Source organism: Parus major, chromosome 2, assembly GCF_001522545.3.
Source record: "Parus major isolate Abel chromosome 2, Parus_major1.1, whole genome shotgun sequence".
NCBI lineage: Eukaryota > Metazoa > Chordata > Aves > Passeriformes > Paridae > Parus > Parus major.
In genome coordinates this window covers 5,763,755-5,904,965 of record NC_031769.1, presented here as the reverse complement: position 1 = coordinate 5,904,965, position 141,211 = coordinate 5,763,755, and the positions used below count along the sequence as shown (strand labels likewise).

Below are 141,211 nucleotides of genomic sequence, written 5' to 3'. Positions count from 1 at the left end.
AGCTTGCATGTTCATACAAACATTTACATCCCTTTCTTGTTCCTGTCAAATCACAATTCCCTCTCTACCAATTAAAACATATGTACTATGTTTCATAAAAAAATCAAGAACAGTTGCATGGAGCAGACATCTGATGTATTTACCTTCTTAAAGCTCATGTTACTTTTTAAAATTTATAGTGAAATTCTCATCAGATGCCAGTAGTGGTGCACTGTCCTTTCTTCATGTTAAAGAATTCTTTTTTTCTCCCTGGGGATTGACAAGGAGTGGAGGGAGGAACAAATGAAAAGTTCTTGTACACTGGTGACTTCTTTAAAATTGTTTCCATGTTGTAATGACCCTCTAAATCAATATTACTGATTTTTCCATGAGAATTTACCTTATGAGTTCTCACTCATTTACATTGTCTAAGGTCCTATTCACAGGTTCTGCTTAAGCTGGCAGCAGTAAGGAGGAATAGCTGAGGAGGGACAATATCTGACTTAAGTAACTGATGCAGTCTTCTGTAAGAAAAATAAATAAATGTTCTGTCAGGGAATGCTCTAATTTTAATAGGTGAAATTATGCAGAAAATGGAATTCTTAAAGTATTTTATTCATTCTTCCTGAAAGGATCAGAACATATAATATGAAGCACATTGCTACTCATGTGCTGGATAATACCAACCATTGAGTGATGGGGAACATCCAGGTAGTTTCTCCCTAAAGAAGTGCTCTTGCTTGGTAGTGACCAGGTAACTTTATTCTCTTAGCATTAAAAAGCCAGGTGATCAGGGTAAGCTTTTTACTGGTGTGGGTGTGTGAGCAGTCACCCAAGGGATTACCCTGGATGGTTGTTGCAAATTGTTACAAATTACTGAGGTGATGCCTTTGAGTTCAGGAAAGAGCTGGACTGCAAACCTAGACCAGCAAAGGCTTTCTTGTCCCCTGAAATGATAAATCCAGGATTGTACTCTGCATTAGGGACAGGATTGCACCCTTTCTCCTTGTTGCAAGAAATTATGGACTGTTCTTACTCTGTTTGATTTTTGGCAATGAAATAAAAGAAAATTATTCGGATTGTTACAAGTTAATGATGGATTTAAAATTAAATTACTTCAAGTTGAATTTCCATCTACTCATTGTAGGTTCAGATTTATGAATTGGAGGAGCACAAGATAGAAACCTGGAGGGGTAAGATTATTTACTACTTGGTTGATAATTTACTAGGTTCTGATGTTCTTCAGCATAGTGGATTTTGAATTCATCATAGACTTCTCTCCACGTATTCTTTAATGAAAGCAGAAATAGTAAAAGCTTCTCTTTTGGCTTCTATTTCTTATTTTTTTATCTGAAACAGCTGTGGACTGATGATCTGGGCTGTACAACACTTTGCCCCTCATTCATGGCTCTTTAAAAAAGGAAAAAAGCGACTGCAGTGAGGCAATGTGGAGTGGGAACGAATAGAGCTGTGCCCGAGTGATCTGCACAATGCAACCAGAAATTCGTGCAACATTCTGGGTGTGCACAGAGGTGCTGATTGCAGGGAGGCAGCTCTGTGTAAAAAGTAGTCTGTATCCCATGGAATGATAGGTGCAGGTATCTGTGTGCAGCAGACACTCACAGAACCAAAACGAGTAAAGGATTATTTGTTGTAATTGTAGTGACCTCTGCTGGTATCAAGCTTAATCCTGCTTTTAAATTTTATGTCTTTTTAAAGTCAAGATACAGCACTGTGCATAAATGGCAGAATGAATAGCTGTAAATTGCTGTCTGCCACTTAATTTTGTATGAATGAATTCATGAAATGCTTTCATAAAAGAGCTGATGTTTTTGTGTGAAGTGGTAACAGTCTATTAATTTTCTATCCACAGAGCTTTATTTACAAGAGACTTTTAAACCTTTAGTGAACATCTCCCCAGATGCAAGGTAGGATTTCACTGTTCAGTCTTAGCTTGAGTTACACTAGCACTGTTTCAACTCTGATTTTAAGGCCTCTTTAAGGTCTCGTCTCTATCTTAAGAAACAATTTGTATTACAAACCACAGTGCAATAAAGAAGGACTGTTTTTTAATCAAGAAGGGGTGAAAGCTTTTTTTTTTAATTGTGAGTGAAGACATTTTAGATTATCCAAAAAAGGGAATTTTTAATTAAACTTTTGTTGTTTATCAGCATAACTGTTCTGGTAAATGAGCTAGACATGGATCAAAATTAAAATGCAAAACAGGCAATAGGATGACCCTTCAAGCAAGCCTGCAGGTCATCTTTATTTTATGAAAAACAAAAAAAATAGCCCTTCAGCTGTCTTGTTCTCAACAGTCACAGTAATTGGAAACTTAAAGTCCTTTTCAAGGCAAGTAACTTTCCTTAACTAAAGACAATATCTCTGTGGTTTGTTCTGCTCTGCTGTAAGGCTCTGTATCTTAAAATATAAATGACTGTCCTTTTCTTCTTCATGGAAGTTAAAAAAAATAGTTTTTAAACTGTCATTATGCCTTATTTACTAAATAAATTGAGAGAGGGATTTAGTTGATCACTTAAATCTTGAGTGCTACGTAATTGTTGAACTGGAGGGTGAAGTTCTGGTTCTTGGTTTCAGTTTGTGGACTGGGATTATTTGTGCCCTGGCAAAGGAAGCTGGTGAAGGGAGCTCCAGTGATTACACTGAAGTAATGATATGCTGTATCCTCAGTGGAATTGCCATTTAGTCATGAATAAATCATTCAGTTCAGTCGTGAGGAATTAATTTTGAATGGTGGCAGGTTGCAAATAATATTATTAAGACAATAAAATAGCCTTAATTGTTTTCAGTCAGAGGTGCAGCACAAGAAGCCTTGCCATAAAGAAGATGCAGTAAAACTTTTATAAAAGGTTATGGCAGGTCAGCTTCAGACCTGATCCAGAGATGGGCTTGGGTTCTGTGACAGACTGCAGCACTTGGAAATTGTTAAACACTTACTCCAGGAGTGGAGTCTGCAGCAGTGGGGGAATCTTGGCTCTGTGTGCATTAAATTGGGCTATTTCATCCCTGTGATGGACTCAGAACACACACCTTGTGTATGGGAAGAAGCCTGCTTCAGCAAGGAGGTGTTTATCAGAGTTTTACCAACTTTATTACTTGCTAATTTATTGCAGTTGCTAGTCAGCTGCTTTATCATGGCCTTACTACACCAAGGGAAAAAATAAAAGTGTCACTTGCAAGAAGAGCAGACGTGCATAGGTTGGAGTGTTGCTAAATCCTTGTCTGCAGTGCATGGGAATGTTTTAGATCTCCTAAGGATCATTTTTTGCCACTCCCCAGTGATAATTCAGTGAAATCATTAGATAATTGATGTTATTTGCATATATGCATGTAGCTATAAAAATGCCCTTTGTAGACAAGGTTACAGAAGTTTGGGATTGAGATTCATTAAGTTCAAGAACTCCATTTTTTCAGTTTCTCTCTTAACAGAAAGACCCATTATGAGTGCAGGGATACTGCAAGCACAACACTTACTGGAAAAAACAATTCACACTTGTGAAGAAATATTTTTTCTTTACTTTATACCACAAAATAAACTTTCCATAAAATTTTCTTAATAGATTTAGATTTCCATGAGGATATAGTTTCTGATGTGTTGCAAAGCAAAAACCTGCAAAAGTTAATTTTAAATCCCTCAACTTCTGTTTTTTATAGCACTAAAGATAACACAAATAATTACCACATATACTTCATGTGGATTTATAGATGTGTGTATATATATCATTTGGCATTACTTGTTGTTAGCTAAAATTCATTAACAGAATAAAATGTTTTTCTCCTCAGCCTTTTTGACGCTGTATATTCATTGATCAAAAACAAAATCCACAGATTGCCAGTTATAGATCCAGTCAGTGGAAATGCACTTTATATACTTACCCATAAAAGAATCCTCAAGTTCCTCCAGCTTTTTGTAAGTATTTAAAGCTATACTGTGCTTAACTGATTTTTCCCTACAGTAGACCTCTGATAAAATTAAGTAATTAAATTCTTAGTGCAGAAATTTCATAATGGACTTCCATATTCATTGTGTCTTTCTGTATCTTTTATTTGTAACAGGGAAATTCAAGTTTGATATAAGGCCTATGTTTTACCTCTACTTTATTTCACTCCTTTAAATAAACCTTAACACTAAGGACTTGTCTATTGGAGTAATTTGCTGTTGTTTCTGGAACATCTCCTCAGCTTCAGGAGTTTGTTTACATGAAAAGAAAAATGAATTGTCTCCCAGAGATGAGATTGTCATTACTCTCTGTAGTAATGTTAGTCACAGCAATGAACAGGAGGCCAAACAAAGCAACAAGAATAAATGTTCAGATTAATGTTTTCTATCTTCTCTCTCCAGTTTTAGTGGGAATGACATAGCTTAGGATCTGCAGCTTTTAGTGATGTGTTACTACAAAAAAAAGGGAGCAAAAATCCTGGTTAATTGTCTTAATTTAGAGCTGCTTTAAACAGAAACCCCTTAAGTTGTTTGGGTTTCATATTAACCTGGTATCAGGAAACTGCAGTGACCATCACTTGGAATCTGCAGATGGATGAGTGAATGTCAATGTAAATCCATTCCTTTTGACTTCCCTAGATGTCAGAGATGCCAAAGCCTGCCTTTATGAAGAAGAATCTGGATGAACTTGGAATAGGAACTTATCACAACATTGCCTTCATCCATCCAGACACTCCTATCATTAAAGCCTTGAATATATTTGTAGAGCGAAGGATATCGGCATTACCTGTTGTGGATGAGTCAGGTGGGTACAAGAGTGGGGGAAGAGAAATGCTGCTGAGCCCTGGGCTGATGCTGAGGCAGAGGGGAAAACACAAGAAACAGTAAAAAAAAAAATCATTAAAAAAGCATGGGGGAAGAAAGGGAATTTAAAGAAATACTTATGCAAATATAGGTTGATGATCTTGGAACAATTTAATTATTTGATTGGTAGTTTGGAGCTTTTTTTTCAGTCTTTCTTTCTTGACCTGTGATTTCTTTCTGTGTAATTATAACAGATGAAAACAGGAAGCAAGAAAACTGATACTGTATTTTAAGCACTTTGTTAACTTTGGTTTTTCTTTTCTTTTTAGGAAAAGTTGTAGATATTTATTCCAAATTTGATGTAATAGTAAGTATATCTCTTAAATTCTTTTCAATATTTTATATGTAGTAAGCATTTGCAAATTAATTTGTTAATATGATAGTTTTATTTTGTTCCTTCGACTGTAGTTAATAAGTAGAATGAAAGAGATCAAATTCACCCTGCACATAATTTTTTTTATTTTTGTTACTATTTTTATTTAAGTTGTCCTTAGTATTACTATTTGCACACAGGCTTTTACTGCTCTGGATGTTACCCAAAATAAGATCTGGCTGGGCATAATCCAGAGGAGGGGATCAAAGCTGGTGAAAAGGCTGAAGGAATATCCTATGAGGAATACCTAAGGACTCTGGGTTTGTCTGGTGTGGAGAAAAGGAGGCCAAGAGTGATGGGCTCATTGCTCTTGAGGCTTCCTAAGGAGGGAAGTGGAGAATAAGGTGCTGAGCTCTTCTCCCTGGGATCCAGTGACAGGAGTATGGGAATGGTTCAAAGGCACACTGCAGGTGTTCAGATGGGGCTTTAGGAAGCATTTCTTTGCCAAGAGGTGCAGAACACTGAACAGGCTTCCCAGAGAGGTGGTCAATGCCCCCAGCCTGTCAGTGCTCATGAGGCACTTGGGCAGTGCCCTTAATAAAATGCCTCAGATTTTGCTCCTCCCTGGAGCATCAGGCTCTTGGACCAGGTGATCATTGTAGGTCTCTTACAGCTGAACTGTTCTGTTCTTGTTGGTTTCTGTTTTTGAGTGAGGACTCCCTTTTTCCAGCTGCTGCCACTCCAGTGTGTTCTTAAAGAGAATGCAGATGTCTCAGTGCAGTCTGAGAACTTTGTACAGCTTGACCTTCTCAGTGATGTAAAAACTACTTGGCCCATTCTTTTGTGTCTCTGACTCCAAAGCCTTGCATCTCTATTCCTTCTACTTTAGATCTAATCCAGGACACTGTTTCTGGATTTCCCTCGAGATTCCAGTTACGTACTCAGATTCATGCCATGATTTACCAGCCTCAGAGAGCAAGGGCTCTTCTATTCTCATGGCTTTCAGAAACTTGAAAAATACATATTTTTTTTATCCCTGACCCTTCCCAGCAGTGTGCCCCTGCTTCCTAATTGCAGCAGCTGGCAACTACATTATTTCCTAGAGATTTCACTGCCCAGGTTGCCACTGACCAGCTGCACCAGTGAAGAATCCAGATGTCTGAAACACAGCCTAGAAGGCCTTCAGTAAAATGAAGAATAGTCCCAAGTGAAAATACCTTAAGCCTATAAATCTCTGGCTGCAAACATTGTTCTTAATACTGAAAATTCTGTGATGTCACTGCTCTTTCATCAAATGCCTGTCATTTCTAGGCATTTGTCTTCATTATTTGGGATTCTCTACTGTGTAAGATCCTCTTCTGCCATAAAAGCTTGTCAGGGAACAGGCAGTAGCTGTGGAGAGAAATACCTGATGTATCAGTGACAATGAAATTTCACAGTTGGTGGATTCAGTGTTTCAGTTTATTTTGTAGCTGTGTTAGGTTTTGAGGCAGGACATGTTTCCTTCATGTCCCATTCTTCTTCAGAAAAACACTAAAAGGAGGAGGGCTCCTTATGTGTTTCACTTCTTTTCTCATTTTAAGTGATGAGGTAACATATAGAATTATTTATCTGGGAAAAATATGTATTGGGTACTGAATAAAAACCCCAAATCACAAAGGTATAATTTTTGATACATAATTGTTTGCATCCATCTAGTAACATGGGAAAGAGTTAGGGCATTTATTGATTACTTGGGATTATCCTTACATGTCCTAGTTTGCTTATTAAGTTAGGGGGAAAATATGCTGTTCTTAAAAGATAATCACCTCTGAGCTTCCAGATTTCATCAGTCTGCTTCAACCTGATCTTCAGCTTTAAAGGATGGAAAAAAAAAAAGAAAAAAATTTAATCTGTAGTATATGATCTGATCTTCCAATAAATGTAGAATTTCCAAGATGTTGATTTTTAACTTGTAACCATGTGGCTGATATCCTTGCTTGGTGGTTGAAGGCATGTCTGTGTATGCAGCTGTCTAAGTTGATAGATTTCTTTGATTTTTAGAGTTCTGAATTAATTTTCAGGTTCTAGATTGGGGAAAGCTGGGAATGAAGTGATGTATAGGAATAGCTTTATATTGCACCAGTTATTGTGTGTAGGGTGACTTCATTTTGCAGAGGTTTCTTATGTCCTCTCAATGTCCTTCATTAGGACCTGGTTAAATTAATTAACTGAAATTGTTTTTATCTTCATGATCATCTTGAATTGTCACGTTTGGTGTAATTCAATCAAAAAACTTGACCTGTGTATCTTCTAGCCAAAAATTAATTTAATTGTATTGCTTGGTCCAATGCTTTCATTAAAAGCTCTGTCATTGTTCTTCCTTCAGTGCCTCAGCAGCAGAATCAGTAGGCCAGGCTGTGCCAACACTACTAAAATACCACTGTAGTCTCACCTACAGAAAGCTTTTGCAGGTCTGGACAGAGTTCTCTCACTGCAGGCATGATCCTATCCTTAGAATGAAAGTTTAAAATGTCAGCTTTCAAATTCTTTTAATCTCTTCCCTTTAGTTGTAGGGATGGGATTTCATTGTTATTATTCTTACAGTACTTATTAAAATACACCCAGACACACAAAATGACAGCACCAGCTGAGTCCAGGAGAGGGAGTTTGAGCCCACAAATTAGAAAGGTGAAGAATGAATTTGCTCTCCACTTAGCTCTCAGTCACTAGCATCTACTCTGTGGGTGGTGTTCAGAACAGTTGGTGTCTTCCCCTGCCCTGTGAAAAACAAACAGAAAAAAAAATTGTATATTCTGTGTGGTGTGAAATCTGAGGAGTTTCACCTTTGCATTTGCTGCTCCTGGCAAAAGCAGGATGAGTGACACCAAGCCAAAGATGAGATACAAAGTAAGATTTTCACTGGCCTAATGCATATTACCAGTTTTATCAATTAACCCAGGGTGTCAGATGGTGTTTAGCATCATTGTGCTTGACAGCTCCCAGAATCTGAAGCTGAAGAGCATCTGCTTTGTTTAATATGTTACTTGGAATGGACTCAGCTTAAACCAGAAATGCCTATCTGCTTGATGCCAAAATATTTATTTTATTAATTACTTTGTTACTAAGTGTTGAGCTGTCTGATGTGGCCTGGGTTTGGTTTTTTTTGCAGAATCTTGCTGCTGAAAAAACGTATAATAACTTAGATATCACAGTGACACAAGCCCTACAGCACCGCTCTCAGTATTTTGAAGGTGTTGTAAAGTGTAGTATGCTGGAAACACTGGAGACCATTGTGGATAGAATAGTGAAGGCTGAGGTGAGTCCCTACATAATAAGTTACAATTTGTGTTATGAAACTGGTAAACAGTACAAATTTATCTTCTTTAAGTTGTTTTGATTACTTGGTGGAAGTATTTTTTAATAATTGTGTGTGTTAGGTCTCAGTCTGCTCTATAGACTCGTGTTTAAGATGCTTATAGGGATGTGCAAAATATTTTACAGTATACCTGTAATAATATTCCGTTATTTGTTCTGTTTATTTCTGTTTTATGACATTAACTAAACTGAGTGCAGTGCTTTCCCAAGTTTCTTCAAAGCCTGTCATAAGTTTTGCAAGTAAATCATTTGTTTAACTCCAGTTTATAGCTTGGCTCAGGAGATTTATTGGGTGCAACTCATTTTGATGCATGATGGAATCTTGCACTGCTCTCACAGAAATACAGTGAAACAGGGCCATAAAGTAAATTCTTGTCAAGAAGCCTTCACTAAATGCTCTTGTAAATTTTTTATGTGTGCTGTCCATTCTTTTGGTGCAGTTTATCTATTTGTTAGTACTGGGAACTTCTTACAGGCAGAGGTGAATGAGTTTGTAGGTCTTCCTCCCCTGTAAGGCTTCTCTGCAGAAGGAAATCAATATTCCCAGTTTCAGTCCTCTCTGGGGTGTGATCAGCTCCATTTAGATGCTTTAACTTCATCAATTACAAGATTTACTAATTTTTTAGGGTTGTAACCAGGCATATACTTGATATGAGGAAAACTTCCACTTTGTTAATAAGCCCTTACAACCTCATTAGGCAATTTGAACTTGTAACTTTCTGCATTTGCTTGAGCTTCCTCCTGAATTGAATAATTTTAGCATTCCTGATACACAGATTCCAAACTTAGATTATTTTATTACTATCTTAAGAAGCTTTAGACATTTGGGTTTTAAGAACAACTCCTACCCTCTCGTTCAGTCTAAACACAGTGAGATTACATGTAAAAATGAGTCAGTCAAAACTACTACAAAGCTATTTTTAGCTGCCAGACAACTGCTTGATCTTACAAGCAATTCAACAAATGAAACATTGTCCATTTTTCTTGAATTCCTTACTCAGAGAGGAATAAAATTACTAAATATGTGCATATGCTGAAATTAATAAACCTGTTTAAGATACCACCAGCAGAGTTTTATCAAAAGTAAGATATTTTCTCTCAAGTTAATTGTGAAGAAAGATAATTCATTTGGATAAATATAAACATGTAGTAGGCTCTAAACTTTGGACAGACACTTCCTGGTTCTGCAGTGGCCTTTCACAGCTTGCTCTGGCCAATAAGCCTCAGGATACAGGAGTATCCATCTAATTTCCCTACAGTTAGGACAAAAGTTTTGTGGTGTAAAATGTTGCATAGAAGAGGTTTGTAAGGATAAGGCCATTATTTGAAAATATGGTCTTACTGTTGATAAACCTTTCTTCCAAATTGTGTCCTTGTGTTTATTTGCATAGATAAATTGATTCCTTTTTCTGTCTTAAACAGTCTGTTTAAAACTAATTGTTTTAAAACCAGTCTGGCACTCACTTTTTGTTGTGTAGCCCTGTGAGAAAAAATAAGTTAAAACCAACTCAGAGATGTCAAAAGACAATAAGTTTTAGTGTTGTGCCTCTCTTCTGAGGTTAGGAAGTATTTTTCAGAAGAAATCGCTGTTTTATTACTGTGTCTAATTTTTTGGAGACCACAGGCTGAGCTGGGCAGAGGCTGTAACTTGGGGAAAAGTGTTCGATGTGAGTCACATTTTCAGAGCAGAAGTATTTTCAAGACCTAGATCTCGACTTACCTGTCACTTCATATCAGATTCTGTGGCTGTGTCAGATAGCTGTGTGCTTTTTAAACATGCGCTATTTTCATTTATGTAGGGCAAGCATGTTTGTCTTGCTGTGAGAGAATTGCTATTCCTGACATTTTGAACCATTTTGGGTTGTTTTTTCCTACTTGTCTTCATACTGCTTTACTTCAGCAGTTTTGTTTCTTTGTTTTTCTTTGCTTTTGTCTACTTTAAATTGAGTAAATATATCTCAGACTCTTCTCCCTGCTGGCAGGTTCATCGTTTGGTGGTAGTGAATGAAGCTGATAGCATTGTGGGTATCATCTCCCTTTCTGACATCCTACAAGCTCTGGTACTCACACCTGCAGGTATGGATCTGCCCTGGGGCCTTGCCATGAGGCACTGGTGGTGTGCACACCCTGCTGGATTTCAGTTATTTCAGTGATAAATGTCTGATTTTCAGCTTTTGTGACTGATTATACTTATTAAATACACAAGTCATTTCAGGAGAAAGCTGTCAGAATATTAAATGTCAATCTCCTGTTCACTGAGGAGGGCATGCAGAAGCTTCATGAATGTCCCTGCTGTTCATATGTTTTTTCTGGGGAAAAACATGTCTTGATTAATGTTTTAAGTGAGTGAAGCAGAATGTATAGACAACATCTACAATAGGGCACCTTCCCCACCTTCTGAGTTTAAGTTCCTAATTGTAACTTCACTTCAACCTCATAAATTATTTCAGTGTCACAAGAACTAAAGCAAAGCCCTGCGTTAGCTCTGTGAGGAAGGCAAAATGTCTTGAAGATTATTACCATTTTGCCTCAAAAAAAAAAAATCAGACAAATAGAGCCAGATACATAGAGACTTTTTAAGGATGTGAGCTTAACTGAAATCTCATACCTGCCCTGATAGATAGCATAATCATGTAGAAGTGTTTTTACCTCCGTAGACTTTGGAAAAAAAAAAAAAGGTAATGTACCTTGTTTAAGCAGAAATATTTCTGTTCTGAAGAGAAGTCATCAGCAATACTGCTGGAGGTGTTGTCAGTACATCTGGTTCCTTTTAATGACCTGGAAGAGCACGAGCAGAGCAAGGAACCCAGCTCTCTGTGAAAGCATGGATGAGAAATCAGCCCAGATGTCTGGGTCAAATGGAATCTTTGCCTGGAGAAAGAAGAGGGAGGTGTAAGGACAGGCAGCCTGTGCCTCTCCAGGCAGAGGAGGAAGTTTCATCCATGGCTGAAGGGTAGCCTTCTACCCTAGAATTGTCTGGATTTTAGTGCATGACTGGGTGCCCAGGAAAGCAGATTTTAATGGTAATGGTGCAAAGTTCAGACAGGAAGGATGCATTTGGATGCTGACAAACCAAGAGTTTTGTTGTACTGAAGTTACCTGGACACCTAGGTTGGAACTCTGAGCTGAGCTCAAAGTGCTCTGGAATTGTTGCAAAGGGCTGTTCCTGCTCCCACTCTGGGCCAGCAGCATGCTCTGACATCCCTGAGCTGCTGTAACTCACTGAGCTAACGGGAAACTGAGCCAGCAAAAAAGCTGCAGTTTAGTCAGCCTGGCACACTGAACCTGCCCACAGAACAGTCTGGTACTGAGGACAGGGGTTAGAGCAACAGAGAGGGCAGGGTTATACCACTGGAAAAGAGGAGGTGAGGAAAGGTGGTTTGGGGGAGCAGTTAAGCATCAGACTGCATTTCCACAGGCAGCTGACCAGTTTTAGACTAGAATTTTTCTCATGCAGGGAGAATGTCTGCGATGTAAATCTGATTTATAGAGTATGAAATGCGACTTCACTCCGAAGAACAGCAGATAAATCACGTGTCCAGTTCTCTTCATAGACTGACAAGGAAAATTTACTGACTGGCAGGAATTAAGACCAGCCTGTGTTTAGGAAAAAATTAACAGCTGTGATGTGAAAACTGGATGTATTAATGAATATTTCAGTGTTTGATTATACATTACAAGTAGCAACTCCAGGTTTCTGGGAAGAGATTCTGTAGAGTTGGATGCTGAATTCAAGCTCACCATAAGGTTCAGTCATTGCCCAGCATGTTTGAGTACCTGGAGAAGAGGTGAGATGCTACACAGTCCTGCTGGGAAGGTCTGTCAGATCCCTGCTGTAAGCAAAATCTGCCTCTGAGCCAGGAAAAATGGATCCATCAACACAATGTAGTTAAACTAAATTCTCACATAGTTCGTGCTCAAGTGGGATTCATTTTTTGGGGGCTGTTATGATGATGAAGCTTGGTTCTAAGCTGAGGGACAGGTTTGGGCTGTGGGTTTTTAACTAATTTTTTTTTGTGCTGGGAGAATCTTCAAAGGCACTTGGAGTAACTTCCCAGAAGGGTTACTTAGACTTAGCAATGAAACTAAAGCTGTGATGGTCTGGAGCCTCCCTCGCTGTGTCTCACATTGGCATTTAGCAGTCCTGCAGTTTATTCTTTATAAATGTTGTATTCAGTAGTCTGATTCTGGTAATGTGATAGGGAAAGTTGCAGCAATTGGAATGAGCTTCTCCAGTTTTGTGTGCCTAAGGAAATGACAGCTGCTTTCCTCTTCTGTTCCCAGGTGCCAAACAAAAGGAGAACGAGAGCGAATGACTGCTGGGAATGTACACATTTGTAGAAGAACTTGAACAGAGTTTCTGGGTCGTTTGTCTCAAGAGCAGTGACTGCAATGGAACAGAGCAGGATGGTTGAGAATGTGTTTTGGGACTTAGTGATGGATGATGAGTCTCTTCCCCCCAGTGATGTCGCAAAAAAAGCAGCATGACAAAAGCTTATGTTAAAATGTAGGCTCATATTTCAAAATGTCTTCAAAACATTTGCTGGAAGACTTCACATGATGTCCTTCATTAAAATGCACTGTATTCTGAAACTTTTTCATTTTGTATTTGACAGAAGTCACTGGTCAGCAATGGATATATGTGACATAAGGCAAGTGTATGGCATATTCATATCATAGTGCCTTATGTCAAAATACAGCAATATGTCATCACTGTTGCCCATCACTGTCAAAGGAAGTGTTGTGCTAAACGAGACACTGTATTTGAATGTGAAAGTCTTTAAACCTAAAACCAAATCAGTTTCAGTTCTCATTAGATTTGTCATAAAAGCTGTAATTTGGGTATTGGTAGACTTCTTTAAAACTTCAATGACAGTTTTGTGTTCAATGTTGCATTCTGAACTGAAGTGTAAAACAAGACTGATTTAAAAACAGCTTTATTTATTTTTACTTTCATGACAATTTTTTACACATCTTTGGTGGATAGCTAAAATTTCACCATATCCATTAATAAACTGTTGATTGTTATACAAACAAGTGGGAGATTTTTCTCATTATTTAAAACTTTGGAGTTGCAGAAGCTGTGCCCTGTTCACCAGTCTTTGTTACTTGAGCTGAAGATTTCGGAAGCGTGGATGGAAAGTGCTCTGTCATACACAGGCACCACGGAGGAAATGAGGTGCCAGAGGACAATATTTTCACCTGTATTAAAGTGTAAAATGATGTTTGTACAACGAAAACCCAAAACTTTTTATTGTATATGATTTGTACAGAAGCGGAGGAGTGAGGAAAGCTGTGGGATATTTGCTAATGTAAATGTACTGTAAAGTTTGAAGATGAGACTTTTATAATTGTAGATTCTTGTAGATGGAAGAAATTAAACCCTACAACATCAGTTTGGTTTTAGCAGTTCGTGCCAAGTTCTTTCGCATGTATGAATGTACATGCATTGGGATTAGTGCAAACCAGGAGCATTCTTACTTTCTTTCAAATTTAAAGGTGGCTTATGTTGATGGAATACTGCAGTAGGACTTCGGTACTGTGTTCCCAGCCTGAATACTGCACTGGAAAAATGCAGGAGAGGGATACATTATTTTTTCATTTATAAACGTGGAGGTTAAAGGTGAACAGTTTTCAGTTTGCTTATGAAATGTAAATATAATTGTAATAATAGTAATGAAAAACTTTCTTCAAAATTTTTCCCCTTTCTACAAGAATTTAAATTTTGAACTAAATGTGTAAAAACTTCCTTCTTACAGGTATCTTTCATGACTAAAAGTATTCCTGTAATACAAGATGGAAACTGTTCACTTAGACTTTCTTCCACTTTCTTACCTCGTGAAAAACATTGTCAAGTCTTCTCCAGCTCCTTTTCTGACCGGGTAAATATTGACTCTGTTCCCTGCAATTCCTGGTGATATTGAACTGGAGCACTGTCCCAAGTGCAACAGCCTGGTGCTGGTTGCTGCCATCAGCCCAGCTCTGATAATCCTCGTGTGGGAGATGGAGTGATTTAAACTAAAAATAGTGGCTCTCATTCTTCATAGGGTGCATGGAGGGGAGAATTTGGGGTAGGTAACTGGTTAAGGGTAAGTGGGCACTAGTGCTGCCTGCAAATGCCACACAAATCACATAGATGCAGCTCTGTGAAAGGCAGGATTCTGCTCCAGCACAGGCACTGCAGCCTTCTCTGGGAGATGGGGTGGCAGGGAGGTGTCCAAATGCATGGTGAGATCTCTCTATCACCCGGCTGCATGAGCACATTCTTCAGCCCTCTGGTCAAGGTATTTTTAAAGATAAGGGTTGAACCACTGATAATTTATATATATATATAATATATATATAATATAAATAATATAACAAATATATAAATATATTAATTATATTAGTAAAAGATAAAATAATTATTTTAATATATTTATATAAAAATATAAATTTATTATATTATTAACTATAATAAATGTATATAAATAGATAAATAATCTATTATTTTTATATATGTATATTTTATATAGAGGGACAAATTTTTCTGTCCCTGTTCATGCAGATGCTTTGGGCTTGCCTTCTTGCTGCAGTGTGCAGAAAGCCAGAATGAATTTGCAGTTTTCAGATAGCCACGTACAAGCTTCCCATTTTCACATTATTATAACTGCTATTACCATGTGCACAGGACTACCAAAATTTTGGAGAACAGTGTCTTCAGTGGTACAAAACTGTCTTTAGAGAATTTCCACCCTTTCTTTCTGGAATTCAGCTCTGAAGTCTGCATTTGTGAGTGGCAGAACCATGATGTGACCCCACCAGCACGAATAAACAGCAATGCCATAAAAATACACTCTGCTTGTGCTGGCACAAGTGCCAGTGCTGATGAAGTTAACAAAACTAAAGAAATTGTGTTGTTTTTAATACAGATCCGTTTTCTACAGAGCTAGAAAAATGCTCATTCCAGCATAAGGGAGGGACAGGAGTAAGTAAATGAGGGTAGAGAGAGGAGGGGTGACTCAGCAGGGCTGCTGCATGTTCCAGATTAAAGGGACAGTGTAATAAAGCTTCAGTCTAGGGCTCTTCACGTAGCTCATTAGAGGTCTCAGCCATGAAAGAGAATTAATAAAATGTCATTAGACTCCAGTTCTTGTGCACTCTCCCCTCTGGACAGGCAGCAAGCTGTACCTATAGATCTGAGACCACAGCAACAGCTCCAGAAGCTCCTTGTCACAGACTGGACCATGCTGCAGATGGAAGTGTCAGTAAATGTCCCCTGTGACTCCTGAAAGCCTGTTCAGTAGTGCAGGTGAAGAAATGGGTTCTATTTTAACCAGCAGGACTGTAATAATATGTGATTGATGCCTTTGCTTTCCTGTGCATTTCCTTGCCCAGCAAGAGATGTCTGTGAAAGATAATTATTCTGAAGGTCTTGTCTTGGAAGGGCTTTTACCTACTCTAGATATTTTTAACCTGCTTAGGTGTAAGAAAATGGTTTTTAGTAGACTTCGGCCCTCAGTATTTTTCAGTACTTAGAGATGCTCTGAACTGAGGAAAAATCACCCTTTGCTGCCATTGATGAAAAATATTTTCCTGTTTTACTTCTGGAATCCTTTAGGTAAAAGGTCTGATATCAGACAGTATTTGCTCTTTGCTAGGAAGTGAATTCCAATTGTTGTGTATCTGAGACCTATTCATCTTTTATTAAGGGATACTGTTGTGCTGGGAATGTTGGATTAAAACAGAAAGAACAAGCCTTGATTTCCAAGGCCTGAGCTCTTGTCCTCATGGCAGACAGGAGGAATCTGACTGAAGCTGTTCCAAAACTCCACATGGAGAACACTCCTTGCCATTTTTAGAATGAGCATACGGGTAAGTTGGAGTTTTTCAGTTTTGGTCCAACTAGAAGTGAAACCACACGTGCTTAATCCTTTCTCTCAATCAAGCCCTGTAACTGCTCCCACTGAGTTCTGCAGGCAGCTTTAGAAGTAACCAGTTTGCTTCTAAAGTTTCTGTGAACTTTCACCCATATTGAACACTTATTAAGGGTAATTTCCAGAGGAAAATGCCATTCCGGACAATTTAATGCTACCCTTGTACCCACATAATGCATTTATGCAAAAAGAATGTTCTGCAGACACTGCTCTTTACTCTTCACTTCAGGACTTAATTTAAATGTGGTTTTGAAAGTCGCTTTCTTGGTACTCATTTGTTTTCTGGTGGTTGCAGTCAGACCTGTTCCTGCTGAAGTGAATGGGCAGGAGGTGACCTGTACTCACACATCAAACTCATTCCTTTAGAAAAAACCCTATGGAATGTGTGTCCCTGCCAGCTGCACACCATGACCTGTAGGGTATAAACCCATGGTGTCAGCAGCCCCTCTGAACTGAATTAATCCCTTAATTTGCTTCTACTAATATTTTGCCAGTGTTTCTAGCTGAATATTGCAAAACACACTCACTGTGCAAAGGCAGGAGGGAGCAGAAACAAGAGCAAGGCTGAACTGAATGTACTTTGTAACCTCTGCGGGCAGCAGGGGCTGTGCTGTGCCTGTGGAAGCACGCCCAGTGCAAACACTGGACACACTTCAAAAAACATTCTTTGGGAAGGCCCTGCTTTGCTGAAGGACAGAGCAGGTAATTGTGATGGTAATTGCTGCTGCAGGAATTGAAAGTACGAGTCAGAGCTGTTCTGCCTTTGGGAGCTCAGTAGCCAGGTGGCCATGGGTTTGCACGTACTGTAAAAATTACTGTAAAAATACTTGACTGTTGAATTACCTTTACTATGTGAAATCTATTGTGGTTCTTTCTCCATCAGGAAAAAGTACATACAGGCAACAAAAGGAAGTCATGCACCGTTTGTCCAGCCTCCCTCTACACCCTGATCTCCCTACAGACACTCACTCTACCCCTGCTTGCTGTTTTCTCCTTTGGTATCTTGTCTTTCACTTGATGTGTTGCACTCTTTGAGCATCTTATCTCATTTACCGTAACATTAATGTCATTTCTCATCTGAACTGATCCCAAGGCTGTGTTTGACTTGAGGGAGTACCTGGCAGAGGGAGAAGACAGGGAAAAGGCCTGGAGTGCAGCCAGTGCAGAGGCACACAGGGTACGTCACTTGTCCCACAGTTCTCTGAACTCCCTTGGAGCTCACAATTTGCAAACATTGTAGATGTCAGGAGGCTGCAGCAGGAGCAGGGAATGTACAGGCAGAGCCCTAATTCCTAATGCAACTGATGCTATGTGTTAAGAATAATTAGAAGATTGTTAGCCATGTTACAGTTACTGTTTGTAAACCCCTTACCTTGTACCCCTGTCCCAGGTTGCTGTACCTTGTTCAGCTGGGCCCTGAGGAGGAGGATGACATAAGGACTTTTACGTAAACGAGAGAAACCAGAGACTCATGGGACACACACAGACTGATAAAAAACCCAGAGACAACGAGCCACACTAAAAGGAAGGAATAAAAACAGTACCATTGAACGAGGAAGACCCAGAGGAGTCCCCTGACTTCCCTCCAAGAGCCCACATAACCAAGAGGGGACTCAACTAGGATGATACCCTAGACTACGAGGCCAAGGAAATGAGTCTTCCTAGGAGCTCCCATAAGGAAGGAGGCCCAGCTCTGCCCTAGTGACCAAGCTGCACGGATCCTTCTCTTCTGTGGTGTCCAGTGGGAGCAGTGACAGTGTGCACGACCCCTCGGACCCTCACCCCAGAGCTGTCCTGTTCAATAAAGGCCTTTTTAAAAAGGAGCTGGTCTCCTGGCCCATTCACAACATATGGAACACTGCCCTGGGAAAACACAACCTGAGCATCACACCTGGCTTGTTACCATGGGGAGAGGAGTTCAGCAAAGGGGCACTTGGTGTGTGAGGTGTTCAGTCTTAAATATGTAAACAATGAGAGTTCAGATAATGCACAGTGCCTGGGTTAGACATTCACATCAGCCACAGGTGTGCTGGCCTTGTGCTCAAAGCACTCCAGAAGTGTTTAGATTTCACCTGGGCAGGAGAAATGCAGTAACAGCCTTACCACACTCCAGATCCTCTCATCTCTGCTTAAGCTGCTGCCACTTGAATAGCAGCATCCCAGAATGCTGCCAAATGCCATCAGCAGTGTCACCCAGCCCTACAGCATGGAAACACAACAACCTTTCCTGAAAACTCTGTATTTCCCTGTATTCCCAGTGTCGCAGCCAACACAAAATGAAGCGCTTACAGGATCCTGCTGGAGGAATTAGCCAATTCTCTCCAAAGGAACAGTGGAAGAAAAGGAAGTTAAAGGTTTTTCTTCAAAAGAAACCCATGCACGGGAAGGACAAGTTGTGTTGCTGCTGACAATAATCCTAAAGTGAGACAACTCCATTGCAATTTGAGGCAATAAAACCAGTTAAAAGGACAGAAGTTAATAGAAACTAGATAATAGACACAGCTCCATAATGAGAGTGGGATAAGAAAAAAAGAGAATAAGGGAAAAGACCTGATCAAAAGAAGTGGAGGGAACAGAAACTCCCACAAATGAAAAAAAATGCTGATGCTCACCACTCTGAGCATGTGGAGGAGTATGGAAATATATCCTGAAAATACAAATTAGGTTTCACCAGAGTAAAAAGTCCAATGCCAAAGTATGGTAGGCAAGTAATAAGAACTGTAAGGAGATGGAAGCTGAAAGCATAACTACCACAAACTTCAGCTATTTTTCCAAATCCATATATGTCATTAGAAGCTAATTCTTATCTCAGTCCTCTCAGTTTTCAGTAAAAAGCCCAAGTTTTGGACCATGGCATGATTCCAGAGGGAGTGAATGTAAAGATGATGGCACAGCTCCAAGGGCTGGTCCTGCAGGATCATGGTTGCTGCAATCCTCATGTCCTTCATAAACAGTTGTATCTTTTACATGACATAAAACAAAGAGGAATAAGGTGCTGTACATCAGGCAGGGCTGTCCCCCAGCACCTCTTGGGGAGCTTTGAACAGGATCCCTGTTTACAAACGCTGGATTTCCAAAAAAGCCAAAAAAGGCTGCTGCTTTTTTGCAGGCCCCCCAGATCTCACCAGTACCTATGGGGTGATGCTCGAGGGCTGTGATGACCTGGGAGTCTGGACACAGAGAATGAGCATACAGTTATATCACCACAGCCATCACTGAGAAAGTACAAAACCCCTGTGTTCCCTCATAAAATAACTATCCTTCCATCATGTACCTATTCACTGAAAGCTGTTATTCCTGCTGTTTAACAGGCTACCAGCACTTGTCCTGTAAAACCCCATAATCCAGAAGACGAAGGGTACAATTAGATTATCCCAAGAAATGCAGGTATCTCCTAAAAGCCTGTCTGCTCTCCCAGAAGCAAATCACTTTTGTGTACAAATGGTTTTCTTCTGTTTTAGTTCCCCGCCCTCTCACCAGGTTAGAAGAATATGTGGGAATGGATGGGTGAGATCAGGGAGAAGCCAATCCATGCCCCTTAACATCATCAGCTGTTAGGTTGGTTTGTTGTACCCTGGTGTAATTGCATGTTAGGTATCTGTGTTCCCCAAAAAGATAGGATGCACATTAGAAAAACTAGTTCTAACATTCATTTTCCAAGAAAATGTGTAAAGAGTAGATATTAACCCAAAGTGTTCAAAATCAGTAGTAGAGGGGGGAAATACGACTTTCCTGTCTTCATGTCTTTCTCCTTTTCTCTGCATCCACTCAGTGTTGCAGTCACCACCAGTACACGCAGCCCTCTTTTCAAAGCAGAAAACCCTCCACCGCTTGGATCTCAGAGCTAACCATTCCCGAACTCCCAAATGCCTCGCCACCTTCCCTTCCATGCACTTCCCAGCACTTTATCGACGCTGGGGCACGACGTTTCTCCATAAATCATCTGCAGCACGGGGAACGCTCTGAAGAGGCAGCGAGATAAATTCAGATTCAAACAAACCCGGCCGAGCCGGGAGCCTGAGGGCCTCGGGACAGATCCCATGGCCCGCGGAGGAGCCCCTGGGATGGGGACGGGAACAGGGATGGGGATGGGGACTGGGATGGGGACTGAGATGGGGATGGGGACTGGGAGGGGAAGGAGATGAGGAAGGAGACAAGGACAGGCATGGAGGCAGGGACGGGGATAGGGACCAGGACAGGACTAGGCACAGGGATAGGAACAGGGATGGGCATAGGAACAGGGATGTGCACGGAGATGGGGACTGGGATGGGGGTGGAGACAGGATGGGGAAGGGGAAGGGGACGGGGACAGGACTGGGATGGGGATAAGGACGGGATAGGGACGGCAATGGTCTCGGTGACGGAGATCGGGAAAGGGGCCGGGCCCGGGCCCGAGCGGCGCGCGCGGGACGCACCAACCGCCGCACGCTGCGCGCGCACGCGCGCGGGGCCTTGGCGCGCGCCTCTCCCACCCCTTCCCCCCCCCGTGTCCCCGCTCGCCCTTGCCCGCCCGGCTCCGCCCCCTCCCCTTCGAACGCGGCCGTTGCCGCTCCCCGGCCAATCCCCGCCCGCCGCCGCCGCCGCGCCGGCCAATCGGCGGGCGGGAGGGGGGCGCGCGCCGGGCGGGGGTGACGCAGGGAGTTTTTTTCCTGTGACGCGCAGGTGCGTACGCGGGGCCGGCGCGCGGCGGCGGCGGTCACGTGGTGCGGCCCCGCCGCTGCCAGCGCCGCGCGTCCCGAGCGCGCTCCGGCCGCCGCCGCTCCCCCCGCGCCCCCCGCATGTCGCTGGCGCCGCGCCCCGCGCCTCCACAGCCGCCCGCCGCCGCCCTCCGCCGCAGCCGCCGCCGCCGCCCTTGATGTGGTTCGGGGCCGGGCGGGGGAGAAGATGCCGCCGTCCAAGTCCCGCAAGATCGCGATCCTGGGCTACCGGAGCGTGGGTGAGCGCGGCGCGGGTGTCGCGGCGGGGGTGCGGGCGGGCTGCCCCGGGTGCCGCCCGCATCGCCCTCCCCCGCGGCGGCGGCGGCAGGTGCAGCGGAGGCAGCGGCGCTTCCCGCCGCCCCGAGCGCGCAGCCGCGGCCCGAGGGAGGGAGCGAGGGAGGGCCCCGCCATGGCGGCGCCGCAGAGCTGCGGGCCCGCGGCCGCCGTGCCCTTAATAGGAAGTTTCGCCCCCCCGCACGCCCTGAGCGCAGCCTGGAAAAGCGGCATCGGGGGAGCTGGGGAGAGGGGTCCTGCCCCTCGGCTTGGGGGTGCTGGGGTCCAACTCCATCCAGCGCTCCATATGGAGCGAGCCCGGAAAAGGGCAGCGGAGCTGGGGAAGGGTCTGGAGCGCGTGTGAGGAGCGGCTGGGGGAGCTCAGCCCGGAGAAAAGGAGGCTCAGGAGAGGTCTCATCGCTCTCCACAAATGCCGGACAGGAGGGTGCAGCCAGGTGCGGGTCGGGCTCTGCTCCCAGGCAACCAGCGATAGGACAAGAGGACGTGGTCTTAAGCTGCGCCAGGGGGAGGTTTAGTTTGGACATCAGGAAAAAATTATTCTCAGTAACGGTGATTAGACACCGGGACGGGTAGCCCAGGGATTTGGAGGAGTCACTGTCCCTGGAGGTCTTTAAGGAAAGATTGGACGTGGCACTCAGTGCCGTGCTTGACACGGTTATGTTGGGTCCCTGGTCGACCTCAGAGCACTTTTCCAGCCTCGGTGATTCTGTGATTTAGAGCTAGTTTGAAATGCTGGGGAGGCCAGGTGGGTCTGTTGCCCGTATCTAGCCTGGTTTTGCCCCCGTGGAGGTGCTGGTGAGGCAGCAGCAGCGCAGCCGCTGTTCCCGAGGGGCCGCGTCGGCTCCGGGCTGTGCCCAGCACGGCGCTGCTGGGACAATCCAGCCCGGCCTCATCCGCTGGGACCAACTTCCTAGAAGCGTCCAGCACGAGTCTGTAGCAGCTGATAGAGGGTTTTGTTCCATACTAAAGGTGTGATCCTTTCTCCTGCATTCACGGTTTCAGATGTTTCAGCATTTGAGTTCTTGAAGCAGAGGGGAACAAGCCGTAGAACAGCCGGTGCTGATCGATCGAACTTAAAAGCATAGATCAGTGTGGAAGATAATGTGTGGTTAGGGAAAAAAGGTGCTACGGAGAAATACTACTCTGATATAAAGGGGGTTTTTACATTGAAAGTAGTGACTATATCAGCAAATTGTCTTACATGGTACACAGCATAAAGAAACCTTTAAAAAAAAAAAACCCTTTTAAATACAAAAAAAAAAAAAAAAAAAGGCTGAATAAGAGGAGCTTTTTCCTGGATTATGTGCATAGTTGTGGCCAGGCTGGTGTTAAAAGGATGATGAATTTGTCCAGTCCTTAAACAGAACAGTGAGTAGTAGATTGATCAGTTTGCACAGTCTGTATGACATCACTTGTTGCAGTCTGTTCTTTGTCGTGTGTGTTACGTTTTCTTTCTTCTTTGAGCACTGGTGGGAGCAAAGCAATGGACAGTGTAAGTGGGAAGGGGAAATGCTTGAATTGCTGTCCTTTGGAAGTCTGTGGTGTAGACTGAGTGTACTGTTGAGCTTTGGTCCTTCATCTGTTGACACTGACAAGCAGCAGTCAAAAAAATCAGATATTAGTAGTGTGTAGGACCAGTTGAGGACAAATAGAGAAGTAGTAGTATAATGTTAGTTTGGTTGGTGATGTAAGCAATAGTACTCATGGAAAGGATGGCCTAAAAGTTACCTAACTTAAGACCTACTGCTGAACTTCTTCAACTAAACTTTTCTGGGACTAATATGGAATTTGGCTTGATAGGACAAGACCAGTTTTATTAGGAGAGCTACAAGTTGTACAAAAATAGAATTAAGGGGGGGGTAAAATCTGATTTACTGGAATTTTTCTTCCATTTTCATTAAATTTCTAGGCAAATACTTAGGTAAAAGTTCAAGCAGTAGAAATGGGCCATTGAGGTTTTACTACCATCTTGTAAAGCTGTTAGAAAAGCAGGAAGGTTAACCTGTGGGATTTAGGCTGTCCCCTACTTCCCCAAATATGCCTCCTACAGTGTAGGAGATGGGGGCTGAGTTTGGCTTCAGGGAAACTTTTGATGAAGTCTTGCTTTGTATTATGATGGCAAGAATATCACTTGAATCCTGGGTAAGAAAGGATATAACCTCATTTTAGAACAAGTGTTTGGGTGGTAGAAGAGGAAGTACGTTTCTTTTGGAGGAAATGCTGCATTGTATAGAGGTAATGCTCATTAAAGTGGGGAATAATTCCAGAATCTGAAGGACTGGAAGGAAATGCTTTCTACATTTCCTTTTGTAATTAGGGAATGGCATTGTTTTGCCATCAGCATTAATCTTGACCCTGGAATTAGGCAGGCTAACTCTGGTGAGTTGTAAAATGCTTGCAGTTTTATAGCTTGGCATCCTGAATGCTTAGGTGACCTGCTCTGAGAAGCTGGGTGCTCCCCCTGTGACTACAGTGTTTGAGATGAAGCTGTCATAAAATGTGGAGCTCTTTTTCCCATGTCTCTCTCAGTTAGGTGCCAAAATAACCAGGTTTTGATGATATATTTCAAACAATGACCTTTTCCGCTACAGCTGATGGTTCGACAACACCGTGGGTCTCTCAGGTTAGGAGCGTGTACAGTGAAGGGTGGGCACGCCCTCCATGGGGATTTGTGAAACAGGGTCTGAAAATGGAACTGGATTCTCGCTATGACCTTGTTTATTTTACTTACATTAAATTTTAATCTTATCCCATTGCTGTTGTCAGGTAAAGTAGCGGTTGGGAGTGGTATTCTGGTATAATAGTTCTCAGAATAGAAAATTCAGGAGTCTGCTTGTTTGAATACACTCCCTCTATCTTTCAACACCGCCATCAAGCCTTTCATATGTGAAACTCTTACTCTTTGCTGATGGGAGAGATCAGAGTGGAAGTCTCATGAATTCCCAGGCTCGTCCTTTCTGAGAGGCAGACAGAGTATTTGCCAGGAGCTTCAGGAGTTGTTTTTTGGTGAGGAACACTGATTATCTGTGGATATAGCATGCAGGTCGTGGCATGACCTGAGACAAAATTGCGCAAGAATGTCTCTGTTGAGTTTTGCTCAGGCTTAAATTGGTCTAAGAAAGTTAAATTCCATTATGTAAGTGTGCTTGTCTCAGCAAGGTTCTGAGTAGAAATCAGATGGATTTCATTCCAAGATTTGAGTTTCACAGCAGAGAAACTTGACTTCCATTACTGTTAGTTGGGAAGTGACCAGGGTAGACCAGCCACTTGAGATTTTATTCTGGAGGAAGTCTGTCTTATGCATGATGAAGCATAAAATTTTATAAAGTTACTGCCTTCACTAAAAAGAATCTTCATACTTGTATTTCAGCCATAATTTAATATCCCAAATATAATTGGAAATAATGGATTTGCTTGGAAATAAATCAAGCAGGACTAAGATTTTCTGAATCTTTTCAGAGTAAGCAGCATAGACTCGCCAAAAATGCTTTGTGCTCAGTTTCATTCTCTTTCTGTTTATAGAACAGATATGCAAATTCAGACCACAGATGCCTGTCTGAAAGAAAAGGTTTCTTAGATCATCTTGTAAAGTACCTTATTACTGGGATTCTCTGTATTATATTGAGTGGATGGATTTAAGATAAGCAGGAAGGTGTTGTTTGAATCAGCTGTTTCAGTTGTAGGTTTCTATCTCAGCCTGCTTTCTTTTCTGTTGTTTGTATAAGTTGTGCTGCTGGTTTTACAGATGTACTTGCAGAAACAGGAACTCTTTCTGAATTTTTGCCTGTTTGGACTGGTCATCTGAAAATGCTCTCCTGGGCAGTTGATGGCTCTGAGGGGAAAATCCAACTAATAATAGGGGACTTACCTATTTTCTTCTCTGGATAAATAAATCAACTTCTTTTATGTGTGTAGGTGTAGAGCAGACCATGCTGCAGGCAGAAGTAGTCACGGTCTGACTGCAGCATGCAGGTATCAAAAAAACCTGTGATGGAACAAAATGATCTGTCAGGTTTAGATCTGTGTGGAAGGGCTTCCCGGTGATTGTATTAAGCTAAAAAATGCCTCTCCTCCCCCTCCACCTTACTTGAAAAGCAAGAAGGGCAGAAAAAGCAGTACATTCAATATGGACCTGTAAATAGTAAAAATAATTGTTATGGCAAAACGTAGTTTGAAAACGCAAGTTGTTTGAATATGAGGAGGTTTGCACTGTAAAATGGAGCGGAGGCTTTGCTGTTCGCATCTGAAAGATGGCATCTGCTCGCACAGCAGCGTTCCGCCCCGAGCAGGGATCCCTCTGGGATTGGACGGGGGAAGTGGTAATTTTAGCAGGCGATAAATTGCCCGTGTAAATGTCAACAGAGGAGGAATGGAGAAATTACCGCTGTCGTGCGCTGTAATTTGGTTTACACAATCGGCTGTGTCCGCAACATGGGAAAGCCTGAGATTTAACAGGAAAATTGAGCGGTTCGGGAGCCAGCTGATATGTAAGGTTAACATTTTCCCGAGTCCCTTGTAAAGTGCCAAGATGACTTCCACAGCCCTTCCCTTGCCAGGGCCGCAGTTGGCTCTGCCAGGGTGCGGCAGTGCTGTGAGGAGGAAAGGTTGCAGCTCCCAGGGGACTGGGATGAGACGGGAAATGCCAGCTTTAATTGCATTTCGGTGTTAGTGACTGCGATAGTGGCTACAGCAGGGAAAGTTGCTACAGAGCATCTGATAGCAGTAGCTGGGAAGCACTAGAGGCAGCATGTTCAGCTGTAATATCAAGCCACGGTAGGGTTATTTGAGGACACTGCTCCAGGATTAACTCTTAAATTGCCTACTCTGATCCATCAGTGGTAACGCTTGCACGTTTTGCTTGTATGTATGGGGGTGTTCTGGTGTTTGATTGCACAACTTAAAGTTAACATCAACAGGAAAAGCCAAATGAAATGTAGATCGTGTAATTTATAAGCTATATAAAGTTGGAGCTCTTCATTTATATATACTACACTGCCTTAAGTGTAGGTTCTGGCTCAGGCAGCCACCTCTGCGGTACAGGCTGCTGCGGAAACTCAGCGTGACCACGCAGCCGGGATTAGAAGAGCAGGCTAAAAAGTGATAAATGCCGATTATGATTAACTTCCTGTAGCTCTCCTCAAGGTGACATCCAAGGGCGTGCTTTAAAAACTGCTCAACTTAATTGTGTATTCCATCCAAAATCGAAACAGCTTCTCTGTGGGCTGTTCATAATGCACTCAGGCTCTGCAAATCCTGCATGAGTCAATTGGCTGGTGTCATCTCAAATTTTCCTAAATCAGAAGCTGCAGACATGAAGCGTGGTGCGTAAAAACACGAAGCAGCCCTTGTCAGTCATGCATTGGTCTCCTTAAGGATTCGAGAGGTTCCCTTTTGTTTTCCAAGGTCTGTATTTGAATTGAATGGCAGATTTGTTGTGAATGTGAAAAAGGAAAATCTGCTTCCTGAGTTTGGGGGATGGTTGTTCCTTAAGATTTCTCTCTTCCAATTCTGGTTAGGACATTGGCATTCCAGTGTGGTTCCTACCCATTGTGGGCAGCTCTCCTGTAAATGAGAGTATATGGGATAGGGGAAAAGGGAAGTGTGGACAAAATCTATTTTATGTCGTCTAGCAGACCTTTTAACAAGATTTCAGATTATTAAGTTTACTAAAAGCTTATTAATATGGACCATTACAGGTTGCATTTCCTGTTTGAGAAATACAAAATACAGTACAAAATAGTGGATGCTGAACTGGGCTTTTGGTGGGGTAAAGTTGCTTCTATGGAACTTGTCACAAGGAAGTAAACTGAGGCAATTTTTGATCAAAGTGCCAAAACAGGCTTTCAGGTGTAGCTTTTCTCAAGAAACATTCAAGCCATTTTCTTTTTTTAATTGCCATGTAATCAAGGCAGATGCAAATGAACTCTTTAGGGTGGGGCACCTTTTGGCCCAAGTTGACCAAATCCTGCGCTGTGGCTGGAAGTTGGACCTTGTTACCCCCACCCAGGTACTGGCACTGGTGTGATGGAAGGCTGTCCACCAGCTCAGGGAATTGTTTTCTTGGAAAAGTAAAGCAGCCAGAAGGGAAGGTTTTTGTATCCCTCGTCTTGTCAGCTCAGTGAGTGCAGCCCTGACAGAGGGAATGGGGTCAGGAGCACAGGCTTTTGTTGTAGACTCTTTGTACAAGGCTGTGCAGACTTTTCTTCAGTCAGGCTAGTTATGGAACCACATCTGTGTTTTCCTCCACCTGAGACAGGCATGGATACCTTTTGGTCAACTTTCAGCAGTGGACCTTCTGAACTGGACTCGTTCTCTTCATGGAAAAAGATTGCCTTGTGCAGGTGGTGGGTGAGGTGTGTGCTAGGGAACCGTGGAGAAATCAAGTTTGTCAAGGTTCTTGTTTAAATAACCTTCTGTAGTCAAATCTAATCAATTCATGTGGAATTGGGGGAAAAAAAAATTGACCTGGGGTAAACCTAAACCTTGTTCCAAAAGTCTTTAAATTCAGATGATGTGTCAAGTGATACAATCTGGAACTTTCTGGAAACTCGTGCTAATAAAGATGTTGCAATGGATCAAAACCAAAGCTTTGGGAAAAGATCTCTAAGAGCATGGAATCCAACCCTTAACCCAGTGCTGCCAGGTCCACCACTAAACCATACCCTCACATCTTTTAAATACCTCCAGGGCTGGTGACTCAACTGGTTCCCTGGACAGCCGGTTCCAATGCTTGACAACACTTTCTGTGAAGATACTTTTTCTGTCATCTGATCTAAACGTGTCCTGGTGCAACTGTTTTCTCTTGTCCTATTGACTGTTATTTGGGAATTGGGGCCGACTCCCACTTCGCTACAACCTGTCCAACGAAGTGGAAGGCATTCAGAGTCACTGATTTCCTTCCTATGTGGAAAGCCAGTGGAAACAAATCTCAACTGTGTTGCTTTTCAGCGTGGTCTTCTGTCTTTGGTTAGGACACCCTACAGAGTATCTGTTTATTGCAAATACTGGTTGACTCCTCAGCCTGCTTGGCTCAACCTTTGGTTATGTTTATCAGCACTTGGAGCAGAGGGATGAATCACAGCTGCTTAATTGTTGAAACGCTCTGGTTCTTCCTCATTTTACCATACACATGTTGATTGCTGGGCATGTACCTTTTGAGAATAGCTGTGTGAAGGATGCTGGATGAGACAGTGGTGGATGAGGCATTGGTGCAAACAGATGACAAAGGTTCTGGAAATGCAGATTTTGGATCATCAAGCACAATATTCTACGAGATGAAGTTAGGACTAGCAAAAGACCAGCTTGAGCCTTGGGGGCTCCTGCAAAAGAGAAGTCTGCTAGAATTTCTTATGGGACTTTTTATATGAATTAGAGAACTTGAGGCTAGAACAGAACAAGGAAATGTACGGCAGTTTGGTATGGGTGGAGTCATCAGGAGTTTGTGGGAAATGGCCAAAGGTTATGAGGCATAAGATTATGTGCATGATTTCTGAAGGGCTTTTAAGGAATGAAGGACTCTGTGTGACACTTGGAGGATTAGTTCAGAAAAGTTGTGCTCTTTCTATGCTAAATAGGTATCAGCTGTAGGAATCACAATTCCCTGATAGATTATGTTTTAAACTCTTTTTTTTTTTTTTTTCTTTCAACACTCTTTCTTAATATGACACTAAAATCTCAAAGATTGAGGAGTCAGTATTTCTGTGATGGTTGTCAGTGTTAGTGGGTATTTTAGATTACAGGAACCCGATCATCATTTGTGCCAAACCTAGTTGTGTTCTGTGGGGTATGGAGTTAAATTAATTTTAATTTGGACAAAGATGGAATATATAAGTGGTCCTCAGTGTGTGGATGTAAACATGTGCAAGTGTAATACAAAATTAGGATATGAAAGTGTCTCTTGACAACATTGTCTCCAGTTAGTGGGATACATCTGTCTAGCTTCAACAGCTTGTCAAATTATATTGCCAAAACTTCATTCAATATGTATGACCTCCTTTAAAGGTACTCTTGCTGTATGCAGAAGAGCTGAGATGCATAATATGTAGGAAAACTCCATTAAATCTGTCCTACAAACTGTCAAAACAATCAAGCACTTGACATTAATGCAGTAAAGTGTATTTTGCTTCAAGGCTTGTTATTCCATCAATAACAAATTTTTGGTCTTCTGAAATCCGTTTCAAAATTAGCATTTTTTTTAATTAGTACTGGAAGGTTCTGCTTTGAAATGTGCATGTAAACAAGCACCATGTTTCTTAGTGTGCTGAAGTACCTTGTTCTTCATTGATTTCTTGGAAATGGTGTTTGCTTCTTTTGTATGGTTTGTCTCTGGTGGATAAATTCTAAAGGAAGGTGTTGGTTGTGCTGTTTAAACCTTCATTTTGAGAAAAAAAAATCAAAACTCTTCATAAACCTTTTTGAGGTTGCTAAACTTAAGTGTAAAAATGGTTCAGTTGGAAGGTAATGCAAGTTTTTCTGAGCAGTGAAGGTAGGAAGAATAAGTTGTCTGAATGTTTCAAAATCTTCTTCCTTATACAGAGTGTTTAGGAGTCTTAGGGCACTTAACCTTTTTTCTGCTTGCCCTCCTACAACTGCACATTTTTATCACCCTTTTATCCCCAAGTGTGGTGATAGGACAGAGGAGGAGCTAATGTGAAACTCGCAGAACTGAAGAGTTGATGTGCACACAGGACACCTGTCCAGCAGACAAATAGAATATTCTGCTGCGTCTCCTGAAGTCTGACTTGACTTTAGGTTGTCTTGAGCTGTAGTTCAATACTCAGCTGTGTGTCCATGCTGTGTGGTTGTGCTAGTGGAACACTGGGAAGTGAAGAATCCAGCTGGTATTTGCAAGGGTTTCCTCAGCTGCTGGAGCTGGACAGGCTGGAAGATGCTTATTTGTGAAAAAATAGAAAAAGAGTTTATTTTCAAATTGCAGGTGTCATCCTTTTTTATCCCCCAGAATACTTGTAGGTGGTTGAGGGAGGGTGGGAGTGAGATGGCAGTGGTGATGTTTTTTGATTTGTTCTGTGTTTTTCTTCTTCCCTGCAAAGGTCAGAGTTTTGTATTGTGACTTTTTAGCACTACATAATATGAAAACTGAGAATAGGGAAATATGATTCTTATCTAAAACCTCTTAATTTGAGGTACCTTTCAAGCCAACAGATGGATGGGTATGTGCTGGTTAGGAGGGTAGGAAGGCCAGCTGACTGTCCTGGCAGGCAAGAACTTGATAGCAAGATATAGCAAGCAAGGATTACTTATTCTATCTTCTCTGCCCTGTGGCAAAATCAGCTATGTCATGTTGTATCTGACCTATCTTTGGCTTAAATTCCTTTAACATTTCCCAAGGTTGGAGGCTTTAATGATTCTTCTGGTATTCTGCATGGTCTGGAGTCTTATTTTTGCCCTGCTGTTTTATCCATGTGTGTCAGGCAGAGATTGTGGTATATTATTACTTTAAACCTCCATTATTTTTGACAGATTGTCCTCTGTATTCAGCAGCTACTCCTGGGTAGATGGGTAAGTGTGTAAATGCAGGAGGCTTGCAGCCAGCATTGGTGGGGAGGGGTTGATGACTAACTCCAGCTGGGTAAAGTGCAAGGCTGTGAACATGGCATTTTAACAGATTGTGGCTTTCTTCAACCCTGATAAATAGAGGGGAGGAGCTTCCCATGATAAGCAGAAGTAATATGGAAGGTGCCCATGCAGTTAATTCAGAGAAAGCTGAAATGGAGAAGAGACAACAGTAACAACAAAAAGTGATCAGAACCTGGTGGTGGGGAGAGAGTTGTGTAGAAGAAGAAACAGTTCAGGCACATGCTGGTTTTTATGTTGGTGTGGTTATGTGTAGATCCACTGGGTTAGCATAGGAGAAGTGGTCAAAGCTCAACAATATGAACATCAATCAGAACTCTCAGTGTCTGAGTTGTGGACAGAGATGTGATGGAGTTGACTATGTCTTGCTGTGCTGGAGGAAGAAGGAGTCAACACAACTCTGTCAGTATCCCCAAAGACCACCTTCCCTGTTCTGTGCTAAGAGGTTTTGGTGTTGTCAGGGTTGGTACTGCAGTGCCTGATGCTTCATGCAGCCTTGGGGACTTCCCCCAGTGTAGGAATATCAGGTGAATGAATGGTGCTGTGTGCTGATGTTGGGTGCTGGTAGCAGCTGTCCATGAGTGTCAGGGTTTATTGGCCTATGTGCACTGCTGGGTTCGTCAGACCTTGGACCATCAGTGGTGACACCAAGAACCTGAAACATTGACTGCCCACCTCACAGTTACACACTGCTGCAGAGTGGAGCTGTCTGTTGTTGCCAAGATCTTATAGTGGTTATTATGCAGTTTGATTTATGTATTTTTATAATATGTTGTACAGGTAGCCTGCCCTTCTTGGCACAAATCAGTTGTATCTTCCAGCTTTTGCTACAGTTGGTGGAGAGCTCTGTGGACTTCCCTTCAGAGTAAGGCTGGAAGTCCTTAGCAGTAATTAAAGAATGTGCATCATGTGATTTGACTGGATGATATTACCATTACTGTCTTGTCAGAATTTTGTCAGGTACTTGCCTTCTGCCATCCTACAACAAGGAAAAGATAAATATATCTCTTACTATTGTTTTTGCAGTTCCAAGGTTGTGAGGCCCTCTGGTCATACCCATTTCAGTAGTACTGCCAAGATGGTCTATTCCTCACCCATTTCAGCTATTCTTGGTATTACTTGGTGTTACAGTATGCTCAGGGTCACATTCCTAGAGTTGTGTTTTTAAATGATGCCAGGAAAGGTTTAATGACATTTTCAGAGACTTGGCCCTCTGCTTGGTGGTGGCTGTAAGCAGTGATTGAAGTATGGTGGCCACAGTGTTGGCAGCTGTGAGTCAGATGGCTCCAGTCTTCAAAGTCCTTTTTAGGGAAGACCTGCATGTCAGTGGAACTGAGGTCTTTGATCTTGGTAAGGCTTCTTGTTCTCTCTGGTCTGAAAATGCAAGTGAGATTTGTGGAAGGAAGAGTTTATACTGTTTCCTAATGGAACTTGAAAATTCAACGGGCAGTGTCTGTGAAGAGGGTGGAGAGCTGGTGCTCTGAGTGCAGCTGGAATGATCCACTTGAAGAAAGAAAGGCAGCTTAGGTTGTACATCCCAGAAATCTTTAGCCACAAGAAAGAAGCGACCAGAATTTGAGAGTGTGATTCCTTGTGTGGAAACTAAAACCTTGACAATAGAAAAGAGGAATACATGGAATGCATTAAAGCAAGAGAGATGTGTTATTTGTAATGACATAATATCTAAAACTGATGTAGTGATGAAACAATGGCAGTTCCTAAAAGGATCTTTCAAAGGCATTTCATTTCTTGTTGTACATACCCAATGATCCAAGGAAAGGTCAAGTTTATTCAAACACCTAATGAGCTGCTTGAAGTGTGTGTATAGAGAGAAAGGGCTTGGATTATACCCAGCAGTAGAACTTGAGTTTTGCCATTTCGGAGAGGAAGTCAGTACAAATTTCAGGCTCTTTACCTTTAGGTGTGTCATAAACTGGAATGTTAGAGTCTGATCTTTAATAAACTTTCTTTTAGGAAGTTGTTATGGTTTAACCCACTGGGCAGCTGAACACCACACAGAGCCATTCATTCACTCCCCAGAATGGGACTGAGGACACAGCTGGGGAAAATGATAAAATGGGATTGGGATAAAGACAGTTTAATAGGACAGAAAAGGAAAGGTAAATGATAGTAAAGGTAAAAGAATATGCAAGTGTTGCTTGTATACTCAAGTTGCTTGCTGCCCACCTACCAAGGCCATTGAATTCCTGATGCCACCTGAAATATTTTAAACCTTGTTCTGTGGGAAGGTGCTGCAGGGATGCACAGTTTCTGCAGGAAGTATGAAGGGAAAATAGAGAGGATGGTATTTATCTGAGAAAATACAGGTTTACTGTCTGGGATATGAATGTCTGAATTTCCTTTGCAGTTAAGGAACACCAGGATGCAGTTCCCCATACTTCTTTAAAGCATCTTGCATGCAGCCAGGTATGCATGAATTGCATGTTCAGGTGAGGTATATGCCACAGAAGTTGTTTTGGTTTTTGGGTTTTTTTTAAGCTTTATAACAGCTTTTCCAGTCTTTCAAAACTGACAGTAAACACATGGAATTAAAATGCATTTAGCTTATTAAAAGGGAAACAGGAGGAAAGCTGCAGCCCTCTGCTTTTGTGCCAGCAGGGGTAACAAGCAGAGGTAACTGGACTGTGTGCTAAAATAACTAAAAGACTGCTTTTGACAATCCTTTGCTGTGGTTACTGACCTTGTTGGAGACAAAAAATGGACTGCCTGGAAGTATAAGCTGTTGCAGGAATGCAGTGGAATTTTTCTCTACATACTTGCTTGGACATGTAATACATTGCAACACAGTTTAAGTGAGCATTGAGGGATGAGCACTGCTGTAGGATGGAACAAGCCTGCTGCTAAATATCAAGGAAAATAAGCACATGCTCTCTTCTTGCTTTCTTTACAGGAAATATGATCTAGATAGCATTAGGACTCTTGGCTTGTGTTCAGAAGGCTTATTGCTGCTGACCTAGCAAGGGCCTGCAAGTACTCTTGTGAGTGTGACTGATTGCTTTGAAATCTGAAGAAAATAAAGGAAACCATGTGGCTTTGCTTCTAAATGACTGCTCTCAGATTTCCTCTGGCTTGCAGAGGAATATCTTTGATAAACCTCAAGAAGATTGTGCAATACAGAAGGAAGGGAAACAAGCATCTTCCAGGAGGCTCATGCTCTTGGTGTTACAGACCATCACGTGAAACTCCTCTTTTACGACGGAAATAGTTCTTGCTACAAAACCTTGTCTTGGACTTCAAATATATTTCCTTATATGCTAATAAAAAAATACAGGACAGGGGCAGGCAGGGAACAGTTGTAGCAATGAGACAGATTGCCAAAGAAGTTAAAGAAGAACTTCTGTTGTCCTGAAAAGTTGACATGCTTTTTGGTTTGTCATAAAGGGTTCTGCAGTGTTGGAGGCTCCTTATCAATTACCAAAAGATATGTGTCATTGAGGTCCTCCAGCTTTCACTCTTACAGAATTGCAACCTTTAGTGTGTCCTCCAGAAAGCTCAGAGAGCACATTGAGAGGAGTGCCACTACTGTGTTGTAAATCAGGCATGAATATCATGAGCAAGTGCAGGAATTGAGCTCATTGCATGCACTGAGGAAAAGTTTTGTCTCTAAGCATCAGAAAATAATTTTCTAATCCTGTTACTGTAATGCTAACATCACAAGGAAATCACTGCAATAACGTATAAAGCTACAGCTCAATGTAGATGTTTATATAATTCCTCACAATTAGAAGTCTAATAGTAGAAATAAGTTGCATCTTAGTAAAACACAAATTACTCATTGTATTGCTGTCTTTACAGATTTAGAAACAGAATTCTTTATTAACACAGATGTATCATTTTTATAGTCATTAGACTAATTCCCCAAATACAAAGCAATGATCAGCAAAACAGCAACTACACAGCCATAATTAGTACCTGGGGGGGTATCTTAATTAAGCATAGAAAGTTGCTAATGATGTGGCCTGAGATGAATGATGAGCTAGTGATGGGTATTGAGATAGCCTGTGATCTTGTGAGAAGATCTTTGTCAAAGAGAGATGCTGTAATCCTCTTTGCTACGCAGCCAACCTCCATCGGCTCCAGGAAGTCGTTCAGTCCCGCTCTGTGCTCTGAGGATGAATAGATAATCTGCGCTATGGAAATGCCAGCGTCTCCATTTTGTGCATCTTGGTATTGTGAATTAAAGAAGATGAAGATACCAATGTTCAAGTTAAATCAAGTGTCTCTTTTGGTATGAAAACTTCATCTCTGTGCAGTGTAGGAATTTTGAGTGTGCAGTCACACTTACCTAATTTGACGTGTCTGACAACATTTCATTATGAAATTTGTTGAGTGCTTTTTGTGACAAAGCCCGAAGTAGTTTGTTCCTTGGGCAAGACTGGGTAGACCTAAGGAGAGTCTAAGGAGACTAAGTAGGTAAGTCTAATTGCTAAGTCTAGAGACTAGCTTAGGTAAGGTGCTCAATGCTTGTGGTAGGAGTGGATGAGATGCTGCCAGCAGTAAAACGTTTATTGATTATGGTAACTACATAATTGTGCATTTTAATAGCAAAAGATGGGCTAAAGAAACTGCATCTACACTGCCAGCAGAACTGCAGCTCCTCAGTAGTTGTTGTTCCTGAGAAGGACAAACTGTTTACTGATGGCTTGTGTGGGCAGTTTCAAGGATTGAGAAACCCTTCCTGTTGAGATAAGCTGCACTGTGCTGCCTGTGGCCGTGCCACGTCCGAGGGCAGCTGTGCAGCCCTGCTTGCACAATGCCCTGCTTGTGGAGCTGTTGTTGGACTTGCTTGATGCCTGGTTGCATCATTTTTGTCTCCTGGGTTTGGGGAGAATTTGGCTGCCAATGAGAGTTTAATCTGGGCTTTTCCCCAACCTGTTGCAAGGAGAACAGGGTGTGAGATGGGGGCAGCAGACAGGTGGTGGTGCACAGAAGAATCTGTGACCTCTTTGGGGAGACCAGCTGTCCCCAAGCCCACCTAGGCTCTGTTACTCATCTGCTTGGTAAACTGCCTAGTGTTGTAAAGCTTGAATTTTAAGGCTGGATTACAAATACCACAGCTCTTGTCCAAGTAGTAAAAGGATGAGTAAAACGCAATTTGGCAATTGTTTTGCCTTGACAATTGCACTGGCATTTGAAACTGATGTGCTATGATTGCACTAGTCAGAGTGTTTATGGGATGTTCTGCTTTATGGTGCAAGTGGTCTAGTGTATGAACAGAAACACAACAGCTTTAGTTTTTGAACTGGCTTTCTCTGTGAAAATCTGCTCCTTTTCTGTTTTGACAGTGGAAAACTCTTTTCATTACCACTCTCACATTACATAATAACATAAATAATGAATTGTGTATGCAAATACACTTTGGGTACTTCTGGACAACTTGAGCTGAGTTTTCAGCCACCTGGGACTTGTATTCTAAACACTCATGAAACACATTTCTTACAGCTCTTCCCTTCTGCCCCATTCCTTCAGGCAGAGGGAGAGTCATTAAACTTGGAGAATTTTGCTTCCAACTCTGCCACAGAGTTTCTGGTGCTTTGAGTTACCATAGCAAGCCTCTGTACCCAGCTTCCAGCCTTGCTTCAGCTCCCTTCTACTTTTGGTCTCAGTGGATGTTTATTTTCCTAAGACTTGAATACAGTGGATTTGTTGAATTTACCAGTGTGAAGGATGCTGCAAGGAGCAGCTTAGTGAACTGCAAAAATGTGTGGCTTTATTCCAAAGGAGGGCACGTTGGAGCTGAGCCTCTCTTCAAGGTGTGCACCCTTGAGTAATCAGCTAATCAAGCTTTTGCTGCTGGTGTCAGACTCTCTTGTGCTGTTGAGGCAGAAATGTGCCTGTGGTGCCTGCACATCTGGACAGCTGTGTCTTCCCTGCCGTGCTCCGGGATGGAGCTGGCACATCGGCAGGCGTGGTTGCGTGCGGTCCCTTGGCCTCACGGACGTTGTGTTTGTGTTGCAATCCTTGCTGAAAGCCTTGCCTGATCTTTCTGGGGCAAGAGCAGATAGGAGCTAAATTGTCAGCTTGATTTTCCACTCTGTCCACGAGCATAGGTCAAAGGCCTGGAATAAAACCCTGTGGGACAAAGTTCAAGCCAACCTATTGGTCACAGGATTCTGCCTGCTGCTTGCTCATGGGCTGAGACACATGGGCGGCTGGGTGTTAATGACTCAGGGTTTAGATTTCTCGTGTCCATGGAAGCCTTGGTTTATTGGGATACAGTTGCCTGCACTTACCCCAAGGGGTTGGGTGTTGAATTCCAGACAGGAGAGTTTCCCTGTGCCTCATGGAAGAAAGCAGGCTTCCTCTCGTGAGCATGAACACATCATTACTGAAAGGCTTGTTATAAAGCTTGGAGGAATTTAGGAGGAGAGTGTTGGAACACTGGTTTTGTCTGTTTCCTCCTCTTTCACTGTTAGGAGGAAAGCACTAATTAATACATCTGGGTGTGAAATGCAGCATTTTCTGTTGGCTTTGACTTCTTTCTGCTATTCAGTTTCCAGGCTTAGCACAGACAGACGGCAGCAGTCAAGTCTTTCAGTTAGTTCAGAATCCTTAGGAGGAAAAAATTTCAATGATGATTTTTACTGAACTTAACTCTCTTACCTTGAAGATCTAACAGCCTAATATAGAGGTAGTTAAGCTTTTTTTCAAATGGAGTGCTTAATGTGCTGGTATTGGCAAAGACTCCAGGAACATGAACTCTGGGTAGCAACTTCATAAATTTATAGCTAAAGGAGAAATAGCTTGAAAATTTGCTCACTTACTAAATGGTGTCCAAAATACACAGTTTCAGAAAGTTCTGGGAGGCACAGTTTCAATCCTTAATCTGACTTTATTAGGATGATCTGGAGGTGGAGTGTGTGCCTTGCTGGAGCAGCAGTTTAGAGTGAAATGTCCTGTGTCAACTCATGCATTGTGAGCATGACACCTCCAGTTGTGGTGCTAGATAAGACCAGAAAATGTATCTTAAGAACTTGATTTTAGAAAAAGCAACTCGATAAAACCTTGGTGATGCTTGGTCTTTGAGGGGTTTGTCTGGATTTTTTTTTTAGCATTGTTTCTTGTATAAACTGTCATGATTGATAGGAGACAGCAAGGAGGTAAGCATGGCAGAGAATGAAATGGAAGACTTTTTTTTTACTATCTCCTGAAGGAATGCTTAGGAAAGAACATTTTCTGAGTACTGGAAGTGGGCAGTTTTTACCCAAAACAATTTATTCTTGAAAACAATGGTATTGTATATTTCCACCACAATGTTGGTTACTTAAGGTGTCATTGAGAGGTTTCCAAAGAGTCTGATGGTTTTGAGTCAAAATTTTGAGGTTGTATTTTGTTTGTGCTTCTTGACGATGAAAAGAGATAAAGGAGCATGAAGAATGTTCTCGTGTCCAAAAGCAGCTAATGCACTTGGCAATCTTTGTAAGAGGCTATTTGTCCAGTAAACATAATGTAATAGGATCTAGGAGATTCCCAAATGTAGATGATATGCTGTAATGGAAATTGTGTTAAGGCTTCAGTAGTGCTTTGGGAAGTCTTCAGTTGCAGAGCTTTAAAGGTGCTTTTTATGGTCAATGTATGTGATTCACCATCTTGTAAAACCTTTCAAAACTAAATGTTTTTTCAGTCTGCTACTAAGTTCAGTGCTTTGCATTACTCTTTAAGTGAAATGGGGAATGTTGTCTGCTAAAGTAGCAGTTAAATTGCTTTAAAGAAAAATCCAATTATGCCACCTCAGTCACTGCTTAAAATACAGCAACCACTGGTCTGTTGTGTTAGTAGGAGGATTAACAGGAGAGTATATTGGTCTCAAGAATTTCGAGATCATCCTCTTGTCATGGGAAATCTGTCCAGTCTCCTAGTAAAAGCAAATTTGGCTAATTCTATCCAAGTTTTCTCTGTGGTTACTGAAAATTATTTTGAATTTTACTTGCTTCTTGACAGAAAAACGTTCCAAGTGTATCAGTTTGTTAAATTTAGTTCTATGAGGATTGTGCACTGCTGCTTTTAGATTTGTTTTTAGCTGGAGGAATCATTTCAATTATGCCCTGTTAAAACAAAAGCAGAACACATGCCAAATAGCTTTTGCACCGCTTTTTATATGTTCAGGAGACCCAGTTACTAGAAATAGGCACTTAAATTAAAAATAGGTCAGTTGTCATATATAGATAGTTTAAACAAACCACATGGAGCTCATATTAGATAGAAAATTGGTGTATCTACTAGTAAGCAGTGAAGTGATAACAACCTGAAGACTCTGTTTCATTCCAGATTTTTCTTTCCTTTGCTTTACAGGAAAATCTTCACTGACGATCCAGTTTGTGGAAGGACAGTTTGTTGATTCATATGATCCAACCATAGAGAACAGTAAGTAAATAACTGCCAAGCTCCTCTTCTGTACCAAACTAACTTGTATCTGAAGCCATTGGGGTTATACATATTACTTACGTGGGTATTTACATATTAACATTAAAGTCCATTAATTACCACAGAAGTTGTATTATTCTTTTAAACCAATGCTGCATTGTTGCAGCATGGAAATCACTGTGTGCATATGTTCAGCCTAGCAGCTGAACTTTGAACACTAAGTAAAGGGACACCTAATGAATCTGGCTACAATTCACCTCCTTGTATTTTATGTGTGTTGTTGAGCATCTGCTTCCCCTAATGTAGTACGTGAGGCACGTTAAATTCCTTACATCACACTATATGCAAACATGCCACCAAATCCAAGCACTCCAGTCTCACATAGGATCAGTATATCCAGATGAACAGAGAGCCAGCAATACCCATCAGGATTACACCACTATCTTAGAAGGGAGACTATGTGGCTATAATAACATGATAATCTTTTCAATTACACCTTTTACTCCTTTTCAGCAGCTGGATAACAAGGCTGGTACACAGTCAACTTACTGCAAATACTGGGTATTTGACATCTCAAGTGCTTTTGTTTTTCTTTTAGCAGTTTTTTTAAAAATAATTTTCGTACCTTTGTGAGTAGTTGGCATAGCAGGTGAGTAGAGACACTAATGCTAAAAATGCTGCCAAGAGCAAAAAGTCATTTCAGAGGTTACCTGGCATTCATTACAATCCAGCCACCTCTTTCTGAGCTAGCAGTGGCCATAAAGTACTTGAACAACTGCAGTGCTGGGCTGAGTAATGTGATCATGTTGACTTACTTTAGTCATGTGGCAAATAAAAGTGGTTTCATGATCGTGGCTCTGAGGTTCTTGTATTTTAATGACTTCTGAAACGCAGTGGTCTAGCACAGATATTTAGTGTTTTGAACTTCTGCAGTAGGATGATGTTAAGCCTATGTGATACTCTGGAAGTTTGAATGAAGCAATCAGAAGAACAAGGTTTTTTTTGAAAATATATATATATTTATATGGTATATAATTACAAATCAGTAGCTATCAGGATGTTTTACTTGGGATTATTTTATTGCTTAGAACTGAAATTCAAATGCTACTTTTTGAGAAACTAAATTTGCTTTAGCAAGTCAGATTGGATAATTTGGCCCTTGGTCTGAATGTTAGCTCCTATACAGATGTCATTAATACTAACTTTCCATCATCCTTTTTCACTTGGCTTGAATTATAAATCATGTATGTCTTGAATTAAAGCTGCTAGCAAAATACTGGGGTTTAGTGTCACTTGGGGCAGGTTATTTTTCACTGTCTGTGCCATGTAAGTGCAAATTATTTAAAGTAATCTTAATTTTATGCAGCTACATGTGAATGAGTGAAGATTGAGAGACACAGAGTCAAAGTCTTTACAGAATACTGAACCTGTGTCTTGTTTTAGGATTTTGACATGTTGGTACAAGATTTGTCTTGTTTCATCCTTTATCTGTTGTCTGTAGCTGCTGTTTGTAACTCTGTAGTTGTGTGTATCACAACTTCAGCATTTCTGAACTATACAAAAATAAACTCTAGATGAATTTTGCTCTTGTCTCTCGTAGTCTGCATTGTTTGCTTGATCTGAATTCTAAGCATTGAGCATGTCCTGGCCATGAAGACTTGTTGAGAGGGGGCATCTTGAAAAGCCTTAACTTTTCATTTGATTTCTTGTTTGGAAAACAAACATTATTAATTTGGTGTAAGTCTTGTGATCTGTGGCATGGCTGGAGGAATTTGCTTTCTGAAAGGTAGAGAATTGAAGGGTCCTTCTGACATGAGAAAACGTGGCTGGGAAGTGAATGTTGAAAAGATAAGTTATGCCCTGGGGCTCAAAACAGTGGGAAATCTCTCCCATCTTTAAGCCCCAGAATGCCTGATGGAGATAATATTTTAAAACAGACAAGAAGAATACATTCTAATTTAACACTGGAATTTAAAACTTACTGGAATTTTGTTTTCTTAAAGAAAGATGTGAAGCTAGTTTTGATGGGCTTACTATAAAATAATTCTTTTTATTTAAGAATGTAACACATTAATTTTTTTTTCCTAACTATAAAGCTTTGTTCAATGAAATCTTTGGACACTCCCAGCTGTGTTTCTGATTCTGTGTAGGGTCATAAGACACAAAGTACGTGATCAACTCTTAAGACTTTTCCTAGCTTGTGATTTCACATTTGGTGGACAACATTGGCAAAAAGGGTTGAAAGTCCAGGTTCTTATACTAGGGACAGTGTTGGAGAATGTTGCATTTTTCCAGGGCATTATAGTAAGTTGTAAAACCTTTTCAGTTTCATCTAGTGCTTGGGTCTGCATGTTTAACAAAACTTGGACATGAAAAGTATACATGGGAAAGGATTGTCTGGCCTAGGTGATTTCTGTTTTGTCTCCAGAAAATTGTTGTTGATAATTTGTTACCGTATTCTACCAGCAGTGAAGAAAGGGTAGAAAGCTGCAGTACTGCTGGTAATGCAATCTTTATCATTTTTGTCTTCAAATAATAAAACTTGAATGAAATGTTGACTGCAAAGCTAAATTGTATATAAGGCAAGCTGTACTCAAGGTCTTACAGGAACAAGCTGTGTAGTTTATAGGCTTTGAGCAATAGGAGTAAGACCTAATACTGTAGAAATTTCACGTTTTAAGGGTGAAAATCTCTGCCTTTGGAAGTGATAAAAGGAAAAGAAAGTGCATCAGATTTTGCTTAGTGTCTGTGAAAGTTAGGACAGCTTTGCTGCTACATTTTTCTCTGCTTATATTACATTAGCACCAGAAAGTTAATTTATTTCAGTTAAGGAGCATCTTGAATTCAGTGGCTCCTTCTATACCTGTCAGGAAGAGTAACTTGTATCCTGTTGTGACAGCACTGGAGGTGAGAGATAATTGCTTGGGGATCCCAACAGGAGTGACATCTCAATGGGTGACCATTCTTGTGAGAGCCAGATTGAGAAGTGAGTGGAACTACTCCTTGCAGGAATGTTGGAAAGAGAAGAAAGATCCTTGGAGAGCAGGAGTATGTGCAGGGAGTCTCTGTGGACACTGGGCTGGATGGGGCTTTGCAGGCAGATCAACTCACATGAACTAGGACTGGTGCAAATTAAAATGCAACAGTTTTACAGGAGTGAAAGCTAGAGCCTGAATTTGAAACTCACATGGGTCAGAAGGAATGGGTGATGGAGATGTGCACTTAACTACACTCACATCATCTTTGCAGGGATGTCTTGTGTTGCAAGTAAGATTACTTGATTGCCCAGGTGTCAAATGTGTCCTCCAAAGCCTGCCTGGCTGCTTTTTAATTTTTGTTGCAGTTTCAGAGGGCCTTCTAGCATTGTTTCACAGCTCTGTGATCTTAATTTTTCCCCTAAATGACCTCACTAACTCCCTAAGGAGAGGAACATCTTCCCCCATGCTTCCTACCTCCATCCCATGTTTTTTAATACAAATGTGAGTAGAAGCATATTAGAAAGGGGCAGGAGGCTGGAGGACCCCTACTAGTTGTGGATGGGGTACTTTTAGGTTTAGATGAGTCAGACAGAGAATCTCCAAGGCTAAATTTCTACACATGCCTTGGCAACTGCACTGGAAGGGTGAACTGTGCTTCTCTCAGGAGCTGCTGGGGAGCAGCCTTCTAAGGGGTGCAAGTGAGGCTTGTGAGGAAAACTAAAAATAGCTCTGTTGCATCACACCATCTCAGTGTTTTAAAAGATGTCCTGGTAGATTAGTGGCAGGCATTGACTTTGGAATGAAGGCAAGTAGAAAGGGACACAGGAGGTGGTAACCGAGGAACCCTTGCAAAGTGGTTGTATTTAGCTACCAGCCAGATTATGGCAGTGATGTTACATCACTCCTGTACCTTTCCTTGGTATCACTATTGATCTAAAGGCCTGCAGTTTTTGCCTGTTACTGTTTGGGATTTTTTTTTTTTTTTAATCATAATGGCTTGTTTCCACAGCAGCTGTCACTGAATTGCACATTCAAATAATTTCATTCATGCTGGTCTAATTGCAATGTACTTGATCTTCAGGTAGTGATGATCACCAGAGTTGTGTGGCAAGGTATAAGAATGTACTGTTCCAAAAATCTGTGTTCCAGGTGATGAGCAGTGTTTTGGAGATGCTCACATTATGATTTAATGTCAGGTCAGGTCTGCTGAAAAGTGTCCTTGGCCTACCAGAAGAGGCAAATTGTGCAGGCGTCATATTGTTGTTTGTCTTGTGCACAAGCACAGCAGATGTCCCAGGATGATAGGTACTGGAATTGGAAGTGAACACTTTGACTGGATCAAGGGGACCAGGATTTTCACAAAATTTAATTCTTAACTGGGAGTGTTTTTAAAAGCTTCAGCAAAGAAATGGAAGTCATTAGCTGTGACTTCATCAAAGCAGGTTTGTCTTCACACAGTGGGCTGTGCTTAGTGCTGCAAGGCTCTGCACTGCACTCACAGCTTTTCTTACCAGGCTGTGGTGACTCCTTCACTGTTTCCCTTCTATCTCTGTCACACTCTGCTTTCAGTAATGATGATGATGACATTGTTGCTGCATCTCTTCTAGGCTTCTAGAACAGTCTGAGAAAACTGCCGTCTGTCTCTTTTTAAATATTAACTTCATGATGCCCTTGAAGCTGCTTTGACTGCAGAGTGCTTTGATGTGTATGTGAAGTGTCAAGAGACTGGGGAGGCTGTTACTTGCACACACCTGTAAATGCAGTGTGTCTCCAGAGGAGTCTGTTTTCCCTCTGACTCCAAGCAGTGATATTGTATATAGCAATGCTGCCTGCTAACATCTGTTCAAACAGTTTGTCCTCATCACAGCATCCATCCAAGCCAAAGAGCTGTTGTGGATCTGTGTTTCATAAACTAAAACTTTTGTGCAGTGATAACAACATTATCCAGACTGATTTGAGGGCAGCACATGTGCTAAAGCAGCTATCAGATGATAACCAGGGTAATGCAGGAGCTCTCTTTGAGGCTCCATTTCAAATGTCATTTGCTGATCTTGTATTGGAAACTATAGGTACACTTTACACTATTGATTTAGACACTTAGCTTTAATTTAGACATTTAACTTGGCTTTGCTGTTTGAATTGCTCCTTTTTTGGATTGGATTTATGAGGTGGGTTGAAACCTCCAGTTTCAGCTATTTCAGCCCACTTATTCAAGATAATGCTCACATTGTGGGGACTTGACAGAGCAATGAGCTTTGGCTGGGAGGAGGAAAGTTGGCCAACTCCATCAACTTCAGGCGTGGGCAAGGACTGCACAGCGGGGTCAGGAACGTTCAGCTGTGCAGCTTTGGGAAGCTGTTGTCCAACTCAGATCACCTAAGTGCCCTGTTCATCTGACTCTGTTTCTCTGCTCATCACTGCAGTGACAGATGAAGTTTCTGAGGACTGTTATTAGTTGGGAAAGCCACCCCAACTAGAGGATAACACAGACTTTACTCAGTGTATCAGTAGTGCCCAGCAATGCCATCTGGAGTGTGTCTTGAAGGCCACACGAGATGTCCAGAGCCAAGTTTTTGTGCTCTGGTTGGGCCATTATTCCTGCAAGAGCTGTGACACTGTTTGCTTTTGCAGTTGCATAACACAAACACTGAGTAAGATTCCTCAGCTCACAGCGCGTTGGCATTTCATGAATCCAATGAAGAGCCGCAATTCTCATCACTTTTAGGGACTTTTAGGAACTGAATGTACTTCGTGACTGGGGACTGCATAGGCTGGTAGCTACAGCAAATGTGAAAGCAACATGGTGAACTTAGCTAATTGTCATCATTTAGGTTTAATATAATCATAAGTTCTCTGTGTGTTTTAGCCCCCAAAGATTTTTCCTTTTTTCAATCCAGATCACTTACTTCATGGTATTTACATTTGGGAAATTTATCTTGCTAAACTGCTTGGAAAGCAAGGAAAAGATCCTATAATAAGTTCAAACTTAGCTTTGATGCCAACTGAATTTAAGTGTCTTGTGTTACCACAAATTACAGTTGTCTGAATCTTGTAAAAATGCATGGAAATCCCCCTTTTTATTCCTCTTATTCCGTTTTTCTTTTTAAGAGAGCAAAGAAGAAGCTGCTGCATCCAGTGTGAGAATCATCTGAAATTTCAAATCTTAAATTTCTGAGTTTTTCTATCTGCAATAGACTAGTTGAAAGTACAGTACCTGATCAACCTTTTATTGCTACTTAAAAACCTCTAACTGGAGGTCTTTTTCTTCATGCTTTGGCTGATGATAGCACAGACAAGTGACTTCTGATCTCTTCGTGGTGTGTAATTCTGACCTGTTTATGTGTTTCTTGTTTGTTCTAGCTTTTACAAAACTGATCACAGTAAATGGCCAAGAATATCATCTTCAGCTGGTTGACACTGCTGGCCAGGTAAGTTAATCTTTCTTTGAATCTTTATTCTTAGTTATGACAATAGGTATTCATGCTCCTGTTGAGCTAAGTTGGTAGTGACTGTGCATTCAGAGGTGAAAGTTAGAAATGATCCTGACTTATTTAGACACTAAAGAACTTTTTCTGTAGTGTTTAAAGGTTTTGGTTCATGTTTGGTTACTGGGTTGTTTTTTTTTTCCCTATCTATTGAATGAGTGCCTAAAAAAGGGAAGAGGAAACTACCTTAATTCTGATGTCCTAAAAGTTCTTCAGTAGCTTGTGTGATATTTAGAGAGTAAATGAGCAGTGTTGCTTTAGATGACAAATGGTGCTTCAGTAAACCATGGGGAAATTTTTCCTGGCTTTTTCATATTTGTCTGCTCCAGCTACACTACCATGACTTGTATCCATGGAGCAGTCATGGGGAGCAGACAGATTCATGTAGGTGGTACTTAGTGAGTTACCAATAAACTGCTGCAGTTTGTCTGCATTTTAAGATGATGGTTCACATGTGTGTCCGAGCTCCACATAATGACAGGGAGCAGGTGTCCTGCAGCGTGCTGGGGAGCTTTGGGAAGTGCAGGTGGTCATTATTTGCAGGTACAGGTGTTCATTACACGGTGCTGCTTGGCTGAACCCATGCACGAGAGTGCTGCATTTTTTGAGAGACTCTATATTAGGGAAAAAAAAACTCATCAGGGACCACTAAACCCCTGTATTTTTATCCTGTTTTTTTTTTTTTTTTTTTTTGCTTACATGCTTTTGCCTTCCATGATCTCATACTATGCCTTTGGGTTTTTCCAAACCATCAGTAGTGTTAAACAATGTTAGTGTTGTAAAATACTCTGCCAGTACTTAAAGCTTTAAAGCTGCAGGATGCCTGCTCATAACTGAGAGACTCTTTAGAGGGGTTGGAGCTTTCTAGGTATGTTTGATTGCTTTCTTGGAAAAGAGCTGTGTGACTGGGGAATAGTCGTGCTGTATTTATATGGTGTCAGCCCTTGGTGCTTATCAGCAACATGTGTAATCACTCAGAGGTGTCTGAGCACAGCACCAGCCACATGTCCTGGAGTAGGATTGCTGGATGGGGAATGCTCTGTGGAGGAGAGGGTGAGAGAGGGGCAGGCTGAGGAGTGTGAGCAGCAGAATGAGCTCCATAGGTGTCACTCACTGCCATTGTAAGTGCACTTGCGTTACAGCTCCAATTGTGTAGCGTAGTGATAAAAGAAAAATTCCTTTTTGAGGAGGAAATTGCCTTCTGGGAAGGCACTGTGACTCACCACTAACATACCTCTATTGCTGAGGATTGATTTAAAGTTATACAGTATTGTGGAACCTAAACAGCTTTTTTCCCAGCCTGTGGTTATTTTCAGATTTAATTCTTCATGGAATGATTTGAACTTTGATTTCTGGCACACAGGGTTAGAGGGGAGAGATGATGTTGGGTTATGGAAGGCGTGGCTTGGACAGATTTAGTTCTCAAGTCTTTCTTGCTTAATGGCCCATAGGGAGTCCTCATGTGTATACAGCACAGCAAGAATTGTATTGCAGATTTGTTACAAACTTTTGAAAACCTGGCTATGGCTTGAAAAATTGTAGCAACATTATTTTATCACTTGACAAATTTCTTAATTTGACCCATAAGTTGCAGTGAGCATAGCAGCTTTCCTTCCATCTCCTAAAAAGCTAAAAATAAAGTCGTGAATTAGGAACAGTTGAGATCATGGCACTTATTTTTCTTGGTATTCCTCCTCTGTCTTGTGCCTCTTTATTTTCCTGGTTATTTACTGAGCTTTGTGCAGTACAGTTCAACAGGGGGCTTGATACAGGGTCACAGAAGAGGGGTGTAAAAGGAAATCTTACCTAACACCAAATTCCAGCTGGGGCAGTCCTGGGAAGTTCCAGGTAAAGTCAAGCCACTACAGAGTTGCACTTTCACCTTTTTTACACAGACTTAGCTCAGATCCCTTCTGTATTGACTTTGGGACATCACATCCAACTGGAGTGGCACTTTGGCATTTCAGAGGAGATGGGGGAGGGCTGCCCTCAGTGTGTAGCAATAAAGGCAGATGAGGGCAGCTTTTGCCAAGGGTTATTCTTTCAAACTTTTTTTGGCTGGATCTGTGAAGTTGATTTATAAAGAGTTTTTCCTCTTCTGCCAGTAAGGGAAGTTTGATTCCTTTTGGCTGTCTAGATTTAAGCTGTGTGATTGCACTGCTCCATCTGTTCAGCCACGACAATAACAGAGAGGTTATTTGATCTTCAGCTAAAATTAACATCTTCCAAAGCATAGGTTTAACAATCTGAGAACTCATACATTAGGAAGTATGGCTCTTGTCAGAATGGAAATGTTTCCTGGGAATATCTGTTGGAACAGATTTTTAACATTGGATCCATAGTATTTGTGTTGCTTTACCTGCAATATGTCAGTCTGTTTTGTTTGCCTATTTGGTCAGTCCTTTTCTAGAGAGGTAATAAATTAATTGAGTAAAGTTTCTGGTGGTTTTGCCTGTTTTTTTATTTATGTAAACACTTGTCCTATAATGTAACTTTCAGTTGTCATAAAGCAACTAATAACTGTATTTTTTTGCATTTGATAAGCATTAGTTAGTAAGCCACAATTATTCACTTCTTACCAGATTCCTTAGGTAATTTAGATGTGATCAGTGTCACTTGAAATTACAAACTGCTAAATCCTGTTGTCAGCTGTTGAAATTAAGATTTTGAAATGTATCACCAGCAAGATAAGAGGCATAATTGCTAATTAGTGGTGGGACGGAGTGGATGTTTTGTCCTAATACAAAGGAATAATTAAGCAGGATAAGAGGATTGGGAAGAGCTTCAGCTCATCCATAGTCTTAGAGGGAATAAACCATCAAAGCTGTAGATTAAACTGTAGAGTATACAGATGGACTTAGAGCTTTCACTTGGTTTGGTAAAGATGCCACATGTGACATTATGATGAAAAAATTCTTAAAATTCTACCTATACAAAATGTCTTAGAGATATGAGCAGCTTACCTGATGGTGATGTGATGGCATCAAGGTCTGAACTGTGGCACCCTTAATTTTAAATGCAATGTTCCTTCCACAGGATGAATACTCCATATTTCCTCAGACGTACTCCATAGACATCAATGGCTACATTCTTGTTTATTCAGTCACGTCAATAAAAAGGTAATAAAAATCTATTGTGTTCTTCTCTTTAAATATTTTCTGGGTTTAGCTCCTGCCTCTGCTATTTTTTGTGCGATTATTTCAATTAATCTTGCTCTCTTAGAAGTATAGTAGGAGTGAATATTAATGTTTTTCCAGAAATGTCCCTTCAGACCCAAATCTAAAGGAAACTTTGCAGGCTAATGTGCAAGGTACCATGTAAGAAATGAGACAGTCTTAAACTACATTGTTTTGAGGTGTAAGTAAAGGTACAAAGGATCATTTCAGAAATGAGTTCATTGCTCTTGCATCAGATACAAGGGCAGACATAAATACGAAGCTGAAGGGCACAGTACACTTGTGTGAAGTGCTCAATTAGTTGCTAGATCATTCCTTCAGCCTTGTGGCTTTTTACAGTACCTGAAATTCCTTTGACTTCTTGTATTGAATTGTCCTGATTAACCATAGAAATATTCATATAAACAGCAATTGATGACTTTGGACTGTAGATCTTCTCTTGGCATTCTGCTGCAAATAATCCTCCATGAAGGTTGTCCCAGAGTATCCCTCTTGTCCTTGCTGTTCCCTGTCCAGAGTCCATCGTACCTGGAGTCATGTGAGACACATCAAGCTTTTGTGTGGCTTTGTCATCTTCTGTTATTTCCTCCATTCCTCTGGTCATCTTGCTTTGTTTAAATACTGCTTATTCTTGAATAGGTGTTGATTTTCTAATATTGTACAGCATCTTTATTAGGTCAGCTGAATATTTTCTGAAATTTTTGTTTGAAGAAAGTGATTAAGACCTTAGACCTTTCTGTCTCAGCAAGTACAAGAGAAGTTGATGTTTACCTTCTACTTTCAAGGCAGCTGATAAGCTTTTTACAAGTGCTGAAGTGTTTCATATATTTTCATCTGAATCAAACAAAGCTGGTCATTTCAAGCTCTTTGATAGACTATCATAAAATACAGGTAAAGCAACTTGCCAGTTGGCTCTTTTTCCTTCACAAAGGAAGGATACAGTCTGGCTATAAACTTCTGCTGCTTGCAAGTTCTTTAATGTTGAACACATTTCACAGTTGTTCATTCTTGGTTTTCATCTCCAGTTCTGAAGTAGAGAAGGGCAAGCACGTGTTAGGCTTTTGTGTGTCTAGAGATGCTGAACTATCAAACTCTGTTGGGTCGAGGTTTTTTAGTGAGAGGTTCAGTGTTGGTGCTGAGTAACTTGTATGAAATAGGAGTCAGTATTCTCTGCCTTAGGTAGACAATGCTCCACTCCTAAAGCAAATACAAAAAATCATTGATAAATGGGTGAGGACAGAAGTGCCTTTGACTGAAGCTGATGTACATCGCTCAGAGGATTCTGTGCTGTTCCCTGTTTGGCAGCTTACGGACTTGTTCCTTCTCATCTACTCCAGTTGTTGCCTCATGATGTCTTGAACTCACCAGGTGAAGAAATGAACATGTTTTCTGTGCTAGCATTCAATCAGTTAAACCAAGTTATGGTAAAAATACAAACAGGACAGACTAGCTTAAGGCTGTAGTTCAAAAGTCTTTTCATCAGTATTTAATCTTGATCAGTTTATTCCAAGTTTTTATTATTGTTACTATTTCTTCCTTAAAATTTCAAAATGTTCATGATCCTGTTTTGTTCAATTCCTTATGTTCTGTATCAACACAGTGTTTAGGTGATAGGAAAGATCTTCCACAGAACTCTGGTAGCTTTGATGACTTGCCCAGACAATGAGATCAGTCATCACCTGTCCTGACTTCTGTCAAAGTGTGTATATTGATCCAGCTGGGTGAGAGCTTTGACAGCAGACTTAATAGAAATGCTCTTTTCAGTTACCAGCTTCCCTGCTAACCTCCAGGGGGAAGTTTAAATAGGACTTGAATGAAAGCTAATGCCCTACATTTTTCATATTCCCAGGCTCTAAGCAGCAAGGTTACTGGAAGGCTTTTGCTCTAGTTCAGCTTAATTAAATTCCAATTTTGTATCTTGCTAGGTTCCATGATTTTGTGTAACACATTTATCTGACAGCTAGTAATGTGGGGTTTTTTTGTATTTCACACATTGAGTTGTTTGCTGTAACCCATTTGCTTGACAGAACTGGAAGGGACCTCTTGTAGTCTCCAAATCCCACAGTTTCACAGCTTGATGTGATGGTTCTATTTTTGGATTGGTCAGTCCTTGCTTCTTTTTGTCCTTGCTCTTTTCAACATTATTAGTTTGGAAAGCTTTCTAGAACATTAATTGGTCAAGCTACTTTCATTCCTGGCAGTTCTTAGCAACTTGTTTCTGTGTCAGAATTGTGTTGGAATTTAAATAACACTTCTCCAATGGTTTTCACCTTGTTTTGTTAACAAGGATCAGCTTTTTATTTGTAGTATTTTCACTAAAAAAAGAAGTTTGTGAACAATCTTACACAAACAGATAGACACCCAAAGTGGGGCAATGGAGAGCCCAGGTTCAAGAGCTCCTGGCTGCATTGTACATGAGAGCCTCAGGCAAAGACTGGCTAGGGTGTGTTTTTGCGGTGTGGTGTGTTTCTGGCTTAGCTGGAAACAACGCACCTAATAGTGGAAAGGAAACTGTGATTGTACTGTCCTAGGGATTCAATTAGCCTGTGGATAGGGTGCTAAGATCTTTCTCCTTGCTTCAGACTGAGAAACAGTTTTGTGGTCTGCAGCAGATGTGTTTTGGTAGCATTTTTATTCATTCAGTTTGCAGGTTCACATAGTTCTGTGTGTAGCGATGCCTCTCAACACTTGTCACAGCCAAGCTCCATTCAGCTCTTATTTTCTTAATAATTATGAGCATCCAAGATGAGTTCTCAAGACTAGAATTTCACTAAAACTCTTTCAGCATAAGCTCCTTGTGTCCCTAAAGTCCTTTCATTGATTCCACGTTTTTCATTGATTCCACATTTTCCATGGTGTAATCTGTAGTATCCTACTTGAGTTACCAGTAGCAATTTGTGCCAGACTAAGTCATGCTTCTGTTTACAAAGGACTCATTTTCTTGATTGGATACACTGAAACTATTAGCTGAGCATGGAGAAGCATTGTGTTCCACACAGTCTCAAATATTATTGCTGGAGTCAGACAAATTTACCTACTTGACAGAAAATCCATCTTAAATGTGGTAGAGTTTATTGTTCTAGAAGTGAGAAGTTTTACTGCTTTGAATGGTGTTTTTAGGCACCAGGTCTTTGATTGCTCTGAGCTGGAAGTGTGTTTGAGTGCTGCTCTGTTTTGAAGAGTTTCAGTTCTAATTGAAATGCAGTACAAGTCAAGACACTGCCTGTAGCTAACAACCCCTTGGAAACTGGAAAAGTTTTGGTCTCTTTTCTGTTGTCTTGTTGCATGTCTCATCCCTGAGCTTATGCCTCTCTTAAATCCAAGTTGTGCATTTCATGTAGCAGCATTTTTTCCATAGTGTAACCAGAGGAGTGCAACATCTGCTCTTCAACCCCACTTATAGCTTGTTCTCAAAAGTAGTAAATATCAAATGCAGTGGATTTTGTTAGTGAGGTTTTTGACTTGATATTCTATAGTACTGCATCTTACCTCCTGTCATCCAAACTTCACCAACATGGTAGAGGAACAGACAAAAAGTATTTGAGTAATCACTGTTTCAGTGCCATCTTGCAGATCAGTTTACTCACTTTCCATAGAAAATTAGAATTTTAGTTCTTTTCGGCTTTTACATAAATAAACTTTATTATTATTTATTATTAGTAGTAATTATTTCATATTAAATATATGAACTAAATGTTCATTAAAAACAATGTGTTCTTTTAAGATGGAGCTTGCCTAACTAATAACTTTTTCTTCCAATTTGCTTTAATTTGACATACTCATCCAGGACTGTTGGATTGCAGCAGTTAAATTTCTCACTGCAGATACAAACCAGATGAGTGGTGGGAGGGACTTGGGATGATTCTGTGTTAGATGCATCAGTCCTGGATAATATTACTTATTTCTGCAAATACCATAACTGGGGAGGCTGTAAGGGTAGGCTCAGGCTGGTCTCTGCTGCTGCTGGGACCAGTTTGCTGCTGTTACACATTCCAGCATCTGTGTAGTTGTGCATACATAGAGTAACTTTTAAACACAACCTACATATGCATTTAATTGCTTGTGTATTGGGTATTGAGGATAAACATCAGAGTGCATGTGTGACTTCATCCCTTTATTTTGCAGTTTTGAAGTGATAAAAGTTATCCATGGCAAGTTATTGGATATGGTGGGAAAAGTCCAGTAAGTAGTGACACTTTCATCTCATTTCATTGCAGGCATGTTGCTAGTGCTTTGTTCAGTATACTGTAACTGTTCTGAAGTTCTGAACTTTCTTTCACAGAATACCCATTATGCTGGTTGGGAATAAAAAAGACCTGCATATGGAACGGTATGTGAACTCCAGAATGTGGGAAATGCAAGGCAGCAGCCCGCATTCCTGTGGCTGCAGCGCGCTGGGTTTATTCTTGGCTTTCCAGAGCTAAAATCAAATTTTAGGTCAAAATAAGTTACTGGCAAAGGAATTGTGTTCAGAATGTGAACTACGAGCCATGAACTTCTGTTGTAATGTTGATTTTTGCAGTGAGGTTCCAGGGACAGTCATTTAACACTCTGGGTTTTTTTCAAAGTAAGTATCAGAAGTGTATTTGTCATAGCAGCAATACCAGATATTATAGATTATGAAAACAAAGCAATACTTTGGGACAACTGCTTTTCTGGGTCACAGAGCAGTTTTACCTGGCCCAGAAGTGCATTTGACAGCAGCCAAAAGCAAATGCTTTGGATCAGACTTCACAAGACATTCCTATTACAATACACTTAAGTGCTTTGGTACTCTAAGGTATTTTTTAACATATCAGATTCCAATTCTTCTGCAAGTTATAAGAAAGATATTTTTCTTTCTCTGGTCAGGGTGATCAGCTATGAAGAAGGGAAAGCTTTAGCAGAATCCTGGAATGCAGCTTTCTTGGAATCTTCTGCTAAAGAAAATCAGGTAATGGATTTAAGAGTCACTTTATTCAAATAGCAGTGTAATGGATGACTCAGAGTTTCACTAAATAAGGGAAGCTAAAATATTTGCATGCACTGTACAGATATTTTGTGTAGATGGAAGCAGAACAGCTGTCTGCACTCAGGTATATGTACACAAGTTTTTCCCTGCAAGTGTCAATGGGAGGAGGAAGTGAAAGAACTGAAAGTTCAGCTTGACTGAACATATCAGAACACTTAGTGACAAACTCATATCCACAAGGTGGGTGGAACAGGGTCTTTCACCTTAAACAGGAGTCACTGCTGGCAGAGCAGTGAGGTGGTGTAAGAGGATGAACCCTCGTGTTTAAAGTGCTGGGCAGGCTGAGTCGCTCTAATGGGGGAATAATCATTTTGGCTGATTATGGTCAACAATAGTACAAGTTACTTGAGTGAAGCTGGATTTTTCTCTGAAAGAAAAACTTGGATTATTTTTTTGCTATGGGATATAGAACACTTGGAGTTAGTTTATCAGTATTTCTGTTTCTGGCTAAGACTTGCATTAACCTTGTCAAAACGGCACATGATGGAAGCATGAAATTTCTCAATATCTTCTCTCTATTCTGGAGAGCTTCAAATGCATACCAGAGGAAATTAAATTGACAGTGTAAAGAATAAACCTGTTAAAAATGTCTGGTCTTTTTTTTCCACCCCTTTAAATAGTTTAATACTTCTGGATTAGGCAAAGCTGTTGCCTGCTCTCTTTCATTTGGCATATGTTCTCAATGTGTAATACCACAGCAATCCATATCCAGCAGAAAAATATCTTACTGATAACTTTTCTGGAGTTTTTATTGTTCTTGAACCAAGGAGAAAAATGTCATGTTTATTTTTGTAAAGAAGCTACAAGCTTTGTAGGATGCTTGTTATGTCCTGTATGTTAACTTGCTGCACTGACAAAGTCCCCTGTACTGCCAGGTATTTGTGTTACTGTATTAAGTTAAGCTCCCAGCTGGAGTTTATATATCAAATGTGGTACCCTTCAGGGAAATCAGAATGGCAGTTGTATGTCAGATAGTCAAAATCCTGGACAGTCCTGGACAAATCCCACAAAAAGAATTCAGAAGTCCTGTGCATTCTGGCTGTCAAAGATCTTCCTTTCTGCAGGATCCTTCAGAACAGTGATCACAGGTTGCTGTAAATTCCGTCCCTCTGCATTTAGGAGCAGGTTGTTAGAGGCAGGTGCCAGAATACAATTCCTGCTTCATGCCTGCTATATAATACACTTGGGTACACTTGGTAAATTTGTCCATCTTCAGAAGTCTGGCAGATCAGATGTCACTTCTGAGACAGGTGCCCACAGCATGTGACCATCCTTCAGGCTCTCTGGCGTGTTTCCTTTGGAGGCTTGGGACATGTGGAATAAAGTGGGAAGGAGCCCAACACTGGCACAGCTGCCTCAGTCTTCTCATACATCTCCAGCTCTGAAGAGGTGGAAGATGGAGTTTTGAGAGCCAAGTGTAGAGTCTGGAGTTGTGAGGTGCTGTGGGAGAAGGAGACACCAGGAATTGTAACATCCCTCCCTGTGAGTTGGAGCAGTAGCACTTCTGAACTCATTTGGGTTTTCTCCTCCAAATCCTAATCTGACAGGACTAAAAGTGCTGATACATAGACTTCTGTCAGGACAGGGTATCTTCTCTTACTCTCAAGCTGTGTCTGGTCTGGGGGGGGAAGGGTTTGTTCTGAACTGGGTAACAAGCTGTGTTGTCATTTTCCTGGTACTGAGTGTTCACCTTATATAAGCCAACATTGCTGGAAAATGAAGTTGGTTGGCACTTTCTGTATTGAGGTTCATCCAAATAATCACCTGCAATGGCTTGGGTACTGCAAATGTAACTGGACTATCCAGATTAATTCCAAACTCCTTCCAAAAGTGCTTCAGCTTCTGTTTGCTTAAAAGAAAGCTGGTTTATGCTTTAGGAATGAGCTAAACTGGATGAGGGATTTGGAACCTGAGCAGAGAGTTCAAAGCTTCTTGACTGAGGGTATATCTGTTAATTCTCTCTGAAACCAAGACCCATCTGTATTTGGAGGATTTGGAGCAGAAATGTGACAATTTCTGGTGTGCTGGTCTGAGAGTGGTTGTGTACATGATGCTCTTCACAGTGGTGAGGAGAGGGGATGTCCCTGATAGCAAAGGCTTTTTTCCCCTCTTTTCTACCTTTCTGCTTTAACCCCTCTAAAAATCCATTTTGGAGCATCTGTGAGAGTCCATGGAGCATAAATAACCAAATTACACTGGGCAATTAAAATAGTTCTATAGATTAACTTAAACAAACTGCCTATTCTGCCAAGAGTTATCAAAAGATAACACATCCCAGAAGTGGCATGACTTGGAGTAGATGGAAAGTGAGAGAGGCAAAGATGAAAGCTGTGGTGATGATAAATGATAGTGGCTGGCAGGAGTTCTCAAGGTCAGATAAACTTGAGTATGTGCCAGTTCCTCCAGACATGTGTGACCTGGTAGGACTTTGGGAGGAGTCTGCATATCACCAGCACATCAGTCATCAAGGGAAATCCCTGGGCTTTGGGAAGGCAGTCCTGACACTTAATGGAAAAGACTCTGTGATGACTGCTGGGCTGTTACTGTCATATCTTCTTAAGATGCTTAATTATTGCCAGACATCTTGAGCTGCTTCAGCTAACTTCAGGAATTTCAAGTTTTTTTCTTGTGGAATTCCCTAGGCAGTGACATCTAGGCAGTAATAGAGTGCTTCATCTTAATCCTGGTGCAATAAAGTCACTCTTGAAAATACAGCTAGAATCCAAAGTGGTCTTAAACCCAGGTGAAGCTGGAAGCCAACTTCTACTGGAAGAATTTAGGAAGTAACAAGCAGCTAAATTGTGTCCATCCAGTTATGCAACATGCATTAGATAAATCACGTAAGGAGCAAGGAAGTAGCAAAAAATTTGTTTCTTACCAAAATGGAGCTCTCTTAAAAACTAATTGCTTGGTTGTGCTTCTTTTTTCAAGGGCAGCTTCGTCTTGGAGCTCAGAAGATGCACTGCTTAGTAAATGCTTCAGAGTAGTTTGGAATCCAGGGTTCTGACATGTTTGGAATGGCAAAGGATGGGGAGAAAAAACCCTCTTTTACCTACCTGGCTATTGTTCGAATTCCTGTGCCCAGTTCTGTGCTAGGATAAATCAGTAGTGTGAGCAGCTGAGAGTTTCCTCCTTGAAATAGCAAAACACTTGCCAAAGGGTGACTCCAGCACTGTGGGCTGGATTTGGGTGGTTGCACCCTCCTGCTGGCTCCTGGCAGCACATTCCTGCCCGTGCAGGGAATTTGCCTCCCGAGCTGCCTGTCCTGCTCACACCGAGGGCACATCTGCAGCAGCAGCTGAGCCTCTGGTGTCCCCTGCTCGCTGCTGGGCTCTGTGGGCAGCAGGTGTTGCCCAGGCTGGCATCTCTTCTGTTTGCTCTGGGAGAAAGGTAGAGGGAAAAGCCAGATGGCTTCCTGTGGGCTGGGTGTGACCCACATTCCATAATTGGACCATATGGAGGCAGATGCATATAAAGTCTGGCTGCATCCTTTATTCTTTGTCACAGAACATCTTCCTGTGTTGTTTAAAGGGTCAATCTAAAACTCTTCAGCATGTTTGAGCTGAATTCCAAGGCGTTCACCGTAGGACAGTAATTAAACCTTCACACTGAATCTATATTTTCTGTGAAATGAATTAACATACCCTGTGAACTCCTACATCTTAGTGCTTCAAACAGCTCATCTTTGACGGAATGTACAGCTTTTTGGTTGACAGAGTAAGTTGTGGAGTTTTAATGGGTGCTGTGACACATGGGCAAAAAGAACTTGAGTGTTAAAATGAAACCACTGAAAATTTTGACTCTAAGAAAATGATGGTGCAGTATATTTGTAAATCAGTGCACCACCAGGTTTTGATTAAGGGAAACTTGTCATTAGTGGAAGCAGTTTGATAGCAACTGCAGTCCTGGCCATGGTTCTACTAAAGTCTTAATTTGCCCAGGAAATGTGTTGTATCATTACTGAACTAACGAGCCAGTTCTGTTGGGATTGCAGGAAACTCCATTATATGGAGGAATACCCTATTTTCCAGCTGCTGAAGTACTTTAAATAGTTCCAGAGATCGTACTGTGCACAAACAGTATATATGTGGGAAACTTGAACATTAAATCTAATCTTGTTAAGATTGCTGTGGGGCTTCAGTCAATGAGATTAATTTGGAAGTGATCCAGTTAAGAATTATGTCTTGTGGAGGTGGAAAAACATCTGTTAAATCAGAGTATGTAGCCATAAATCACAGGGTGCTCTTCAGCCTGCTGCTTAAAACCAGCAAAACCCCCTTTTTATCCTCTTTCTAGCATGACTGCTTTTACATAAATACTTTCCTGTGCTTGGAATTCCTGAAGTAGATGGCCAGAGGTTGAATCAGATGGCAGCCTGAGATGGTCAGGAGATCATTTCCAAGCTGAAGATGCACACATTGAAGCTCTAGTCATGCAGTTCAGGCTATTTAAAATGTAACCCCTTTTCTCTCAGGAGATCTTTATCAAAGGATATTGCTTAATATTAGTGATAGTTCAGTTTGTGCTTTCCCCTTGTGTCCTTGCACCATGTCTAATACTGATCTTACTCATAGGGACAATGAGAAAATCAAGTGTAATAAAGTCACCCCTTATACTGAGCTGTGCAAAGTCAGTGTTGAGACCTGAAAAATCTGCTGCCTTCTGTAATTGTTCCTTATCTTAAAGATTACTGAGAGCAAACGGATTGGTTTATTTTCTGGAGCAGCACAGCATCCAAACATTCTGTGCTGTCAGTCACCAGGGCAGGCTCACCAGGCAAAGTGAGGTGATTTCAGTTATTAGCTCTGTTGTGAATCTGGCTCAGTTTGTGCCTGCCCTCCCTGCTGAGGATTGCTGTGGATAGAGGTTTGCACTTCCCTTTGAAACCAAAATTACTGTGTTTGCCCTCCTCACTTTTGGAATAAGCATTGGATGTGGGTTTATCTGCTGATGTAGTTGGTGAAACTGCTAACATTTTTTCAGTTGTTCTTTCAGTAAGTGGGCAGTCCCCCCTCCCTCCTAATGGTGTGCTCTCTCTTTGCAGACTGCCGTTGATGTTTTTAAGAGGATAATTTTGGAGGCAGAAAAAATCGATGGGGCAGCTTCACAAGGGAAGTCTTCATGCTCAGTAATGTAATTCCACTGCAGAACCTGAAAACACTGGGAATACATTCTACCTGAAGAAGCAAAACTGCCCATTATCTTTAAGGATAAACTATGCTTCTTTTTTTTTTTTTTTTTTTTTTCCCTTTTTTTAATTTTTTTTTTTTTCTTCTGTTAACCTGAAAGATAAACAGTTGGTTTGGAGCCTTTCCCTTCAGATTATGTTAAACTCTGACTCCTGTGCAAATGGCTTCACTTCCATTTTCAAATTTTAAGCAATCATATTTTCAATTTATATATTGTATTTCTTAATATTATGACCAAGAATTTTACTGGCATTAATTTTTCAGTGTAGTTTGTTGGTTAGAATAATCATCAAAATGATGCATATTGTTACACTACTATTAACTAGGCTTGGATATCAGTGTTTCTTTGTGTTAAATGTATACTTGTAAATAAAATAGCTGCAAACCTTAAATGTTCTGTTTATAATTTTTTGTTGATTACTCCATATCAAGTTTTTTTTTTTTGGTTTTTTTTTGTGAAAAATGTTCACCTGCTGACCTTAAGAGGAGGCGTGAGATCCTTGGAGCCAATGGATTGTTTGACTGTTGCTCGGGAAGTTGTTTGCGAGTGATCCCAAACGTTTTTGCTACTGGAACTCCAGGGTGGCCAAGCAGCTCTGCTTTGCTTTGTGCCCGCTCACGGGAAGGAGAGACAAGTGCCAGCTTTATTTGGAAGGGAAGTCCTGGGTTTCAGTCAGAACCTGCTCTGTGTTTTTCCTCTGTAACCATTGAGTAAAGGGCGTGCAGAGCCACCCCGAGTTCCTGCGCTACGGACTGTTCACGTGGACTTGTGACTGGGAGTGCTGTCAGGATGGAGTGGATTTATTCAGGTCACGAGCGTAGACTTGTTAAGAGAACAAAAATGTCATTTAAAATAAATTGCACGTCCTGAACAAATCAGTGTGGGCTGTTTGTTGTGAATTCCTGTGCTCCTGGTAGAGGTGAGCGGCCTCCTGCTGCCTGGCCGTGCACAGTTCAGGGTTCCTGCACAGCTTTCTCTGACCAACTCCAAGCTTTTCCTTGGCTTTTGGATGGGAGGCTTAGCAAGCCGTAATATTTCAAGTCTGGTAACAAACTACTTACTACTCTATATTTAAAAAATTTGCAGTTGACCTACTTTATATAGAACAGCAGAACAAAACCCAAAACAGTAAAAACAAACAAGGCTGACTTGGGGAACAGCTAATTAAATGAAGTGTTTAGCCTGCATTTTTGTGTTCATTTGAAAACTTAATTTCTGACAGGAGTGCATAGGAAAGTTGGAGTGTTTTTGCAGCCATAATTAGTTTTACCTTCCAGTCTGTGCTAAAAGATAGAAATCATGCATTTGGTTCTTTATTTTCTTTGTATGCTTGTTCCCTCATATGATATAAAAATGGTCTAAACCTCTCAACAGTGCATGTAGGAAAGCCTGGTATTTTCTTTGGTCATCATGAGGGTAACTGGTAAAAAAAAAATTGCCCTTTTTCTCCACTTAGGATACTTCCCAGTGTTTCTGAAAACCCTGTTTTCTATGAATTCTCACACCTTGTGCCAAGCACAGGTTGAGTGGCTGGATGATTGTTATGCACGATGGATTGCTGGAGTTCAGCAGGGAGCTCATTCAGGGAAACGAGTCCATGCTTTGACTTGGGAACCAGACTGAGCTGGGGCTGTTTGCTGCCCAAGAACCTGCAGCACTGGAGCGAGGGTAGCTTGGCTCTGGTGGAAGGGCTGAGGCTGCAGGGCATGGCTGGAGGAGCCCAGCACGGGGTGTGTCAGTTCAGTGTGGTCCTTCAGTGCCCCATCCCAGGCACTGATGAGCTCTTGCATGACCCGAGGCTGTGGCGTTGCATCACACACACAGTGTTGTGTTCTGCGTCACAGGGTGGAAATTGTGGAGTAAAACAAACCTCAGTGACCACATCTGCTGTGTTTTTTTGTCAGAAAAACCTGGCTGCAGGTGTACTGGCATCAGTCTAACCCCAGTTGCTGCATTGCTTCTTGAGGTGTGCCAGCTGCTAAGAGTTTTAAAGGAGATGCATAAGGGCACATGCAGTTTAACAGTCTGGGGTAACTCGGGTCCTGCCTTCCAGCTGTGAGGCTTTCCAAAAGGGCTTAAAGGCAAGTGCAGATTCTCTGGATGATTTGTAGTGGGAATTTCTGGGACTTGAAAGGAACATTTCACGAGGCTTTGTAGTGATAGGACAAGGGAAAATGGCTTCAAACTGCAAGGGAGTAGGTTTAGAGTAATTAATAGAAAAAATTCTTAAGGGCAGTGATACACTGGAACAGGCTGCCCAGAGTTTATGGATGCTCCACAAAGCCAGAATGGATGGGGCTTTGAGCAACCTGGTTTAGCAGAAAGTGAACCTGCCTGTGGCAGGGGGGTTGGAACTGGATGGGCTTTTGGGTCCCTTCCAGCTCAGTTAATGTACTCAGCACTGAGAGATGTGTACTGCTCTTGCATTTTCCATAATAGCTGAACGACTGAACTCATCCACATATGTTGTTCCCTTCTTCCTCTTTCTGCTTCATCCAGTAAAAAATGGAAATTATTCCACTTGTCCAAGCCTTTCTCTGCTAATAAGATCTAAAGACCAGCCATGTGCAATAGTCTTGCAGTTCTGCTGAAATGTGTAGTCAAGCATGATCAGTGAATTCCTCCTCATCCTTGGCTGCAGAGATTTCACCTGGCTTCTCAGGATGGCACCTTCAGCAGCTGGAGTCTAACAGAGGGTGGGGCAGCCTTGTGCTTCCTTGTACTGAGCTGGCACAGGTTGGATTTTCACCCTGACAGCCCTGAAGGTGGGGAGGGGCTGGGCAGTTGTGGAAGTCCTGTTATGTACAGGTACAGAATAATGCTTTGTAGCAAACTGCTGCTTTCCTTGATGAATTTATACAGTCTTGTATAAGTTCTCTGATCCAGGCTAGGAAAAGAATTACGTAGACTTAATAACTATTCTTCAGGGATGATCATTTGCAAAGGTAAAAGGGCAAAGGTCCTTTTCCTGTTGAGAAAATGAGCAAATTATTTTTTACTGTGAGGGTGAGCACAGTCCACCAGTTTCCCACCTTGGACGTACTCAAAAGCCACTTGGACATGGTCCCAAGCAACCTGCTCTGGGTGATCTTGCTTGAACAGGGGTTGGGCCAAGTGTCCTCCAGGAGTGCCTGCTGATCCCAGCCATTCTGTGGTTATGTGAAGATTATGCTAAGTCATGTTAAACTCTCATTGACTTGTGTGGATTTACAGTGCCCTGGCTTGGAAGTGACTCCTGCCTTGTTTGTACCCTTGTCCAACTCCTTGCTTTGCTGTGTGAGTGATCCTGAGTCCCAGGGCTGGAGCTGCCCATCTCCAAGCTGCAGTGCCTGGAAATGCTGAGGATGAGTAAGGCAGTGGGGCAGGTGAGCTCAGCAGGGGCAGGATGGAGTGCAGGTGCTAAATAAATTAATGAACCTTCTTTTTCCTGTTCTTTCCATGCCTAACAAAGTTTGTCCCTGCCTGGTTAACTCCATGACGGGGAGTTTGGGGAGTTGGCTCTGGGTCTGTGGGGCCTGCTTTGTAATGCTTCTTCCCAGCTTCTGTAAAGGGTTGGTGAGTCCCTGGTAGAGAATAAAAAAGCTGGAGAAGTTTTTTCATTGTTCCTGTGTGCCTGCAGTAGCTGTGCTGTCATATCTGGACAAGGTGCAGATGTCCCAGGTGCTGTGCGAGCGCAGTGCAGGTGGTGATGATGTGCCCAGGCTTGCTGGGCTTACCCTGCTAATTAACACTGCTGAGCCTCTCCAGAAGGAGAAATCAACAGCTTCTAATTAGCCCTTATGTAATCAGGACTGCTCATCTTCAGAGTGTTTTGCTAATAGTGACTCATCTTCACAACTTCATCTAATAAGGTCAAAATTGCTCCCTTTTGACAACTGGAGAGAGGGAGTGAAAACCTTTGCACAGATCCCTTCAACTATTGTGAGTATGCAGAAGTGTGGCTGAACTGGTCTGGGTGATGGGTGTCCTTAGCATCCAGCTTTTCCTTGCATATCCTGTTCCCCTACTGGAACTTTTACTTCTTTGAAATACAATGAAAACTGAAAGGATTTCACCCCCCAGGCTTTCTGAGACTTTCCAAAGTGAAGTCCAAGTCTCATCTCAGTCAAATGCTGAGGTGTGTGATGATCCCTGGACAGAATATTACTGACAACAGGACCATAATTGGCTAAACCTGACCAGCAGGTCCCCTCTCCAAGGTGAAGAGCTGTTTTTCCTAGCAGAAACCTGGTCAGATCCATTATTTTGTAACAGGGTTTGCTGAGTCTGAGGGACTTCTTTGGAGTCCTTACCCCACACGGGTGACACGAGGTGTTGCTGACCTGGGATGGGTGGTGGGTCAGGGTGTGGGATGGCCACCCTTGGTAGAGATATTCCAGAGATTTTTATGTCACAGTGCATCCATGCTGAAGGCAACACATTGAACCCAAAACCATTGCCTGGAAGGTGATTCCCATTTCCAGCAGCAGGTGATGTATTCTGCCAGTGAGGGTGTGGGTTGAATGTTTTGTGGAGATGTTCTGCAGTGTTCCCAGTTTCCCTGGCAGCTCTGGGAGGCAGCATGTGGTGCACTCAGGTACAGAGAGTGGGTTAATCACCAGCAGAAATTGGTACTTTCAGCAGCTGGTCGGAGGTGGGCCAGGTCTTTTGACAAGCAAGGTGTATTTCACATGGAAACTCTCCCTTGAGTCATGAGATAGTTTCTCACTCAGGTCTGTTGCTGCTCTGAGGAGGCCCAGAGGATGTGCTCACCATTCCCAGCAGCAAGCCAAAAATTTTTCCATGGGAAGGAGCAAGACCCATGTTTGTTTCATATTTAATAAGCTCAAAGTATCTCATACTGAGGTATGTGAAAAATCTATGAGCTTTTCAAAGCAAGATGGTGTTTTGAAAGCCCTGAGCTAGGGATTTTCTGTGCCTGGTCCTAAACTGCTTTGCAAACATTACAGGCTCCTCCAGAAGCTGAAGCATGGCCCATTCAGAGGATGTGGAGCAACTCCTTGGCTGCTGCTCCATTAATGGTTATTTGTGTGGGGCTGTACCAGCTGTAGGAGCTGAGCAGAATGCTAATCCTGCTAAGCCTCTGACATGGAATATTGCTGTTCACATAAGTGAGGTCACTCCTGAAGATTCACCTCCAGGAGTCACACCCTGCTCAGCTCCCTTGGCTCTGGCCTGGACAATCTGGAGAGCAAATTGTCTCTTACCACTTCACTCCTCAGCCTTGTGGCAGCGAAGGGATAGCACAGCATGGAGCTGCCTTTGTGGACATCAAACCCAATTCCTCCCTCTAAACCAAACCCACAAAAGAATCTCATATTTTTGGGTTTTGACTTAAAGCCAAATACTCAAATTTACAAATTCATTCCCAGTGTTTCATCCTTTAAGCAGCCACAGTGGAGGAAAGCTGCCCACAGCCCTTTTGCTGTGGGGATCATGGTCAGATGCACCTGGGCATCAGGAGGGAAGGTCAGCCCCAGCATCACTTGCCTGAAATGCTGTTAGTAGCCACTAACTCTTTCTCTCTTCCATTGGCAGCCTTTCCATCTTTGGCAAGGAGTTAAGGGGGTTTGTCCAGGAATTATGATTTGATATTCTTCAATATTCTTTTTTTTCCATCACTTTCTTTTTTTTCTAGAGATAGGTCCTTTCTTATTTCATGTCTTTAACGTGGTTTCTCAAAAAACGGGGATAAAATTGCCACAACCTCTTTCCATCTCTCCTGAAATAGCTTTTTGAATCTGTTGGATAATTTTTAAGTAATCTGACAGCTGAGCACAAGTCTCAGATTCATCAAGCTCTTGCACATTGAATTAAATGTCACACCTTAAGGAAAATCCCCTCATGAGACAGAGCCAGAGGAAACCAGGCTTCTGTGGTTCCATAAAAATCTCCTGAGGCAGTATTTGCTTTCCTGGGTGCCTTGGGGCAGTCTGCCATGAATGCCAAGGGTCTTCCTCTCCAGGCACCCAACAGCTCATGGCCAATGCAAAGAGTGTGTGAGCTACGACCCCAATGGATGGAGAGTTGGGTCCCAATGCCAGTTGGGTCCCATGGTGCCACCCCATTGTCCTCGTGCTCCCAGCCATGACTCAGAAGAGGAATTTCTCCTTCCCTCCCAGGGCACTGCAAGGCCACAGGGAATGGCTGGTTTTTGGGAGCTAATGCCCCCCATCTTGGCTGCAGCTCTTCCAAGTGGGACTTTCTGCATGCTGTTACTTTTCCCTGCACCATCTGGTGATTAATTTAACACCTTAAAATTAGCACCAGCATTTCAAGGAGGTTTTGGGCAAGGTTGGTTTTTTAATCCGATGAGGGTTTTTCATTGTTTCCTGCCTCACAGCACAATACTATTTGTGAACTGTGTTCCTGCAATGCCAGGGCAGGTTTGCCTGAATCAGCTGGAGGATGTGTTTCCTCTCCCAGCACAAAGTGCCACCTCCCTCCTTCCTCCTCCCGTGCATCCCAGTCAGCGACATCCTCTGGCTCAGCCTACGTGTGTCTGCACACGCAATTATTAACTTTTACATCTTTATTGAAAGGGTGGCGCACGTTTGAGCCCTAATAATGACATCCTTTCTCCTGAAGCAGTCTTTTATCTCGAGATGAAGTGGTGAGCAGAGTGGGGCTGCCGAGCCAGGCTGCTGGCATGCATGAGGATGGGATCAACCTGCCAAGAAAGGAGGTTTTAGGGTTTGGATTTGAAGCGTGTGCCTGATGGTCCAGGGAGAGAGGCAGCAGCAAAGGGAGATGATGGGAGTCCTGTGAGTGAGGAGGAGGATTCAATGAGCAGGAGCTGTGTGTGAAGCTATTAAAAAGCATAAAAGACAAATCTCCTTTTATTGTGGCCCCTTGGTAAGTCTCTGCATGCTGGTCCATGGGCCACCCCCACACCTCTGCTTTTACCTCTTCCTAGTCTGGCTCATTAGTATAAACTGATGGGGTTTATGGGCTGGGAGCCTCCTTTGCTATTTGTCCTGGAAATATGGCAGTTAAAATCTCTGGATATTCTTATAACACAGACGAGGACTTTATGGTCCCATATAGCTGCAGTGTAACTTACTTTAATATGGTAACTTTATGGTCCAAAAGTCCCTCTAATCCTGACTTAGAGCTGTGAGTCAGGGCTTCAATGCTGGAAGATCAAAACATTCCTGAGAACGATGCTCCTGAATAACATCAGTGCCTTGTGAGCCCAACCTTTGCGCTTTGGAGGGGATCAGGTCCTTGGCTTTTGGAGGTGCCATTTAGAGAGGTTCAAAGGTTAAATGAGAAACCATTGGTTTGACAGATGGAGTGCAATATTTGTTGGTGAGGGGTCTTCAAGGACACCCTCTCTTGGCTGCCACACTGCAATAGGTGGGAACAACCTGGGAAAAAGCAAACCTGACACAGAGAAATTATGTGCCATGCTTAGAGATGCTGTTGTTTCCTCACTTACTTGTTATCTGTTGTGAGGAAAAAGAAAAAGGACAGAAAAAAAACCCCAGGGGAAAATAGAGGAGGGAAGGAAACAAGAAATAGAAATAAAACCCAAAAAAAGGTAAAAAAAGTAAAAAAAAAGAAGTCCTCCAAAAAGGAGCAGTAAATGTGCACTGCTAATCGACCAAAGCCCTGCCAAGCAAATCTTTTGTCAGATCATCTGCCCAAAATCAAAAGCCCGGACTCAGCAGGCCCCGTTACCGGCGGTTCTGCCTACGAAGCAGGAAAGCGCAAAGCCCCCGGTTCCCGCGGCTTTGTTAAAAAGCCCTCACGACACCAGCCCCAGCCCGGCCCCCCCCCGACAGCCCCTATATAGTGGGGTGTCCAACGATCTGTCCATCGCCGTTTTGGTTTGGCTCCCGCTCTTGGTCTTGGATAACAGCCAGCAGAAAATGTCTCAGTACTCAGGAAAAGTAAGTAACGACCCAACCGCTTCCCTTTCAGCCTGGGGCCGGAGAGCTGGAGCATCCTCCGGGTGGAAGGAGCTGATGAGGATAATAGAGCCAGCAGATGGGGTGTGAGTGGTGATCCTGGGAGCAAATTTGGTGGCAGGGATGGGGAGGGTGCGGCAGAAGAAGTTGCCTTTCGGGAGCCGAATTTCCTGTTTAAACATTCCTGCTGGAAATATGTGTGAGTGAGCACGAGGCAGCGAGAAGTGTCATAAATGCGGGACGCACTGCGTTCCCAGAAAAACAAATACGCTTCTTAGGAAAAAATGCCAGTGATGCCATGCTCCTTTTGCTGGAAAGGAGCTAAAATAAACCAAACCATCCTGAAATGATGCATCTGCAAGAGATTCCCATCTGCTTGGAATGGGAGTCCGGCCGTGTCCCTGCTCCTCACCACGGGCCCTTTCTCTTCCCTCCCCCAGATCACTTTCTACGAAGGCAGATGCTTCACAGGCAGGAAGCTGGACATCTGCGGCAGCTGCAACAGCTTCCAGGACCAAGGTTTCCTCAATCGAGTCAACTCCATCTGCGTCCAGAGTGGAGCCTGGGTCTGCTTTGACCACCCCGACTTCCGAGGGCAGCAGTACATCCTGGAGCACGGCGAGTATCCCGATTTCTACCGCTGGAACGGACGCAGCGACCACCTGGGCTCCTGCCGGCCCATCGGGATGGTGAGTGGGACGCTGCTGGTGTTGGCTCTCCCAGCCGGAGCACCGCTGGGTTTAGTTTATCCTGGTCACAGGAGCCCTGTGAATAAGTGCCATAAAAATCTGTGTTCTTTAGAAATAGGGTGGCCCCTTGAGCAGGAAGGTTTTCTGGGTGGATTTGTCCCCGTTCAGAGCAGTCTGTGCAGGCCACAAAGCTGAGACAGCTCCCTGTGTCCCCAGACAGGAGGAAGATACATCTTCCTCCCACTGTGAAACACAGTGCCTTTAACAGGGTGAGATATTCCTGTGGTTTTCTAGATGAGATGGGAAGGTCCTGCTGGTACTGAGTGCTTTTCCTTTTAATGTAAGCTGCTATGAGAAATTCACAAGGGAATTCAGAAGAGATTCATTGCCCAAGGCAAGTTTGAGCTGCAGCAGCTGCATCTCCCCGTGGACCCAGAGGGGGAGAGGGCAGCCCAAGGGCTTCCCAAGCAGACCATAGGGCTGCTCCTAGCAAATTTTAGTTGAATTCTCTGCTGTTGCAAACCTCCCTCTGACCCCAGTAATCCTAAACTAAACCCATTGTTTTCCCTTCCCTGTATCAAGCTTTTAAAAACACTAACCTGAGGAAGGTTTAAATGAGAAGATTAAAATGTAGCAAAGAAAACTGAATATGGGTTGGGTCTGTCCATTAATTCTCCTATCACTGAGGTCCTCCAGGGCAATGATGAGCCCAGCTGGAGCTGGTGGGATTTCTCACTGGCCCCGAAATCGCTTTTGGCACAGCAGCAGGTCTCTTTCAGGTCTGTAACGTCATTCCCAAAGCACCTCCATGATCCGTACGTGGAGGGATGCTCTGGCCCAGGCCCTGGACCCTGGCCAGCACAAGGATGTGCTCCTCCTTTCCTGGCCCAAGATTTTCCCTGTGAGATGCCAGCGAGGGCTGCGAGGCATTTGTGCAGTGCGGATTCCCGGAGGAATGTTTGCTCAGGCACAGTGTCCCTCGGCTGCTGCCGGCGGCTGCCTGCTGTGGGGTTTGGCATGGCAGCCCGGCCTTCTTGTGCACTGACGTTGTTTATTTGAAAAACACCTTTAGGTATTCTTTGAATTTGGCTTAAAAATATCCTTTGAGCTCGCTCTGTCCCACATAGCTCTGCCACAGGCTGCAGAGATCTCCCCAGAGTAATTTGTGTCGTGTGACCATCAAGGGCTCACACAGCAATGATGATGCTGGGAAAGTTTCCTTTTTCTCCCTCGTTTTTATTTTCCTATGAGAAAGGCACAACGTCTCTCACCAGGAACAGCATGTAACGAGGCAATCTGAATTAGTTTAGAGGAGTAGCCCAACATCTTTGTACACTCGGGATGTGTTCCTTTTTACCTCTCTGGGTGCACAGAGCATCAGGGCTGCAGCTGGTGCTGCATTTGGGATGAGGGTTTGTGGGCTGCTGGGGGATCTGCAGATGGACAAGGGGCTGTGTGTGCCTGAGCACTGGCACCCCACACCGTGTTTGCATGTGGACAGCAGTGCAGGAAGGTGCAGCCAGGCACAGGGATAGGGATTTTTGTCTGCTTTCATGGTTGGTGTGCTGGGAGGCAGCATAAGTTTGTGCATGCTCTGTTCATGCTGGCATCAGTGGTCTTGGATTGCTCTTCACATTCCCCTTCCAAAGTACCCTTCTGTCTCCCTCTTTGTCTTATAAAAGCCAGAGAAATAATTTGTTGTGCTTTTTTGGTGTTGCTGTTGACTTCAATCCCTTTGTCCCCAGCATGGTGAGCATTACAGGATCGAAATATTCGAGGGGAGCCATTTTAGGGGTCCCAGCATGGAGCTGACAGAAGATTGCTCCTTCCTCCAGGGACAAGGCTGGGACAAGACCTGCATCAATGCCCTCAAAGTGTACGGCGATGGCGCGTAAGTAACTCCACGTGTCCTGGCAGCAGCTACTGCTGTGCTCCCTGCCCTGGGCACCGCAGGGGACAGGGAGCTGCAGACACTCCTCCCTCATGGAGAACCCTGTCAGTGCTGGGGGCACTTGGAAAGTGTCCTGAAAGTGTTAAGCCTGTTGTTAAAGGTGAATGTTGGTGCATGCCCACTGAGAGCTGCTTCCAAGGGGTGTGACTTTTGTAGGGTGGCAGCTAAGCATGAGCTACAAGAACTCTGAGAGACCTTTTTAAGGTGTATGAAACAAGAAGCCTAAAACCATCTCCTTCCTGCCTGCCTTCCTGCTTGCCTTCCACACCTCTTTCAAATCATGCTGAAGCTCAGGGAGGTTGGATGGACAGCTCCAGGTGATTCAGGTCAGGGCTTTTGCTTTGCAAGTTACTTCACCACACCTTTTCCTCTGATGGCAAAATTGAGGCAGGAGCACCTCCCCTTTACATTAAATCCTTCCTCTGAAAGACAGGGCTGACAGCGATGATGATACCCAGACTGAGGCTCAGCCCCACCCTCCTCCCCCTGCAGGTGCTCCTGAAGGCCTGAGCAGGATATCAGTTTTGCCTTTTCCTTGATGTTTGGTGGCAGTTTGTATTTTCTCAATGGTGTTGGTCCTTTTTGTGTTCTTTTCTCTCATTGTCAGACAAGTTGTTACCTGTCTGTCTCCCCTTTCCTCTGTCTGACAACTGTGTTTTCACTGCAAGCATGCTGGGAGCTGGGGAATGCCATCACACCTTCCCAGAGCCAGGCACAGGGTGGCTGGAGGGAGGCACTGGGGCACAGGGAAGCCCCTGCAGAGGAGGGAACACAGATACCTTGTTCTTCACCTGTCCTGGACTGGATATTGTGCAGCTCACAGACACCTGGTGTGAGATGCTGGACCCTTTGTGTCCATTTTTTTTCCCTAAGAATAAGGAGAGGTTGTTGCCATCCAAGTTCAAGATATCCTGACAGCAGCAAGTGTCCTGCTGGACTCTTTCTGATCCAGCCAAGGTCTCTCCTCTTCCAAAAATCCAGGCTTATTGATTAGGCAATGACAGTTCATTAAGGGCCAGAGCTACCCACTCCTGATGGGAAGAAATGGCTGGAGCCCACCAGGGACCCTGTCAGTGCTGAGCATTCAAGTACCAACACTACAAAGCCAAGAGGGAGCCTGTGAGTGCTCTGGCAAGAGTTTTAGGGCCAATTTACTGCTTGAGTCCCTGTAGCAGAGCCTGGAGCTTGAGAAATTGGGAAACTGCCCAGAAACTTTCAAGCACTTGAATTTTTCAGATTGGTTTTCCCCTTCCCCTACAAAATATATAAAGGGAACAAAGCTTGCTCTCCCTCACACAGGAGTCTGGATGGTTTGTGTTGACATTACAGGACTTCTCGAGATCTATGAATAGTGAGAAAAAACTGGAAAAAAATAAAGCACAGAGAGGAGTGTGGTGAGGAAACTCGTTGAGGTTTGTAGCATTACATTCAGATCCCAGGAAGGACATGCTTGGAAAGGTCTGTAAAGGCAATTAAAAAGGACAATGCAGAAGGACCTGCTGGAGGTCAGAGAGGCTGCAGGAGAGGAAGGAGGGAGGGATGAGATTCCTCTGCAGAGAGGTGGGAGCAGGGAAAGAAAGGGACCCTATAGCACCACTTTCCTCCTTTGGATGGACCTTCTAAACCCAGGTGCCTTCAGAGGTGCTGCAGGTGTAGGTGGTGCTGGGCATAACCTGGCAAAGCTGTCCCAGGACTCATCCTTGGCTGTTTGGTTAGCAGGGGAGATGGGATCAATGGAGACAAAGGGAGTTTCATCCACAGTCTTGCTCAGTGATTTTCACCCTCAATTCCCACAATGCGACATCTGTTGGATACAGAAATATTTGTTTCCATTTCAAAATCCATGGATGGTGTCATGTGCTGATAAAAAGTTGCTGCCTGCGCTTTGTGGAGGTGGCCATGCCCCCGGGAAGTGATGATGGATCATCTGGAAACATGGGAATGGAGACAAACATCGGCCTTTGGCATGGTGCATGGTGAGCCTGAGGGGGTTCAGCACCTTCCCTGCTGCCCTTCTGGGGTGGGGAATTGCTACCCCACACAGCCAGAAAGGGTGATGGTAAAGCTGTTTAAGCCATGCTGGCAGTGAATTGCTATTTCAGAGCAGTTTTGCGGTGTCACCGCCTCCTCGGAAGCTGTTACAGGTTTGTGGTGAGTGGCTTCGCCCGTCCCACGGGCAGAGCCAGCTCCAGTATCACATATGGTATCATCTGATTTTAGATGAAGATGTATGGTTCTTGTCCTCCTTTGTGCCTCAGCCACTCCAAAGAGGACAGCCTAGAAACAACCATTTAAAAAAACTGGATTTGTTTTGCAGTCCAGGAGAGAATACCCCAAAAAGAGCTCTTCTACACTACAGTGGAATAACTTGAAGGAAGCAAACCAGCCATTTATCCTGCTGAAGCATTCATGAGTGTTTGGTAGCTGTTCTGCAGTGGGGTTGTGAAATACAAAGCAGAACAGGGACCCAAATGCTGCTGTCCAATGCACATCACGTATTTCTCAGCAAAGGCAATACCTGCCCATGGCACCGCTCAAGTGCTACACGGAGAATCAGTGACTTTGAGCTCCAGTGAAAGCCTCCTGCTTGGTTCAGGCTGATGCTACAGCATTCCCCTCCTAATTTTTCAGTTTGAGCAGCCAGTTTTGACTTACAGAGTTTGAGTTTGTTCCATGAGCATTTTATTCCCATGTCCTCTGGGATTATGTGCTAATGAAACACAGCACTGAGATGTTTAAGGGCTGTGTGCTATGTGCCTGGATCAGCTCTCCCATGCTGGGCTTGAGGACAGAATCATCTCCTTTTTTTTTTTTTTTCTGGGCTTGTGACTGACTTGATTTTCCCTCTCACTGATGGTCTCAGAGAACGTAAATTTTAGGCAATAAAGGAGCAGCTAAGTAAGCCATACAGTCCTTCACTCATCACCTTGCACTGCCAACACACTTCACCCTCATCTTTCTGTTATTCCTTTTATTCCTTTGATTTTTTGGGTTTTTTCAGGCTTCCCCTAAGCAGAGGGACAAGCCAGTGGGGGCTCTTATCACCACACCAGGTCAGTCAGTCTGCTTCCATCTGCACCAAAGCCTGTCCCATTCCCTCCATGTAATGGTGCAGACACATCAACCATGTGTCTGGAAAGAATTCTTGGGAAAGATGGTGACTGTGAGGGGCTGCTCTTCTCCCTGCTCTATTCCCCAGGGTCCACCTGTTGTTGAAAGATGTCTTAAGGCAGAAGAACTGAAAACAAAGAGAAGGAAAATTGTATAAATTGTTGTTAATTAAGCTGAGGACACACTCTGTCACTGCACACTGAGATATGTGGTGGGGGTACACTGCACTCACAGGTGAGCAGTGGGCAGCCTTCCCCACGTGCTGCAAAGTGAGCATCAGAGGCTGAGGATGACTTTGTAATTCCAGTTTGGATATAAACTGTCTGCAACAAGTGCCAGAGAATGAGGTTGGCTGTTTGCAGGAGCCACATGTCAGCAATGCCACACACAGGGCTCTGACACTACAGGATGCTCTTTCACAAAACCAAGGCACAGCATTCCATGCTGGTATCCATGTGCTGGTCCTGCTCCTGCACAGGGGTCTGGGAGAAGGGATCACCACAATCCCACTTCATGTCCTCTCAGAAACACAAAACAAATATGTCAAGGAACCTGTAAGGTGCCTTGGATAAATACCCCAAACTTTTCTTGTTTTGTCTTTTTAATAATGCCCGTGGGTGGCTGGTTGTATAAACAACTTATTTTCCTTAGCCTCCAGCTTTTTGCTTTGGGTTAGACTGATCTGAGTTCACCAGCTGCTGTCTGACCCTTAAGGCCCAGCAGTCTTTGACCCCTCCAGTACTTGAAGAAGTTTCTCCCTGGAAATCCCACATCCAGTAAGTCCCAACCCCAATGTCCCAGCTAAATTCCTGCAAAGGCAGACCACAGAAACCAAATCATTTGGAGGATTGCATTTCTGCTTTGCTGTCATTGCTGAGCAAATAGATGGGAAAAGCAGCAGAAATCCTCATAAAACCTTAAAAAAATATGGGGATGAGAGGAAAGAGGCAGAGATGAGCAGCTCAGCAGTGACAGGGTGGAAACCTGACTGTAAAACTCAGAGCAATGGCAAAATTTGGTTGAGAAGCATGGGACACTCAAACAGAGGACAGGGGTGACACTTGTGGCCACAGTAAGATCATATGAAGTGAATGGAGAGAAAATCAGCAAAATTGTCCTTCCTGACTATCAGAATTGTTCCTGACCTGACCTTCAAATGGAGAAAGACATGTCACAAGCCAGGGTGATGGAGAATGATGTAGCCAAGCCAGGTGAAGAAATCAGGCATGCCAAAGTCACCAAGGTTATTGAATGTTGTATACATTTGACTGCATTCCAAGGGAAAGTTGTCATTAACTCTGGATGTAGCGATAAAGATAACCAAGCCCAAGCCCTGCTCTCTGTTGGAAAGCATCAGAGGCTATTAAGAATTACTAACAAAGAGAGAAATTACTAAATATGGTTCCCATTATTGCCAATGAATCAGTTCAAAGAGGCAGAACATCCCTCAAGCATTGCATATTTCTCCTTACAGTCCCTAAAAAAGTGGTTTATGCAGGGGCTGAGGGGACTCATGTCCTTCTTTATAATATGCTATTAAATTGTTTCTGTTGCACACAGTGAAGCTCAGAGAGATCCATTCCTACAGTAATGTGAAGCAGGGAGCCCTTGGGCCCAGGCTTTATTGGTGGTGTAACCCAAAACATCTTCCAAAGGCAAGGTCCAATCTGGCTGTGGGTATTTGCCAGGTCAGGCTGGGGGTGGGAGGGGAAGCACCCACAGTGAACTCCACCAGGAGCAGTTCTGTGTGCGGGATGGGACTGGGAATCAGGCCCTGGTGGTTTGCAGTGCAGCAGTGCCTAAAAGCAGCCCCTCAGAGCGGGGCACTAGCACAGTGCTGGCACCCAGGTGACCCTCCCTTTGTGCCCAGGTGGGTGCTGTACGAGGAGCCCAACTACCGCGGCCGCATGTACGTGGTGGAGCGCGGCGAGTTCAGCAGCTTCAACGAGTGGCAGGCACGCAGTGCCAGCGTCCAGTCCATCAGGAGAGTCGTCAACTACTTCTAGCTGAGCTTTCACCCTGCCAGCCATGGCCTGCTGAGACTGAGCATCACCCTCCTCCCCACTCACTGACCCCTGGAATAAATTGTTAAACTCCAGCTGTTGGCTCTGAGCACGTTTTTTCCATAACTAACATGAGTTCAAGAGAGAAGAGGTTTCTAATCTTTCTAAGCTTGATTTACATGCTGTGAATTTGCTTTCTGATTCTGCAGTGGTTTATAAGGAGGACATGGGAGGATGGGCCAGAACTGGTGGTGACAAGCAGATCTAGGAACTTGCCTGCTGTGGTTGTGGTTGTGGTCTGACACATGTTCCCTCTGCCCTGACTACAGCCACCATGTGATGGCCCCAGCTGACTCCTGATGCCTGGAGGGGGTCACGTTGATGCACACATGGGTGGGGAGCGCAGGCGCAGAGCCATTGGAGGCCATGTGAGGACACACATGAGGATCACAGCAGGAGCTGAGTGACTTGTGGGGTCTGTCTGACCATGACCTGCTGGACTTGATAGAAAGGTGAAAGCAATCATTCGTCCTGACTTACTTTAAATCAGTGCACATTAAAAATATACATTTAAAAAAAAACTCGAGCCTGAGGGCACAAAAACCTGAGCAACCTTCTCTTTGTTCCCTCAACCCTTCAGATGACAATGACATTTTGAGGGATCAGCAGCAAAGGGAAACAGCCACTGCACTGCCATTTATTTCACAACCCTCTCTTTCTGCCCCTTAAGTGTTTCTGGTCCACCCCAGTTGTTTTGGTGCCCCTGAACCCCATTCCACGATTGGCAATTGGGATGGGAACCACTCTGCCCCTTCAGCTATGGACCGTCCACTGCAGCCAGGGCACTTCCCACGGCATGCAGCCCCCAACAGGGCAGTAGCCTCCCTTCTGTAAAATAATAAGCTGTGTTCAGCATTAGCTAGGGTGCTTCTGGCTATTTCAGAAAGGGGTAATTTTATTCTCTTCACTCTGTTACTCTATTAGCTGTTAAGCCTTGGCTGTCTGATAGATCCTGACAGGCGCAGTCATGGTGCCGGCAGAGCTGCAAAGCTCTGTGTTAATCCAGCGGGAAAGCTGCTGATCTAACCCCAGCCCCAGCCCTCTACAGGGACATGAGTGAGGCTGACAGGTCCCCAGCACACTGGAGCACGAGGCGTGTGTGCCCTCGGGGCTGCTCTGCTTTGCAGGTCTGCAATGGGAATCTGCCCTTCCCTGAGCGCTGGGGAGGAGCGGGACTGTGCTCTATGCCAGGGGCTGGTTGGTCCCGTGCTGCAGCCCAGTCTGACACCAGATCCACCTGCCATTCCACCCACTCACACCCATCCACCTTGTCATTCACCTTCCACTTCGATCTTGGCTCCCTGTGGCTCTCTACCAGTACCAGGACTGGGGTGACTGGTAACAACTGGGCCCTATGTGAGGACATGTGCGGTTCCCGTGATGAAGGGACACCGTTGGTAGAGTTGCATCGATTGAGATTTGCTCCAGCAGCACATATGCTGTATATGTGTTATGAGGGGATATGGAAATGAAAAAAAATTCCACCTTGCGAATTTAACAGCAGTTTGGGTGATGTCTGCCTTAGCAGTGATACAGACAACCATGTCCTCTTGTAGACAGTCTGTTGTCTGGGTGCATCCTCCATGCAAATCATCACAGAAGCACTTGTAGTTACACCAGCTCAGCTCTGGACTTCAGTGGCCATGTCCTGGGTGGCTTGTGGTGACGTGGTCCATTAGACCTGTAAAAATATTTAAGATCTTTAATGGGTTGCAAGGTATTTCTGTGTCAGAGAAGGCAGGGAAATGATTCATTCATTGAGTGGGATGCACAAATGTACAACTCGTGCATCAACTCTTGCGTATTTCATTTTCTTTTAATTAGATGCAGCTTATAAAAGATTTTAGGAGTCCTTCCAGGATTAGCATTGCTCTTGCCTCATGAAGGCTGTAATCGGCTCCTGAGCAAAATGCACTCTATTAAAAGTTAATATTCAGTCATGTGCAGTGCTCTCTGTTGTGACCTCCTGGACATTATTCTGTTATAAAAAGCCCAAAGTGGTCCCAGAGAAAGACAAGCATTGAATTGTGATGAGCTTTAAAGTAGGCTTTTTGTGGGCTTTTCATTCATTTGAAACATTCAGTGTCACGGTGCAGCATGAAGGATAAAGAAACAAAGGCTTTAAAATATACAATAACTGGAGTCCCAGATGCTCTAAGTATTTGGAGGACAAAAAAAAGGAAATAGAGAACAACCATCCACCCACATTCCCCTGGGAACAACAGCATAAGCCCAGGCACCCCCACATCATTTTTCAACACTGTACACACAGCCAGGGGAGGTGATGTCCCACTGATGTTGGGGTCAGAGCTGTGACATCACAGATATTTTGCTGTATGGCTCCCAGTGGTCAGTGGTTCAACTCCCCTCTGTGCAGAGCAGCATTAGAGGGACCCACTGACATCCCTGCCCATCCTCAGCAGAAAGTGTGGGACTGTGCATGTACACACAGCTGTACTCCAGCATCCAGCCCCTGTCTGCAAGCCCGCTTCATCTACACACTTCAAACTAATTATTTGTTTATATGCTCTGGTAGATTAATATTTGTTGCTTAAATTGTGGAAATATACTTAGGATCTCAGCCCTGGACTGAGCCATGCCTTATGCTAGGAACTGAAAGTACAAAAAAATGCAATCTGGTTAATCTGTGCTGTTGTGTGCAACCCTGTTTGTAACCAGTAAGTGTTTAGCTACCTTTAGAACATTTTACACAAGTCTGTAATATGCCTACAGAGTAAACACTCATCATTTATTGACATCTGATATCCCATTTATGAGCACACTCTCAATGCAAAGAGCTGGTCCCATGTGAAAGCTATTTAAAAAATTCCTCTGTGTGCACAAGCCTAATCTTGCTAAAAACTGGCAGCGGGGAATTGAATTCCATCTATTTTTTGCTTATTTGAAACCTAAGTAGGGTGGCCATGGGCCTAATCCAAATACTGGTGCTGCAGGAACATGCATTGCGTTGGCAGTGGGGGGACATGGCTCTCGTTCTCTTCCTTTTCCCTCCCCCTCCTTGCTAAATCTGCACTTGTTTAAAGGACAGAACGTACAGATCCCATATGCTTGCTAGTGGCTCGTTGGTGGTTTTTTTCTGTAAGGAAAAAAAAAAAGATTATTGACATTGCTCTAGTATGAAATGGCATGATTTGTTAGTTTATAGAGTATAAAATATAAATGACAAAAATGCCAGCTCAATGTGAAGTGGATGTGAGATTGTGCAGCAGGGGTTTGAGCTGCACATCATTAAACTGTATGGCTGAATGAGCTCTGCTATGTGAACCGAGGAGGCAAGCAATGGATTGAGGAAATTGGATACTATTCCACAAAATGCCTAAGATGAGACAAAGATTCAAAATGAACAAAAGGGACAAGTTATTAATTACAAGAGAGAGAACTAAATGAAATCAGCTCCATCTGGAAAACCAGGAAAACCCTAATAATCAGCATTACTGTGCTTGGCTAAGATGCTGCAGTGTAATATTCAGAATAACTTTGAATTACATCTGGCCCCGAAGCAAATAGCTCCTGCCAGAATGCCTGCACACACGAATGTCCTTTCTTTGTAGCTGGATAATGTGCAAATTTGATGGAACATCTCTTTCAAATGAATCCCTGGAAGATATCTGAGGAACTGCAGTGCTTTTGCCTTGCTATACTTACTACTTGGTTCATGAACATATAGTGAAGGTAAGAAGGAAACTGCCTACTGATCCACTATTGGCATGTGTGATGTTGTCATGTTCAAATGAATCTCTTCTCACTGCTTACAGAGGCGAAAGGGCTGCAAAGACACCTCCTTTCCCTGGGGAATCAAAGAAGTGTTATCCTGTTACTGAGGCTGCCCCACGCTCACACCTTCCTGTGCTTCTTTCTCTCCTCCTCCAGAGAAACCTCTCTGGACCTGGTAGAAATTAATTCACTCTTTGGTGTCTGCTAGAACTGTTTTATTAGTCCTTTAAGCAGAAAGTCTGGCTCAACAGTGACCTCTTTGACTGTGTGCAGAAAGGAAATGAAGAGGTTCAAAAGGTCTCTCTGAAGTCTGAAACCAGGAGGGGAGCCCTGGTCATTGTTAAAACCTAAGCAATAGGAGGGTAAAAATGTAGAGAGAACACTGTGACTGGGCTCTGGAAGAGGTTTCCCAGAGAGCTTCTGGAGCCTCCTTCCCTGGAGATATTCAAAAGCTCTCTGGACGTCCTGAATAACGTGCTTCAGGGGACCAGGAAGGTTGGACCAGATGATCTCTAGTGATTCCATCCAACCTCACCCATTCTGTGGTTCTGTGATACTCAGAACCATTGACAGATATTCTGGATCCCATGCTTCAGCTAGTTTGGTTTTCACTTACTTTTCTTTACACATTTTCTTCAATGTTGTATTGAAGTCAAAAGAAAATTAACTTGGGTGAAAACACATTTGGCCTTGAAATTTTTACTATCCATGGGCTCAAACCCTTGTCCAGGAGTAAATCTGATACAGTTAACAAGTCTTGAACCAGATAATATCTGCATAATATGATCAGTATCATCAACATTGCAAATGGTGACTTGTTTGGGGGTTTAATTTTAAATAATCTGGTTTATTGGAGAGGTTAAACTCAGTTAAATCAACCTTCAGTGGTTGAGGCTCACATAGCCGGGTGTCCTTTCTTCTTCCAAGAGTCACCCTTCAGTCAGCAGAGGATGTGCAGTAACATCCCACACAATTTGAGCTGTTCCCATATTTACTGGTGTCTGTGACAGAAACCAAACACACATGGGAAGGAGTGCAAAGGGACAGAAATAAAACAAATATTGATTTTTCCATGAGCAACGGGAGCACTGAAGAAAGAGCAAGTGGGTGTACCAGGTTTTCCATGGACAGCTGACCATCTTTACATGATTCAGAATGAGACAGTTTGTAATCAAGTCAAGCTGTCCTGGTTTAAACATGTGAGCATATGGAGGAATGTGCCAGTGTATTCAGTCAAATTGTTTGTGAAATAAACATGAAATCGTACAGAAATTGTTAATGCAAATTCCTTCTTTGAATATGATGATGTGTAGTGGATTGCAGTAAATCCACATGTCCTGTAGGCATTCACACCTGCACTCAATCCAAAAAGCACTGAATGCTGCCTCTCAGTCAGAATGGTTTCATGTGCTCCTGCTAGGGAATTTGGGATGGTGAAGGATTAGTCCCTGCTATTCCATGGAAAAAAATGTAATTTTACAAATATCTGGTTAACTCATTGCAGCAGTTCTGGTATGCTGCCTCTCAGTTTGTTTAGCCTGATATAAACTAAGCTCTTTTCTCATGTATTTCTTGGTGGCCACTAGTGCTGCTCATCATCTGTGATGGGGTAAGTGAGCAGGGCAACTCCTTCCCTGCAAGACACCACACACACAAGGCTCATGGTCAGCACAGGTTTGTTCATGTTTTGGGAGAGGTGCTTTTAAGCTTTGACGTTGGTGCCCTGTGATCGTGGTGGTGAGGAGGTGGGTGAATGATCCTGACTCATAGATGGGCAAAACTGTGGTTTCAGATGACCTTACCCTTGATTTTTGTTTTTTTTTTGGTTTTTTTTTGGTTTTTTTTTTTTTTTTTTTGTGCTGTTGGGAATCAGCAGCTTAGACAGAAATAGCAAAAGACTGTTCATGGGACAGACCTCTTCCTTGCATGCTTTGCTGAAGGTGGCCACCACTAAAACCAGTCCCTTACATGCACATGAACCAGTTCTGCAGAAGCCAAAAGGTACCAGCACACAACTGAGCCCTCTCTTACATGGAAACACTCCCAACACCATGAGCTTCCTTTAGTTCTGCAGGGCAGGCTGTACATTAATCCTGCTCTTAAATCAAGTTTTCAAGAAGACAAAGCACGCTGTGGGCCACTCCACACACAGAGCTGACCTGCTAAACTCCGTGAGCACCACAGCTGCTCCAGCAGTGTAAGTGGGAATCAAAACTGCTGAGATTTGCAAAACTTTATATGGTTGTCTTTGGTTTTCTTGGCTGGTAAAGCAAGAAGAAAACAATAATAGTTTGAGTCATATGAACCAATAATAATAGTAGTAATAATAATAATAGTAATAATAATAGGATTTCAAAGGTTTTATTTTGTGTGAGTCCTGCTATTATTGACTTGCCCTTCAAAATGATTCTTCTGAAAATAATAGAGCCTCTTTTTTTTTTTCACTGAGGGTTGGAGCCTGATACATTTATCATCCCCCTTCTAAAAAGAGAGGAAAAAACCCAGGCAAACACCATTTTGACTTCTGGAATTTATCATTTGTGTTCAGGTCTCTCTGTAGAGTTGACAATCAGCATTTCAAAGGTTTCAGACTTCTCTTCTTAAAACTTATTAATAAATGATATTTAATAGTTAGCTCCCTTGATAATTAAACATTGGACATCCCATCAGAAACAGGGGCATCCACAACACTGGAACTAGTTCTCCTTGTATTGAATGATTTTTCTTTTCATCTGCTTTCAGACAATACAGGTTTAGAAACACACACAAAAAAATTCTGGTAGGAATCCAAAATCTCTGTAACAACCCCCCAGGCCTGGGATTTGTCTAATAGTTTGCTATTAAAGAGTTCTTTGGCTGGAAAGAAGTACCAGACAGAGTTTCCCTTGTTCTAGTTCTTTGTTTATTTTTTTTTCCTTTTTCTTTTAATTTGGTATTTGACTCCTCAGCATGAATTTGCCATCAAGATGATGGAAACTCCAGGGGAGGACAGAGATTACCAGCTTCTCAAAGCCTGCACTGATTTATTGCAGGAGTTGTTCCTTCCCCAACACCTCTCAAGCAAGACAGAGTAACAATAGTATGAATAATAGTATCAACAATAATACAAACATTAAAATCAGTGATTTTTCCATTTAGCTTCAAATCACCTCTTGAAAGACACATCAGAGCATTTTAGCTTGTATGGAAAAGACCCAAAACGGTGTCAGGAGTTGTCAGTCCCAGTCCTTTGCTGCTCTTGCCTTCTGCTGGGTGCAGCAGTGATGGGCACAGCCCGATTTCCCGGCAGCACAGGGTGATTACCCAGCACTGAAGGCAATTAGTGTGAATTAGGGCAGGCCCAGAACTGTGCCTTGGCTCCTGCAGCCTGTCCCAGAGGAACACCGGCTGCTTTAGGAGCCTGGTGCAGAACTGACTCATCAAGCAAGCCAGATAGTTCAATCACATTTATTTAGCATGACTGCACCAATTTACTGCAGCTGAATAGCTGGCCCACAGCGTGCACATGTTCCTAGATGGTTAAAAGTCACTCTTCACATTTCCCTTCCTGTTCAAGTGCTCCAAGGCTGCATATTTCAGTAGTGCCTCTGGAAAGTAGCTATTGTTTTTATCTTTTCAGTGGTTTAGTTGTGAAATTCATGCTTGGAGAAGGGGTGGAGGAAAGTCCCAGAACAGCCGACTGAGGTAAATAGCATTTCCTCTGTCCTAATTCTTTTCTTCTGTCACTTCTGTGCCTTTGCAAGTCCCTGAGAATCCATCTCCATGCCTTAAACATCAGATATTTGCTGATACCCTTGTAGAGTGGTGATTAGATGAAAACAGTATGTCAGATTTAAGGCTGGAAATGAATCAAGGCCATTTGTCTAATCAGCTTCTCTTTTCCTTCACCAACACAAAAATCAGGGTAGAAAGCACCTTCCTCATTAACAAAGAGTAATGGACACAAAAGCAAATTTAGAATGGAGAGAGGAAAAGTATATTCCCTAAGTTAATAACCTTAGCTAATGCAACTGATTTAACTTAATTGAAATCAGTTGTAGAACTGGGCTCTGAATCTTTTCCTCATTGCATGGCTCAGCCTAACAGGGAACCCAAGGGTTAACAGCACAACTGCTGATTCCCTTTGTGTATATATCTGTATGACCATAAGTAATGCATATTTTGAGCAACTGCATCCAAAATGAACAGATTTGTGAGAGGAGATGGATCACTCACAAAGCAGAACAGGAAGAGCCCTTAGCTGCCTTCCAAAAGCAGGGGGTGCTTATTTCCTAGGTCCTAGTGCCTTTCCCAGAGTATCCCAAGGCTCAAACACTTAATCAGCATGATTATCATCAGACAAATGCTGCCAGAGAGTCCAATTTGCACAGTTACTTCTTTGCTAAATGAATAACCTTTCCAAAACCCCGTGATGCTGGAGCCTCTGTCATAATTCTTCTGTATTTTGGATGGCTTTTCTGCCTGCTTGGGGTTTGGTGCCTGTGTAAAGAGGTGTAATAAGAAAAGTTACTCACAGGAGAGTGTAAGATAAAGCAGGCAGCTCAGCCTGATTGAACCACAGCCTCATCCTCCTGGGGCTGAAGCCTGGCCATGGTGTGAGCAGATGCAGCAGCTCCTATTGCTATTTCAGGGGGAACTGATCTGCTTAGAACAGGGGAGGGATTTTATTCTGGGTGAGCAGATGTTTTGTTGAAGTGGTGTAAGCAGCAGGGAACTGTGCTGGGTCTGTATATTTCCTTTGTCCTTGGATCTCAGTGGGTGCATCGCTGCTGCCTTGCGACAGCTTCCTTTGTTGGCGTGATCAAGGGCAAATTCTGTGTGAGTCCACCCTGCCTCAGACCCCCAGAAGGCCCCTACTGGTGTGACAACAGTCCAGGCTGAGATTTATGGAGGTATCTCAGAAGCAGCTTCCCAAAGCACCCCTTCAGGTGCAGGGGACAACTAACAACCTGTGAGTGACTTGGCTGAGCCTGCTGGCCTTGGTTTCCTAGCACAGGCTCTCTTTGTCCCTCCTTGGAGGTGGAATGGGGGAGCCCAGCTGCCCTACACCTCCAGACCCAGGCTGAGCCCCAGGGCACTTTGGTGATTTTTATTCACCCTTTTCCAGAGCTCCACCTCTGCAGCAAGGGCTTCACAAGCCATGTGTACCTGCCTGTGACTTTTCTCTGTGCCAATTTATTCTTGAATGTCACCAGAATATAGCACCAAGCCTTCTAAGGAGCCCAGGGCCCCTTCCCTCTCTCTCCCTTTACAGCCTTAGTTCTTGGCTTCTTCTCTGAGTCACAAAATGTCCCTTTCCCTGCAGACAACTCTCTGCTCTTTCTCCTGTTTTTTTTCCATTTCTCTTTCTCTCTTTCTCTTAAATAGCTGGCAGGAGGCCCCTTCTTTCCTAACTTCCAGTCATTTTTGCCAGGTGACCCTGTGAGTAATCTCCCTCAACAAATAAGTGAAGGCCTAGTTAAACGACCACTTCTGGCAGGAAGAATATTCCTCTTTTGAACCCTCTCATTATTCTCTCTAGTGGGTCTCTCAGGCAAACAACACAAAATCCGGATCACCCGTATCCCCAGACCAGACACAGCTCTGTGGCACACGCACGTGGTTCTTATTTCCCCCCCAGAGAATGGCTCTGGGAAGAAGTTAACCTCTTGAGGCCAGGAAAAAGGCAGCAAAAGACTTAATAGCTTCAGTGATTCACACACAATATTCCATAAAGTGGCACAGCAATTGCCTTTATTTTCCACAGTCACGCACAACAAGTATTATTTTTTTTTTTTGGTCAAGTTTAACCCAACAGGCATTTTAAATGTCATGGTTTATATCCTCGATGAATTTCACTTGTGAGTGTTGTTCCTAAGACAGACCATATTGTGGCATCAATGTTTAATCAGGCTGTTCCCTCAAACTCAACAGGGAGTTCTGCCTGAGATCTGGTGGTATAAATCATGAAGTTTTCCTGTTAGCAATTTTTATTACTCACTTTATGCCTCTTTGTGAAAAGGAAAGAACAATAAAGGAGAGGGAAGGACTTTAACTGAAAAATTAAATATTACAACTTTTCTGATGAAATCTGTCTACTCTACATCCATGAAAGTGCAGTATCAGCCCCCCTTAGAATTCAGTTTATTTTCCCTCCCAGTGCTTAGATGCCTGAGTTCAGTAATCCTGACACTTGTTCAGTGAGGAGCTGGATGCTTGGGCCCAAAATCTGGTGCTGGGCCACGTGTGGGTTGGGGTATCAGCAGATTGCTCCTTCATCATCATCTTTTTGATCATGCCATGCCAGTATCTGCTCCATTTTCCAGGACAAAGAACACTCCCCGAATCTCCCAGCCCCACCTAACCCTTTGTTCTGGATGTAGTTCAAGTTTTCACAGAGTGTATCAGTGCATTGTTTTTGTGGGCAGCTGGAAAACCTCAGGAATGAACGGAAACAGACGGTTACACACCAGCTAAATTGCAATCTCTCCTCTCAGCAGGAGAGGACTCCAGTTAGGGTGCCTTCCCAAAACAAGAGTGGGATGAACACCACTGGGAACTCAGCGGGGAGATAAAAAGGAGAGCAGACACAAAGAAAGATTTATTTACCAGGAGAACCATGGACTATTATTGAGGAGTGAGGTGACATCCTGACACCTGATTTGTAATGGCATCAGTGTGTGGTATCAGGCTTCCTTTGTGTCCCTCCTCAATACAACATCAGTCACTCTCTGTGTTTTGCACATGGATTGTGCATTGATTTCCATAGGATTTTGCCAGACCCTGGCACTGTGGGCCCAGTGATGTTGCTGCTGTCCCAGTTCTATTCAGCCCAAGAGGAACACGAGAGACAGATTGCTCCCACTGGTGAACCCAAAATCACACAGAGGTGGAGGTTGTTACAGCACAGCTTCCCTAAGCAAACCTATGTTAGATCAGGCTGAAGTAAAATCCAGTCTTAAGGGTGAGAGTATTTGAGAAGACAAAGGCATGTATCTTGTGAGGTGAGAAATGCACAAAAGAACATGAAATGCCAAAAAAGAATAGGTGCACCATGAGAATATTTTCTCTACAAATCCAACTTGAGATATTACAGCTGAGCAGTTCAAGCTTTGGAGGTGCTTGTAAACCTCTGAGTGTTCACCCTGGTGTCCTGTTTACCAAGGACCTCTCTCATATTTGGTGGAGAAAATGAAGAACAGCAATGGCTCTAACATGCTCTGGCAGAGGCACAGAGTGGGGCAGAAGCTTTGACATTTGAATGGTACTATTTACTACCACCATCACCAACTAGTCCCATCTAAGACCTTCCCTGCCTTTCTCAGACTCCTGGAAGAGCTGTGCACTTCTTGTGGCAGCTGTGTCAGAAGCAGAGGCAGTCTGGCCCTGGAAGCCTCATACAAAACTCAGTCAAGGCTGCAGAAGATTATTCTGTGGTCAGTGGGCTTGGTATCAGTTGTTCCTATAACTTTCTTAGCAACAACGAGGTGTAAGAGATCGTGACTACTCCCCCCTTACCCAAGGTTTGGCTCTGCTAATAACGAGGCAGACAAACAACTAAGAAATCTTCCAGAGGCCAGATGTGAATGCAATTGTTAAAATACTGCCTGGGTCACTGGCTGCAGCTTCAGCATTTTTGGAAATTTGTTTTTGTACCAATGTCAAAGACACTGAGGCTCTCTGCTTGCATCAGTACAAATCTGGATTAATGCAGTTAAAGCCGGCAGAGTTGTATCCATGCAAAAGCAGTTAAAATGGGCTCAGAATCAAACTCAGAAAGTTACCCTCGTGTCACTTAGTAAGATATATTTCCTTTGGCTTCCATTTAGATTTGGTCCTTAAGGAGCCTGTCATAAGAGATATATGGTCTGGGCAAGAGGCCAACTTACCGTCTGGAAGAAACAGCAGGGCTCCCATTGAAGTAGGGAGCAGGGTAAAACGAGCTTTGGACTATTATTTTGTAATTTTGTAAATATTTGTGATTTTGAATTATTCAGTAAAGTTCCCACTATGTCGTGACATGATGGAAGGGCCTTGTCATCTATAGACTGTGTGGGGAGAAACCTATTTACAGTGATCTCTGAAACAGCTGCCGTGAGCTCTTACACTTCCTGGCATGTCACAGCTTAAAAATTTCTAGGAAATTGCAGCTGCTTTCTTAGCCAGGGAGATAAGATGTCTTTGCAGCATTGCTTTTAAGCCATTGCTCCATCATAGCAGGAAGTTAATGCAATCCTCTCTCTGCCTACTCCAAGTTCACAGCTAAATTCCCACTGCTACCAGGTCCTGACATTGGAGTCAGCTACTAAGAGCCCATTTGTGCAACATTAATATCACCTAACCATTCCTTAGGTCATTGGATACCAGTTGATTCTCCAGCTCCCAAGCTTTCAGACTCCTGGCATTGATTAGGGGCACCCAGGTGAAGCAGCACTGGGGAGCAGGGATGTACATGGGTTTTGCAGATGGGTGTGCTTGTTAAGAAACTCATAAAATCAAGTATTATCAGAAATAAATGTTTTGTAAATACAGTTTCAGATCTGGTTAAAAACCAAGAGAGTGTTCCATATAATTACAGGAGAATCTAGTGTGGCAGTTTTCAAGCATCATTTGTTCTGTAGAGAAATTTGCTAAATGTTTATACCTGAACTAGATTTCTGAGCACCCTGGGGCATTTTAAGCTGCAAAGAATTCACACACAAAGGAGGGAAGGAAAGAGCTGTACTGCCTGTAAAAAAGGCAGGTTGCAGAGGGGTCAGAAGGAGCTGAAATGCTGAGTTCAGCTGTGCATCTTGGGTCTGCAGGGTCTGCAGTCTGAAAGTCTGCAGACTGTTCCTCCATCCTCACATCAGAGTAAGGCTACTTCTGCACCATAGTGATAATTGAACCAATGTAAATGTAATTTGTCTTCACCAATGTCAACTTTTACTGCAAAGTGAAGCCACTTAGATGTTGATAATATTTTGGATTAAATCAAACTAGTAGAAGCTACATTTAAATCTATTAAAGGTTAAATTTTATTTACATTGTACCAGTGTAACTGGACTGATTTTTAAATCAAACTTAACTTTACCAGGGAAAGTTTCTTAGAGTAGTTTTCTCAGTGAAGGAGCTTGCTTCTGGAGACACCATGCAACATGCTTTTGTTTGTAATTCTCACTGACTGTAATGATGTGGTTGAATAAAAAAAAACCAACCAAGACTGGATGTTCATGCAGGATGTACCACTATAAATCCTTCAGGTCCTTGACAGTAGTTTTAAGAGACTTAGCTGGCTTTTGCAATTTTCTGAAGTGAAGGAAGAGGTAATACTTAATTATCAGCGATTTTGAAAGTGATTGAGGTTGACAGCCTGAAGCAGAGCAATAGATGAAAGAGAAAAGACTGGCAGCTGGAAAGGCCATTCTTTAGACAAGGGGGAGGGGCTGGGATCATGGAAGGGGTTAATTCTCTAAGAAAGATAATTTGCACTGCTGCACACTTTATTCTTTTGTTTTTGGTCGAGATCTCTGTGCTGACTTCTTTGGGGCGTTATTGGCTCTGCTTCTTTGACAGAACAAAGAGTCTTTGTTGTCCATCAAAGACCATTGCAACCCATCCTGATACCCAAGGCCCCAGGAGGGGGAGGTGGACATGGAGGAGCTGCCTGTGTTCCTTCCTCCACAAACAACGGCAATAAAATTATTGGAAGCATTTGCAGCATTACTGAAATATTTTCAAGGGAAATGTTCTTCAGCATTTATATCAGTAAATATAGTGATGTAAATACTGACTTAGTAATTTCTAAGGCCTGGGAGCCTACGTTGTGTTTCTGAAGGTCTGGCAAGTGAGTCTAAGCACAGGTAATTTGGGATTAAGTTGCTCACAGAGGATTTTGCACCTGATCATTACTGTCTTGTGTGTGTGGGAACTAAAGTATCTTCCTGTACTGTGTTGTTGCTGGGTCAGAGATGTGAGAACAGGTTGAACCTTTGATGGAATGAAGGTATGATTCGAAGATAAAAGTCTCAATTTGTTCTACTTAATTGTGGAGAATTTGGAACTGCCTGATGTTGGACCCCTGTCATGGCCCATGGTGAAGGGCAGAGGCATCCCTCTCCCCTTCCAAAAGACAGTGTAGCTGATCTAAACTCTGCATCCTTCCTTCTGATGACTGCCTAAAGACTGTAAACTTGGTTCCAAACTTAACAATAGCCACTGGATCCTGCAGATCGTGTATTATGAATCCAGCTATAAACATCTAGAAGCTTTCTTAAGGTTTTTTCACTGTCTGGATGAAGGAGGATGAGCTGCAGGATTTGGGTCCTGACAAACAAAATCAAGCAGCAGGTAACTTTCTTTTATTTTCTTCATTGTCCCACAATCACAAACCTGCCACAAGAACACAAGTACAATAAAGAAAACTTACCTAAAATTCAGGCAGATAAAACCAAGTGAAAAAAGATTCAAAAAACCCCCAAGAAAATGAATAAATATTCATGAATTTATTCAAGAGCTCAGATGTTTTCATTAGTCACCACAGGAGGGAAATATTAATTTGAAATAATAATAAAAAACCTTGAAAAGGCTTTAAAAAGAGCAAGGGGAGGAACAGCACACCCTCTGCTCCCACAGCTGATGCATGGTTGAGCTGTGGCCAAGGGTTTCCCCTCTAGCTCAGCTTCCCCTTGAGATTTAAACTGTGTGGGTTTAAAATGTGCAGACCTGCTTCAAACCTAACAAAATATCCCTTCCCTCTGAGTTTTTCCTTTTATTCACACCACAGAAACATAGGAAAATAGAAAGGAGTGCTAATCTATCCTACAGTTTCCCAAGCAAGGACTCTGGGCAGGGGCTTGTGAGTGGATTTGACAGATGTACGAGCAGATGGTGAAGGACACTCCCTGAGAGCAGCCGATTCTCAGGCCTCCATGTCCAAAAAAATATCTTTTCACGGATAATGTGATTTTCAGAGGGAAGAAATACAGAATTCACATCTCACACCAGAACTTCTTGGTCATTTCTCAAACATACAAGGGTTGTGTGGAAACGTTTCTTCAGAAAAGAGCTGGCTGGGGACCATAAGCCACAGGGCTCGACCTGACCCTCACAAAACTCAAATTTGCAGCCCGACAGCTCTGTCTGGCAAGTTTCTCCATGGCTGCATGGTTACAACTGGCAGCTGAATCGGGATCACCTCGTGTTTACATTGGGTGTAACATATTAGTCCTGTTTGGCCTCTGCCAGAACGCGCTGTGCAAAATAACACATCCCGTGGATTAATCCATTTAACGCACGCATTTCTGTCCGGCCCAAGGCTGGGGCACCTCGTGCCAGAGCGGGGCTGGTGCCTCATTCAGTGTCAGCGAGCACCTGCTGAACCCCGATACTGCACCAACACTGTGAAATGGAGCTGGGGGCTGGGGATTGGACACAAAAAGGTGTTTTTCTGGTCAAACGGAACTGAAGCTAGGAGAATAAGTTTTGTGATTTATCCTACCTCTGCCACCATGTTTTTAGCTGCAAATTAGCAGCAGCTCACTCTTCTTGTAGGGGGTGATTCACGTCGGACCCTGTTGCTGTTTTGCTGGGAGCTCTTGGCCTCCCCACGTTACTTTGTCCAGGGGATTTATCCTTCCTACACTCACTCACACCGCGGTGGGTAAGAACCCATCAGCCCATGTTGTCAGAGCCCTCGGCCAGGTGGACTGCGGCAGCACAAAGCTGGGCTCACAGCAGAATCCGTTCCCACGGGGTGCAGGGCGTGGATGGGCAAGGGGCTGCACTAACAAACAAAGAGCCCCAAAAGCTTCGGGTCGGGGCAAAGCGAGACAGCGGGTTTGGGGCTCCTGCCGGAGGGCTCCCGAGGCGAAACGTGGCAGGAGCTCGCCCAGGGAGAGAGGCGAGAAGAGGAACAAAAGGCGATGGCTTCCCTCAACCCAGCTCCCAGCAGCAGCCTCTGCGTCCCCCCGGGAGGCCAGGAGAAGCCAGGGAGGAAATGCCGGTGCCCCCAGGCGTCCTGAGGGGCGAAGGTGCGGCAGGAAGCGCTGCCTCCCCCGGGACGAGCCCGGGGGCTCCGCCGCGGATGCGGGGGTGCAGTCGAGCTGCTCCGGCTGCAGTGCGGTTGTTAAGGAGACCCCAGCCGGGAGAGACCCTCCGGCCCTGCGCTTCCCCCGGCCCGCCGGGAGACTGAACTGCGGTAGGGGCGGCCGCAGCCCGGGGGAGGCCGCTGCCCCGGGAAGGGGGGGTCGCTGCGGAAAGAGGCCGTCTCGGAGGGGCAGCGCTGCCGGGCACCTTCGGAGCGGAGGACGAGGCGCAAAGCGGCAACACCGGGGAAGCTGCGCGGGCGAGGCGAGGCGGCCGCCACTGGGGGAAGCGGCTCGAACGTGGAGCGGGAGGTAATGGAGGCAGGGCCGGGGCGGAGGGTGAGGGCCCGCCCCGGGGTGGGCTGAGGGGGCACGGCGGGAGCCCTTCCCACCTCCCCGCAGGGTGGAGGCGGCCGGGGGGACCCTGTGCTCGCCCAGGCGGTGTCTCTGGTGCCCTGGCGGGAGGAGGTTCCCCCTGCCCGGAGGGCGAGTGCAGGATCGCTCCGCCGGAGCCGTGCCCGGGGCGGTGAGTGCCGAGATGCCGGGGGGCCGTGCAGGAGGGATGGCGGCAGCCTGGAGCTTTGGGGGCCGCCTGAGCCCAGGCTCCCCTCTCGGAGGCGTCACCTCCCCGGCGTGCCCAAAGTCAGCCCTAAGATTGCTTTAAAAACAGCAGCCTCGGCGAGGGCACGAGGTAGCGGTTCCGCCGCCCGGGCTCAGTCCCCCCAGAGGGCTGGATGTGCCCCGATGCCCACGGAGAGGGCACAGCGGGCAGCGTGTGCGCCCATCTGCCGCCGCGGGGCTTCGGATCCTGCGGGCAATCGGGCACTCAATGGCTTCAGCTCACCCTGGCTGAGGGAGCGATGCAGCCGCGGCGAGATGCAGCGATTTAACGCGCTCTCCCGGTCCCCCTTTGTGTCCCTGTGCAGGAGCCTGGACTGCCCTGCTGATGTTTCGGAGTTGAGGTAATGGCAGAAGTCGGTCTGTGGGGCACGGCCGGAGGTCCGGAGCACGGTCTGGGGGTTGCAAAGCGCCCGTGATCAGCGCCGGGATGGGGAACAGCGGCTCGGCCGTGAAGGTCTGCACGGATCACCAGGGGGGCATCAACTGGCTGAGCCTGAGCCCCGACGGGCAGCGGCTGCTGACGGGCAGCGAGGACGGCACGGCGCGGCTCTGGAGCACCGCCGACAGCCAGTGCCACGGGCACTTCCAAGGTACGGCAGCTGATTTTCGCCTGGGCTTTGGCTCTGAAGCATGGCACAGGCCACACAGCGTGTTCTGGTCTCTTTCAGTCCCTGCCGGGCAGCCAAAATCATGCTTGTTTTTGTTTTGCTGTTTATTACAGCAACGTTAAGCAGGAGCTGTTTCAACCCAAACCAGGTTACCAGCACTACTGAATGCACGGATCCTTTTATCTCAGAGTGTGCGAAGTTGTTTAACTTGCCCTGTTTTACACCGTGAAAACATACTGACTTTTTGTTATTCTTTTTTTTTTTCTTTCTCTTTTTTCTTTTGGTCCTTTTAATCATTTTAATCATCAACATTTCCAGATGATCTTTATTTAGAACCTCTTGACCCAGAAGTCTGGAAAAGAACCTTGCTAAATAGGTTGCTTTTGTTTTCCCTTCTCATTTCATACACAGAAATGTTAATTGAAGGCTTTTTCAATTTAAATTATTTTGCATCTTAAAAAAAAATATTATCCTTAGACTGTCATGTCAGTAATTGAAAAGAAAAAAACAAACTGTAGCTAGTTTGGCCATGCAAGAGTCTAGATATGGGCTAAAGATGTTTGTATTCCCCCTCATGTTCTTTTCATATAGAAAAAAATAAAGCTGTTAAATTTGGAATTTGTAATGTTTTTTTCTTCCAAAGAAGAAATCACATTGCTGTGATTTCCTTGTTGTTTGTTTGCTTGCGTGCTTGTTTTTCACTATAGAGTATTGTCTTTTTTCCCCACATCCTGCCGTGGTTCTAGCTTCTGGAAAACTCGCTGCATTTGCTTGAGGCTTAGAAATCTCTTTAAACCACTAATTAACTTTTAACTAGAAAGAGAAATGTATTGGATAGAATTCATTATTATGGAATCTACCACATTTGCCAGTGTTTGGGGTAAAATCTGAAGATGGTTGGGCTGGGTGGTTTGTGAACTGTCAGTCGAATCAGATAATTGTATGTATTTTATACTTATGCACACATGCAGTTGTCGTGTCAATTTTAATTTTACAAGCTATAATTACTGATAAACCTGTGTCTCTAATGCAGTTTCAAGCTCCACCACAGCACAACCAGCAGACTTGTGTGGTGCCTGCTTTTGGCCAGACCAGCACCAGTCTTTGCCATATGGGGATTTTGGCACCCTGTGTGTGGGTCGAGTACTGCTGATGGTTAAAATCTGCCTGGCAGACTTTGCTGTAGTAACCAAGATGCTGTTTTGGTCTCAGAGCTGGATTACATGATGCTGTGAGAAAAATCCCAGTGATTGAAACCGGATCCATTCAGGCCTCTTTGCAAAAAGTTTCACAAATGTGGGAGAACGAATATAGTTTTGCTTATAGCCCTGGTGATCTGTTTGATTTTTGGCATCTGATGAGTTTGTTTTAGAGGAAACAAGCCATATGTTTGTAACATGGATTCTGGTTTCCTTTTGAACGACAACAGGCTTTGGAACTTCAGGAATTGTAGCGAAATCTGTTTTTTCCAGTCAGGGAAACAAAGTTTTACTGGGAAGTCTGCTTTCCCTCATTTTTTTTACCATCTCTTTATTTTACAATATTCTGTTTTTCTAATACCTTTGTCCATCTGTCTCTCTTTAATCACAATTGTTCTTTAATTTATTTTTCTTTCTTTTTTTCCTCAAAGAATAGTATTTAAGTCACAGTAGGGCCCACCAACTTCAGCCATAACTGTCATAGTGGCTTAAGTGGAAGCTGTTCTGCTCCTGAAAGCTTACAGTCTAAAACAGAAGAGTGCAAGATAACAGTAGTCCAATGATTAGATAGGTGACAGCAGTTTCACACAAGAGATTCTTGGATGAAGCTGGGACTTGAATCCTAAGGTGATTTTTATGTGTGGTGCATTTAATATTACAATAAAAAAATGACATATCCTGCTAAGCAGCAACAAAAGGTTCAGGTGATAGTATTGATTCCTCTTTTTTGGCATTGCCTTGTTTGTCAGTGTGACATTTTTAGGGCAGTGGTTGTGTCTGTTTTTATTGTAACTGTAGAATCCCTGTGTACTCTGAATATTGTGTGAACAATTGTGCTCTAATCCTTCCTCCCTCCTTCCCTCCTTTCCTCTCTACATTCCTTTTCATTAAAGGTATACTGATACTTAGAAAATTGTGGAGTTTAGTCATATGGGGGAAAGTATTGTGTGACTATTTACCTGGCATGTTTTTTTGTTTGCTTTTCATTCTGCCTGGACAATGAAATCAAAGGCTTGCTGGTAAGTCTCAGGTCATTTTTTTGGAGTTTCATGCTTTGATATATGACTGTGTCCTGACAATCAATGGGCTGGGTTGAAATGCAGCCTTTTTCTCCCTGCTTTCAGAAGAAGGAAGTAAAAGCATTTTTTAATTAAAAAAATAAGCTATTTTTTAATGGTTTCAAACTTCATTAGTCTGAGTTTTATTATATTGACATTAGTCTGTCTCGTTACATTTTTATAATACTGTTTGGTTTACCTGATTGATGGAACTGTACTGTTTTACTCTTTCACTTAATCCTGATATCATTGAAGTTTCCTGCTGTGACTTGAAATGGTTTTACACAAATCTTTAAACGTGAAAAGCATGGTGGTGCATTTAAAACTAGAGTTTTGGTACATTTGTTTGTATTTTTCTTTCAGTTAAGGTGAAGAGCTGGTCTGGTCTGTCCTTTCTGCATGCACAGTGACTGATTTCCTTTGTTATTGCTAGGACATGAGAGTTACATCACCTTCTGTCACTTGGAGAACGAGGCTGCCTTCACGTGCAGCGCTGACCACACCATTCGGAAGTGGGACGTGGTGACTGGGCAGTGCTTGGCCATTTACCGAGGCCACACATCAATTGTCAACAGGTGGGGTTCTCCCCTCGAGTTCCTGTCATCTCTTATCACACACTTTATCATTTCACTGCAGTTCCCCATTATACACTCATAAAAGGGGCTGTGTAAACCTCTGAGTTTGTGTTCTGTGCTGCAATGATTAGTTTTTCTAGCAACACTGCTGACACAGATAGGAGAGAAATGAAAGGCACACAGCAGGGGAATGGAATCCAGGGCTAGGAATGAAATTCCAGAAGAACTTATCCAATTGATAACAGATGCTTCTGATAAATAGGTTTAAAAACATCCTGTCAAGCTTTTGTGTCAGCAAGAGGGATAAAGTCAGGGATTTTTATGTAATTATTATTCCTGTTTGGGCAAATGAAGTTTAATAATAAACTTACTGTGTGTGGCTGATTGGCCTTTCCATTTAAAGTGCCTATTAATAGTTGGACTGGATTTAATTAATGGCAAATAGAGCAGTCAAAGATTGGTATTTTTTTAACATTTATTTTCTGGTGGGCACGTGGGCTTTTTAGTTCCTTTCTAAACTCAAAACACATATGATGTGTAGTGAGATTCTGTAAATAGTTAGGAAGGCTGGTTCTGTGTTTTGGCACAGGCCTGATTCTTGCTTGAATCAGCAAATAGAAAATGTGTTCCCCATTCATATGACTTTGTTGCCTGTTTGAAAGGTTCCAGAGGACCAAGCTCAGCTGACAAAGAGGGCAGGTTATGGGTGTTTCCTATCTCTGGTTTGGAAATATGAACTGTAGAGATTTTTTTTCTGTTATTGTATGTTTGTGCAGCTACAACTCATTATTTTGAAGGCCCAGGAAGTTGAATTTCTGAGGTGTACTCTTTGGTTTGGTCTTCAGTTGTGTAATAAGTGGGGTGCTCTTGCATTACCTTTTTTGAGATCCTAAGTGAAATTAAATGTTTTTTTTTTTTTCTTGCACTCTGCTTACTTGATGATAGAAAGATGGTTATTTTGCACACTGTCAGTTACAGTTCAGATTCCTGGAATGTTGTTTTGTTGCTTTGTTTTGTTTTGATTCCAAGTTATGGTCACAGATCTGTTCTTAAATAATTTTTTTATAAAGAAATATTAATGAATAATTATCGAGAATTTTCTAATTACAAAAAACCCCAACAAATGCAAAGCAAACGACCAAAAAAATTTCTGGGTATTACACATAACTTATAAAAGTTCAATTCCTTGCTGGAAGGAATTTTAGCAAAGCAAAATTCACAAAGTTACAATGCTATAGTGTAAAAATATCTGCATCAATGTACCTGAATCTCAATTTTCAAAGTAGAAACTGGGAAGTGTTAGATTTTAAAAATGCTTATTTTTTTTACATATGATGTTATGTTCATGCTGCTGTTTCAGACTTTGGAGTACTTGACACTGAAATTGTGAGAAAAGATGGTTATGTACAAAGAGCAATACTGTTCATATACACACACTTTTTTTTTTTTTGCAGAATCCTGGTTGCTAAAGACTATCTCTTCAGTGGCTCCTATGACAGGACAGCCCGCTGCTGGAGCGTGGACAAGGAGAAACAAATCCAGGAATTCCGGGGCCATCGGAACTGTGTGCTGACTCTAGCTCACTATTCCTCCAGGGATGTGCTGGAAGAAGAGGAGGAGGAAGAGGAGGAGGAGGAGAAAATGAGCAGGGACCTGCTGGTGACAGGGAGCACGGACTGCACTGTGAAGGTCTGGTGGGTGTCCAGCGGGCGCTGCTACCAGACCCTGCTGGGACACACGGGGGCCGTCTTATGCCTTATACTTGATGCACCAAACAGGGAACTGTTCTCTGGCAGCACGGATTACACCATCAGGACCTGGAATATTGTCACTGGAGAGCAGCTGAAAGTTTTCAAGGAGCACCAAGGATCAGTAATTTGCCTAGAGGTAAGGGCAGAGGCTTCCTCGAGGGCATTTGGGTGTCTGTCTTAACTCATGTGGGTCTCAGTTGTCTTTTCATTCATAAAGCTCTTCCAAGACAGGTTGTAAATGGTCATCTTAAATATTCATGTAATAACAAAATAATAGTGCTCTCTGGTTTTGAGACAAACCCCTTTCTCTAAAACACTCAGTGATCTCTTAGCTTCTAGTGGCTGCCCTGCTCTTAACTTCTAGGTTAATATCTATTTGAGTTCCACTAGGTCATGGAACTCATGAGTAGGTGTGCTGAGAGCACTGTTCATCTGAGTGGGATTGTGTAGTCAGGCTCACCAGACTCTGAAGAAAATAATCTGAGCAAGTAACACAGGGTCACGTAATTTAAAAAGGAGAGGGGAAAAACACTCGGTAAACCAGATAACTTCAAAAAACCCAACCCAAAGTCCAACCCAAAACTGTGGGTAAAAGATAATAGGAAAGCATAAAGCTGAAAGAAATCCTACATTAAAGATCATGCAGATGTGAGAGATGTGAGAAAAGAAAGGGAAAAACAGATGGCCATGACAAGAAAACAGGCAAGGAAAATAGAAAAGAAGCAGAGCATGGGGGAGAGAAATCAGGAAATGATGGAGGAGAGAGAGGGAAAAAATGTAACGTGATCTGAAAAACTATACTCTGTTTTTCTGTTTGCAGTATTTTTCTGTTGAATGCTGCCAGCTTTGTTAATGTTGCAGGGGAGAGGAAAAGGTCAGGCAGATGAAGCAAGAGGGGGACTATCACACAAGCACTTTTCCTGTACATTCATTATCCACCAGAAAATGCTAATAGTGTATTTAAAGAGAGTACATGATGGTCTTTTACTCAGCTTTAGGTCAGCATAAATGTTTATACATGGATGTGTCTGACTGAAGTTAATGACTAGTTTTTCTCCCTGCTCTCCCTGTTTGTGTTTCTTGTCCATAAGTGTTTTTCCCTTACAGAGGCTACAGGATGTATCTTTAATATCTGTTTAATAAAAGTTGCCTTTGTTTCCAAACACGGTAGTCACAGCTGACACTAGCAGACTAAAAACCTGGGAGTACTGAAGGAATTCTGTTTTCCTTCACTTTTAGAAAGATAAAAAAAACCCCACATAATATCATATTGCCCTGGAGTAATGTTTGTCTTGCTTGGGTAAATTCTCAGCGTTAAATCTTGTTTTTATGATATTGTGGTAATGTACTCTGAGGATGCTGAAGTAAATCTGTTGCTGTCCTTAGTGTCACGCTATGTTTTGTTGTTTAATTGTAACCCTTCTCCAAGGCACAGATTGGCAACAACAGAGCTTGCCTTAATTTAATTGGGTTCTTGCTAAAATTGTTATACAAAGCTGGCTTGACCCTCTCCCAGAAGCCTGGGAAATTCAATTACGCCCTTTGAATGCTCAGGAATGAGCAATGCCTGTGAGCACAGAGTTAAGCAATGCCTTTAAACAAACAGAACTTCTTGTAGGGGAGAAGAAAAGCAAAACCAATACATCTATTTGGAAAACCTGAACAATTCAGAGTACACAAGACTACTGCTGCTGCCAAGACTGTGTTGGCAACAGTCCTGGCCAAATCTTCTTGAGTGACTGGTAGCCCCTTGCTTCTCTCATCACCAGTTAATGTTTGAGGCTGGGAGGGTCCAGCTGAGGTACAAACAGCCCCCACAGAGAGCATTTAGTGTCCAGGCCTCTCAAACTTATCCCAGCTTAAGCAGTCACTGCTGTTGAATAGCTTTAGGCTGTCGATCTCTCCTAATTCCTCCCTCTGCCTTTCTGGGTTCAACACTGTCCCTTCTGTTCCACTTGGCTGCCACTCAGCACAGCCCACATGGTATTTTCATTCTTTCAGAAAGGGGTCAATCTCCAGAATCCATACAAAGATGTTTCAACAGAAAGGAAACTTCCTGAATAGAGGTGGGGTTTTTCCTATTATTTTTGTTTTGTTCTAAAAAAGCTTTTGGGGCCTTTTTTGCCTCAAACTTCCTAGTGACAGTGTTGGAATCTGTGGCAGTGAGTTGGGAGGGTATTTTTCAAACCCTGGGTCAGGAAGGACTGGGAGGCAGTTGTGAGTTGCTCACAGTAGACAGAAGTCTTAATTGTTGACAGTAATTAATTTTCTTCAGTGCAGCAGTGAGCTGCTAATTACATCAGATTTTCACTCTGCTGTCCTGGAGGAGCTGAGTTAGTACCAGCAGTTGAAGGCAGTTACCTGTTCTCTGGATGGTACAATGCTTGTGTGGGAAGAAAAAAAGGGAAAGAAATAAAGACTTATTTTCATTTTATTTATTCAAATAAAGGTCCCTAAGGGAGGATGACCTTTCAAAAAGTTTGAGAAATGCTCAGTGTGATTTCTCATCCTGGACACAGATCAGGAAAAATTTGGATATTGAGACCATATTTTCCCCAACTTTAAAAAGCTGTTATTAACAGTGAGAATGCCCCGGGATGTTCTGAACTGCTGAGAATTAGGTCCGGCCTGTTCCAGTCATCTCCCATTACTTTCCAGTAAACACCAATAGTGTTGCTGTAGCAGTGAATGGAAATTCCTGGAGCTTCTTGAAGGAGTTTTCTGGGTAGATAGCCATAAAGCACACCCATGTTTTCCACCCTGCTTCCTGCAGTGCTGGTGTGTGGAAAGCAGAGGAGTGATGCCACAGACACGTTCAGATTTTGAATGTTCCCCAGTTGCTCTAAGATCCTTTAAGGTGTTGTTACCAGGTAGTGTAAGTAGAGGAGCCTGGAAGCAGCTTTCATCTAGCATGGCAGAACAGAAAGTGTTGGTGAGCTTTGGGCTTTGCCTTGTCCCCTGTCCTTGGTGGTTCTGGACAGGGGAGTGATGAGATTGAGTCGTTTGTGCTCCCCAGGCTGGTCCAGGGGTCCGTCTGGTGAAGGTGACCAGCTGAGCCCACTGCGTGTGCTCTGCTGACAAAGGGGTTCTGCAGCTTGTGATAATGCCTTTTTTCTCCTCCTTCCACCATTTAAATGGGGCTGAGAGAGTTTCTATCTGCTGTGAGAATTGTGTAGATGTTAGGTGCTTTGGCAGCATTGATTACTTGACTTTCCCAGTCAGGCAAGGTAACTTGCAGTGGAGCAGCGAGAAATCTTCACTCTTCTCCTCCTGCAGTGTGTTGATAGCTTGGCAGACAAAGTGCAGCAGCTGTTTTGGGAGCTCCCTCTTCATATAAGAGCCAATAATGAGATTTTATAGGAAGTGATGGGAAAAAGCCAGGGTGGGCTGAGTGTTATCACATAGCTCATGCTCATTCTTCCACTTAAAAAATTTCAGGCCTGGCTGAAGACCAGTATTTGCAATTAATAATCAAATATGCATTTTCCTTAATGTGACTGCCTGCAATAGGCTGAATAACCCTGATTTAAATATTTGTTTGTGTGTGTTTTTCTAAATGTCTGTCCTAAGTAGCATTGCAAACTGTTCACAAGGATTGTTTTATCCTTTGCTGATTGTTCTGCCTCCAAGTATTTATCAAAATTGTGCTGCCAAAAGCTGGCAGAGAGAAATGATCCAACTTGGAATTTAGCTTGGATCCTACAGCAAACATTCTTGAAAGAAAATTCCCTTTTGAAGAACATGAACATGAGTGGGCAAGGGCTTGCTTCTGGTTTTCCTGCAAAAGTTCCTTTGTTTGGACCATCCCCTTCAGTTGCCTTTTAAAGAAGACTACAAGAAAAGAATGCTTTGAACAAAGCCACTGCCTGAACTCTTTGTATGTGCTTAACTGTTGGGATCATGGGGACAGAAATGTTTTCTTGCTACACCAGTTAAATTAAGTGCACATATTTTTCATAACTTGTGTTTCTATTTGTTGCATCAGAGGACGGAGATGTGAATGAGCAGATTGTGAAGGTGTACAACACCTCTAAGAACAAAACATGGGGCCATCATTTTGCACTGCAGTAAAAAAGTTGAAAAACATTCTTTTAACAGCCAGGCCAGAGAGCTCATTCTAGATGGATTCTCAGGAAAAAAAAACACAACCCAACAATTTCTTGCCCACAGGGAGTTTGTTAGCTCGTTAAAATGGATGTGGTTTGAATGGGATCCTGAAACTCTTAACTCAGCCCAAGGCTTACATAGTTGTAACTCAAGATTGGTCCAGCTTGGTGATTTTTGACTTAGAAGTGGCTGTGAGCAGAAGACCCAAATTCCAGATTGTAGGAATGCTGACCCCCATGAGAAGAATAAGCTGGTGATGAGGTATGTGGTCACTCATGTGAATCCATCCTGGAGTTCACGAGGGCCAGTCTGAGTGCAGTGACCCTCAGCCAAAGGATATGTCCAAATCTCTTGGTAGAATCAATTGCCTCTCCAAAAATTGTTTCCCATAGCAAAGGTTAATTGGGAGGGCAAGGTCCATTCCTATAAAGTTGAAATATCTGCTAAACAGCTCTTTTGCAGATATTTTTTGGCATTCTTACAGGTAGAAATTATCTTAAGCTGCTGCATTTGTGCAGTTCAGCCAAACTTGTGAAGCAATAGGGTTGTGATTGTCTTGAGAGACCAACCCTGGATGTGATAATTTGTTCTTTATTAAAATTCTGGTGTTTTTGTAGGCTATAACCAAGGTTTTTTCTTATTAATAAGACCTGTAACTACTAAAGCGTTTACAACTTGTCTTTTGCTACTGCTATTACTCTGCAGCTCACAAGCAGTTTGTCTGAGCTTTTTCAGGGCATAGTTACATCTCCAGTACTTTGACTCGAGGATTAAGACAAATTTGCTCTATTCACATGTCAGTGTTTCATCTGGTTCAAAGCAAAATCTCTCAGAGCTATGAGAAAAATTAACAATCCAGAATTGCAAATATCAATGCAGTGTTTTTGGTTTTTTTTTCCTGCTGTCTGGCTGAGGCTTTAGAAGTGGGCATCAAACTGTTGCCAAGTTTTTAATGGTTTTGAAGCTACATGGGTTTGAAATATTCACTCAGCCATTTGATATCTGAGCTGCAAATCTGTTCTGTGTCATCCACTCTGCTACAGGTGTCCTTGCCTGGCCGTGGTTTTCTGTGGTCAGGAGCTTTGTTGGGCAGTTGGCCAAAGTGAACCAAGTGCTCAAAAGCCAGCCAAGGAAAACACAGCTTTAGAAATGTCACCTCTTCTCTGGGCAGGCACAGATTGGAATATGTAACTCTGTCTGCAAAACATTTTGAAACCACAGAGTGTGGGGCCAGCTTCTAAGGCGCTTTTGCTGGGGGAGCAGTAAGTGATGATAATTCTTATTTTAAATACAGATTAAATGCAGATATGTTGCAGCTTAGGCTGGAGTTGTAAGCTAGACTTATCTTTGGTTAAGCAAAAGAGTGATCTCACCTAAATTGTTCTGGTCACAGCTGAGAAGGTTGTCCTTGTTGGGTAGGAGAAACAGCGAGTTTTATGGCAGGATCTGTTTCAGATGTGCCTCAGGATGAGAGGAACTGTGCCCGAGATGACAGTGACTGTAAGGGGGCTATCCTTAGCTGTGGAGATGTGAACCAATGCCTATCATATCACTAAAGGCAAATCTGATATGCAACTTCAGCCCAAGCTGAGAGCTCTGGAAGTCTTTCTTCACGAACAGCCATTTCATGCTGTTTTATAAAAATGCCATGGGAATGAGGGGCTGTGACAGTCAGAGCCTGCCCTGAGTTTTGCTGTTGCCTCTGCTGTAGGTTCAGTTGGTGGCGTCTGGTAGATTGTTTAACCTGTTAATGTTTCCTTTCCCATGCAAGAATGAGAATCCTGTGCTACTGTGCTCACCTGCTTTAATTGGAGAGGGGAAGGAAGGTGCATGAAGTGTTTCATGGGGCAGCACAGAGGCTTTGAATTTAATTGAGAGAGATGGATGGTGTGCGAACCATCTCACCAGATCTCAGCAAAACCAGTGTGGGTGGCAAGTCAAGGGAGGTGATTCTTCTTTTGTGAAACCCCCACCTGCTGTGCTGCATCCAGCTCTAGAGTCTTCAGCACAGGAAAGACATGGATTTGTTGGAGTACATCCAGAGGAGGTGGTGAAGATGATGAAGAGGGATGGAGCACCTGTGCTATGGAGATGAGGACAGAGTTGGGGTTGTTCACTCTGGAGAAAAGAAGGTTCCAGAGAGACCTTAGAGCCCTTTCCAGTGCCCAAAGGGGGCTCCAAGAGAGCTGGAGAGGGACTTTGGATAAGGGTGTAGAGTGATCAGACAAGGGGAAATGGATTTAAACTAAAAGAGGCTAGTTTATATTAGGAAGAAATTCTTTCCTGTGGGGGTGCTGAGGGGCTGGAACACATTGCCCAGAGAAGCTGTGGCTGCTCCATCCCTGGAAGTGTTGGAGGCCAGGTTGGAAGGGGCTTGGGGCAACCTGGGATAATGGAAGGTGTCCCTGCCCATGGTGGGGGTTTTGAATGAGATGGTTTTTAATGTCCCTCCCAACCCAAAACAGTCTATGAGTCTAAAGCTAATAAAATCCTGATGCTATAAATTACCTGAGTAAGTCTATGTAATTTGAAACATTTTTGTATCTAACAAATTAGCAAATCTAGGCAAAGTGCAGCTCTCCTGTTCATTGATACACCCACTTAAATGTAGAAGTGAAGCTGTATAACCTAATGTACTATTAATGCAGAGTGGCATTTACCTGTGGGAGGTTATAATTTAGTGTTTTTCCTTGCTCAGTGGGCGGGTTGATGCTGCTACCAAGATGTCTAAAAAAGAAATGTAACAATTTGGCCACAAACCATGCAGCAGGATTGCAACTCAAAGCATCCTCTTCCATTCAGCAGGTGCACATGACAATGCTCTTCATGCCTATTCAGGGAGAGACTGAAATTTAAAAGTCCTTCCTCAGGCTAACTTGTGGTTCTTGGTTTTGTTAGTGCTCCTGGCCATTTGTTCTCCCTCCTCATGGAGATGTAGCATTAACGCTGTTGTTAAAACAGCTTAAAAGTAATAGGAAGTGACATTTCAAAGCACTGCTGGCTTTTTACAGTGGTTTGTGCTTTACAAGCTCCTGGCATCCAGCTATGAAGTCTCTCCCATGGGCCAGGTTCTGCTGGGAGGAAGAGGGGCATGTCCTGCTCCAGCTGAGCTGGTGGGAGCTGTGGCCAGGGAACCTCTTGGTCTGCCTGCACACAATTACTGAGTGGGTTATCACAGTCCCATTACTGTAGTGCTTGGTATCTTAAAATACCTTTTGTTTCATGTTGGAACACAGCACAGTGTTACTTTGTACAAGCTCACTTCTGATGCCTTTTGGGAATGGAGTAATTTCTTTTTGATTGGGAGCAGAGATGGAAGAGCATGAACATTCCAGCCTTGCAGATACAGAGTGTGCAAAGAGCGGGGACCAAATTTAAGCAGATTGGCTGAAGAACCAGCCCTTAAAAGTGCTCTACAAGCATGACCACAAGTTGATTTGTCATTTGCTTGTTTCCTGGACATACTGGAGAAGCATCAGGGATTTGTGCACTGCTGGTCATTCCAACCTTCTGATTTGTGTGTCTGGTGGACAGACAAGGTACCATTCATTACTCCTTGGGAAAATTCCACTTCTTGGTGGGGGTCAGGGTTCTCCCTCCTGTCTCTCCATCCCTCTGATACAGAGTTTGTTGCAAGTCCATAAAACATACCTCAAGCCACAGCTGGGTTTTGGAGAGACTGGCTGCTTTCAGCAGGAGTTGGGCTCTACATAACAATGGCTGTGAAAACCTTCAGTTTGATGTCTTTGCACAGACAGAGAATGCCAGATTTTTCTGTACACTATGGAATTTTTCCTTGCTGTGCTTCCAGGCTTTGTGTAGTTTGTTTACTGTGAACTGGTTGGTTTTTTAGTCTTGCACAGGTCAGTTATTTTCTTTCTGTCTCTGTTCCCCAGCTGCAATCCTTCCTTTCATCATTCTCTGTCCTGTCTATGTGGAACAAACCCCACCTTCCTCACCAGTGAGTTCTCATGATGTGCAGGATGACTGGTGCAAGGAGGGGTAGCACACAGCAGAAGACAATCTGCTTGAAGATGTTTGGAAAACTGTGTCAGGATAGTTATTTATTTAATTATTCAATAGCAGTCTAAAAAGACTTGTGGAAATGCAGATACAAAACAATTTCAAGAAAGAGTTAGTGTTTCTGAATACTGACCTTGTGCAGACTGATCATGCTAAACATAAACCCTGGTTTATGGTGTGTAAGATTTTAATTTTAATTTACCTTTTAAAAATATTTTGTTACTCAAAATTGTTCAGATTTTTTTTTTTTTAATTAAAACATAACAATCTGGTAAGAGTTCTTGTCAAATATGCTTTGCAGAAACAACACTGCTGGGGTTTTTTTTTGAGGCTTTAGTAATACAACTGATTATGGATGTAGGGTTAGCATTGTTAAGCTCCCTGGAATCCTGCCTGCTGGCACAAGCAGATGGGCTAAGCTTTTATGTTCTGAAAGCTGGGGGCTGTTTTTAAGACCCAGAAGATGATGGGAGATGCGACTACGAAGAACTCCAGGTTGGTTTGCCCACCACTCCTCTGTTTCAAGGCACAGCTTGTTGCTCTCAGAGATGGAAAATGTGACTTGGGCTGGGTCCCTTCAGTGCAGTTCTTTCATGAAGGTGCCTGAGATGCCATTGCTGATGTGTTTTTCTCTCCCCTCAGCTGGTGAATCGTCACCTGTACTCGGGGAGCGCAGACAGGACAGTGAAGTGCTGGTTTGTAGACACTGGGGAGCGGATCCAGACCTACAAGGCTCACAAACACAGCGTTAGCACTTTGAAATACCATGCTGGCATCTGTAAGTTGCCTTTCCTGTGTTCTCAAGCCCCCTCCAGTCTCCTTTACAATGTTTGTCTTTGATTGAAGGTTGTTAATGGAGAATAATTTTGAACATTTGTGAAGTTGTCCTTTTTTTCAACTCCAGCATGTTTACGTTCAGTACCAAACTGCTGCACCACTCCATGTGGGAAGCTTAGGCCTTCCCTTCATTTCCCACCTCCCTCTTCTCACAAATGAAGAGGCAGTTGATTTGTTTCTGTTACCAAGAGAAGTGGCTTAAATCCTGAGCTGTCTGGGGGTTGTTTGTGTAGCTGTGCTTTAACCTCACTAGTCTGGTGTCTGTCACCTACTTCTGCTGCATGTGCTGGGGACAGGAGGTGCTGCTGTTGGACAGCCCTGTGCCTCTCTCTGCTGCCTTGTAGGCTCTGTGTAACACCTGTCCTAAACCAGAATCACACCTCAGATGCTCACTGCTCCTTTCTAACTCTTAGGCTTCCTGTTCAGGCTCTGACCATCTCCTAGACTCATTTTCCACAAGTGTTCTTTTCCTGGTCATTCATGGATTTGTTCCCCAAAGCACTTTTCTCTAGTAGCCAAGCAGTGCTTGCCTTACTAATGCTCAGGATTCAGCTCTCCTACTTTCAGTCCTCCTGTTTACAGTGGTTCTGTACATCAGTGTCTATTGCTGACATAACAGTATATTCTGACCATCAAACCTCCTTCTTTAAATCCCTTTCTGTGCTGGCTTTCCTTCTGCATGTCTGGAATTGTGATAGCACCCGTGTGTTTATCAGTGAACCTCTCTCCGTGCCATCCTGGTCTTATCCTGCCTCTGGTGTTTGACTTGATGTACCTTCACTTGCTTCCCCCAAAAAAAAACTTCTCTCCTACCCTGAAGGAGATTGCCACGGATGTCTTAAGCTAACCTAGACATTCACAGCATTTTCCTGATTTGCTTTCTGCACTTCAGCTTTGAAGTGAACACATCACACTAAATGAGTGGTTGCTATCTGGGCCTTGAGCTCTCTTTTGGCAGCTCCTCAGTGTGGTGGTGATAAATGGCTGACAGATGCAAGATGGTGCACGTTAGCAGAGTTGTACCTGCACAGTTTAGTGGCAGTTGTCTGGCACCATACTTGCCTGACTACAATTATAACCCAGTAATTGAACTGATTTCTTAATTATGTTTGGAAACTTAGCATGTAACCAGGCCCAGAGGTAGAATTTTAGTCAGGAAACATTGTTTTGGTTTTCCTATCAGCATGAGTCCCACATCACTGCTTTTCTCCAGTAAAATATTTATTTATAATTTATGGTTATTTCAGTTCTCCTCACCTACATGGCAGAATTACCCCATTTTCCCCTACCTGTAGGTTGTAATTTCTGCTGATTTCAGCTTCTGCAGTTGGCTAGAAGGCTGAATGGAAGGGGAAAGGGTCTGAACCTACACTGCACCTTCAAGTCGTTATTGCTCCAAGGTGCAGGCAGGCAGAGCAAGGGAAATGAGCCAGAAATTGTAATCCTGGTAGATGATCACTGGTAGACAAATGATTTTATGTGTGTGTTTTCCCCCTTTTAATTATAAAGACCCAAACCAAAACATTGGTTTTCTCAAGACTAGGCAGAGGTGAGCTAAGCTGATGTTTGCCTGATCCTGTGATGAACATTCATGTCTGGCTGGGAGACAGATATTCTCTCCTTCCTTAATGAGACCTCCAGAGCTGCATTTTTTCAGTGTTGATCCTACTTTTCATGCAACCTGTAAAAACCTGAGCTAACTGTAAAGAAAAGAAAGCTTTAGCTCAAACAAAAGTTGCATTATCTGATGCCACCCCCATCAGCTCTGCAGCTTTCTCTCTCTTCCCCCTCATTCCACCACCCTGTCCCTGCCATGCACATACATTATTTTTCCACAACACTCCTTTTTTAAAATTAAAATGCAGACAATATTGCTGCATTTAGTCAGACCTGTGAAGAACATCCTGATAGTGAGATAGAAGAGTTCAGAGTTATTTAAGATCTTGTTTTAAATCAAGTGCAAAAGTACTAAAAGTGTCAAACAGGGAGTATCAAATTGTTCCACTTGAAGGGTAAAAAAAAAGTTCTGGAAAAATATTAGGTACTTGTTTGAATGCATTATATGAACGTTAATCAATGAAAGAGGACATTTCCTCTTAAGAATTAATTTACATACTGTGATTGCTTTTATTATCACATATTTCCATGGTATCTAATAATTGTCTTAGAATTAGAATTATAAAGGCATGTTAACTGGATACCAGTGATGGAACTAGTGTAGCTTGAAATTCTATCTGTTCACCTGGGACAGATCAGAACTGCCTCTCAGAAGTGTGGAGAAAAATACTTAAATTATGTTTGTTTTGATTTATGTCACATTTGTACCAATACAAGAATATAAAAAGAAATCCTCAGCCAAGAAGTGGTAATTTTCTGTTAGAAGATTGTAATTCTGCTGCTTTCTCTCTGATCATTGCCCAAAGGCTCATTGCCCCAAGGAGTTTGTGGTCTAAATAAGAAAATAGAGTAGAAGAAAGAGAGGAAAAATACGTCTGTTTCCAAAATCTCTTTATAGTATACAGAGAGTCCAGAAAGATGTGAACATTAAGCATTAAATTATCAGAATGTGTTTCCAGTGGCTTTCCTCAGTCTGCTTGTGTAATTAATAGCATGGGGAATGTTACAGCTGGCTCTCAATCTAATTTATTTAATGATATATTGATTATTTTTTCTCTTAAAGTATGTGCACAGCCATTTAAAATTTAATGTGGTTTATATGTTTTCATGTTGCAAAAGCTCAAGGGAAACATTTCAAAACTGTTCTCCCAAGGGTCTATGAAAATTAAAAAATGAAAATTAATTATATTTTGTTGTTGTTGTTTATTTCACAGGTGGCTTATATAAGTATATATTTAAATTCTAACTCTGGGTTAGATCAACAGCTCTTCTTTGAAATTCAGAGGTGGAGAGAGACTTCCTAAATCCAGTTCAAAAGAGATAAAGGATGTCTGTCAAAAGCAAAGTTCTGATAGCAACAGCTGAAGTAAACTGGCAGCTGCATCGTGAAAGCAGCTCTTAATTGGTTCCTACTCTCTGCATGTCTGTAACAGAATTAAGTGATTTCCATTCACTGGGAAAAAATCAGTACCTGTTCACTGCTTTACTTTGTTGCTGCTCATTTGCAGAGTGGGACATGATGCTTTTTCATGACTCTGCTGGAAATTGAATTATAGTGGCCCATATAAAGTGACATTGATTTTGCACATCCAGATGTTTCTTGGAGGTGCACCCAGGAGGTGCCCAGCTCCCTGCTGTTTCATTTGAATTTAAAAAGCTTGTGGCAGTACATAGTCTGTTCTCTCATCTGTTATTGTAGTCCTGAATTTACAACCATAATAATTTATCCACCTTTCTTCAGAGATTCAGTTCCTGACTTCTCCCAAAAGATAAGGAGCCTGTTGGCTTCAGGCACTCCAGTTTTGTAACAATTTTTCCATACCAGTGTCTTTTACAAAGACCTGAAATGCAGGGAGCAGTGAATATATTGCTTTTTGTAGCTCTGAAATATTTATCTCTAGATAAACTTGAGGAGTTCGGGTTAACTGAAGGAAAGTGTTTATCAAGAGACTTTGTAACCTTTAAGGCACATGAAAGGGCTCTTTTCTGGACATATTGCTAAGTACAAAAGCTAAATATTAATACTGCCTTACAGTTTCTGGATGCAGCAGTCAGGGGATCTGATGTGAAGATCCTGAAGCATTGAGAAATTGTTCTTTGAACATGTAAGGAAACCTGATGAATAGCCAAAATTCCTGGTCATGCTCAATTTAGTTACCCCAGCCCTGCCCCTCTTGCAGCAGCAGTGGTGATGGAAACACTGGAGTACTGAATGGAAAGCTGTAAATAACTCTGCTAAAGCAAAGGGAAGGTCGAGTGGAAATCCTTAAAACCAGACTTGAGATAAATTGCCTGCTTAGAATTACTGAGGCACGTTTAGGCAGGGAAATAGCTGTGGAAGAGAAGAGCAGAAATAGATACTTGAAGCACATGTAGAGTGAAATGCTGGATTGTGTAGGAACTTCAAGTTGAAACCAGTTCAGTGTTTCAAAAAGTACAACTCAAAACAAGCATATTGGGGTCATCAAAATGAAAATTATCTGGTTTGTCTGAGGAGAGAATCAAAATGATATGTCATGCCCCCCTGGGAGCTGGTTTTAGGTACATTTTTGAACTAGTATGAACTGTCCTCATGTGGCTGCTCACATCTGGCTGTGCTGTGTGGTTGTGTCAGTGTTCACAGGAAGTGGTGATGCCTGTGCAAGAGCTTTCAATTCCAGGAGTGGAGTCCTGCAGAAGATCTTCAGAGGACACAAGTTCATCATCAACTGTATCCAGGTCAGGAAGGGGTTTCTTGGTGGGGTTTCTTCTTTTTGATTGCTCCCTCATTTGTTTTGTGGGAACTGGTGTGGCTGACTGTTCTGTGTGTCTTGGATTGGATGTTGTTCTAGCATAAGACTTGAATATTCTGTATGTAATTTTAGAAAAGCTTGTTAATAATAATAAGGATAAGTGAAACCACAGAAAGAGTCCCCAGGGACAGCCCCATGTCTGGGATCAGGGTTTTTTCAGGTCAGGTTGGATAAGCAGCCACGAGAACTGAGACAGATGAACTGATGCTGTGTGGGGCACAGAATGGACTCCAGCCTCGTGAGACCCTTTCCATTACAAGACACTAATGATAAGTGTTTGCAGTTCTCTAAGGGGAAAAGGAAGTTCCTGCCTTATGCATGCAGAATAATTATAGCATTGTCCCCAAACCACCCAGGGGCATGGCATCTCTAAACAGTCAGAAGCAGCTCAGTAGTGATATCTGACCCACATCCTGCCAGGCAAATGGAGGGGTTTCTGTCACTGGCTTAGAACTGAAAGTTAATGTTGTTTGCATTTTTTCTAGGCTCAAGTGGGACTGGCATTTAATAGTTAAAACAGGAGAAATTAGTAATCCTTGGTGGCCATGCAAAGGCCATGGAATCATAGAGGGGTTTGCATTGGAAGGGACCTCATTGCAACCCCCTTGCCATGGGCAGGGACCCTTTCCACTAGATCAGGTTGCTCAATGCCCCTTCCAACCTGGCCTAGAACACTTCCACAGATGGGGCAGCCACTCTAAGAATCTGGATCTCCCTGCACTGGGATCTCAGAGTAAGCTGTGTGCAGCATGAAGCTTTTTAACAATATGAGACATTGGTAATTCTGTAAGGCTGATGGTCCAAAGAAAAAGGGATGAGATAAAATTCCTTTTGGAGTTGATCCCAAGCACATAAAGTTGTAAATATGGTTTTATCTTGTATATTCTCCTGGATTAGTAAGTGGCTGGATGATCTTAAACTGCAAACTCGTGGTACAGGGCAGTTGTTGTGTAGCAGGCAGGCACCTGGATGTGTTTGGGAAGTACCTGATAGAATCACCCTGGGTAGCCCTGAGTATTGACAAGACCAAAGCTTGGCTTTGTATTCTTCTTGGTAACTTAATTTCCAACTGTACAGGGGCGAAATAACCCAGGCAACCTTAAGATGAACTTAAGTACAATAACGAGCTGAATGAGGGGTGTGGTACTTCATGTAAGCCAGGGAGATGCTCACTGTCATGGCACAGGCAGCCACAGGGCACCCATGGTGGGGGACACACTGAGACAGGAACAGGAAGATCACCAAGACTGAGGTCTAGTTTCCAGGCCAGGACAAGGACAATTGGAAACATTCCCAATAGAAGCAATTAGTTCATAAAGGAAATGGAACCACTGCAGGTTAAACTACTGCAGGTTTTGAAAACCAGTGGAATTTGAAGGAGGAATTGTACCTATTAGTGCAAAGGAATAAAGGAAGTTAGAAAGGAAGCATTCCTGACCCCCCTCACTGCCCACCAATGATGATTTTGGTGCCTCCTTAAGTCCACATCAAAACCAGCAGTCTGAAAACAGTGCAGAAATTCCCAGCCACAGACTGCTCTGACACTGGGTTTAGTTCTCCATTGCTTTTCTAGAGGGTCTGGGTTATAAATAACTCTTGCTGTTTATGGCTCTGTGAAGTGGCTGAGAAATGAGTCCTGACTTGGTAATGTCTCATCCCACTTCAGCAGCTTTTGTGATAATTTATACTGGCTCTTGCAAGGAGCTCAGGCCTTAAGTGTCAGGATCAAGCTGTGTTTGCTCTGATTTTTGACAGTTTGACTGTGCTGATTCTGAGCTGTATGGCTCAGTATTAAGTGTGACCCTGTTGTTCCAGATCCACAATGAGCTGCTCTACACAGCTTCCCACGATGGCACACTACGGATTTGGGACATCCGGGGGATATGCAAGAGAAATAAGCGGCGCTTGAAGAAGGAGAGGTCTGTGCAGGGCAGGAGCTCCCAGAAGGGGAGTCTGTCTCGTCTCTTCAACAATAAAGTTGGCTGTATGGTACAGCAGGAGAATGGGCAGCATGAGGCTGTTGAACTGATGTGACAGTCCAGAGCAGGCTTTATGTCAGTGACCAAAGCTGAACCTTTTATTTTCTGCACCACTGTGTCCATGTAAACCAGAACTTGGAAAGAGATGGGAAGTGGCTTTGCCTGGATCTCTGTGTGAGGAGCCAGGATTCTCTGTGGCTGCCAGATGGACTCAGGACAGATCCTGTGGCTGTGATGACTCAGCTGAGCAGCTCTGGGGGCGGGAGGGGAGGCAGCATGGTTCAGGTGAGGTACCATTGTGTGTGTGCAATTAGGAACTTTCCTTACAACTGCTGGTGTCAGTTCCCTGGGGCACAGAGATGTTTCAACTCTGTGCCCAGTGTCTAAGATGTTCCTGTTGCCCACTCCCATGACCCCTGTTCAGCCCAGCATGGCAGTGAAAGGTGGCCTTGAATTCCATCTTCACAGCTGACCTTTGTGTCAGTCATTGGCTGACAAGGCCAATGCAGGAGGGTTTGCCTCTGCAGCAGGAGTTTAAAGCAGACTGCACATCTCTGGGAAGCTGGGAGTAGTAGGACAGAAATGAATTTGTTTTTTTTTTAACAAAACATAAGCCACAGAGCAAGCCAAACCTCAGCCCTTGTGTGCCAAGGTCAACTGTTTGCTAACCTTGTATTGTCTTTCCTCCTCCTAAAGCTGTGTCTTGCTAGGTTACCAGTAGCATTGGAGAAGAAGTCAAACGGAAGAGTTTTCCCAGTCTTTTTCCATGTTCATCCTTCTCTGATAACCACTGAGCCATGAAGTAACAAGGGTTCTTATATTTTTCTATTTGCAGATATAGGCCTTTGTAGAACCAGTACAAAAATATCTAACCACATGTTTTTATTTTTATGGCTTTATTTATTCTGTACTACAGCAAAACAAAAATGCTGTAATCCTTTTTTAGAATGGATTAATAAACATGTGGCATCTCCTGACAACTGACTGTCTACTTTTTATTTCTGTCTCATATATGGGGGGGTATGGCCTGGCTGCAGAAGCACAGCAGTCACAAATGGATGGAATAGGAGGAAAAAAAGCCCACATACACTTTTGGAAACATTTCTTGCCTTTCTCTCAATGCTGGGGCTGGAGTTGGGTGTATGTGGAGCTGTTCTGCCTCCCACCAGGGACCAAAGTGCCAAAGCTCAGCTGCCATATCAGGGGGAGGAGGGACCAGACACAAAAGCACAGACTTAAGGGAAAGCAGGGATGACAAAGAGCTACAGGCCCTGAATCAGCACTGTCCTGGTGGCACCAAAGCCTCCTGTTCTGACACCTTAACCCTGTCAGTGGGTCAGGCCCATCGCAGACCCTGCTCCCCTCTCCTGCTGAGCATCTTTGGTAGCTCTTACCTGGCAGGTTTTCACATCTAGTAGGAAACAGCATTTAAATTACGTGAAATGCCTACCCTGAGACTAATTTGGGAGATCATCTGCATCAGGCAGACTTAATTCCACTGTAAACCTCTCAGGTTGGTCACTGTGACTCAGTGACTATGAGCTGGTGCTGGCTTGCCAGGCAGCTGACTGTATTTGGCTTCTGAGGACAACACTAAGCAGGAGGCCTTTAGGAGCTGGACAGAGTGCCCCAGATCACCTGAGCTGTATTTTGTGTTTAAAACTTCACACACAGTACGTGAGACACAAGAGCCTATCTGGGCACACAGCAGCTGCACATACAGTCAGCAGGGAGAGATCTCAAAAAGTGGAATTAATGAGTCATTACCACTTCTGCCTGTTGCTAAACATATCACAGTGCCTCCAAATGCACGGTCAAAATTAACTTACAGCTTTCAGCCAATGCCTCCTGCTCTACTGATGACTTACAACTGCGCTGGCAGAGTTACATCATTGATGAATGGCTGCTCTGACAAGCACTGCATGTTATGATGCTAATTTTAAATTCCCCAAGGACAAACCTTCCCTTCTGAAGTTGTCGCTGACAGTTTGCTGTGCAAGCCACTTCAAAGAGGGAATTGCTGCATGTGCAGCTCAGTGCTGCCTTCAGTGCATGCCCAGGGGCTAGCAGCCAATGCCAGGAGGCCAGGAGGTTTGGGAATGGAGGAGTAAATTTGTTTCCACCTCCTTCTTGTTAAAACTACATCCATGATTTGTATATTTTCAGTTCTAAATTCTTTCCCCTGTTCGGTTTTTGCTCTGCCTTTTTGTCCAGGGGATTTCCTCAGTGCTGGCCTGTAAAGAAACAGGATATAATGGAGCTGGGGCTGGTTCTCCCTCAGAAGCTCATACTCCCGGCTTTGGAAACCCTTCAGCTTTCAGGGTAGAGATACAAAGCCATTCACTTTCTACAGTACTTGCCTTGATAGAGAAGAATGAAATACAAATAATTCCTTAACAATGTAATCACTGCCTGCTTTTTGCTGTGTTTGGCTGAGGGAATCAGTGTAAAAGGCAGTCCTCTCAGCCCGTTCAGTGCCCGCGCTGGAGCTGAGCAGTGATGCCGCAGGCCGAGGCCCTGCTCCCTGCAGCGCACAGCAGTTCACGCCCTCATTTCCCGGCCGGTAAGTGCCGGCTAAGGAGACACTGGCACCGCACGGAGGGCTGATGTTCTGCCTGCAAGCGGAGAGCGCGGCCGCTTCCCTGCTCCCACCGATGCCAGACGGGGCCTGGGCTCCCTCTACCGAGAGCGTGGAGTCACGGAGAACGAATAAACCACGTCCAAGCCAGGGTGCCAGGCAGAGGAATGTCTGTTCCCGGTACAGAGGAGTGCTTACACGGCAGGAAAAGGGATGTTAAAAAACCCCACAGAAACCCCCAAATGCTTCTTCAGAACGCTGGAGCTGGACACCACTACTGAGACAGCGCCTGAACCAAGCTCTGTTCAACAGCTGACTGCAGAAAATCCTGGAATCCCGTGGAAAGCCATCAGCCTTAAGCCACACACCTACAGAGGTTAAACAGAGCTGCTTAGGGAAAGTGGCTATTTAGCTATAAAAGGAAATTCCAGCACATCTCTCCCCCAGTCCCAGGACAAGGCCCTGCCAGGTAGTTCCCACTTTTTAAACAAAGCACAGAGGTCTCTCACCGAAGGCAGAAGCAGCACAGAGTTACCTTTATTGCCTGTGTAACACCTGCAGAAAGGGACAAGCAGAACACGGTATAAACCCATGCAAAACAGATACATTAATGTCTCTTAGAAATCTTTCAGAAGAAAAGTTGGAAAGCTGATATACCTCTACAGCCTCACGAGCTAAGGTTTCTCATTTACAAACTCATGTTTTTATTTTAAAGCTGGTATTTTAAAATGGTATAGAAATGCTTCTTTACTAAGTGAGTTAACATTTTTCACAATAAAAATATAGTTTAGTTCTATTAAATTTTCTTCTGAAAATAAATGTTTCTATTTTTCTATGACAATAAATTACAATGTATCACAATCATAGGCTTTAAGCAGAGTTACAAATAAGCAGGAATTAAGAATTCCAACTATAGTTTAACGGAATTCAAGGCCCTTAGTAAGAGATAAGCTGAAGGTGCATTTATAATCCAAACTCAATTTGACAAGGTAAATATATATAACTGAAGTAGATTTAATGGGATTTAGTGCTGCGGTACTTGTATATAGGATAAGTATTCATGAATTATCTGTTCTTCTTCCTCAAGTGTTAAATCCAGATAATCCTCTTCATGTTCAGGAATATCCTCTAGGATTTCATTGACTGCATCAGTCTCCATGTCTTCATCTGTTGGTGAACTAGAGGAACCTTCCAATAAAAAGCAGCAACAGTGAATTCATCACTGAAAAGTTGATGCTCTCCCTGTTTCACCAGCATGGCTGCTCTGCCAGCCCCCTCCTGCACAACCACCTCTTAAAATTACTCTGCAAAGGACAGGGCAGGATGGCCCTTTTTCCTTATTATTTAAACATGGTGCAGGAAAGACTTTAATTATACAGCAGGGATCACTACAGCTCTGACAAATAACAAGAGAAACAATATGTGCAAGTTTCTCTGTTAAGTGGAAAGTTATGGATTATGGTTCTATCCTGTAAGGGACACGATGAAGGAGTATCAGAGGCAGATCAGCCACCTGCAGAGCACAGATCTGGAATAAACTCCTTAGCCCTGCCCAGGACACTCTGAGTCACCTTTTCTCCTGGGCTGCACCTGCCTGCAGCTGGTCCCTTCGTGGCTGCCACTGCAGGGAACAACAGCTGCCTTCCTGTAACTGTGTTCCCAATAAAAACAGCCTGGGGTATCACTGGAGCCCTGTGCCACTATTTCAGCAGAAATTGCTTAACTATTCCCTACAAAAGCCAGAACAGCCTTGCCTTGCCTTGCCTCCCCTTCCTGCCCTGCTGGATGCAACATTCTCACCTGCAGACTCTGTGAGCAGGTCCTTGGAAGAAGCAGATTCCTCTGATGGACTGGACCCTTCTGAGGAGAGCAGCAGTGAAGGGGGAAGAACTCCCCCATAATGAGCAAGGGTTTGGGAAGCCACGTGGATGTTCCCTTTGAAGATCTTTAAAGCTTGCTCTGCCGACTCACGGCTGAAACCCATGTACGTCAGCTGCAGGAGGAGGAAAAAGGTAAGTACAGAAAATCTGGGGAAATACAAGCTCATCTGACACCAGGGTCTGACAGGAATCTGACTCTGCATCTGACAGTCATTCTCTCACACAGAGAAAAGCACTGCATGCCAGGAATTCCAGGACTCTGACTCTGGTTTACTGGAACAGTTAACAACAGGGCAGTGACCTATTAAATGCATGGGGATGTTGAGCAGGATCAAGAGCCTCATGTCTAGTACCAGACCAATTATTTTTCTGTTTTCAAAAGGAAACTTCAAACCACTCCAGTGTATCCAACATGTGCTGTTTACTTTTCCTAGGCAATACAGTTTTCTGGCCTGACATCAATTACACAGCCACTTTAACTACTGGCAAGCTTGTCAGCCTGTCATGAGAAATACATTCCAACTCCTTCCCTTGTGCACTGCAGAGTTTAGAGACTTGAATAAATTTCTCATTTGCTGTCTTTTTTGGGATAGAGCATTACAGTGCACCCACTTTCCCTCCACATCCACACATGGCAGGTTGGTGCAATGGGCAGGAAGTATACAAATTACAAATTACATGTTAGCCCAGGTGACTTCACCACAAAGAGTGGATGCTGGACCCTGGAGTGTGATGGCCTCAGTGACATGGGTCAAAGAATATTTGTACAGCTTTACTTAAGGAAAATCTGCTGTCTTTGCAAGCACAACTCAGAAATAAGACAACCAACTCATAAGAAAGCAAGTGGTCTAGCTTACTTGTTCAATACTTTCTTGGGAAACCTGAAACTGGTCCATGGCCACAGAATCATCATCGTCATCTTCCAAGAGTAACTCAGGATTGTCAAGAATAAACTGTAAGAAAACAGAATAGAGCAACAAAGCTACAACAGTCCTCAACACGGTTCTTTATGCAGCCCAATGGTTGATATCATGGTTGATACCAGCCAACTTAAGTGACATCTGATTTATTGGGTCAGGAAATGCAAGTTCAGTCATTACAGTTCAGAAGAGGTAGCTATGAACTAAAAAATGTAGACTACAGAGAATAAGAATCTGCTAAACAATAAAACAATCAAATTTCTTTTGTACAACACTACTTCTACCGACAAATCACTTACCTTAAAGGCTTGATCCAGGTTTCCTTGTGTCTTTTGAAGAGCTACTTGAGCAGCTCTCTCTGAGTAGCCCATACTTTTCAGGGTATTGATGTCTTCCAGCCGCCGCCGCCTTTTAGCTCTCTCCTCCCTCCTGATCTGTGCCTTTTCCTGCAAGAGTACAGACACTGCAAAGCTCACTGTGCATGGGAATGCTTTAACACACAGCCTGTGCATGTAGGGTTTCTTGGATTTTTTTTGCTTCGTTTGAATCTCTTGAGGAAAAGGTTTTGTTTTTTTTTTGTAAATACAGACTGTGCTGCCAGACACTCGTTCCTAAATAAAGCTGCATTTCCATGAGCCAGCCCTGTCGCCACACTTCCGCTCTGCAGATCGGCTCTGGTGCCATCACAGCTATTCCAGGCCCTGTGTGGTAAGTGACAAACCCGTTTGGCAGATGGGCCCACAGACAAAACTTGCCAAGGACAGACAGTTAGAACAGGGCAGGGAGCCAGGGAGTTCTGTTCAGCCTTCCCTCAGCCAGTTGGCTTTTCTGTCCACACTTCACTGTGTGAAGTCTAGAAGTGCCTCCTCAGCTTACCAAACATCACTTCAGATCTGGACAGCATTGTCTTCACTCACTCTAGCACAAAACAAAAAAAATCCTTTTTCCCTCCTGGATCTTCCAAGTACAAAGCCACAATAGAGGGCAGCCAATCCTGGGATTGACAGCTTGGTCCTGGTGGTTTATTCCCATACAGATCACTGCTGAGTAGCAAACAGTAGTGCAAAGCCTTCCCATGTACCTCTCTAGTACAACCACAGGTCCTTGGTGCTCTCGTCCCATCTGTTTTGAGACAGAGCTTCCCTTGTTAATGCATTAAGTTTTGGTTTCAAACTTGTGCCAACACGTCCAACTGTCAGCTACACCAACAGTGCCAGAGCGGGGTAATCCAAGTCCTTAATTTAGCACCACACTTCTCTGGCCACACAGCACACATCTCATGGACACCCCAACTCACGTGATCCGTGATTTAATGCTTTCACTGCCCTCACCTCTCTCCTGTTGGTGATTAGATTGGCAGCATGCTCCACATTCCCATGGCATGCTCGCAGGGCAAGGCGAGCTTCCTGTTCCGAGAATCCCAGGAGTGACAGGCGATCCACTTTATCAGGATCTATGGATAGCTCTCCGTACAAAGAGGATGCCTGGATATGGAAAGAACAAAATGACACTTACACTTTTAAAATACAAACAAAAAATGCCTCCCCCCGTTTCTCTGAGTAAGCAAGGAACAGGTGCAAAATGGAACCCAAACTGAGGGGCTGGGGTGAAGGATTCCAGAGTTTTACCTAAAGGTGTCTTACCTTCTGAATGTACTCTGCAGCCTCCTTTTCTCTGCCACTGTGGTAGTGCCCAATCCCTTGAAGGAGGTAAAGCCGTAGAAATAAAACCTTCTCACGACCATAGCTTCCCTAAGGAATTGTTTAAAGATGGAGGGGGGACCATGTAGATAGAAGCATGTAGCAGAACACCAGTTCATTATCAACAGAACACTCTAGAGAAGACACAGTCAGGGCCTTGTGACACTCAGTGTGCAGATAAAGCACCACACCTAAACCCTTCATACTGTCTGTGCATATAAACACGGGTTTGCCATAACCTTTTTGCCAGGCCCAATGTTTTCCCTGCGCTGACAATTACAGGACCAGATGACAGGCTAACGATACACAGGAAAACTTTAAGCTTCTAAAAGCCAGTCTTGCAATACTTGAACATGTAGGAAAAAATCCCACCCAAATTAAGCCAAGCCCAGCATACTTTGATGTCAATAAGCCTTTCGTGGTTCTCCCCATAGCACCTCTGGAAACATCTCTGTGCTGTGGACAGCTTTTTCTCTGCATCATCCAGGCAGTCCAGCTGCTCCAGACGGAAGTAGCACCACACTATATCCAGCTGCAGTACTGCATAATTATCAACTGTGTTCAGCAGCTCCGTGCTACACTCACTGGAAAACAAAACAATTAAATTGCTTTTTTTTTTTCTGGGAAAAGGTTGTTTATTTTGCACCCTCCCCCGCCCCCTCCCCCCCCCCCCCCCCCCCCCCCCCCCTTTTAGCATTCATAAAACACTAGAAGCGTGCACACTCATGTTGGAGAAAGCACACTCTTTGTATCTGAAGCAGAAAACTGATGCCAGAGGAACAGGAATCAAATGCTGATCTCCCATTCCATTCACTAACACACAGGACTCATGCCAGTGCTACATCTTAAAGCATTACAGTAACAAAATGAGCTGTGGCTACTGTTTAATATGGCATCTCTAAAAGCATAATGGAATTAAACCCTGTGTAATCTTTGGAAGGACTGAGAAATTGCCTCAGTGCACATGAACATGCTGAGTATTGTGCCAGTCTCCTTGCACACCCGCACAGATGAGAAACAGACAGGGACAGTATTACTTTTGGGATCTCAAGACAACAATTTGACAGCTGATAAGAAACTAATTTACTTGCAGATGCCCTGGTATGGTTACTGACCTCAACTATCTGCTCCACCTTTTACAAGAAATTATTACTTCACAGGAGCAGCTGCAAATGAATATCCATAACTGTCTCTCAAGCTAATTCAATTTATAACCTTGTACATAAATATTGACAGTTTCTGTTTATGTTGTTATGAAAGATGAACTTGCCCAGTGGCAGTATCTGTTTCAGCTGTTCTGCATGAAGCCACCTGTCACTGCAAGTCAGAGCTTTATCTGCTGTTTCCCATCTGCAAGAGGGGGTGTGAAGCAACCCCAGGCAAAACTGGCCCTGATTTATATGCACAGGTAGAGGTTGTGCTGTTCCTTTATGGGCTGACAGTAAAGACAGACACAAGGACTCAAGATGTTCTTACCAGAAGTGTTTATCAGCATCCAACAAATATGGCAGTGCTATCTCATATTCTTTCTTCTTCATTAATGCTCTGCCCTTCTCATGGTAACCCATTGCCAGCACAAGCGCCTAGAAAAACAGATTGAGACTTTTGACTGCACCTCCCCAAATCAAAGAGCTAAAAGGAAAATATCCAGGTAATCCATCAGAGTCCTTGTTCTTCCTAGAAAAATACCACTGTATCAGTTCTGTAAGACCAGTGCTATTTCACACTGCTTCACACTTTTCTCCCATCTGATAATGCCAGATATTGTCTGGTTAAAAGCAATGGGTGGCACATGAAATTCCTGGCACATGAAATGCTGCACCAAGCTTACTTTAAGTATGCAACACCAGAGAAATTTTTAATGGTAAATTATATAAAGCTCAGCATTTTTCTGGGTGCTGCACTTCCTAACAGCAACAAACTTGTTTCACTTTGCTATCACAGTTATCCAGCAAAACCTAAAAATTCACCTCCTGAAAAACCTTAGAACTGAAAATTAAGTTTTGAATGTATCAGGAAAACTCCTGCAGTACAACAAATGAAAATGTAATAATAATTCTGGATATAAACAATCTGCAATATATCCTCTGATCCTTGATCAATACTGATGAAATCTCATTCACTTGAACACTGGATGCTTCAACTCTTTAAGTGAATTATGATGTTCAGCACTTCATCAGAACAGCATGCACTGTGAGAGTGGACAGTGGACATTCCCATCACCCAGAGACTTCAGGTAATGCAGAAATCACAGTAGGCCTCAGGAGAGGCTGGAACAGCAGTTGGAACACACTGGCTCATTTCTCCACATTTTGTTATTGGGTATAATTCCAGGTATTTGTAAAAATTTTATTTATTTCAGAAAATTCAGTAATCCTGAAAGGCAGCACCTGTCACTATTCTTCTGTTTCAGTGGTCAACATCAGGTGTGTCATCCTGCAACTCAATACTTGCACCCAACCAAAGGCATTTTCACTTAAGAATGTGGAACTTTCTTGAATGATGAATAAATGTTAGTTTGAAAGGAGACACAGTGAAAAATACCTATAAACTACTTTAACAGAGTCAAATTTAGAGTGACTCATCAAGTTTCCAAATGGAAAAAAGGCCTAAAGAAACAATTTACCTTTCATGCTTTTCTAGGACATTCGGAATTTATAATAGGCACTGAGATCAACAAAATTAAAGCCTGTCTTAAAACCCAAAGTAAGATATGGATCACACAAGGGTTAGTGCAAAATTAGACCTGCAATTAGATCAGGAATCTGGAGGTTATCTCCAGATGACTGAAATATTCCTCACTATAGAGTTCTACTTTAATTGTATTTCAAAATTATTTATATTTAACACTAGTGGGCCCAGGGTTACATTCCCAGAAAGTCTGGCTGTATTTCAATCCCATATTTTAAATGTTTCACAGATCAAGCTTTAAAGAGTCATCTCAGTGGCACTGTGAGATGCCTTCACCTACCTTTTTAGCTTGAGGAGGAATCTGAATTGACCTTCCAGTTTGATTAGCTATATCTAGGTATGGGACAGAGTCTGGATCCAAGTACTCCTCTGAAAGATATTAAAACATTTAAAATTTAAACACCACCTTCAACAGAGCAACTCTGCTGCCATAAGATTATTTTAGCATGCTGTTAAACAAAACAGCAAACAACAACAAAAAAAATCAAGAATTACATATAAAGGCTGCATGTGTGTTTTCCTGGACCAACCAGTTGGTGGCTCTGGCTAGGTAAACATGAGGAACTGTGGAAAAGGCCTTGTGCATGCAGAAATGTAGACACAATATTAGAAGTTCCATGAATTATAAAGTTTTTTTTGCAGACGATGAAACAGCTACACTTTACACAACATAGCATTTGAAATGATTTATCTAAAGTATAGAATATTTAAAAAATACAACTGAGCACAGCTGATAAACCTGGAAAAAAATACAGCTCTGTATTTTCATTCCCCACACCTTTAATGCTTCTTATCAATCAATTTTGTTTTCACTTACACTCAATTTACAATGAAAAGGTGATTTTCTTGTAGACAAAAGACAGTTCAGGAAGAGTTTGTTGAGATGAAAAGCTTCTGTCCTGCGGTTTCTCTCAGGTGAAACAAAAGGATTGTTAAACCCTTACTACACCTCTGACATAGTCTCCAGCCTGGGAGCCCATTACAGACTCTGCTCTTTACTCTGGCATTGGTTGTAACTGACAGTGGCAAAAACCATAGAGACCCAAGTCAGGATTCAAAATCTGGGGTCTAAACCAGCTTGTAAGTCCAAAAGAAGCAAACACTTCTGTCATGAGTTCAAAACCTGATATTGTGGTAAGAAACCAGCAGTCACCAGCCTTGAAGCTTTGTTTGGGTGTTTCTGCATTTGGCAGGAATTCGTTACCTGCCCAGCTTCTCAGTTCCTTGCTTGTGGATTTGTGAAACAATGGAATAGAGAAGTGATTTAAACTCACCATCAAGCACTGCAGCTCACAAACACAACCTCATTTTGAAGAATCATTACTGTTAAATTAACTATATCCTTTTAAATTAATCCACAGTTGCCAGGAATCAACATCCAAGGGAATGAGAGCACCACAGCCATGTTGCAGATGACAGTGACAAATGAGCTGCTCTGCACAATGAAACCATGGTTACACACAACCATAGCTAAACTACCAAAAAAAAATGTTTAATGACTTAAAACACATTATGCCACTGTGCTTTTGTCTACAATAAATCTAAAGCTTCTCACAAGTCATCAGTCTCTTAACTGCCAAGTGCCAATTAAACAACTGATTCATATTATATCCTTTGCAAAGTGCCAAAGTTTTTTTGTAGCATTCTAGTTGTGTAAAAAGGGTGGGGAAAAAAAAAGTTTTAGCCAACTTAAAATGCAGTTTCCTAGTAGGCAGAAACCTAGAAAAGTGTGAACTGAAATTCAGCCATGGTATAGGCACTCTTCCGTGTTGAAAGGCCTGAGAATGTAATTTTTGATGCACAAAGGTTAAATGAACATCCACATCCCCCCCAACCCAACGAGCCCACTTACCTCTCTCTGCTAGAATTTCCAAACCCTTCTTAGTTCTTTGCATCTTATCATTTATTTCTTTCTCTTTCTTACACTGAAGCTCTTCCTCCTGAACTTTTCTTTTGGTTTCCTCATCACTCTGTTCCAGTTGAAGGACCATCACTTTTGCATTGTGTGTGACACCCTGGTCTTCAAGGGTTTTACCTGCATAACAGAGTGTGATTAATACAATTCAACTACTGGAACTACTGAAATTGCAAGACTTGAGAACTCAGTCAAAGCCCCTAAAAACTACTGACACAGTCAGCAAAATTTAAAATCAGACTTGTGTATTAAGAGTGCTTTTGAAGTGACTGGTATGTTTCTTTCCTTGTTTTTTGGTTTTGTTTTTTTTTTTCTTCAAAACATTAAAAAAATACCTTTATTTATATTTCAGTTTATTGATCTTCAGGCAAAAACTGCAATAAGAACATGTCCAGAATCATACACCACAAGAGTACAGGACAAAGGAAGTGAATCCGAGGGCCTTCTGTCAGTTCCATGGTTCTAACTCTGATATATCCCAGGGCCATCAGCAAAGAAAAAGCTGTTATCATTTCCCACATGTCTGACAGGTTGAGCATGGCAAAGCATTACAAGAAGTGTTTGGAAGTGCTATTACACAATAAGGTTTTTGAAGAAAATTAGAGTTTCTCTTAAATATACATTTTCAGTGTTTCAACACCAGAAAAGAGGTTTTTATACATTCATTACAGTATTTCTTTAACTGATGTAATTCTATTTAAGAATTTGGATTATTATAATTTAATACATTTCCTGTAAAGCAGAATCTGACAAATATAACAGCTGTTTTTTTTGAAATTTCTGAAATTAATGGAGTTGCAAGGCAATTTTTCTTCTGAGAAACAGAAAACTAGAAAATTATCATAAAAGTATCTTTAACTAGAAATACGTACCCAGATCAAGCTGCTTCTTATTTATGATTATTTTGACAGCATTTTCTTGTAATGCATATTCCTGTGCTATCCTGTGAAATAAATAATTTCACCCATGAACACAAATTTGCAAGTTTATACAATATTGCTACAATAGCAATAAAACCTAAAACCTAGTGCTTATAAATGGCTTAACATTTTTGCTACAAATGATTGCTTAGAAGTAAAACAAGATGATCAGAGAGCCTTATGTACTATATAGAGAAAACCTGGGACAGAAAAAGGGAAAAAAACAAAGCAGACAGAAAATCTGATTTTTTTAGTTTTAAAAACACATAAGAAAAAGAAGGTAATGTTCACTGTTCAGAGGATCTCCCTGGTTACAGATTTGGAACTCTAATACTTGCTGGGAATTTACACAGAACTATCTTTTTCCTGTTTTCCATCTGTTAAACCACAGCTGTTCCCATGAAGAACTGTCCTACAGGGACACTGGACATCCTGTTCAGAGAATACATGCTAAGAAAAAGTTTAAATCAAACAAATAAAGGGGTTTTTTTGCATTTTCTTAAAATGCTGTATGACAGGGTGGTGTCTCATGAGAGAAGCACAAATGGTGATTGCACTTACTGGGATCTGAGCTCTTTGCCTGTGATGAACAGACTCGTTTCCAGAGGGATTTTCCTGCTCTGTAGTAATTATATTGGGTGGGGAGAAGAAAGAGGAATGCAAAAGCATGATATCAGGACATTTTCTTAATTAACTGTTCTACAATAATATTTCTTTTCCAAATAGCAATCATATTTAGAAGGTTATGGCTGGACATATATAGTAGTAATATCCAGTTCTGTATTTGCTAAACTGCTAAAAACAAGCATTATAACAGCAGAATATTCAGAATTAAATAAATCTAAATTCAGAAGCAAACAATTTAAATTAATTTAATTATACACCTCCAATCTTAACTGTGCTTTGCAATTATGCCACTCACCTGTGACTGGCTAAATTATGATTAATTCCTATTAGTGTCTCTGGTCCCAGATTAGATAAACTGGACTTTTAAATTAATTCATTCCCCTATTTGCCCAGCAGCATTATAAAGTAGAATTATGAAACTACTTGGTTGTTTCAACTGCATGACAATCACTTAAAACTCTCTACCCTTTAGCCCAGGTAATTATTTTTCCCTACAGGAGTATTTTATGCGTGAAAATAGAAGTTGAAACCTGACTTTAAAGGGGCAAAACTTAATTCAGTTCTCTGTTGGAGAAGCTTTTAGGAGCTTGCTCTAGAAGGCTGAGCTTTGGAATGGGCTTCCCAGGGAGGTGGTAGAATCTCCACTCCTGGGAGTGTTTAAGAAACAACTGGAAGAGGCACTGAGTGCCAGGGTTCAGTTCACAAGGTGGTGGTTGGTGAAGACTGGACTTGATGATCTTGGAGGTCTTTTCCTACCTTAATGATTCTGTGACTCTGTAATTCTATGAATCGAGGAAGGGAACAGGTGACTGCCATCACAAAAGAAAATCCTGCTTCTCATTTCCAAGTTCAAGTGACATTAATATGCTGAATCAACTTTAGGTATTCTACAGCTGAAAGAATACATCTGTTCTCTACTGCTAATACAAGCAGTTACATCATAAGGAATCAAATTGAAATGAGCACTTAAATCTAATTAAATTTTCTTAATGGAAAGATTATTTGCCATTAAATCCTCCTCAATACTGTACTCCTTTGCCATGATATTCCCATATACATGGGAAATTAAAATATATAATTCTCCCCTCTCCATTATTTATATACCTGACACAGATCACTCATACAAAACACCTGAAAAAGTTGTGGTGAAAATATCTGCACAGACACAGATCTAGAACTCAAACCTCAAAATAAAGCTACTTATGCAGAGTTTTCTGCAGTGTTACTCACTTTTCTACGAGGCAGATAAATATCAAGTCTCGCAATCCCAGTTACTTTAAAATTCTCATTTCCTGTCCCACGCTCAATTGCTTTACACCGTATTTCTTCAAGCATATTCTCTGTATCATTCTCATTGATATTCAGCTTGGATGAATATTTTTGCACAAGCTCCTGAGAAAATGAGAAGAAAAACTGGGAAAATGCACCAGCAGTAAGACATGGAAGATGTATGACATCAACTCAGAGAAAATATTTACCTTCATCTCTTCACCAGCTTCTTTTTTTTCATTTGTATATGGTGGTTTCCATAGCTGAATTTTGTCCTCTCTTAAGCAGCTTGTCAGTTTTGCTATCAAATACTTCTTTTGTGCCATTCTTTTAAAATAAAAGCACAATTGGAAGGGAAAAGAGAGAAAAATAAACAATCCTTTAATATAGCTTTCCTGTAGCAAGATATTCTGCTTTTCAAGAAGTCTAAGTGGCATTTTAGAATTTTCCAATAAATGAGTATTAAATGCATTCCATGCATTTTGGTGAGGAGAGGAAACTGAGGCCAAACTATGAGAAAAGATGGGGGAAAAAATTAAGAGGGTAAAATTTGGGTTGGAGTAGGGATTACTTACAAGGCCCCCACCATCTCAAGACAAATTAAACCTCTTCCTATCCCCTCATGTGAACTGGGATTGCAGAAAGCATCAATACATCAAAATTGACAATTCAGTTGTTCTGCCCTGCTCTGGATGCAGCTGCTCAATCCACCACTTCTGATTCAGCTCAGACAAAGCAGGAAACTCTGAATTAATCTGCATGCCCCTGGGAAACAAACCCAAACACCCCAAAAAGCAGGGAAGGCACACAGAGGACAAGGAAAGGTGGGTGCAGAGATCACAACAGAAAAAACAAACTCTAGGTGCATGATAAAGCATGGCAGAGTTGTGGCTCTTAAACACTGTGAATCATATGGAAAATGTCCTTTAAATTAAACAGAAAAGCATTTAAAATGTTGGCATACATGCCCTAAGGTGGCCATGAAATTCAATTAATCAGCTTCACTTTTCTTTCAGAGTGGTTTCCATCTTTGACTCTTGTTTATTGGCACACAGCTCTCAGGAGAAAAGGGAAGAGTTCCCCCAGTTTCAAAAACTGCTCCTGGCCCAGAACACACTATCTGAGGGGGGAAAAAAGTAGGCAAATATTCAATATGTGTTAAGTTTACTGGTCAGTCTTACCTCAAGCCCTGCTTTATTGAGCTACAAAGAATTCCTTGGAAGCTGCACTGACAACAGTATCCTCTAAACAGGAGTCAGAGGGATGACCTGGGCAAGTGGATGGTTTAACAACCCTTCCAGCTGGATTGCTGTAATTTGCACAGTGTCTGTCAAAACTAGCAGAGACAAACACACATTCTTTTTCCTGCTGGGATGCCGCTGCTATTATTTCAGAGCCAAGGCAAACAATGGCATTTACAAAGCTAAAAGTGACAAAACCACTCAATTTTCAAAACACTGCACTGTAGCTATTAATGGAGCTTTCCCCCTTTCCCAAAACACACCAGGGAATTCTCATGAATAGACTGTAACCACCATTTTCCCACTTTTAAGTTATGCTGAAGAACCATTTTATGGCCATAATTCTACTTAACATTTACAAGAAAACTTACTCTTGGTTTTGGGTCACCCAGATAAAATGTAAAACTGCAATCTATGCTTAAGCGTAAGAATTGTAAATAAGGGTGACATTTATAAACTGGTCATTCATTTGTTTATCAATATTATAGCTTGGTAAGTTTGTGATTTCTAATTAAGGTCTCAAAACAGAGAACACCGCTGTAGTCTCCAATTATTCTTAAAAACCCTGTATTTAAAAAGTAAACTTTTACTTTAAGAAACACAAAACCTATGATTTTATATGTAACATTTCTAACACTTATAATAAATTCCATCACACTATCACTAAATTGCATTAGAATGCATAGCAAAAACATTTGTGACTTCCTCTTCCACGAGCCATAAAACACCACAAGAGTTCCTGACGCAATTTCACTTTCGGTATGAGTTTAAAGGGACTGTCTCAAAACTCATTTGAGTAAACAACAGGGGTATTTCCCCAGAAATCCTCTGAGTGCAAGACTCAGCGTTTGTAAATAAAATGTCATCCTCTAAGGCCAGTTTGCCTTATACGTGAAATAAAAGAAGTGAAGAATTAAGAAGCGTGACATAAAATGCAGCAACCAGGTTCAAAAGGCAAATTGTTGATGGAAGGAAGAGGGGATTGTCAGAATGGTTGGATAACAAAGCAGGACACATCAATTTTCCCCAAAAAGGAGGCAAGCACAGCTCTGACACATTTCTCCGCGGCTGACGGAGGGGAAGCACTGAAGCAGCGCCATGAGCAAACCCACAGGGACCGCAGCCCCATCCCTGCGAGCCCGGGGTGCCCGGGCATCCTCATCCCTCCCCAGGAGCACATCCAGCGCCCCCCGTGCCAGGGCAGCGCCGGCACCGCCATCCCCCGCTGTCACCGCGGCGGTGTCAGCACGGCCCCGGCCCCGGGCACCCACCTGCGCCCCGCGGGCTCGGCACAGCCGCCGCCGGGGGAAGCTCGGGGGCCGACGCAGCTGCTTCCTGAGCTGCTTCCCGGGAGGGAGGAAGGGAAGGCCCGCGGTCCCTGAGGGAGAGGGTCGGGAGCGGCTCCTACGGCAGCCCGGAAGGCCCAGGGAGATGGGCGTGACGTGCGTGAAGCCGCGCCCCGCCCGCCATGTCCGCGCCCTGCCCTGGCTGTGAGGGGCCTGGCCGGGCCGGGCCGGGCCCGCTGCCCGACGCGCCGTGGGTCAGAATTCGTTTCGGTCGGGGCGTTGTGTGGGGTTTGGTCTCTGCGTGCTTTCAAGCCTAGTGAAAAAGAAAGGAATCACAGAATCACAGCGTCAGTTAGGCTGGAAAAGAGCTGTGAGGTCATCGAGTCTGACGTATGATGGAACACCACCAAGTCAACCAGACCATGGCGCTGAGTGACGTGTCCCGTCTTTCCTTAAATATCTCCAGGGACGGTGACTCCACCACCTCCCTGGGCTGCCCGTTCCAGTGTCTGATCTTCCTTTCCATGAAGAAATTCCTCCAAATATCCAGTGGAAGCTCCCCTGGCACGGCTTGAGGCCATGTCCTGTCCCTGAGGAGGTTTACCCCATCCATGTGTGTCAGTGCCTAAAGAGGGATGCCAAGAGCATGGACCAGGCTCTTCTTGGTGGTGCCCAGCAGTAGCACAAGAGCCAACGGGCAGAAACTGATGCACAGGAAATTCCATCTGAACGCCAGGAAAAGCTTCTTCCCTGAGCAGTGACCAAGCAGTAGAACAGAGAGGGTGTGGAGTCTTCCTCACTGGATATATTCCAGAACCATCGGGACACAATCCTGTGCCATGTGCTCTGGGATCACCCTTCTTGAGCTGGGACACTGGACCAGATGATCACTGTGGCCCCTTCCAACCTGACCCATTCATTCTGTGGTTCTGTGAGACACAACCCATGAAACAGCAATTTACAAGTTCTAAGTGATGTCTACTCTTTAGAAAAATAAATTAATTGTTATTAGAATTGCCACGTTAAGGTTTAGGGCTCAAAATCTTTCAATGATCTCAGACCTTGGGGAAGGTTAACAGCTTGGGAAGAAGGAGCTACTACTGGTAGTGAACACAAAGAATGCAGAATTTACAGGCTGCAAGGACATTGGGCAGAACTCCCAAGATAAGGAAGAAACAAATAAAACCAACTCAATAACAGTGTTGAAATCAGCTCCAACTGGGTAAAAGGTAATTCTGGCAGGGATGTGTCACAAATACTTTCCCAGGAAACCCACAGACTCAAAAGATGAGAAAGTGCTTATTAGCATAAGAAGCAAGAGAATCATTAACCAGTAGAAGATAGAATACTAATTAAGAAAAGAACTACCTAACTTGTAGCAGATAAACAATAATGTCTTTGTTTGCTAAAATGTATAAGTAGTAAAATGTTTTGATAGTGGGTGTGCTTGATTTGTGGGAGACCACCAGCCCTCAGGTTTTTACAACTCAGAAAAAAAATAATGTGTCTCTCAAGTATATAATTGGCTTGTTGCACACCAGTTAATGAATCCATTTCTGTGACAACATCAGGAGCTTCTGGCTTCAGAGTATCTGATAGCTCATTCCTGGGACGTGGTGGGGATCCCCAAGGCTGTCTGAGGGACAGGAGAGGCTGAGTGCTCTGCAGCCACCCCTCATCTGTCACCTCTGTGCATATGAGTCAGAAATGTGCAGGTTGGGGGTTTTTTCTGTATTTTTTGAAGGCAGTGTTGCAGTTGAGATTTAGCAGTTTGAGATTTAGGAGTTTGTATTTCCCCATCAGCAGGGATGGGCAGAGTCTTGCCTGGTTGTGGGGCTGTCAGAAATTAACCTGGGTTCACAGACTGGGCTGGAAGAATACCTGAGGGGTGTTGAAAAACCTGGTGCTAAAAACCACCTCAGGCTGAGGCAGTACTCCAGTGTCACTTCTAGTCCCCAAAATGTCCTGGAATGGGAGCAGGGTACGAGGCTTCAGGGATTTGGCTGTTCAACATGGGCTGCTCAACACTGTGTTTTGTTTTTGAGGTCCTCAGGGGGTTGGGGCTTGTTCCTGGAATGTTTTTGATGCCTGTAAAAGACATAAACTTTTAATGGATAACCCCAGTTAGGACTCATGTGGGCTAATTCCTTCATATGACCAGCAGCATGCTGTCCCAGCAGCAATGGGATTTCATTCTATTTTACTCTATTTTATTTATGTGTGACTGAAATAATTGCTCAGAAGCGTGATTTATTCTAGAATGGATGGACCTGAAGGAATGTCCTAACATTTTCCTTAGGAAGTCAAGCAAACTACCATGAGGGTCCTGTTTCCATCTTTGGAAATAGGAACCTGAGAGGGATCATGGGCTTGTGAACAAGACACTGAACTAGAATTTTAGGATTCCATGGTCCCCCATGTGCATAAATCACATCAGGCTTCCCTACTGATAAATTCAGAGCAAACTTGCTTTATGGCAGTCTTGAGTTCAGTGCTTGAAACTTGGCTACATTTGTGGTAACAGTGATGAAAGCTCCTGCCCATGATGGCTAAACATGAAGTTAACAGGAAAGGTTTTGCAGATCAGGTGCCCTTGAGAAGTGGGACTTTCTAGTATTCGAAGTTTTAGGCTTTTTTTCTTATTTTTCTGTTTCATTCCCACTACAGCTGCTTTAGCAGTTTTTTAGGAAAAAACCTATAATTTTCTCATTAGACAATTGTGTGTGTGTAATATTCCAGTCTCATGAAATCTTAGTGTAGCAACTTTTCTCATAACTGAAACTACTCCACTAACAAATGAAAACTTACTGAAAATGCTTTTTCATAATGTCCTTGGAAATTTAATTGAAAGATCCTCCAAAGGCAAAATGCCTTTTCTAAATTAGTTCCAGTCAGTACAAAGTACAGTAATATGCTAGAGAAGCCTGAGGAAAGGACAAAGTGTTTGTATGAGATTTTAAAAAGGAGTTAGTTACTTAGTCCATGCATAAACCTGCACTGACTTTAAAACCAATGTTTTCAAGGTCCGTGTTTAATTAAGATAACTAAATCAATCAAAGGATAATGAAGTTTTTGAAGTATTTCCTATCAGGTAATTTCTTGTTTCATATGGACTAATTGTTATCTGGTATTTTTCCTTGTTATATCTACTAGGTATATCTATGCTTTATCTTTTTTTTTTCCTTTTTTTTTTTTTTCCTTCCTAATTATTCTTTAAATACTGAACTGTGAAGAAAAAACCCAGTTACTGATATGATATGTCCCATGGCTACCCATTTGCAATGGGGAGACATTTCCTATCTCTGATTTTTGTGAAGCCTACATTTGGAAAAGAGACCTGCCTGAACACTTACAGCCAGAAGTGGGTGACATGTAGATCCTGTTTGTCATTGAAAAGCACCTGTAAGAGAGATTTCCTCCCTCTAAAGATCTTGCAGAAGGGGAGACCTCATTAGTTTTCCAATGAAACAGTGAAAATAGATGGGAACCAAAAATATACTATGATATAATTTATGTATCAGAAAGGAATTATATTTACTAAGTCTCATTACAACAATAGAAATGAGCAGAGATTTTATTAATTGACTTAAAAAATACATCAGAAATTATTTTGAATATCTTGAAAGTGAATAATGAAATAATATGTTGACAATTATGAAGAGATTGAAGATTATATTGTCAAAATCTTCTGTGGTTAATAAAAGTAGTAGATCCTCAGCAGGTTGATCTGTGTAACTAGAAAGACTATTTTGCTATTTTAAGCTTTAGTCAAGTTTCTGACTGACTTTTAGGTATTACTGAACATCTTCATTGTGAGACATATAAACCAAGCCTCCTTGCTGCTTCAGAAATTCTGGGCCCTTTCCTGTTTGGGAAAGGGTAAAAGTTCAGTTTGTTGCAGGCTGGTGTGCATTTTATAGCAGCAATCTGCTGATGTGCCCAAAGTGCTGCAGTGGCTGATTTCAGAGGAGGCTTTTGGCAGGAGCTTGAAATGTTGCAGCTGTTCTCTTTGCTGAGACTGTTCAACACACTTGAGCTTCCCAATTGCCTGAGCTGAGACAGTTCACTTGCTCCTGCTGATTCCATGGTCTGTGGTGTGCCATTTCCCATTGAAATCAGTCTCTGGTTGTCAAAACTCCATGGTGTGGTGTTGCCATGGGAAAGATCCCAGGAATCTCCTTGTCCAGGGGCCTGCCCCAGGCAGTGAGTTCCCAGGTGGATGCGCCATAGCAAGTCGTCTTCTGAGTTGCCACTGTTGATTGTGTCCAGTGTAACCTTTCTGACAGGAACATCTCCTCTATATGACTTCGATCTTTTAACTTTCTTATTAATTAGAACAGGGTTGACCATTGATTCTGGCAGAACACATTCATGTCCACCTGCAGGAGAAATACATTTGTGCGTGTTACTATGGTGGAAAAATCAAGGGTATGATTTCTGCAGCATAAACTCATCTGAAAAGCTTTAACATGGGTTTTAGCTGTGCTCTTTTTTTCAGTGGCTGAGAGTAGTACAGGTTCTTTTGATGCCAGGTTAAGGAGTAGAGCTACTTTATGCTTGCTTTTGCAGTTCTGAGGGCATAAATGGTATCCTAGTTTTAGTCAAAATGGAAATTCATCAAGCCAATATTGATCTAACTGGTAGTCTAAGACTCATGAGCAGCACAGATTGAGAATTGACTTTCAGTAATTAATTGCTTGTAAGCAAAACTTCTTAAGGTGAGTAGGGACTAGCTCAGTGTGTTGGCAAGTGCTGTAATTTGAAAGACAAAAATGTTCTGTTTGATATTGTTTGAAGTTTGTATTCACAGCTAAATAATATTGTGACTATTTCCAGATGAAACAAGTTGTGAATGTCTTCTTTTTCTTAATGAGGGATCATGAACATTACAGGCTTGTATTTTAATATTTTATTGCAATTTTACTATTCCAGTCAGTATAAATTGTGTAAGTAGCTTGTCACACTAGTGTTGCCTGACTGATAATTTAGAGGAATCTGCTTCCTCTGTGAAAGGTATAGAGTAGCTGTAACAGTTGGAGAGATTCTGCTTTCCTTTTTTTTTATTCTTCTATAACTTTATTTCTAAAGCACTATGAAAGTTACTTTTAAAAATGTTTGATATTAGGGACAGAAATGCTAATGCTACTTTAATTACATGTAGCAGTCATCAAATTGTGGACATGACTGGTTTTCTGTGTCTTGAAAATGAACAGAAACTGATCTATTACACGTAAGATAATCCATTGGCACTAATGAAATATACTTCAGTTGATACAAATACAGTTTAAAGCAGGGGTTGTGCAGAATGCTGGCTTTATTTACAGGATTGACTTACAGTGACTGTCTGTTGCAGTGTAAGTTCTGAAATACATTAAAGGGAGAAAAGTAGACATAGAAGAGTGCTGATTATATTTTGAGTGTCTCTGAACAGCTGTTTTAAAAGGATTGTAGTCCTGAATTTGAAATGAAGCTAGTGTGAGTAGGATGCTGCCTGCACAAAAACCCAGCACACAACCTCTTCTTTATAGCTGCCTTTTTTGTCATCTTTACAAATAAGTGTTAGGAGATGTCAGACCCAGCTGATTTACTGGCAGTAGATGAACCTGTACAACAGGGATTTTGCTAAGCAATGGCTTTCACTGCTGCCTTTGGCTCCCACTGCCGAAACAGCAACCTCAGCATAATATCACAGAGCTTTTTCTGCTCCTTGGCCATGAAGGGTTGATCTGATAACAGCTGTTTTGCAGCATGGCTGGGAGGGAGAACCATGTCAGGCCATATTAGTTCTTGTGCTGCCTGACCGGGAGAAAGGAGACCGAGGCACGTGCAGAGCTTTGAGATACAGGTGTGTTTGTGCATCTGTCTGTACAGTGAGGTGTGTTAACAGAATTTCTTAGGGTGACACCACTCAGAGAGATAAGAACACACAATTCTCTACCATGCAACAGTGAGAATCAAAGCTATGACTGGACCTCATCCAAGAAATAAAGCTGAGCTTGGCTGGCTACAAAAAGAGTGCAAATCAGAGCCCTGTGTGTTCTGCAGAACAGCACAGTGTAACACCAAACTGTGAAAACCAGGACGTATTCTCTGTATATGAGAGAAAAACCAACAGAGAATGGAACTGAGAGACTGAGGTGAAGCACCTTTGCATGTTCTTGTGATGTTAACTGTGCTCTTGGCTGGACTGACATTGATAGGCAACATCAGAACATCTAGAAACTTATGAACTAGTCATCAGAATAACTATGTTCTGTCTTGAGCTGATCAGAAAGTTCAGAGTGACAAATCTAGTCCAATTTGAATAGTGTGCACTGGTTTTTAGTTCAAGGTTGATTTAATTCCTTGCTTGGCTACAGGTGCAGCACACAAAATTGAGCAATGACCTTGGATAGAAATGCGATAGTCCTGAACCACTGGGTGTTGAATTAACACACCTCCAGCACTGTCCAACCTTCTCAAGAAAGCTGCAATTATACAGACCTTTCTTTCTGTTTTTCTGTTTTTCTTTTTTCTCCATGTAAATTGTGTATTATTTTGACTTGTTGCAGAGTTGTTTACCATCTGGCCATATGCTGTCATCATTAATAGATACTTTTAAGGTTTCTGGAGTGGCAAAAGTTAATCTTATCTCAAGTTAGCTTGGGAAATACTTGGAAGAGATTTCTGCCCCAGTATTTATTCTTTTGTGACTGCATGTGCTGAATACTCCCACTTAATTCCTAAAGTAAATACTGTTTTTCAGCTTCTTAGCCAATAAGTAATGAATACATTGCTGTATTATTCCCTAACTGGTGCCTTTCAAATCTTGTCATGGTCTTTGTTCTCAAATAATCAGGAGTGGGCAGAAGCATGAATGTGGCTGTGTGTATTGGGGAAGAAACAGAACAGAGTTATTTTCAGGTGATTTCTTCTTTACTAACCCCTCTGTCAAAAAAATAGAGAAGTTAGAGGGTCTTAAGTTCTGTCTAAAGGTCCATGATTTCATGACTCCTGCAGACAGGAAGTGACATACAAAGCTAAAAGTCCTCTGGAAAACTTGGAATTACTGTTCCAACTGTGGTGCAACAAACCTACTGTGCTCAAAATCCCTGTGGTTCCATGGAAGGACAGCTGCTCTGCCAGGCAGGAGCAAAGCAAGGTTTTACTGGTAAAAACAACGACCTTTGGCAGGGACTTTTAATACCATGGGGGACTGAAGGTGCTCTCCTTCCATCAGGGTTTGTGTGTCTGGCCTTTGAGGTTTGTGTGTGTGTGTGGAGTTTGTGGTGGTGCTGTTGTTGGCACCCCTTTCCCAGCACAGCCATAATTTTTCTCTCTAGGTAAGGAAACAATTTGCTGTCAGTACAAAACACTGATACATACATGGACTGCCTTTTGGAACTACCTGGAATTTCAGGGTAATGTAGGGCAGTCCTGATATGGCAATGTTCATTTCTGCTCCACATATTCCTGAAAACTGTTGCATGTAACAGGTGCAAAGTGCTGAGCCATGTAATAGGTTTTCCCAGCTTCCAAAGGAATGTGTAAGATAAACTTTTAGGACCTTGAATACGCAGCATAACAAAAATTACCCAAATTCCAACTGCTTCTAACAGTGACATGAATTCTTTCAACACAGATAGTTTGAAGATAGAAGTTCAGTGCAGCAGGGTATGTGATTTTGTGAATGTTTTGGGGAATGTGCACATGTATAAAAATATTCATATATGGATTTTTAACCTTACTACATTTTAAACTCCCCAGAAACTGTGCAGTTCTACTTTCTTACATATTTTAATCTTCAAATGGCCTTGCAAAAAATCTGCTCTGATTACATTCATTATATCTGAAACTTCATTTGAATTAATCTAAATAAAGGCTTCTGCTCCCTTTCTTTAACTAACATATTTTTCCTATAACTGATTAGATGGGCTGTTTTGTCTTCAAGTTAGTTGTTTTTCGATATCTGATAAAATAAGCTTGTATATATATTTTTTTTTCTTCCTCACAGAGATTTTAATTCTTTCAGCATGAGAATTTCAAAACATTTGGATGAAAGAATACTGAAGAAGCAAATCTGTTGTATAGTTCATAATTACTTGGTTTTTTTCTGATTGTTTTGATCATGAAGTCTGACACAGACAAATTCTAGAACTGTTGAAAAACGTAGAGGAAAATGTAAAGAATTAAATAACCTAAGTTCTACATTTGTTGAGCTAAATACTAATGTGAGAGGTGAATGAAGCATGGGTTTTATATTAAAATTAAATTCAGAAGACAACTTAATTAAGTTTTCTTAATATTCTCAATATCACTTTAACTTGGAAAGCTGATGTATCAGTGTAGTATTGTCAGCAGTAGTCTAACCAACAACTTTAAAATAATTGTATGTTTCTTATATAAAATCTTTCTATATTTATATAAATATAAATTTGACATGGCAGGTAGATGAGTGGTACATATTCTTACTTGTTTTTCTATTTATACACTTTCCAAGCAATATGCACTGAAAATACTTCCAAAACAGTACCTTTTGCTCAAAGCTTGTATCTTAGTTACCCACTATGACTTTTAATTAAAGTTATTTCTTAACAAAACCCCAACTTGTGCTTGTTACTTGATATTTGCTGTTGCTTCCTGTAGTCTTTCTTTACACAGATAGAGATGGGAAAAAGGGAAAGGTGACCCAGAATTACTGGTTCTGATGGAAGCATTCAAGAGAGCAGAAATATTAACAGAAAACATTGCACAAATACACTTACCGTAGACATGAAGAACATGGTTACTGTAAGGTTTACTATTTATGTTTAGAACTTTATTTTACTGATATAAAGCCTGTAAAACCTTACCTCAAATATGTTAATTTGTTTCAAATACATAATAATATTTCACTGACATGAAGCTTATTGATATAAATGTGAAACCACCTTTCAGCAAAACAAATAAAACCCCAAAATGACAGAAAAGGAATTTACTTCTACCTTTCTTGAAGCTGAAGACAAAAAGAACAAACTAGGTGTTATTAAAGATTTAAAGAAATCATCTTTACATTACATATGCATTTTTTTCTACAAATATAAGCATACCTGTTTTATATACAATAATGTGTTGCAGTTTTTGCTTCTGTTTTATATGGTCATACTGCTCTTCAAGTATGCTTACATCCATCTTGGTGAGCTTCTTGTCACCTTCTGAAACCTGTGACTCTGAGCTATGAGTCACTGAAAAAATACCAGTCACGTATTTGTAAACCTTCACCATCTGTTCCAACAAGGAAGAAAAAGTCAAGCAGAAGCAGGACATTTCCTTCATTGTGCTGGCAAAAAAAGGCAAATCAAGTACAAAGCATCTGAAATCTTGCTAAATGAAGGAGTAACTTTTCCAAGCACGGTGACTTGTGTCGGGAGTTGCCTGGTCTGCACTGGAGCTGGGGATGTCACTCAGGTTGTTTTCATGCCGAGTGCCTGGAACTCCTGCATACAAGAGTTCACGATCAGGTCTGCATAGCTGGATTTAATGTTTACTTAAGGTTGTGAGCATATGAACCTTTGCCAAAAAAAACAGTGAAGTACAAACCCTCGTTGAACACAGCCAAGTGCAGAAAAAGCTGGGTAATACTGGTTTATGTAGCAATCCTAATTCTTAAAGGCATGCTGTTGTGGAAGCATCCCCATGCCAGGAGTTCCTGGGAAATATTTTTCTTTTTTCCTGTGTATTTTGTGTCTTTCCCCCTCCACTCTCTCTTCCTTAACTTTCAGTTACATTCTTGCTGATGTTTCTTGGGGCAGTGGGATGGGAGGAGAGTATTTGTTAAGCTTTCATACTTTTGTGCTTATTGTTGCCTTTCAAATAATATGTTAAAAGTATTCAGGCCTGGGTGCAGAGTCAAAAAAATATGGGTCAGCAACACTTGGAATAGGGAGACTGGAGACATGAATGCCTTACTCTGATTCATTCAGGATTTCTGCTGTTCTGTAAAATGAAATAAACTACAGAAATAATAATTTTGTTAATGACAGCTGAGCAAACTCTTAAAATGCACGGTAAACTAAATTTTAAAACTTAATGAACTTTTAACAGTATTGTCTCATAATGAGGCAAAAATTTGAAAAATGTGTGGCTATCAGGTAAAGTATAAAGTTTTGCTGGGGCTGTGTACTGCAAGTTTTTGTCCATGAAATAGATCCATCAAGGGCCCAAGACACTAGTATGTGAAAAAAAATTGCTGTTAAACTGCAGTTTAGATACAATTGTGCATCTGCTCATTTTCATGCAGTGACACATTTTTGGTAAGAGTTTAAAAGGACTATCTCAAAACTAATTTGAGTAAACAGTCAGGGTTCTTTCCTAAGAGCCACTTTTAATGCAAACAGAGTTTTTGTAACTGAAATGTCATCCTCTACAGACAATTTACCTTTTGTGTGGCATAAACCAAGTAGAGAAATAAGGCTTGAAACCCAAACTGTTGATGGAAGGGGCAGAGAATTGTCAGGATGTTTGGCTAATAAATGCAGATTAATAAAGAAAGCAGCATTGATTTTTCCTAAAGACAAGGAGGAAAGGCACTGGGCACAGCTCTGACACTCTGGGAGAGTGGAGGCACCAAAGCATCCCACTGAGCTGGGATTGCCCTGCAGCAGCCCCGGGCACCCACCTGCACCCCATGGGATGGGCACAGTCTCCGGGGGATGCTTGGGGATCCAGCCAGCTGCTCCCTGAGCTCCTCCCCAGGAGCAAGGTGAGAGCTGCTGTCCTTGAGGTGAAGGGTCCGGAGTGGCTGGGCCGGGGGCACAACAGCAGTGGGTTCTGATGGAACCCGGGGTGTGGGGACACGGGAGCCAGGCGGGCACTTGTCACAATGGACAGTGCGATGTACGGCCAGAGGAAACAGCAGTGGGTTCCACGATGCTTTTTCCCATCTTTTGGGCTTCAGGCCCTGTGATACTCTTAGAACTGTGAATCTCCATTGCTGGAAGTGTAAGCTTTGATAGGTTTGTGCAAACATCTCCAGATGCAGTATCCTCCATCAGGCACAACAGAGGTCACAGAATCACAGAATATCGTGAGTTCTGAGGGACCCACAGGGGTGATGAAGTCTGAAGTGAATGGTCCATACAGGGATCAAACCCACAGCCTTGGTGTTATTAGATCAGCTCTAACCCGCTGAGTTAAAGTCAGTGGAATTGTACAGAAGATTAATGATTTGAAGTTGCCTTGAGTGAAAGAAAGTGGTAGCTTCTCGTAGAACTGGATAGCACTCATATTGCTTTGACAGTAGGCTTTTTTTTTATCCACTGGTCTCTTTTCAAGATACTTTGTGAGGGGATGTTTTATTTTTCTCGCTGAGAAGAGTTTGTGTCTAGAAGGACATAAACTGTAACTGTTAGACTGGTAATAACCACTCACTTATGAAAACTTGCACAGGTTTGTGGTGCTGTTGTGGCACAAGAGAAGTTCATCGAATCATGGAATGTTAAGGATTAAAAGGGATCTTAAAGACCATCTTGTCCCAGCTCCCCATGCCATGGGCTGGGACACTTCCTCAAGGAATTGTCCAACCTGGTCTTTAGCACTGCCAAGGCTGGGGAATCCACAGCCTTCCTGGGCAACCTGTTCCAATATCTCACCACCCTCACAGTAAAGAATTTCCTCCTAATATCCAGCCTAAACTTCCCCTCTATCAATTTGTACCCATTACTCCTTGTCCTGTCACTACAAATGCTGATGAAAAGTCCCTCTCCAGCTTCCCTGTAGGCTCCCTTCAGACACTGGAAGGTTGCAATGAGGTCTCCACACAACTTCCTCTTCACCAGGCAAGATGTTAAATCCCCTTTATAAAAATCAGTTGTGCTACTACAGTTACATCTGTGTAGTTGAAAAGGTTACATTCTCTGTGTGCACACACCTTAATAACAGTTACCATGTATGTATGTAACATATTTGTAACAGATGTGTTACACTCTGGTAAGGAAAGTGTGTTATTAGATGGTGTCAGGGAACAGAGTAATAAATTCCAAGTTTTGTTTTCTGACAAAATACTGAGAACCAACAGTATGTTGTTATTATAAAATGTATATATAATAAAAATATGCCATTTACTAAGACTCATTAAACAACAACAGAAATGAGCAGAGGTTGTATCAATTGATTTAAGTAGTTATAAAGATAATACAGATTATGTAGTCATGATATTCTGTAGCTAATAAAAGTAGTAAACCCTCAGCAGGCTGACCCATATAACTAGGAAGACTTCTTTGCTATTTTAAGTTTTAGTCAATTTTGTGGCTAACTTTTAGGTATTACTGAACATCTTCATTGTGAGACATATA

At 42.7% G+C, this 141,211-nt stretch overlaps 6 protein-coding genes and 1 long non-coding RNA gene across 15 annotated transcripts in view; 4 read left to right on the top strand and 3 right to left on the bottom strand.

Moving 5' to 3' along the window:
* PRKAG2 (protein kinase AMP-activated non-catalytic subunit gamma 2) overlaps positions 1–13,869 on the top strand; it is a 209,367-nt gene extending 195,498 nt beyond the window's left edge. For all 5 annotated transcript variants that reach the window (XM_015653492.3, XM_015653503.3, XM_015653523.3 and 2 more), the window contains 8 exons: positions 1,127–1,172; positions 1,853–1,907; positions 3,784–3,910; positions 4,580–4,745; positions 5,074–5,111; positions 8,269–8,415; positions 10,457–10,550; positions 12,759–13,869. In XM_015653492.3, the coding sequence (XP_015508978.1) occupies positions 1,127–1,172; positions 1,853–1,907; positions 3,784–3,910; positions 4,580–4,745; positions 5,074–5,111; positions 8,269–8,415; positions 10,457–10,550; positions 12,759–12,790 (705 nt within the window). In that variant the 3' untranslated portion in view covers positions 12,791–13,869. The remainder of the gene's footprint in view (positions 1–1,126; positions 1,173–1,852; positions 1,908–3,783; positions 3,911–4,579; positions 4,746–5,073; positions 5,112–8,268; positions 8,416–10,456; positions 10,551–12,758) is intronic.
* Positions 12,966–14,758, bottom strand: LOC107216418. The gene is made up of 2 exons (XR_002001226.2): positions 14,310–14,758; positions 12,966–14,038 (listed from the first exon to the last, which is right to left on the bottom strand). It is a non-coding gene; the product is annotated as an uncharacterized LOC107216418 (long non-coding RNA).
* Positions 14,759–21,087: 6,329 nt separating this feature from the next.
* RHEB (Ras homolog, mTORC1 binding) lies at positions 21,088–60,078 on the top strand. Its single transcript, XM_015619081.2, has 8 exons — positions 21,088–21,326; positions 39,289–39,360; positions 45,699–45,766; positions 48,860–48,942; positions 53,125–53,181; positions 53,282–53,329; positions 53,851–53,932; positions 59,055–60,078. The coding sequence occupies exons 1-8, from the start codon at positions 21,275–21,277 to the stop codon at positions 59,145–59,147; spliced, it is 555 nt and encodes a 184-aa protein (XP_015474567.1). The 5' UTR covers positions 21,088–21,274; the 3' UTR covers positions 59,148–60,078.
* Positions 60,079–66,980: 6,902 nt separating this feature from the next.
* CRYGN (crystallin gamma N) lies at positions 66,981–74,962 on the top strand. Of its 2 annotated transcripts, XR_004500375.1 has the most exons (5): positions 66,982–67,095; positions 67,554–67,802; positions 69,548–69,693; positions 69,910–71,729; positions 74,735–74,840. XR_004500375.1 is itself a non-coding variant. In XM_015649427.3 (4 exons), the coding sequence occupies exons 1-4, from the start codon at positions 67,075–67,077 to the stop codon at positions 74,868–74,870; spliced, it is 552 nt and encodes a 183-aa protein (XP_015504913.1). In that variant the 5' UTR covers positions 66,981–67,074; the 3' UTR covers positions 74,871–74,962. The 2 variants fall into 2 exon arrangements, 1 of the variants encoding a protein (XP_015504913.1); XM_015649427.3 differs by lacking the exon at positions 69,910–71,729 and having other exon boundaries at positions 66,981–67,095; positions 74,735–74,962.
* Positions 74,963–90,932: 15,970 nt separating this feature from the next.
* Positions 90,933–112,853, top strand: WDR86 (WD repeat domain 86). Of its 3 annotated transcripts, XM_015618474.2 has the most exons (8): positions 91,093–91,232; positions 91,633–91,917; positions 94,626–94,767; positions 96,222–96,461; positions 96,546–96,654; positions 105,291–105,426; positions 109,717–109,820; positions 111,710–112,853. In XM_015618474.2, exons 2-8 carry the CDS (start codon positions 91,755–91,757, stop codon positions 111,926–111,928), a joined length of 1,113 nt encoding a protein of 370 aa, XP_015473960.1. In that variant the 5' UTR covers positions 91,093–91,232; positions 91,633–91,754; the 3' UTR covers positions 111,929–112,853. The 3 variants fall into 3 exon arrangements, with proteins under 3 accessions (XP_015473959.1, XP_015473960.1, XP_015473958.1); XM_015618473.2 differs by lacking the exon at positions 91,093–91,232 and adding an exon at positions 90,933–91,018 and having other exon boundaries at positions 96,222–96,654; XM_015618472.3 differs by having other exon boundaries at positions 91,094–91,232; positions 96,222–96,654.
* A 2,111-nt stretch (positions 112,854–114,964) lies between these two features.
* On the bottom strand, positions 114,965–129,044 carry NUB1 (negative regulator of ubiquitin like proteins 1). 2 transcript variants are annotated; one of them, XM_015618469.2, is made up of 15 exons: positions 128,886–129,044; positions 126,583–126,700; positions 126,335–126,496; positions 125,039–125,097; positions 124,430–124,500; positions 123,495–123,677; positions 121,923–122,011; positions 120,428–120,534; positions 119,349–119,535; positions 118,895–119,002; positions 118,583–118,735; positions 117,551–117,697; positions 117,189–117,284; positions 116,252–116,444; positions 114,965–115,639 (listed from the first exon to the last, which is right to left on the bottom strand). In XM_015618469.2, exons 2-15 carry the CDS (start codon positions 126,697–126,699, stop codon positions 115,476–115,478), a joined length of 1,836 nt encoding a protein of 611 aa, XP_015473955.1. In that variant the 5' UTR covers position 126,700; positions 128,886–129,044; the 3' UTR covers positions 114,965–115,475. The 2 variants fall into 2 exon arrangements, with proteins under 2 accessions (XP_015473955.1, XP_015473956.1); XM_015618470.2 differs by lacking the exon at positions 128,886–129,044 and adding an exon at positions 127,555–127,685.
* A 3,412-nt stretch (positions 129,045–132,456) lies between these two features.
* Positions 132,457–138,416, bottom strand: C2H9orf152 (chromosome 2 C9orf152 homolog). The gene is made up of 2 exons (XM_015618475.2): positions 137,969–138,416; positions 132,457–133,279 (listed from the first exon to the last, which is right to left on the bottom strand). The coding sequence occupies exons 1-2, from the start codon at positions 138,192–138,194 to the stop codon at positions 132,708–132,710; spliced, it is 798 nt and encodes a 265-aa protein (XP_015473961.2). The 5' UTR covers positions 138,195–138,416; the 3' UTR covers positions 132,457–132,707.
* Positions 138,417–141,211: the final 2,795 nt, after the last annotated feature.

Bases quoted from the DNA above. Each gene is read 5' to 3' on its own strand.
- CRYGN (XM_015649427.3), top strand. From the start codon at position 67,075: ATGTCTCAGTACTCAGGAAAA. The intron at 67,096-67,553 runs GTAAGTAACGAC...TCCCTCCCCCAG, and splicing joins TGTCTCAGTACTCAGGAAAA to ATCACTTTCTACGAAGGCAG. The intron at 69,694-74,734 runs GTAAGTAACTCC...CTTTGTGCCCAG, and splicing joins AAAGTGTACGGCGATGGCGC to GTGGGTGCTGTACGAGGAGC.
- NUB1 (XM_015618469.2), bottom strand. From the start codon at position 126,699: ATGGCACAAAAGAAGTATTTGATAGCAAAACTGACAAGCTGCTTAAGA. The intron at 120,535-121,922 runs GTAGGTGAAGGC...CTGTTTTTCTAG, and splicing joins TTCCTCCTCAAGCTAAAAAG to GCGCTTGTGCTGGCAATGGG. The intron at 119,536-120,427 runs GTAAGAACATCT...TTTGTTTTCCAG, and splicing joins GATGCTGATAAACACTTCTG to TGAGTGTAGCACGGAGCTGC.
- RHEB (XM_015619081.2), top strand. From the start codon at position 21,275: ATGCCGCCGTCCAAGTCCCGCAAGATCGCGATCCTGGGCTACCGGAGC. The intron at 39,361-45,698 runs GTAAGTAAATAA...TGTTTGTTCTAG, and splicing joins TGATCCAACCATAGAGAACA to CTTTTACAAAACTGATCACA. The intron at 53,330-53,850 runs GTATGTGAACTC...TTCTCTGGTCAG, and splicing joins AAAGACCTGCATATGGAACG to GGTGATCAGCTATGAAGAAG.
- C2H9orf152 (XM_015618475.2), bottom strand. From the start codon at position 138,194: ATGAAGGAAATGTCCTGCTTCTGCTTGACTTTTTCTTCCTTGTTGGAA. The intron at 133,280-137,968 runs GTATGCTTATAT...TTTCTCCTGCAG, and splicing joins CATTATTGTATATAAAACAG to GTGGACATGAATGTGTTCTG.
- WDR86 (XM_015618473.2), top strand. From the start codon at position 91,755: ATGGGGAACAGCGGCTCGGCCGTGAAGGTCTGCACGGATCACCAGGGG. The intron at 91,918-94,625 runs GTACGGCAGCTG...TGTTATTGCTAG, and splicing joins GTGCCACGGGCACTTCCAAG to GACATGAGAGTTACATCACC. The intron at 94,768-96,221 runs GTGGGGTTCTCC...TTTTTTTTGCAG, and splicing joins CACACATCAATTGTCAACAG to AATCCTGGTTGCTAAAGACT.